This window comes from Rhinolophus hipposideros, assembly GCF_964194185.1.
Source record: "Rhinolophus hipposideros genome assembly, chromosome: 10".
Lineage (NCBI taxonomy): Eukaryota > Metazoa > Chordata > Mammalia > Chiroptera > Rhinolophidae > Rhinolophus > Rhinolophus hipposideros.
Genome location: NC_138056.1, coordinates 8882940 through 8983967, shown reverse-complemented (window position 1 = coordinate 8983967; position 101028 = coordinate 8882940). Strand labels below are relative to the sequence as shown.

The 101028-nt window shown below is 55.2% G+C and overlaps 1 protein-coding gene across 3 annotated transcripts; it reads left to right on the top strand.

The window, feature by feature from the left end:
- The first annotated feature begins 39171 nt into the window (after window positions 1-39171).
- Window positions 39172-100686, top strand: DAGLA (diacylglycerol lipase alpha). 3 transcript variants are annotated; one of them, XM_081062984.1, is made up of 20 exons: window positions 39172-39307; window positions 75006-75144; window positions 75523-75734; window positions 77097-77198; window positions 77615-77753; window positions 81111-81198; window positions 83235-83369; window positions 84008-84085; window positions 85812-85936; window positions 89499-89652; window positions 90167-90250; window positions 90368-90445; window positions 90899-90979; window positions 91815-91957; window positions 92287-92355; window positions 92709-92781; window positions 94043-94239; window positions 95104-95233; window positions 95780-95967; window positions 97311-100686. In XM_081062984.1, exons 2-20 carry the CDS (start codon window positions 75050-75052, stop codon window positions 98260-98262), a joined length of 3123 nt encoding a protein of 1040 aa, XP_080919110.1. In that variant the 5' UTR covers window positions 39172-39307; window positions 75006-75049; the 3' UTR covers window positions 98263-100686. The 3 variants fall into 3 exon arrangements, with proteins under 3 accessions (XP_080919110.1, XP_080919112.1, XP_080919111.1); XM_081062986.1 differs by lacking the exon at window positions 39172-39307 and adding an exon at window positions 49995-50120 and having other exon boundaries at window positions 97311-100679; XM_081062985.1 differs by lacking the exon at window positions 39172-39307 and adding an exon at window positions 73821-73936 and having other exon boundaries at window positions 97311-100679.
- Window positions 100687-101028: the final 342 nt, after the last annotated feature.

Below are 101028 nucleotides of genomic sequence, written 5' to 3'. Positions count from 1 at the left end.
GGCTCCACTACTGGGTCCTCACCCACCCTTCCAGCTGCAGGAAGCCATGCTGTGACTTCGGAGCCTCAGCCCCTTCACCTGTAAAGTGGGAATGGGACGAAGACTCTGATTGCTGGAGGGATTCATGAAATAAAGAGCGAAAAGGACCTGCTCACAGTGGCACTGCCTACGTGGCTCTCACCCCACGCCTCTCATTGCCCCTCACGGGAAGTCACAGCAGAATTGGCCCTGACGTGCTGGCAGGTCCTTATGACTTTGCTCATGCTGTCCCCCTCCCTCGGATGCCTTTCCCTTCCTGGTTTGCTTCCAAGATCCCTTGCCCTCCTTCAAGATCCAACTTAAATCATCCCCTGCCCTCTGCCTTCTACCCGGGTTAGGTGTCCCAGAGATACCTCCCAGGGAACCCATCAACAAGAGAAGTCCTACCTATTAGCTCCCTCTATCCATGGGAAGGGGCCTAGCCTCAGTCTTGCCTCAGTTTACCCATCCTGACAGTGCTGTGGCACCTGGCATCTTTGCTCTGGCCCTGGTCCCACTGCTTTTCTCACTTGTCCATCTGCCTACCAGCTGGTGCCCATAACCCCCTCCCTCACTGGCTGCCTTGCCACCCCGTCTTTCAAGCATCAGCTTCAGCAGGGGGTGGAAGTGAGGGGCTGCCCCTCTCTCCAGCTGACAGGCAGATTATATGGCTGTCTCTCTCAGAAGAGAATGGGAGACAAGGGTAATTAGCTGCCTGCCAGCTAGCCACTCTGAGGAGCTGGTTCTGTCCCTGGGGGTTCGTGACAGTAGTGAAGGCCCTTCACCTCCCAATATGGCCAATGTCTCCCTTCCTCCTGAAGGATTCTGGGTGCTGGAGCCTTGGGCGTCCCCAGCTCCTGAGTCCGCTAAAGCAGTTGTCAATCAAGAACTCATATCATTTGGGGGCGGTGTTAGAAAGAGTTCTGCCTGTGGCTTTAGAAGGCCTGGGTTCCAGTCCTCCCCTGCTTTGCAAGCCACTTCCTCTCTCTAAACCCTGATGCCCTGATACACGAATGAGAAAGGATGAGTTCCAAGCCACCCCATGGTGTGATTGTGGCAAACACTGCTGATTGTCCACCTAATACCCATCCCTCCTTGCTGACCACACTCCAGTTTTGTATGGGTCACCTTGTCTCCAACCCACATGGGTGCATCAAGCCTTGCCTGAACTAATTATGCTCCCCAATTTCCCAGCTTCCGCTGAGTCTATGACTGAACAGTGTGAAGCATACACAGAAGTGAGGTTTATCACTGTGTGAGGTTTCAGGAGATTTTTAAATAATTTTTTTAAATAAGAGGCAGATTGGGCTGCCCTTTTGAATCCAACTTTTGTTTTTCTTGCCAGGAACTTAAGAATGATGCCTGGAGGTGTGGCAGCTGATGTGGCACCATAAGGTTGAAACCCAACATCTAATGATGGTAGAAGACATCATGAACAAGTGCACCAGCTCTGGACAGCTTAAGCCTAGATTCCTTGTTATGTGAGAAGAAGCCCTGAAATGTTTAAGCCACAGTGTTCAGGTTTTCTTTGACTTGGGACCAAATGGGTTCCTCAGTGATGCAGATTAGAATCTGTCTGTGATGTCTCCATTGCTCTAGGCTATGTTAGGGTATTTGGAGCCTGTGCTCAGTGACACTATTACATTCCTGTTGACTGACTGAATAATAAGGATCAAGTTTATACAAGTTCATGATAATACTACTAATAATGTCATATTATTATTACCCCATTTATTGAGGACTTGCTATACCCTCTATAAGAAGCATTATCTCATTTAATCCTCATAGCAACACTATGAAGTAAAGCCCTAGTTGTTCCCATTTCACAGATGAGGAAAACTGAGGTTCAGAAAGTCACACAGCTGGTAGGTGGTGAGGCTGGAGTTTGACCCAGGTGTGTGTGCTCCAGTGCCTATCTTCTGTTCCCCTCACCTCACACCCTAAGGTCAAGGAACCAGCTTGAACATTTTGTTTTTGGCCAAAGAACAGAAAGGGGAGGGAGAGTGGCCTTGCTGGACAGGTTGGACCCGGGGTCCCTGAATCTCAGCTGTCATGTGTAACTGTGCTGAGCTTGGGGAGCTGAGGGTTAGAAGTCCAGAGAGGCTGAAAGAGGGGATCTTGGAGGGAGGGACTCAGAGGCTTCCTGTGGACCAGGTTCTCTGGCCTCAACTCTCTGGATCATGAAGGGGAGTACCACGAAGTACTCCCCTGTTCTGGGAGACTCCTCTGGGAGGACCCCACTTGTCATTCAGAGATAGCACCACAGAGGAAAAGGCTGTGGAGGAAGTGGGGCCCAACCCCTGCTCCAGTCGGCTTGGCCAAGGCCTCGTTCTGAGATGGAGCTGTGAGTGAGGCAGCAGGTCCCTGCCTTCCATGAGCTTGTCCTTGAGGGAAGCCCAGAGAGACGCGGGAGCCCAAGGGAGGGGCACCCATCCCTGAGGAGGAAAGCTGGGAAAGGTAAGAGCTAAAGCTGAGGGAAAAGCAAGGGAAAAGCGTGTTCCGGGGGCAGGAGAATGAGGGGCAGAGGAGAGAGAGGAGGCTGGGAGTAAGCGGGGGGCTGGTCCCTAGGGGTAAGTAGTGTTACATTGAGGTGTAAGGGTGTGGAGGGGAGGGCAATGGCCGCCTAGACTCAGAATGTTCCGGCCAGAAAGGAATAGGCATGGAGCTAGACTTGGGGCAGCCCTCACACCTCTCCTGGCTTAAATGTTTTGAATCTGAGCCCATAGCCAAAAAAAAAAAAAGCTGTTGAAATGAGTACCAAGCACATGGACACATTTATGAGAAGTAACCCACTAGAAAGAGTGACTCAGGGAAGGTGTGCGATGTCCCTCTGTCCCACCCTCAGATTCGGGGTCGAGGGTCCATTTTCTTGCTTTTCTTCATGTATTACCTCTTGGTTCCAGTGGTTCTTGTGAATTAATGCAATATCACAATGATGCCCATGAAACCTTTAAACAATTCATATCACTGTTAAATTTGTATGTATAAATTTAGGTAAAATGTGTCTGGAGTACTTTACATTACCAACTAGATGGCCCTTGAACACTAGAATTGAAATTAGTGTCATTTTTTCAAAAAATGTTTATAACATTTAATTAAAAATTAATAAAATTTGGGTTTGATTTTAAATGTTATATTAATTATAATTTTATAATTATATAATTATAATTACTTTATAATCATAATGTCTCTTCATTTCAATAAATAATTTTGAACATTTTAGAAAACTACCTGTTTGAAAAATATTTTTAAAATTTAAAATTTACTATAATTTATTTTTTTTTTATAATTTATCTTTTTGATGAAAACTATATTTTATTTCTTTAGTCTTTTTGGATTACTTCTGTTACTAGAACACAAATTAGTATCTTTGGTGAAATGAAAGCATGGACATTTTTATGGAATAAAACTATAATAATTTATGAATTATGTAAGTCTTTATTTTATCACTTGCTTGTCCAAACACAGCTGGTCCATCAACAGAATATCCAAACATGCCAGTACCCAAGCATATAAAAACCGTAGCTATATACACACTTTTCAATTTTGCCACTATGGAGGGGTATTTGTCAAGGTAAGAGAAAGGAACATATTTTATTTAACAGCTTGTTTGCTTGATTTTTAAACATTTAGGCATATGGTATGTGGGTCTCCATTTGTGCTCTTGCAAATATTAGAGGCAAATCAGCTTTACTGATATATAATTCATATACCGTAAAGTTTACCCTTTTAAGACGTAGAATTCAGGGGTGTTTAGTATATTTGCAAAGTACACCTTCTACCACTAATTCCAGAACATTTACATCATCCCCCAGAGAAACCCTGCACTCATTAGCTGTTACTTCCCACCCTCCTGTGCCCCCAGCACCTAGAAATCACTAATTTACTTTCTGTTTCTACGAATTTGCCTATTTTGAATACTTCATATAAATGGAATCATACGATATGTGGCCTTTTGTGTCTGGCTCTCTCACTGAGCATAATGTCTTCAAGCTTCATGCACGTTGTAGTGGGATGCTATGTCATCCTTTCATCCTTTTTTTTTTTTTAAAGATTTTATTGGGGAAAAGGAACAGGACTTTATTGGGGAACAGTGTGTACTTCCAGGACTTTTTTCCAAGTCAAGTTGTTGTCCTTTCAATCTTAGTTGTGGAGGGTGCCATTCAGCTTCAAGTTGTTGTCCTTTCAGTCTTAGTTGTGGAGGGCGCAGCTCAGCTCCAGGTCCAGCTGCCGTTGCTAGTTGCACGGGGTGCTGCCCACCATCCCTTGTGGGAGTCGAACTGGCAAGCTTGTGGTTGAGAGGATGTACTCCAACCAACTGAGCTATCCGGGAGCTCAGCGGCAGCTCAGCTCAAGGTGCCGTGTTCAATCTTAGTTGCAGGGGGCGGAGCCCACCATCCCATGGGGGACTCGAGGAATTGAACTGGCAACCTTGTGGTTGAGAGCCCACTGGCCCATATGGGAATCGAACCGGCAGCCTTCGGAGTTTGGAGCATGGAGCTCTAACCACCTGAGCCACTGGGTCGGCCCCCTTTCATCCTTTTTTAAGGCTAAATAATATTCCACTGTGTGGCTAGACCACATCTTGGTCATCCATTCATCAATTGATGAACATTTGGGTTGTTTTTACTTTGGGGCTCTTATGAATAGTGCAGCTATGAACATTAGTGTACAGTGCTTTGTGGATATATGTTTTCAGTTCTCTTGGGTATATACCTTGGAATGGAATTGCTGGACCATACGGTAACTCCATGTTTCACTTTTTGAGAAATTGCCAGGAAAAGCGGCTGCACCATTTTGCAAACCCACCAACAATGCACAAGTGTTCCGATTTCTTCACATCCTTGGCAGCACTTGGTCTGTCTTTTTGATGCTAGCCATCCTAGTGGATGTGAAGGGGTATCTCATCGTTTTGATTTGCTTTTCCATGATGACTAATGATGCTGAGTATCTTTTCACATGCTTATTGGCCATTGGCATATCTTCTCTGGAAAAATGTCTATTCAAACCGTCTGCCCACTTTTTATTTGGGAAATCCAGGTCTGGTTTTCATACTTATAGGGATATAGCAGCAATCATTATCACCTGAAGACAAAAGCCTCATGCTTGCTTCTACACCAGTGCACTTTGGGGTGGGCTGACTGAACCTTTTAGTTCCTAACACCTGGAATGCCTTCCCTCCTCACCTCTTGGCACAAAGCCTTCTTGATGATCCTTCTCTGGTCACAGTGATAACTGAACGTGCCGCTGTGGACCAGAGTCAGCTGTAGCTGCCCGTGGCTAAGAATGTGGGCTCTGGAACCAGCCTGCCCGGTTCACAAGCAGGCCCCCCCGGCCTCAGCACTGCAAACCAGAGCAGCTAATTTCTCCATTCCCTCTTCTGTGAGCTGGGATTGATAATGCCCTCCTTACAGAATTGCTGGGAGGACTTGCTAAGCACATATGTATCAATCCTATTGCAATGATGCAGGTTTCCCCCTGGGCAGAGCACTTCCAATGACAAGGGGGTCATGGCTTTCAGAGCAGGACTTTCTATTTATGGGTGGTGTTAATGGGAGGGTGCCCCTGGGATGTTTGGCTTAAAAATCGCCTCCCTGTGATCCCCAACTTAGGGGTCCCGGGGCAACAGCAAGATCGTACCCAGACCCAGGCAGCCCTGCTCCTTGAGTCCTCAAGTCTGGGGTGAAGGCTGTGAATCCCCCCACCTCCTCCAGCCCCAACTGTCCATCTACTCCTCTTCTGTGTCATCCACGCCTCCTCCCTCCTGCCTGAGTTGTGTGTGACTGCTCAGAAGACGGGAGAGGCAGCTGGAAAGGGACATAACACCCCTTAATTACCATTGTTTCTTCTAAAACCCAGCACCTAAATTTAGCCAGCTCAGCCTGGGCCCAGGAGACCCAGCTCCTCCCAGCCCAGCAGAGGCAGAAAAATGAGGTCCGAGACAGAATGAGGTCCAAGACAGGGGTTCTCATCCCAGACCCTCTTCTCTCAGCCCTGGGTGGGGGTTAGGTAGGTCCAGGATGGTCTGAGAGGCCGGGCTGGAGCACTAGGCTCAACACACACACACACACACACACACACACACACATACACACACACACACACACACTCACTCACCTCTTGGCCACACTGGAGCACCTGGGCACAATCCCTCAGGAGCACCTTCCTACTGCCCTGGCCTCTGGTCTCCCCACACCACTAATGCCAGGCTGTCATCAGCGCTTACCTGGCACTTATTATCTCATTGAAATCTCCCAGGGAGTCGTTGTCTAAAGCCCATGTCACAAGTGAGGAAACCAGTGCACAAAGGGGTTAAGGAATGTTCCAGAAGCACAGAGCTTGGACTAGACTTGGGCAGTCTGGCCCCCGAGTCTGTGCTGGAAACCACTACACATCTCTGCCTTCCTGAACAATACGAGACCTTCTCTCCTGATGGGTTGGAGTAATTGAACAGCTTTACAACAAGAACGGTGACGCTTCAAGGTGTGTGCTAGAGAGCTTTTCTAGGTAGCACCTAGAAGTCAAAGTCTTTACCCAAAGTTCCCCTCACAGAGGGGGCTCATTGAGTTTGAGCTTCTCCCTTGTAATATAATAATAATAATAACATAATAATAATAATTATTATTATTATAAGCAGCTAATATTCTTCCAGATTGTTTTACGTACCAATCTGTACCCATCCTAAAACTTGGCGAGTCTTAACGCATCTAATCCTGACAGCCCTAGGAGGAAGGTATTGTGAGCTTCTTTGTCCAGATGAGGAAGGTGAGGCTCAGAGAGGTTAAATCACTGGGTGGAGCTGGGATCAAACCCAGGCAGCAAGCTCCAATCATCTCACACCCTCTCAGCCTCAGCCTTCTGCCTCCTGCCATACCTGGTGCAACCCCCCCCACCCCACCCGACCCCCACCACACACCTGCCAGGAGGGGCCTTCCCCCAAGAGCCAGGATAATGAGGAAGGGCCGAGGCACCCTGACCCGACTGTCACAGTGACAATGGGTGGGCTTGGTCCTAGTGGCAGCCTTGGGTAGTCCTGGCAGATGCCCCTCTGGCCCATCTCCAGCCCTCCCTTTGTAGGTGTGACCTGGCTGACAAGCTCTGAGAGCGCCACACGCCAAGCTGCTTCTGAAGGCAAATGTAAGACTCAGAGATAGAATGACCTGAGCCACGTATGGATGAGGAAACCGTTTAGCCAGCTGCCTCCCTTTCTGGACACCACTCCCACCCTGGATCCAGTAAGTGGCATGACCACGCAGAGCAGCGCCCAGGTCTTTAACGACCAAACACTCCCTCGGTTACCCAGAAAGGCTCCATTAAATCCTTAGCCAAGGGCTGCCGTACTCCTCCATTTCCTTCTCAGCAAAGGGGAGGGGCCTTCGTCCAGTGATCTCATTGAAACTTGAACACTATAGGATCTTCATTAAATGGCAATAGTTATTATTATTCTTATTATTCTTATTTCATCATGGCCGAGAAAAGACCACATAACCCTGTGTATTGGGAAAGGGATGAAAAAGGCCCCAGCCAGGAACGCCAAGGTGGTTAGCTAAAGTTTCTCTCATGTATTTACTCAAGTGAGCGGCTCCCATCTCTGGTGTCTCGTGAGCATGTGGATCTCAGACCGGGAGATGAGGCCCTGCATCATGGCATCCAGAAGACCAAGCTTGTCTGGATGGGGGCTTGGCACGAGAAACCAAGCTCTCTCAGGGTGTTGCACGTTTTCTTTAACAAAGACAGCTCATTTCTAAGCATCCAATTAGAACTGCAGGAAAGGAGGATTCTGCAATGTGTCCAGTGAGTCAGGGATGATACCTGGAAAGTAATTATGTTGTTACTGCTTAAGAGGTGTAAATACCCCTGAGGTTTTCCTTTTTTAATTTTTTGTTATGGGTTCATTTCAGTGGCAGAGCAATTGGGTGTAAGGACTCTTGAGGTTCCCTTCTGACCTGTGTGTTGTTTAGGATTATTATGTTCAGCTGAAGGAGATAGAAAAACCCCCCAAAATAGTGTGTTAAACAATATAGAAGCTCGTTTTTCTCCCACTGAACAACATTTGGAGGTATCTAGGCCAGGACTGACGAGGCAGCGCCACAAACCCACTTCTTTCTTGTTGCTTGGTCTACCTTCACATGAGACATCTGCCTCGTGACCCAAGATGGCCACTCCAGCTCCGGCTCCAGCTGTCACACACATATTCCAGCCAGCAAAAGGAAGAAGAGGCAAAAAGGAGCAATCCCCTGTCTTTGAATAACACTTCTTTTTATATCCCTGAATGTATTCACATGGCCATAGCTAGCTCTAAGGGCGGTCGGGAGATGCAGTCTTCATGTTAAGTGGTTTTATGCCCAGCTGAAAATCAGGGGTTCTGTGGCACAGAACACAGGAAGAACAGATATTGGGGAATAGTTAGCAATCTCCAGCACACCATAATGCTCTTCCATTCCGCTGGGGATGGACGGCCAGGTACTTTCTGGCACAGTGCCCCAGGTGGCTTGGGATTGCCCTTGACTTGTTCTTGGGTGTTGCTCTTAACTCCCTATCACAAAACCAGAACTACCCTGAGATCAAGGAGAAGAAACAGTCTAGGGTGCCTCCTAGAGAGAGCCAAGCCGGACCCCAGAGCAAAACACGTACCCTGGCATTCAAGGCCTTTGGCCATTGGATTTCTCATCTGTCACAACCCCATGCAGCCTTTGCCCAGCCACTCTGAGCCACCACCTGCTCCATTTCTTGCTTCACCAGGTTGCCCCCTCTGCTTGAATGCCCCCTCTCAGAAGTCCTCTGCCAGGGGGACCCCTGTTCAGGCCCAAAGACTCATCACGGAAATGTTGGCTTGTCAGTGCAGGCTCACTGGGCCCCTCTGGGGAGAATCAGAATCCCTCTCTCCTGCCCTCCCTTGGGCTTCGGGAGCCTTCCGTCATCCCTCTATTTATAGCCTATTCAAGTCAGGTGCCCCTGGACACGTTGCTGGGAGGGAGGGAAGGGCCCAGGCTGGGAGAGCAGGTTCTATAACCTGCCTGGGGAAGGGCTGGGATTTTCCAGGATGACTTCTCTGGCCTGCGTCCCCCTCATTCATATCTGTCTCCTGTGGAGACAGAGCCCCCACATCTGCAGTAGCCCTCCTCACTGTGCATGTCTCCCTGGAGCCCGGGCTGTGCTCATCTCCACCCCCGAGCCCAGAGTCCAACCCTGGGCCTGACCCTGCGCCCATCGTTGTGTGCTGACGTGAGTAACAGGGTGGGGTTAGACGGCATATGTGCTGGGGAGGGGACCTAGGAGGCTCAGGCCTGCTCGCGGGGAGGATCCTGCCAGGAAGAGCCTGACTACACAGAGAGCAGGAGCTGGCTGGCACCCGGGAGGCAAGGAGGCTCTCTTCTCCAATGCTTGGTTTCCCTGGCAAGTCCGGTCACTGTGGGTGGTGGACAAGCACTCAGCCTCCAGAGAGTGGGGCAGGGAGAGAAGGGCCATGAGGCACCACACCCAACCTCATTATCACTTCCCCACACCCGGCCCAGCCCCTCTTAATCACCGAAGCACCTCCTGGTCAGCTGTCCACCAACTCATCCTTCAGCCTCTCCCAGCCTTTGCTCAACTGCTCCTCTCAAATCACAGCCTTTTTACTCCCTTTCCCGAAGGCCTCCCCCACCCCAGCTCTCTAGTCGGCACCACCCCGATTCCTCCAAATATATTGACAAATCTGAATACCGAGCCAGAGTGACCTGGGGGTCCCAAGCCCTCACCCCCAACCCCCACTTACACACCCACTTTAAGATAAACATGCCGAAACCAATGCCAAGGACGTCCACCAGCTGTCAGCTGAATGTCTTCCCTACCTTGTCTCAGGACCCCACGCCTGGTCCTGACTGCCTGGACCAAGCTCTTGACCCTCTGGCAACTGCAGGGACACTCTATGGAAGGTTCAGCCCTTTTGTCACCAGTGAGGCTGACAGGCCCAGCTGACCAGGATCTTCCTGCCTGTTGTGGGCCACATGACAGGTGGAGTCCAGTGCATCCACCCTCAGCCTTCCCTGAATCAGGACTGGGTTCTGGCATTTAGAATCAGACAGACCTGGCTGTGTGACATAGAGCAAGTTACTAACCTTCTCTGAACCTCTGACATTTGTAGCTGACTCCCATCTGGCACATGGGGCTCGCGAGGGACCTGAGGAAGGGACCAATGGGCCCTCACATCCCGGTGACTTTGAGACCCCTCTCTTCCCTCCCTCACTCTTGAAAGGTGAGGGCAGGAGGCTCCTACAGGGGTGGGTTAGGACCAGTGTGACTTCCCACCTTGCCCCAGGAGCTGGCCTCCAGCCCAACCTAGCTCAGAAACCACCCAGGGGAGACCACACTGGCTGAGGATGAAGGTGCCGGTGCTGAGAAGAAACAGCCTAGGGCGCCTCCTGGTGGACACCACGGGAATATCTGTCCTGGCAGTGGCCAATTACCAGACTTCCAGTCCACCCCTCGGTGGATGGCTCTCAGCTTGGAATACGAGTCCAGTACCGACCCATCACTGCCAGCTGTGGCAAAAGGCACCTCCACTAAGGAAACCTCGGTTTGCTCATCCCCCAAATAGAGATAATGATAACAATACCACCGTGCAGGACCACAGCGAGCCCTCAGCCTTGCCTTCACACACTCATGCTTTTCAAGGTCCAGAGGCAGGGCAGCAGGAAGCTGATGGCCAAGCCAAGTGAGGATCCAGGGGCGGGACTCTTGATCCAGTGCTCTTTCCATTCTCTGGTGCTTTCAATGTAACCTTGGATCCTTCAGGCCTATTCATTCCTCCATGTGGCTCTGGGCATTTTCAGATGTTTTAGCACTATTAACACACCCTTCCCAGGAACAAGCTTATGACCGCATCCAATGAACCTTCCTGCCAATAATTATGGATGTGATTTCTTTTCCAGTGCTCACAGGGATATCTGTTTCCCATCTCCTCCCCAAAAGGCCTTGCATGAGCCCTGAGGTGTCTGTGATGTCCCTCTTGCTGGGGCCACGTGCCATTGACCTGAGCATGCGACCCTGAGCATGGGTCCTCTACCAGGAAACAAGGCTGACTTGCTCAGCTAGGCGCCCTCATAGCCTGGGTGGGACCTTGCTTGTGCTCCAGGTGGGAAACTGAGAACCTGCAGAGGAAAGAGGCCTCCCCAGTTGGGAAAGGGGATGTGAAAAGGGTGCTCCCAGCCCCAGCTCCCAGAGGACCCATTTATCTGATCTCTAACAGTTGTGAAGGGGAAATTCCTAAAATGCATGCTGGGTGAGGATTGCTCCAGATAGGCATTCAGTTGTGATGGGAGTGACCCTGTGGCATGGAGCAGACTGGAGGGAAACTGGCTTAGCCCCATGCTGTGGCTGCATAGGGGGCTCTCTCTTTCTACTTGGGCTGTGGGGCGGGGAGCTGGAGCTCACTAGCTTCCTCATTCCCGGACCCTATCACTGTGGCCCCCCAGAATCCCCTTACATCCTAGATAGGTCCCAGGGCCTCCTGAGAATCTAATGGGCCTCACTTATAAACCTGTATGTGCTGTGGCACCCCAGCTTTTAAGAGACACCCAGAAAGACACAGACACACAGCCAGGCAAAGAGAGGGACTGTGGCCACATGACTCTGAAGAAACTCTCTCTCTCACACACACAACCCTCCACAGGAAAGGAGCAGGGTCCACAGAATAGTCAGGCCCTTGGGGAGTGGGCTGAGAGCCAGGGGTGTCAACAGATAGTTGGGAAACCCTGGGAATTCAGGGCAAATGGTGCCCCTCTCAGCCAGATCACCTTGCCCAGGCCCCCACCCGGAGTGTCCAAGTGTGCTGGGCAGTGAGGACTCAGGCCTGAGGCTGGTAACCTGAGCTGAGCCCTGGACAGCCAAGTAGGGGATCGGGTGACTCCAGGAGGTCAAGGTGGAGCCAGCCCTGCAGGCCCTCAACCGCCCCCTCCCCCTCCACCCGCCAGCCCCTCCCAGAAGAAAAAGGCTTTTACCTCCTCCCTGCTTGCTCCTCCCAACGTCTTCTCACTCTCACGTGAAACTGTTCTTCCAGTTCACTCCTCCCCTGTCCTCCCCTCCCTGCCCCTGGGGGCCATCCCCTCCCTGCCTTTGTGCCTGACCCTGGCCTGGAGCCCCAGCCTGCTGTGCCCCTGGCCTGGACAAACACCACCTCAGCATCTCAGGCCCAGCCCAATGCCTTCTCTGAGAAGCTTTCCTGCCACCCCCTCCCCACAGCAGAATTGCTCTCTGCCTCCTGGTGTCTCGGGACCCTTGCCCAGACCTGTGCCATAGCTCAGAAGCCTTCCCATTGTCACACTCCCCTGACTGCACCTGACTCCCTTACTCTGCTGAGAAGGCTGTACTTTTTTCTGTTTTGTTCCAAGGGCAATGGGAGGCCATGCAAAGGTTTTATTGCAGCTGGGTGAGGATTCGATTTGTGATTTAGAAAGGTCACCTGAGCAGCTGCGTGGTGGAGAGAGGCTGGGGGAGGGGCATGGGCCTGGGGCTCAGCAGATGGAGGCCTGGTAGTGGGGGCGTGGGGGAGGTGGACATACTCGGGAGATATTCAGGGGGTAGCCTCTCCCCAACCAGTGTCCCCCAAGCCTGGCTATACACCGGATGCAATGCTCCGGGGAGATTTAAAAAAATAGATTCCTAGCCTCTCCCCCAGACACACCTAAATAGGATCTCAGGGGTCAGGGCCAGAATCTGTATTTTTTTTTTTTATTGTGGCAAAAACCACACAACATAAAATTTACCATTGTAGCCATTTTTAAGTAAATTCACATTGTTGTGAAACAGATGTCCAGAACTCTTTTCATCTTGCAAACCAGAAGCTCAACACCCATTCAACATCTCCCCTCCCCGCTGGCGACCACTATTCTACTTTCTGTTTCTATGAATCTGACTACTTCAGATACCTCACATCAATGGAATCATACAGCATTTGTCTTTTTGTGACTCAGAATCTGTATTTTTCAGTTCTGATGAAGCTGGGGTGTGGCCCAGAGCTTGGAAGCCACTGTTCGCGTTACTCAAGCTGAAAGGTGCCCTCTCTCAGTGTCTGTGCTCATAGGGGCAAAATCAGATTCTCTGACCTTGAGGGGGTGTTCCCTTTGATGTCTGGGGAGAGTTGTCTCCCAGACAAGCTCTTGTAGTCTCCTGAAGTCAGATCAGGTAACCCCCCAAATTATTATTAATTTCCATGACCTACATTTATACAGTGTTTTGGATCCTGGCTACTCAAAGTCTAGTCTCCCAACTAGCAGAGCAGCGTTGGCACCCCTGGGAGCTGGTGAGAAATGTAGACTCCCAGGCCCTACCCTGCTGTTGAGTCAGAATCAGCATTTCAATAAGCTCCTGGGGATTTGTGTGCACAGTAAAGCTTGGGAAGCACAGCTTTAAGGTTTATAGAGCAAGGTCTGAGGTCTGCTAGGAGCTGGGGGAAGGAGGCCTGACCGCAGAGCCTCTCAGGAGGAGTAGATGAGAGGCCTGGAAAGTGACCCAGGCTGCGGAGGGCTTGGTTTCTTCTCAACCACCCCACACTCATGGTCACCTTTGAATAAGGCTACCCTCACACACCTGTCCTAGGTCAGTGGCCCCAGGGCAGCCACTGGAAGTTTAACCCCGGGCTTTCAATCACCTGCCTTATGGTCAGCATTCCCAGGCCTCAGCTGTGTATTCCCAGGGCTTGGGCCTTTGCACGGGAAACCTGTCTCCTTCCAAACCTGGCTGTAGGAGGATGGCCCTGCACTTGGCCTCCCCATTCCACGGCCCGGCCTGACAGACACGTCCAGCAGGGTCCCAGCTCTGGTGATGTCCCAGCAATCCCCTCTGGTCCTCACAGTGACCCTGAGAGGTCGTAGTTGTAATTGTGGCTTACCGAGCACTTATTAAGTGCCAGGCACTGTAAAAGAGGCTCCATCCTCCAGGAGAATGCCCATAGGAGAATGCCCACAGGGGTTATCTACATTTGACAGAGATGAAACTGGGGCTCAGAAAGGTGAAGTGGCTTGTGTGAGGTTCCATAAGGAATGGGTGCTGGACTGGGATTTGAACTCCAGTCTGTCTTTTAGGTCTGAGTTCTTATCCAGATGCCTCTTTTCTTGCTGCATTTTCACAGAGGAAGATGCTAAAATTCAGTTTTGTAACCTACCCAAGGTCATATGTCTGCTAAGTGCTAGACCTGGGACTTGAACTCAGGACTGGGTACCCCGAGACCCAGAATTCTTCAATGGTGAGTCTGCTTTCTTGACCACATTTTGCAGATGTGGGAGCTGAGACTCAGAAGCTGATCAAGTCAACCTGAGTAGCTGAGAGTCTCTGAGCACTTGGACCATCCACCCCATTTCCAGCTACCTATGTTCCCCCCTGGTGTCAGCCCCCTTCACCTAGGCTGTCATCTCCAGTGATAACCGAGGCTAGTGGACCAGGGTCCCTGGAGCCACAGCTGTAGCCCAGAATGCACAGGGAGCTCAGCACCGTGGGTAGGAATGGAAAGTGAACCTTCTCAGCCCCAAGGCTATGCACCCAAGCAGGGGAGCAGATCCTGCACCTGAGCATGGGAGGTGGCAGAGCGCAGTTGCTGCCCCAGATCAGGAGGCAGCAGGAATGGAAATTGACAGCTCACCCACTTGGGCCCCATTGGCCACTCACTCTCCACAGCTGGGGCGGAGGCTGGGGCAGGGTGGGTCTGCAGAGCTCCTGGGACGGCCCCTGGTTAGCCAGGCAGGAAGGGACAGAGGCTTTCAGCCAGCTCCCCATCCAATGGCAGGATGAATAGGGGTGACAAGCGAGGATTCAAATAGCTCAATCCGTCACTAGTTGTGCAACTGCAGGCAAATTGCTTAACCTCCCTGGGTCTCAGTTCCTCATCTATAAAATGCAATAGTACCCCTGGCATTGCTGTGAGCGGGTTGGAGTGTTAGCATACAGTACGTGCCCAGCACTCAGGAAACATCATCATCTCTGTTGACCACGTCCTGGTTGCTGTGAGGCGCAGAGGAATGACACATAGGAAAAGCATGTAGTGCCTGGCATACAGCAAGCTCCATGTCTGTAATAGGTATCATTATTCAAGCAAGTCTGGCCACATTATTTGCAGAGCCCAGTACAAAATGAAAACATGGGGGCCTTGTTCAAAAATTATTAAGAATTTCAAGACGGCAACAGCAGAACATTAGACCAAGCTTGGGGCCCTGTGCGGCTGCACAGGTTACAAACCTGTGAAGCTGGCCCTGATCGGGAGACAGGACGCCTCAGCTGTCTGTCCTCGGAAAGGTTGCCTGTCGCCTCAAAGCTGGAGCCAGGTAGGAGCTTGCCCACCCTTGCCTCCTCTGATCTCCAGATTATCCCAGGAGACCCCTTGGTACCAGGAGCTCCCAACAGCCCTCTCTCATTAGCCCAGCTCCAGAATAATTTGTCATGCATGAGAGAAGCCCTTGGGTCCGCTTTGCACCCTTCCCAACAGGCCCAGAATCCTTGAATGGTAGGGCAAATGGCCTTTCAAGATCATCCCCACACACATCCCAAGACAAGAAGGTCCTGCCCAAGGAAGCACAGAACCCCTGGCAGGGCAGGACGAAGAACTTGCGTCTGACTCCCAGCCTAGGAGTTCCGGGAAGCAGCTCAGACTCCCCGGGGTTCCGGGGCTCTGTGACGGAAGAAGGGTATGCCGAGGAAGGACATCCACCCATGGGTCAGCCTGGGCTGTCCCTGGAGGTGAGGATGGGAGAAGTTCTGTTCTCTTAGTGTTTCTGTGTTTTCTGCAATGGCACAAATTGCTTTTGTAATAACAGTAAAAAAAAACAACGACATAAATAAGGAAAATCACAGCGTTCTCCTAGGAACCGAGAAGATGGGCCCTTGATGCAAAGTATATTCAGAGGGAAGAAAATTAAAAATGCGGAGATGGTTAGATTAGAGCAACTGATCTTGTAACAACTTCTCACAGCTCACCCCTCAATTAGAGGGGCTTTGAGGGACTAAGAGGGTCAATCCCCCCTGGGCTCTGATATTGGGGGGGAGGACGCACGTGTGTGTGTGTGTGTGTGTGTGTGTGTGTGTGTGTTTGCGTGTGTGTGACTGAGTACGTGTTGGGGGGGTCTGTGGGTTCCTCTGGAAGCCAGGCCCCAGGCGCCCAAGGGGGAGGGAGGTGATGAGAACACAGGATTTGAAACCAGCCAGAGTCCAGCTGGAATCCCAGAGCCATCAATGGCTGTGTTACTCCACTTCTCTGAGCTGCACTTTCCTCACTTATACAATGGAGAAAACAATGTCTGCTTCATAGGGTTATGGCTGTGGGGAATTAAAGACAGTGACCTGGCACAAAGGGTAGCACAGAGTAGGTGTTCCAGAGCTGTGAACTCCCCAACAATGACCCCTCCCCCTTACACTGCCATTGTGCTGAACAGTTTCAGAAGGGGATCCTCACCGGGGTCTGTGACCTGATCCCAAGGGATAGACGGGCCACAGGTGGCGTCCTGGAGGCCAGGGCCTGGCATCCCACAGGAGTCATCATCTAATCCCAGGCTCAGCGGGTGTAGACCCTCCTCCTCAAGTTAGCCGGTTGTGAGCGGAGCTCTTGGAAGGACCCTGGAGGAGCTATTTGGCGGAGCGTGGAGTCCCCTAGTGGCTACATGGGACAATGCACTTTTCCTGAAGAAACCTTGCACCTGGAGAGGGGAGAGGGGGCTCTTGGCCAGGGCCTTCTCTTCCTGGCTGGGTGAATGTTTCTTGAGCCCCGACTAAATGCCAGGACTTGTGCTAGGTGCTGAAGCAGCAGGGAGGAGGTAACGCCCACTCCAGAGAATCCCATCACCAGGTTATTCTAATGTCCATCAAGGGCTGGGGAGGGCCTGGTGGGCCATAGTACAGAGATTAAACATGGTACAGAGATTATTCAGCTGGATATTAAACCGTGGAAGCTCCCTGCCTCCCCCTGTGCCCAGGTCTTTTCAATTGCCTTCTATTATTTGTTTATTAGATAAAATTCCTCTCTTTAAAGTGTACAGTTCAATGGGTTGTATTATATTCACAAGTTTGTGCAACCATCACCACCATCAGATTGCACAACGATTTTATCACCCCCAAAATAAACCTTGCCCCTGTTAGCAGTCACTCCCGATTACTCTGGACATTTCATGTAAATGGGATCATACAATACATGACCTTTTGTGTCCAGCTTCTTTTATCTACCATAAAATTTTTACGGTTCATCCATGTTGTAACATGTACCAGTCCTTCATTCCTCTTTATTGCCGAATAATATTCCATCGTATGAATGTACGATACTTTAAAAAATCAGTAGACAGATGGTTTTAAAACTCTGACATTCTCTTGGCCAAGAGAAGTGACTAGATTTATTCAGGCAGCAGGACCAAGAGAGACATCAGGGAGCCCGGACACTGCCTCTCGAGCCTGCTCATAGGAAAACCCAGAAGAGAAGAGATGTGAAAATCAACTCTGAAGAGCTCCAAAGAGGCAGAGTGGGAGAGACCCGCAGCAGGAGTGAGAGATGGGCCACACCCGTCCCCCCACCTCCTTCAGTGAAGATAACCTGGCCACAGCTATACCCACAGAGCTGCATCACCAGGGCATAGCTGAACAGTGGAAAGCAAAAATAACCTAAGTGTCCAGCGAGAAGGGATTTGTTCAATAAGCAATGTCACATTCATCCATGGGAGTTCCACGCAGTTAAAAAGGAAGCGGTGTCAGCTGCCTTTTATTCTGCTTAAAGTGCCAAGCCCTGCTTGTGCATCACATGTGCTGACCCACTCAACACTCACAGCAATGCCGTGGCGTAGGTGCTCTTATGACCCCTGTTTTAAATGAGACAACAGCAGGAAGCAGTTAAGTCACTTCCCTCGTGTTATGCAGCTAGAAAGCAGTGGGGCTGCGACTGGAACCAGGGTTCCCTTGCTTAATATCTCTCCTCTACCACCTCTCCGACGGTAGAAAAAAAAATTATTAATATTTACTGACATGAGAAACGGGTTCAGTGAATACATCAGGTTATAGCACAGTGCGCAGAGTATGAATCCAGACAGGAAGGAGATAAGCCAGACTGCTGATAGAGGAGACCTGCACAGTCAGATGAAGAGTAATTTTTACTGTCTGTCTTGTGATTGTGTTTTCCCTATTTTCTACAAGGAGCATGTTTTTGTTTTCAGGAGGGAATTCAACACAGTGTATCCCCTACGGAGGGCAATTTTGCAATATTTATCAAAGTTGCAAATGCATTTGCCCTTTGACTCAGCAGTCCTGAGTCTACATTTGTCCTATAGGTGGAGCCGTGCACAGGTGATGTATGAGGTTACGTGCTGCCATATTGCTTGTTGCGTATAGCAAAAGGTGGGGAACGCTTTAAACATCCATTTTATAGAGGGGAGGGATACTATGCAGCTGTAAAAACAGGGACACATTCTACATTGCTAGGGAAAGAGCACTGGGATTTTTTTTTTTTTTTTAATGAAAAAGGCCAAGATTCAGAACAGTGTATTTATAAAGTTACTTTTGTGTAAGAAAGGGAGAAAATATATTGTATGTCTGCTTGTACTTGATCACAATAGTGCTGGAAGGCAGGGTGATAAAATATTTAACAGCCAGTACAGAACAGATGACAGCTGCTGCTGCTGTAACCACTGCACAGGGATATCCAAGAAACTAAAGAAGTGGCTTCCTGTAGAGACAGGAAAATGGGGTGAACAGGACTGGGGTTGGGGGTGGAATGAGACCGACTTTTCAGCCTCTGCCTTTTTATACTATTGTAATTTTTGAACTATGGGACTGTATTGCCTGGTCAAAAAATAATAATGTCCAAAACACCATGCACAAAATAGTGGCTTCCCTCCTTGCCCTAACCCTGGAGCGAGGGCATGGCTTGGAGAGGGGAAGTCGTGGTGGACTGCAGTGAGCTCTGAGTGTGGGGCAACCCCTCGGGGCTGCACCTGGCAGTCTCTCTGTTGCTTCAGCTGAGGGGTGAAGCCTTGTACCATCTCTGGGGCATCAACCCCCATTATACTGGCCCAGGTATACTGGCCAGGTATACTCCCCTTTTCAAAGACCCCCTCGAGTTTTCTGTTTGAGACAAAAATCCTGGGGCTTCCTCAGCTGCCTCGGCTTGGCACATAGTAGGCTCTTAGTAAGTGTTTGTGTGTTTAATTAATTGCCCCCACCCCTCACCGGCCTGATTATTTCACCCTTGGGGTGGTAAGCCTCTTACCCACACAGATCTGCTTTGGTAGCTTAAGCCATGGAGTTGCTGATATGTGGGGCCATATTACTTTAATCAGATAATCAGATTACCCTTTCCCTTGCATCTGGTGGAGACCAGGGCATAACGGAGGGAAATGAAAGCCTCACACATCGATCCCGTTGGGCAGACGTTTATCAAGCACCTACCACGAATGGACCGCAGGCTTAGATTCTGCGGGGCAGCGTGTCCCTGGACTTCCTCTCCTAGAGCAGCTATTTCTCTGTGTACCCTGTCTCCTCTCAGGTGGGACTCGTCGGAGCTAACGTCTATGGGGCACTCTTACAGGAGCTGCTCCGAGCGCTCCACACGCAGCAGCTCTCGTGGTCTTCCCAACAGCCCTGCATGGGAAGTGCTTTCATGTTGTGATGCCTGCAGGTGCGTGTGACACAAAACACACAGACTCGCTTAACCAAGAGGAGACTTTATGGACTTGCCCAACTGAAGGTTAATAGGCTTCAGGTATGGTGAGATGAAGGCTCTGGCTGTTTTTCTGCCTTCCTCTGTATCCCCTTTGTCCCCAGGCTGCCTTCCCTCATGGCTGTGAGATGGCCATCAGTAGCGGCCCAGGCAGTGCATTTCCTTGTTCATGTCCAGTAGAAGAGAAACAGCTTTCCAGGACACTCTCAAGGATAAGGAAGATTCCCAAAAGCTGCCCCTAAGCCTTACCTGACATCTCATTAGCACAAATTGGCTTAAACCTGCTCACCCCATAATCCAGCGGTTCTCAACCCTGGGACTACACATCAGAATCACAGAGGGAGTTATTGAAAAAATACCAGGTGCTCAGGCACTACCCAAGTCCTAGTAAATCAAAACTCTGGGTGGGGCCTAGGCATCAGTGTTTTACAAAACTTCCCAGGTATTTCTAATGCAGAGTGAGAGTCTCAGGGTTAGGCTTTGGGCATTACCTTCCAAGGAAGTTGTCTGCCCAGTGACAGAGAGCACGGCCTGACTGAATGAAGACATTATCAGAAAATTTCACACCTGTGGCTCATTGCTGGCCCTCACGGCCCATAGCGTGCCAGCAATTAATAATTTTAATAGATCCTATAATTTTCTTGTGAATACCATAATTACATTGCTTAGCAATTTCTGTGTGTGCTAAAAGCATTAATTTGTTAAATGTAAACATCTGAAATATGCCACAATTATCATAAGCCGTGTTAGCATGTCTTGGTTTTGTTAATAAGCTGGGAGCTTCCAAAACTGGAAGTGGCCCAGGACTCCCCGCTCCTGAGAGATTCCAGCCTGAATTCTGGCCACTGGCTGAGTCCCCAAGCCCTGAACCCTTCCCCTCTGTGGAAGGTGGAATTTTTGATCCCAATTCTTCATGGCCCTGTAGTGCCATTACCCTCCTACTGTGGCCTTATGGTGGGTAGAGTACACTCACTGCCTGCTCTTGACTTTGAGCTTGATCGTGTGACTTGCTTTGACCAGTGGGTACGAGGTGTACAGAGGTTTGAAATGTGCTTCCGTGACTGAGCTGGCCCCTTTGCACATCTGCTATAGCCGCTGGAAGAACACATCCCAGATGACTGCTGTCCCTTCCCTGGGGACCCCGGGATGAGACATATATCTGAGCTGAGCCACACCTGCTGCCTGGAGCAGAGCCGCAGAGCCAAGCCGCACCAAGCTGCAGACCCATGAGCGTGCAAGCCCACAACTGTTGTTTTCTGCTGCTGAGTTTGGGGGTGTTTTGTTACACAGCATTACTGTAGCATTCATTGTCTAGCACACCTTCTCAAATTGGGCTGTGGACAGACAACCCAGCCCTGGGCTCTTTGCTCCCAGAGGACACTAGGTACCCAGCACAATGGTGAGGAGAGACTGTACAGAGAGCATCTAGTGTTTGCGAGGGTTATGGCCAGACCTTAGTGTAAGCATACTGATCACAAGCATAGGTTATTTTGGAATCAGACTGCCTGCTGGGTTTGAAATCCAGCTCTACCACTGGTACGTGCATGCTGTGTGACTGCGAACAAGTTCCTTAACTTCTCTGGGCCTCGGTAGCTCACCTGTAAAATGAGGATGAGAATAATAGTACCTACCTCAGTCATGCAGATTAAATAAATTAGTTTGTGTAAAATATAGCAATCACTATATAAGTGTGGGTGCCTGTTATTAAGCACTCTCTGTGCTTTTCATTCTCTCAACAAAGCAACTACAGAGCCTTATCACTGTTTTATGAATACGGGAACTGAGCTTGAGAGGTCAAATGACTTGTCCAAGGTTACGCAACACGTAAGTCACTGAGCCAAGGTAAACAATTCCATCTGATTCCAAACCATGTTTTGTTTTCATTTCCCCCACATTAGAGCAGGTTTGGTGCATATTAGGCTCAATGAATATTGATCAATGAATGAACAGACATGGCTACCTGGAAAGCAGGCTGGCCTATGACTACAATTCCTTCTTCAATGCTCTCTTTATTTCACCTGGCTTGTAACTGGGCTGGGGACTGGTGCGTGAGTGGGGACCTCCCTCTGGATGGTTTGGGGGGGTGAGGTGCAATGGGAGCTGCCCTGGGTTGGGAGGCTGGGTCCTGAATTCAAGTCCTGGCTCTGCCACATTCAGCTGTGTGTCCCACAGCCAGCTGCTTTCCAAACTCTCTGAGACTTGGTTTACTCCCAGCTCAAAGCATGTTCCTGCTGAGGGAGAGCCGGGGAGCCTCAGGGCAGCCAAACCAAGGGCCACCTTTGGAACCCCAGAGCCTCCTCTCTGTCCTCTGCTGCCTGCAAAACGGCTCCCTCCTTCCCAGAGGGAAACCTGAGCCCTGCTGAGCTGGCATATTCTGGGGTCCAGACAGCTGCGTCCTCCTGTCCCCCAGCCCAGAGCAAAGGCGTGCCCTGGGCTTGACCTGCAGGCTGGGACCAGGGCACTCTAGGGCCAGATGTGCCCAGGCCTCTCCTGATAGAAGGGCAGGCAAATCCCCAGGGCCTAGCGTAGGGGAAAGAGTCCAAAGGTCACGTCCCAGTTCTGGTCATTTTGCCACACAGAGCCTCAGTTTCCTTGAAATGGGAATCAATTCCTGCATCTCGGGGCTATGCGGAAGCTCCAAAGGGGGTCTCAGAGGGAGAGAACCCTCTGTCAAGTACAAGGGATTGAGCTCCAGGAGACTACTCTCTGTACCTCAGTTTCCATGTCTGGAAATGAGAGCAAGATGCTCAAAGGCTCCTTCTAGCTGGGAAGACCCTTTGGCCCAGCCCTGGGAGCAATCATCACCCTCACTCAGCATTGCTCGCGAGATGTCATGTGGTTTCTGCTGTGACACATCGTGAAGTATCACCATCACCCATGATGTGTCCTTATCCAAAATGCCTGATAACCTGAGTCCAACAATTTTACTGGGAATACAGACGACAAGGGAATGCACCTAACGAGACAAGAGAGAAGCAAGGAGACAGATCCCGAAGGTGGAGCATTTTGCAAGACAACCTGTTCATCCTTCACAAGCTACTGTCATAACAAAGGGACCAAAAGAAACCCAAGTGCATCCAGCCAGAGGGTCCTGACAGCACTCTAGTTTGCTCAAATCAGCAGAAAGGACATTTGAAGGACAATAACAGAATTTGGATATAGGCTGTACACTAGATTAAAAAAAAACACGTATCCACGGAGAGGTCAAGATTGTTAACTGAGGGGAAAAAAGCGAATTACAATGCAACAAGGACACTATGATCTTGTTTCGATAAAAAAAGAAATACATGCATAAAAAGGGACCTGGGAGGACAGACAATATGGTATTTTCAATAATAGTCCCCAGATGGTAGGAATAGAGTGGTTGTATTTTCTTATTTTTGCTTCTCTGTGTGCTCCAACTTTCTACAATGTACATATACAGCTTTGGTGATAATCAAAGGTTATTTTAAGTTACAGAAGTTCCCTGCACAGTCCCTAGCTCTGACAGTCTCCTCTGGCCTCAGTCTCCTCTCCCCGCTCCTGCCCCACCTGGGACCTGCCATCAACACGACTGAGGCAGTGGTGGCTTCGGCCACAGCTTCTTTCCTCCCTTCCTACCATCTTGCTTCTATGTGGAGGAGTGTCCATTGAACTACAGGAACACTCCAGCCTCTCTTGGTGCTCACTCTCTCCTCTTCCTCTGCAGAGAAGTGACTTATGTGATAACCTAGTTGGGGGGAGCTCTTGGGCAAGCATGGCCCACCCCCGTCCTTCTCTTTTGGAAGTCCCTACTGGTCTGCTCCTGCCCAGCAGTCAGGAGCCTCTCGAATTTCCACTTGGACCAAGGACTGGGTGATTTCAGTGGGGGAATGTCAAGTTCAAGGGTGGGATAGTAGGAAACCCCCTTGGCTGCTGATCTGAAATCATAGCCGTAGGGAAATATTTTGATCTCTGTCTGGCTGGCTGTTGTGTGTCTCTCTCAATTGGTTCCAAACTTGGATGGGGAAGAGACGTGTTCTTTACTGGATCCTCTAAAAATCAATATCTTGCTTTCTCTCCCTCAGTGGTTAATGCTCAAGTCCAGGCCCGAGTGGAAGCCAGTCTTCTAGAGGCATCTTCTAGAGGCGAAATTTCAGGACTGAGTTTCTACTGAAGAGGAGAAGAATAGGAATTCCCTGCATCCAGCCGGAAGTGGAGGTGAGGGTGGTGGCGGGGATTGGTCATCCAGAAAGAGAAAGCATCCTGGGCAATGGGTCAGAGGCTGGATGGCCAAATGGGAGGGGACGAGTGAGCAAAGATGAGGCTGGGCCCTGTGCATGGTTCAAGGGGCGCCTGCAGGCCAGGCGGAGGGACCCCGACTTGAGCCATGGGGAATATGGGGCCATGAAGTGTTTCAAATTGAGATGAGGCACAGTCATCATCATCTATTGGGAACATCTCTCGGGGCCACTCTGTGAGAACAGATCCAGGAGGAAGTGGCCTGGGAGCAGGGAGACCAGCAGCGGGGTTGTTGACCCAGAGTGTTTACAGGGAAGAGGAAAAGAGCAACCTAACAGAATAAGTGACAGAGGCAGCCTCCACGTTCCAGCGAGCTGAGAACTTTATTTCAGAAACAAATCACTCCTGGTTGGCCAGGGCTCAGAAATGGGTTTCTTCCATTATGCAAAGGTGGGCCCTTGAGCAATGGTTCCAAACCCCATTTCCTTCACCAAGCTGGAACGAAATTCATAAATAACCGCACAGGATTTTTTAAAAAATCAATGTAATATTTTAACCATAATATGAAGGAGAACTAAAAGGAAAGTAATTCTTAATAAACTAATTTCAGGATGAAAATGTCAAGCCAACTGCAGCAGGAGATGGGATGACGTGGCCTGACACTTGCTCCTAGAGGTGGGACCACCAGGAACGGAACAGCTATGGAGGCAGATGGACCCAGGTGGTCCTGATGGTGACTCAGACACCGCAAGTGGTGTTGTTGCTGGTGACGTGAAATGGGCAACACGATTTGGCAAAATTCCGAGCAAAATAAAGGACAATCTTCCCTTTCTGTGAACATAATAGTCGCATTCCTGGAAAATTCTGTGTGTATTAAAAGCATGCAAAAATTACTTTGTGTTTATATATAAATAGATTACACACACACACACACACACACACACACACACACAAACCATTGTGACAACGAAAAATGCCCTTGCTGATTTCCCAGACTCCTCCTAAGGGACCTTATTCAGTATCATTGTCTTAGAGCCTCTTGTATAATGACAGCAGTTGAGACCAAAATGCAGATGCCCTGAAAAATCAACTTTGCATCTTCTCCTGGTGGCTGGGAGGAGGGTGGGAGGTTGTGGAACTGGGGGGAGGGTCCAAGCTCCCCCAAATGACATCAGGCCTGGGCCAGAGGAGACAGCTGGCTGGTGAGACATTTGCTGTGATGGGGATGGACAAGAGGTGAGGTTCGGTTGTGAATTGTTCTGAGGCTGGGCTATAATCTCTTCCTCTGTCCCCAAAACTTCCATAAAATCAGTTACACACAATAGTGCTTCGTGGAGGAGAGGCATCAGAATGATGGCTGATGCCCCCTAACTGCCAGCACTGGGTGCTTTACCCACCTCGACACATGTGACCTTCAACCAGCCCTAAGAGGAGAGGCCACACGTGTCTCTATTTTATTATGAGAAAAGCAAAGCCCAGAGACAGAGTGCTTTGCTCAAGATCAGTGAGCTTGTCTGTCAATGGCAGAAGGGGCCTTTGAACCCTGGCACTCTGGCTCTTGACATTCCGCCTGATGACCCCATCATTAAGGGCCAGGCCTGTGTTTGGGTAAAGAACGGTGGAGGGAAATAAAGCAGCAGGTGGGGAACTGGGCGAGGTGGTTGAGAACTGGACTAAGAGGTTACAGGAGATCCCAAGCACCCATCGGGAGGGTCTCAGAGACGTGGAAAAGGAAGCTAGACTTCCCCAGTACAAAGAAGAGGGACTCAAGACATTTCAACTGGATCTTTCAGGGAAAGGTGACACCGGGGAGGTGGAAGACTCGAACAATTCCATCCACCCCCATTTTGGAAACCCCAAAATGGACATATTGGCTTCCATCCAGGACCCATCTGAACTCTTGTTTTCTGAACTCTTCTATTTCAACAGTTTGACCTATTCCCACCCCATTTGTTAATAGCTATATTTTTATCTATTCATTGACTGAGAACATAAAACACAAAAGACAGCTCTGAATTCAGAAAAGCTTTCAGTGAATTTGAATGTTATTAATCACAATGGCTTCCACATACATTTGAACAACATAACATGCCCGTATGTGGAAGCCACATGCTACAAAGCTTAGGGACCATCCTGATTATGCTGGGCTAAGGGCACAGGTGGGAACTCAGAAAAAGCACGAAAGGGGCAGCTGGTGTATCAGGCACACAACCCCTGGCCCCCAGTCACCCCCTGGGGTAGCTGAGGGTCACCATAGCAATCCTGCTGGTGTTTCTTCTAAAGAAAGGCTTGACTTGCTGGACCTAATGCCACACTATTTTGGGTTTCTGGACCTAATTCTAAAGTGTGTGTGTGGTGGAGGGGCTTCCCTACACCAACAAGCAATTCTCCTACATTAGCAGGGTGTCTGAGAATTCAACTCAATTCTGGCAGTATCTACCTGGAGATAGAATAAGATCCCACAGGTTAAGGGATTAGTCTCACAAGACCACCCTCCACTTCAGATGCCAATTGCAAGTCCAGATTGTCATCTGTGCTTCTGACAGACTGGCTATAAATCAGAGGTTCCCATGACCCCTTTTTGGGTTAATTTAATTAGTGGAGCAGCTCACAGAACTGAGGAAACCAGTTTACTCACTAGATTACTAGTTTATTACAAAGGATATTAGAGGAAATGAATCAATAGCCAGATGAAGAGATACAGAGAGTGAGGTCCCAAACAAAGGAGCTTCTGTTCTTGTGGAGCTTGGGACCTGGCACGGTGACAGTGGAAGCATTCTGGTTCCCCAACATGGAAACTCTCTGAACCCTGTCATTTTGGATTTTTATGGAGGCTTCATTATGAACGGATGAGTGATTAAATTGTTGGCCATTGGTGACTGAGTCAACCTCCAGTCCAGCTCCCTGGAAATCAGGGGGTGAGACTGAAAGTTCCAACCCTCTATGCACAGTTGGTTCCCCTGGCAACCAGGCCCCATCCTTAGGTGCTTTCCAAAATCATCTCATTAACATAAACCCAGTTGTGGTGGAATGGGACTCATTATAAATAATAAGACACGTATTTCACCTTTGTGGAGCTGAAGCCATTTCAGGAACTGAGGACAAAAGACCAAATATTATAACAAAAGATGCTCCCATTAATTGCAAAGGAAATTCCAAAGGTTTTGGGAGTTATAAGCCAGGAACCGTAGATGAAGGTCTTCTGTATGAGAAATACATTTTGGTCGTCTGACTGACCAAATATATACTTCTTATGAATCACAACTTCGCACACTTGTTATGGAGTGACTCCATGGGGTGAAGTTTAGATTGGCCCCCAGCAAGTGGTTAACTGACCTCCTGTAAAGGTGCCTGCAGACCAGGGTCCAGCCCAGGGCAACTGGCTATGACCAATTGAGCCATCGCATGGATGGAGATGGGAACAATTTAGGGACATATTCCTCAAAATGTGGTTGGAAAACTGTCTAAAACTGAAAGGAGTCACCACACCAAATGTTGGCAAGAATGTGGATGTACGAACCCTCATGCATGGTTGATGGGAGTATAAACTGATAAAACCACTTTGTAAAACTGGAAGAATTGACCAAACTTGGCACACGTGTACCCTACGACACGGCAAATTTATTCCTAGGAAGATGTTCAACAGAAATGGATGACTGTATGTGCTCACTAAGATCCATGCCCAAGTGGCCATAGCAGCAAATACCGTCAACAATAGAGTGGATAAACATTGGGTCAAGCCTTCTGAAATGGCCTGTTTTGTAGATAAAAAGGTTGAATATTAGCAATTTCATTTGATTGATCCTAATAGATGGTGGTCTAGTCATGCGATGGTCTAGTCATGGCAGCGAAAAAGAATGAGCTACTGCTCCATGCACTGATATGGATGAATCTCACAGATCTAACAAGGAGTGAAAGGAGCCAATCACAAAAATAAACAGCTGTGATTCTGTTTATGTGAAGTTCTAGAACAGGTAACGTTATCGATGGTGGTCCAAGTCAGAGTGGTGGTTTCCTTGAGGGAGCGCTGATAGGAGGAAGTACCAAACAAACAAACAAACAAAACCTACCGCGCAGTGAGCTACCACTTCATGCCCATTAAGATGATGATTTAAAAAAATAAACAAACAGCAAATAACAAGTGTTGGCATGGATGCGGTGAAATTGGAACCCTTGTGCATTTCTGGAGAGAATGTAAAATGCGCAGCCACTTTGGAAAACAGTATGGAGATTCCTCAGAAAAACTAAGCATGAAATTATTATATGTTCCAGCAAGTCCACTCTGAGTGTTAAACACACGACAACAGGCCCAAAATGGAGTTGCTTATTCTGAGCCCCACATCATCAAACCAAGAGTTAACTTACAATTTCTGCTCTCTCAGAAATGGAATCTTAAACCAGTCATTGAGGAAATGTCCGATCAGCACTGGTTAGGTCATCTACTTAATAGACCCCTACCATCCCCTAAAGGAAAGTAACTTTGCAATAACTGACCCGCTCCTTTGCTTACGTCCTATAACTTCCTTATTCCCATGCCCTTTTGCCTATAAAAGGCTTTCATTCTGTACAGCTCCTCAGAGCTCCTTTCTGTCTGCTAGATTGGATGCTGCCTGATGCAAATCAATTTTTGGTTAAATAAGCTCTTAAAGTTTTTAGTACGCCTCAGTTTATCTTTGAACATGAGTATATCCCCAAAAGAATTGAAAGCAGGTAGATATTTGCGCACCATGTTCTGCTCCCCCTCCTCCCCCTCCTCCTCTTCCTCCTCTTCCTTCTCCTTCTTCTTATCTTCATCATCATCTTTATCATCATCACCAAAGGTAGAAACAACCCAAATGCCCACTGATGAATGAACTGTGGTTTTACACACAATGGAATATTATTCAGCCTTAAAAAGGAATGAAATTCTGACACAGGCAAAAACGTGAATGAACCTTGAAGACATTATGCTAAGTGAAACAAGTTAGACACAAAATGACAAATATTGTATTATTCCACTGTGGGGAAGGTAGAAAATTTCCTCTACCCTTCTAGGTTCTTTCAGTTGGTCTAATAATGAAATCCAAGTGAGACAGACTAACAAGAGAAAATCACCAAATTTAATGACATATGTATATATGGGAACACCACCAGAGACCCCCCACATACACGGGAAGTTCCTAGACAGAAAGAGAAAAGGAGGTATTTATGGCATTCTGAGCTAAGGATGAGGTAAGGCGCCTTGGGACTTCAGGGGGGAGGAGGTCATTGCAGGATGATAAAAAGAGCAGATGCTCAGTAATTAGAAGTTTGCCCTGCCCTATAGAGAGCTCATAAAAAGTTATTTCTGGTAATAACTTATTATGGGCAATGCCCCCAATTTAAATTCCTTAATGGAGAAGTAAAAATTTCTCGTGAGCTCACAGGGTCTCGATTGCCTCAGTTTAAAATAATCCATGTGCCAAAGTAGCACGTCTTGGGGAGGCCTGTTCTGAATCCCTTCCCCACCTACACGAGGTACCTAGAAGAGTCTAATTCAGAGACCGAAAGTCGAACAGTGGGTATGAGGGACTGGGGGAAGGGAGAATGGGGAATTCTTGTTTAATGGATAGAGTTTCCAGATGGGATGATGAAAAGGTTCTGGAAATGGTTGCACAACAATGTGAACGTACTTTAAACAATGGTTACATAAGATTAACTTTATGTTATGGATATTTTACCACAAAAAAGTTTTCTTCTTTTAAAATTCTAAGAAGAGGGTGTCTGAGCCCCAAGACTGGCCCTGAATTTCTTGGATTTGCCCCGCCCAGTGCAGCCTGTCTGATTCTGTCCCCACTGGTATGTGTTCTCCCGGGGTCACCCATCTAAAACCTGCCTCCAGTGCACCATGGTGCCCGTGTTTGCTGACCCTTTCTGACATGACTTCAAATGGCTTGGAAGTCCGTAAAAAGTGCTAGGTCCCTTTGGAGCCTGTTGGGAGGCCATCATCATTCGTGAATTTACCAAAAAAGGCCGCTTTCTGACTCACACGTCAGAAGGGGATGCATGACGTTGGTTTGTCCTATCAGGAATCAGCCTCGAGCATCTGCTAAACTATTGCTCATGTTCAGCTTAGGATTTCACCAAAACCCAGGCCACAGGTTCAGGGAAAGCACCTTGGCTGAGCACCTACTACGTACTAAGTCATGGCTCGTATCCTTACCCCTGCCCCATCAGAGCAATATTATTGACCCATTTTCCTGACCAGTAAACTGGAGGCTCAAAAAGGATCTCATAGCCAGAAAAGGGGCGGCGGGAGGGTTAGAAGTTAGAGCTCTACTTGGCTCCAAATCCTCCTGCGGACCTTCCAGCTTCATGACTGGCCTAGGGATAAGGGGGCCCTGGGAGTTTGGTGGCAGTGCACTCCTTTTTCAGGGATAAGAGGAGGCTGGAAGAGAGGGCAAAATCCACTTTGCGAGGCCTATCAAAATAGAAGTCCCAGCTCCCTCTATACCCTGCAGGGGTTGGTCACCCAGAAGTCTGTTTGGTTGAGCAGGTTTCTGGCTGGAGGCCTTCAGGTATCTCCCACAGAATATAGCTCTCCTCCCATCTTTGCTTGTCTCCCCAACCACTGCCAGGGTCACCCTGACCCTTCCTAGAAAGTGAAGTCTTGCAAAGAGAGAAAGTGTGTGTGTCTGTGTGTATGCAGGGATGGGGGAGGGCAAGCTTGAATGCAGGAGAAGCTGATAGCTCAGAACAGGATTGAGAGGGGTGGGGTGGGCAGGAGTAGGGGTAGTGATAATGAGTGGAAAGAGCGTCTTGAGTTTGAATCCTAATTCAGCCTCTACCATGCAACCTGGCCTCTACCATGCAACCTGGGGTAGTTCCCTTCCCCTCTCTGTGCCTCTGTCATCTTACCTGTACAAGGGTGGGTTTGGAGTTCATGTCTGCTAAGGGCTCATCCACCGATTACACCAATATTAACTAAGCCCCTGCTCCAGCCACCAGCCAAGCTGTGGGGACGTGGAAGACAGACCCGTCTCTTGCCCTTCTGGAGTTGAGTCTAGTGGGGAAGACTGACACGGAGGAATAGTCACAAACACACTGGGTGCTGTGTGGGAGAAAACTGGGGGGCTACGGAGATCCAAACCCATCTCGAGGATCGGGCACGAAGAACAAAGAATCAGCTCAGAAAACAACCTGTTTCTTGCCTGGCCTTGCCCTTGGAACCCCAAGGGGCTCCCCCAAGTGCTCCAGATGCCATCGCCTGTGGTCATTATATCAGGGGCACAGGGATGCCACATGGGGGCTCCCTGCTTCCCTGATGGGCCTGGGATAGACAACAATTGTAATTTTCTGAATCCAAAACTTCTTAGAACCAACCAGAAAGGGCTGAGAAGAGCCTAGGGCAGAGGGGCTGAGGTAGGTCTCTTCCCGAGGCCCTTCCAGGAGGCAAAGGCAGAACTAATGGGATGTGAGCAGTGAAGAAGCAGGTCCCGCAGGCACCATGGGTCTCAACCTTGGCTGCACACTGGAAAAACTCGGGATACCTGAGTCTAAACCCTAGATCCAGCTGCAATTGGCCTGGGGCGCAGCCTGGGCAGACGGTTCTATGTACTAAGTTGAGGACCAGGACCTGGCAGAAGGCCTGGTCTGCTCAGAGGCCAAGGAGGGTGATTCACGAGGCCAAATAGTTCAGAGGGTGGCCAACCCCGTCCAAGGGACAAACAGGCTCTGTTCCAGACAGCACGGGGACTCGGGTCCCCAGAAAGGCCTGCTTAGTAGTGCAACAGGGATTAATCGCCCCCGCCCCCAACCTCTGCAGTTCTACCCCCACCTAGGGTTGCCAGGTAAAATATAGGGTGCTCAGTTAAATTTAAATTTTAAATTTAATTACATTTAAATTTAGTTGGGCATTCTGTTTTCTTTCTTTCTTTCTTTTTTTTCTTTCTAAATCTGACAACCCTCCCCCACCCCACCTCTGAGCCAAGAGCCCCAGTTGCAGGTCCCAGCTCAGATTCTAACCTGGGCAACTCACTGCCCCTCCCCCGCCAAGTCTTGGTCTCCTTGAGAGTTATATGTAATATCCCTCCCGGCTCAGGGGCCAGGCTGACTGTTTCCAGGGCAGTGAGTGTGACTCACAGGTCCCTGGAAAGGCATCGAGCTGTCTGTGAAGGGAGGCAGGGCCTTTCTCTCTAAGACATCAGCATTTCCCTCCTGTAGTTTGATCCGAATGAAAGATTTTCACGAGTCTTCTCGCCCTGGGGATGCTGGTGAAATGAGACTGAAGCTGAGAGCAGAACCTGGGCCGCGGAGATCTCCAGGGTGTGTGTTTCTCTCTCTCCTCGTGTCCTCTTCCTTCCTTCTCCCTCCTCCTCTCCTCTCTAACATCCTTGCTGCACCCAGACGACAACTCCCCATCCTTACCAAGCAGAAAGAGTTTGCTCAACTTTGAGCAGGTAGCTGTTGTGGGCCTACTATGTGTCAGGCACTGGGGCTGAGAACTGAAGATACAATGGTGACCCAGTCCCTGCCCACACAGAGCTTCCAGTCTGGGGATAGAGGAGGGATTGGGCAAACCCAACCACTTAAATGAATACATCATGGCAAACTTTGACAAGTGTCATGGAGGGTGCTTGGAGAGCACACCAGTAACAGGGAACCTGACCTTCCTTGAGGAAGTATCCTGGGAACTGATATCTAAAGAGAGGAGTTGGGGTGGGGGGGAGGGCCATCCCAGCGGAGGGAACAGCCCAGGCAAAGGACACCTCTGAGGAATAGCGTGATTGGTGTGGCTACCATGGCTGGAGGATGGATGGCAGAGCCGAGAGGCCCGAGGCAGGGTGGAGACATTGGAACCACCAGACATGCTGGGTGGTAGAGACCGTGAGCAGAATTTGAGTCTAAGACTCATCGTATGACCCAGCAATTCCTCTCCTAATCATCTGCTTGTATTAGTTTTCTATTGCTGCTGTAACAAATTGCCACAAAGTTGGTAGCTTAAAACAAAAGCAATCTATCTTATAGTTCTGAAAGTCAGAAGTCCAAAATGTGTCTCTTTGGGTTAAAATCAAGGTGTCGGTGAGCCTGTGTTCCTTCTGGAGGCTCCAAGACATGATGGGTTTCCTTGTATCTTCCAGCTCCTAGATGCCGCCCGTTCCTCAGCTCATCTTCAAAGCCAGCAACCACTGGCCGAGTCTTTCTCACGTCGCCATCTCTCTGGTTCTCTCTTCTACGTATAAGGACGCTTGTGATTACATCGCACTCACCCAGGTGATCCAGAGTCATCTTCCCATCTCAAGGTCAGCTGCTTAGCAACCTTAAATTCATCAGCAACCTTCATTCCCCTTTGCCATGTAATCTAACATATTCACATTTCTGGGGATTAGGACATGAATACTGGTGGACCATTATTCTGCTTACCACACAACCCAAGATTTGTACAAGAATGTTCCTAGCAACCTTATTCCTTAAAGCCCCAAACTGGAAAAAGCCACATATCCATCAACAGCAGACTAGACAAACAAATCATAATATATTCCTCTAATGAAATGCTACATAGCAATAAAAAAAGGATGAATTAATGATACACACAATGATCTGGCTGAATCTTACAGACAGAATGCTGAGCAAAAGAAGCCAGACACAAAAAAGTACATCCTATATGATTCCATTTGCAGGGAGTTCAGGAATAGACAAAACGAATCAATGCCATAGAAGCACAAGTGGCGATCACTCCTGGGGGTAGGTATTGACTGTGAAGGGTACAAAGAACTGGAAATGTTCTGTATCTTCATTTGGGTGTGGTTACAGGTATAGACATGTGTAGAAATTCATCAAGCTGTACACTTAACGGTATGTCTAAAAAAAAAAACAAAAACCCGTGTCTGTATTTTAAGAGTGATAAGAAACTACAGCAAGGTTTTAAGCAGTGACATGGCATAATCTAACGTTCATTTATAAAAGGTCACTCTATCTGCTGGGTGGGAAATAGATGAGAAGTGAGAGCAGTTAGGAGCCTGTTGCTGATGCCCTGAAGAGAGACAAAGGTGCCCTCGACTTGGGTGGTACTGACGGAAATGGACAGAAGTGGGTAGTTTCAAAAATATTTAGGAGGAAGAATCAAGAGGACATGATTTAGCACATGATGGATAGATGGATGGATGCATGGAAGGAAGGAAGGAAGGAAGGAAGGAAGGAAGGAAGGAAGGAAGGAAGGAAGGAAGGAAGGAAGATGAATGGAAGGAAGGATGGATGGATGGATGGATGGATGGATGGATGGATGGATGGAAGGAAGGATGGATGGATGGATGGATGGATGGATGGATGGAAGGAAGGAAGGAAGGAAGGAAGGAAGGAAGGAAGGAAGGGTGGGTGGGTGGGTGGGTGGGTGGGTGGGTGGGTGGGTGGGTGGATGGATGGATGGATGGATGGATGGATGGATGGATGGAAGGAAGGATGGATGGATGGAAGGAAGGAAGGATGGATGGATGGATGGATGGATGGATGGATGGATGGATGGATGGATGGATGGGTGGATGGAGAAGTGGGTGGATAAGTGGGTGGGTGAAGAGGCAGGTGGGAGAATGAGTGGGTGGGTGAACACCCTCAAGAGGACAGACTCTCCTGTTATTGGTGTCCAGAAAGCACAAACGAATCGCACTAGTCACTAATCACGCAAGCTTTCCCCTGAGACATCTGTGTTTACACTTCTGTAGCTCCCCAGTGCCTCAAGGAGAAAAACTAGTTACTACAAAGACCATCAGGGAGCAGACACTTACATATAGGCTGGTTTAGAGAGATGCAAGGATTCCCCCAATCCTTTGGGCTTTACAGTGAAAATGTTGGCAATATCCATGTGAATGGAGGAAGAGAAAAGAATGAAAGAACCTCCCAGAACCTCCTTGGAAGCCATCAGCCCTCTTTCTCCTCCCCATCATCACCCCCTCCCAAACCACCATTATTATCACCTCCTCCAGCACCTCCACCAGTATCACCCCATTACCATATAGATTTATTGAGGGTGAGAATTGTGCTTACTCAGGTAAGAAGTATGCACTCGTGGGGTCCCCTCTGGTGGGAGGAAACTACTTGCCTCTCGCACAGGACCTCAGCACATCCCAGCAGTGGCTGATCTTTTAAGCCCTGGGCTGCCAACACAGCCATGTGGTCCGGCCCCCCAGTCCAGGCTATTTGTCCCTGTGACCCATTCCTGTATCTCACAGAGGGAGGAACAAGAAGGCAGGGAGAGCAGCAGTTTTCAGAGGGAAGAAGGGCTGAAATCCTGCCAGGAGATGCCCTGGGTAATCCAGAGCTAGCTCCAGCTGCCCAAAACCCTAATTCCCATGCATTTCCTAGACCTCAGAAACTGGCTAATTTCTCTCCCGGTGGGAGTCTGACAGCTCAGCCTCCAGAGCTTTTTTCTCACCTCCCAAGGCGGGCTGAGTTTGTGCTCTTTGGGTAAACAACATTCCCCTCGGTTGTCAGATGCAGAAGTATTTACCTGGTGGCAGACTGAGTGATTCCTTCCCACTCACCCATCACAGACATGGGACTCGGGGTGGGAAGCAGCACCCTACAACAGTCAGGGATGGGGGACCCAGCATCTGGGTATGGGCAATGATGTCACTGGCTACTGGGAAAGTCACACTCACTGTTTCACTCAGGGGTCTCTCCGGACTACAGCGAGGCTAAAGTCACCATGCCCCAGAGCTGTGATTTCATCCAGTTATCCTATACCCTGCATCCAAGCTAAAATATAGTCATTGGATCTCCCATGGCTCTGAACAGACACTTTATACTTTAAAACCCTGCATGCTTTGAATTCCCCCCAGCCCTAAGCCAGTGTGCATGTTGGCTCTCCCTCCCTTTGGCTGTGAGGAAAGGCGGGTCACTCAATTCCTGGGACCATGGGGCAATGCAGTCAGGGGGTTGCTGCCCAGCTCAGGAATTCTGCATTTGTCTTTCTGCAGGCGGCTCCACCCTGATGTAATCACTGGCCAAGCCAGCCCATCCTGCAGCTGCTGGGAGCCCAGAGTCTGGAGCAGGGCACAGCTGTGCCAGCTGTCGGGGACAGATTACGCTAGGCAGCTCGGCCGTGACTCACATTCCACTACAGGGGAAATGCGCAAAAGTTATACGTTGTTCTGGGGGTGCCAAAAATCATCTCGGTTTTGTCTTGCAAGATGTTCAGCTTGCAGAGCGTGGGGCAGACGGAGGAAGGGAGTGGGGAGGAGGCGAGGGGAGCAGATCTGTCTCCAGTCAACTCTGCCTGTCACACACCCTCCATCGCTCTAATAACAACACTCAGCATTTAATCAGCCCCTTCGTGGAAGCAGACGATGTCACACTCATTAATTAGTTAATCCAAATAACCCCTCTGGGAGGAGGAGCCATGTTATTATCCCCACTGGGACCCAGAGGGAAACTGAGGCCAGAGTGGGAATTTGGTACTGCACTGAGGGAACACAGCCTGGCAGCTGGACCAGGACCAGTCTATGACTGTCACTCATTCTGCTGCTCTCACTCTTGTCCTCCCCAACTCCAGTCGGCTCACAATGCTGATGGCTATCTCCAAAAGACATGTGGCCAAACCCCTTCAGAGTTGGGCCTGAAGGTACTCAGGGGGTAGGGCAGCACGGCGTTGGAGCAGAGAGGGTGTAGCTTGTCAGCTGGACCAGGTCAGGCCCCCAGGGAATATGTGCTCTGAATCAAAAACCTGTGATGATATGTTTCTTCCAAAGGGTCTCAGAACTAGGGGCGGAGGTGATGATGGTGACTCTTACCATCATCGAAGTGTCTGCTGTCTGCTTCCTGTTCAAGCAACTCTGGGTTTTGATTGTCTGGTAGTTTTAGAACTGAAGGGAGGGTAATTTCAACCAGGAGGCACAATAATGGTTCCACGGAATTGGAAATAGACGGTTACCTGGCCATGTGGGAATCTTCATCAGACACACACACACACACACACACACACACACACACACACACACACACGGCATGGGTGGAACCCAGGGTCTCCCCGGAATACCTCCTACATCATCGTGCCCAGTGGTAACTACAGATGATACCTGCTGTGATGTTTTATAGCCAGGATCCCCACGGCCTCAGGCCCTCGAGGATGACCATGCAGGTCAGTCCACCAGGTGAAGAATCCCGGCCAAACGAGATGCAGGAGGCAAGTGGAACATGGAATAAGGAATTAGAGGAAGGAAGTCATAAACACCTTTTAGGAGATTGTGACCAGCTGCAAAAATAAAGACTGCAGCCTCCACACAGATTTCCTTGCTGGTTACTAGAGTTGCTAAAGATGAAATAATGAACTCCTCCCCCCTTTTCCTCTTAAATAGGAATCATCGCAAGTAAAAAAAACATTTCTCATATCTTTCCTCTCCCCCAATTAACAGCAGTGCTTCTCAAAGTCAATGTGCATACAGATCACCTGGGGATCTTGTTAACCAGCTGGGATTCTTGGGCCTGAGATTATGCATTTCTAACAAGCTCCCCAGTGGGGCTAAGGTCACACTTTGAGTAGCAAGGGTTCAAAGGATATGTTGTTGATAGTTAAATGTACCCTTTAATTCGGTTGTTAAGTTCCCGGCTGGAATCAATGTAGTACTTGAGGAGAAATGAACATCACCTAAAAGATCTCGGACTTGGGTTTTGATCATGACAGCCGATTTGGAGGTGGGTGAACATGGACTATTAGAACTTGTTTGAATGAATGGAAAGAAGGGTGTGTGTGTGTGTGTGTGTGTGTGTGTGTGTGTGTGTACACATGTGTGAATTTGTGTGCAGGCGGCAGCTAAGAGGTGCAATGTAGTAGACAATCTTTGGAGTACCTGTTCAGGTCGTTTTCTCCTCCTCCATAATGGAAGAGTGGGCTGACATGTTTGCATTACATGGTACCTCCTCCATGTAATGGCCCATGGCCCAAGCTGGACCAATGAGATTTTTTCTTCTGGGAATCTAGAACTTTGAACCAAGGAATGTTAAGTTTGGCCGTTTTGATTCTGATTAAGTGCAATGATCTAAAAAGAAGGTCCCTAAACTGTCTTGCGGCAGTCAGTCCTTAAACCTCTCCCCCCATCCCTGCCGTCCCTGAGGCTGGGAGGGTGCAATGCTTCCTCGAATCCACTGAGGTATCCCACCCAGTATTTGTATCCCCACTCCCGAATTTCTTTCTTTTTTTCTTTTTTTAACTTAAGCAGGAGTTTAAGTTGAAAATAACCACAGGTAATACAGAACTCCTTCCAGAAGTCGCTCCTACCTGCTTCCACAGAGGGGAAGACCACCCTGGACCGGGGTCTCACTTTAAACCCAAATGTTCAGAGAACGCTCAGGCTGAGCTCTTTTACAGCTCCGTGTGCCCCACTGTGGCTCTCACTCGCCTGATCTGCTGCTCACGACTGTTTTCTGGGGTTGACAACAGGGCCCCGAGAACATCTTAGAGGCACTTCCCCAGCTGAAACATGCTGTTCCCCTTTTCGCTTCTGACGAATTTCTACTGCAGCTGGGTCATCGCTAAGATGATTAAGTGCCCCATTCTGAGAGCTCTGTCAGCCCTCTCTGCTTAGCTCCCACACAAGCACCCTGTACTGTGATTGTCTGGTGCCCGTAGACTGAGCTCCATGAGGGCAGGGCCTGGGTTCCGCTTTTGTCTTCGCGTCCACCTACTGTCTCCGCGAAGCACAATCCGCAGTGCTCCCAGCTCAAGAGCAGTACTCTCTCAGGAAAGGTATGTTCGGTGACCTACAGCTTGAATGAATGCGCGTGTGTAAGACGGAACAGGAGGGGCGATTTTCTTCACTTACCAGGAATCCAACATTGACCCAGTGCTCCTTTGGACGCCAGGCATGATGCTGGGCACTGTGGGGGTATGGGGCCGGGTGGGGTGGGGTGGGGGGCAGACACAGATGATGAAAAAGTGCTCGGATCCCTCCAGGAGCGCTCAGTCACCCCGGGAAGGTGGAACCCATCTCTCCCTTTCCTCCCCACAAATGAACCAGTCCTCTGGTGATCCTTCTTGCTTTTTTGCCTCTCCCACGCTAAGCCTGGTCACACGGGGCCTGAAGGAGGGGCAATGAGGACCCTCCCTTCCCCGCAGGCAGTGCGACCCGTCCTGCCTCTCCCGGCCTCCCACCGAGCCCCGGCGGCTCCGGGAGCCAGTGCCCACCGCCCCCACGCGCGGGGCCGGCGCGGGCGAAAGGCTCCGCTTGCTGCGGCCTCGGCGCCGCTCTCCTCCCTGGCACTAGGGGGCGCTGCCACCCCACGATCGTCGCCATGGTCACCGCTGGCGGCGGAGAGGGGTTTACGTAAAGGACGCAGCGTCCCCCGGGGGGCGGAGGCGGCCTTCGCGCCGGCGCCGGCGCCCTGCGGAAGCGGCGTTAGTGAATTGGGGCCTTGGGGAGCCCAGGATGGAGGTGGCGGCCGCGGCGGCGGCGGCGGGCCGAGCCCTGCGGCGGGCTGGAGGTAAGGGGGGCCGCGGGCGCGGGCGCTGAGCGAGCGGCGCGGCCCGCGGGGCAGGGTCCGGTGCGCGCGGTGGCCGGCCCGACGGGTCCGCGGGCGGAGGTGCGGCTGCCACGCGCGCCCGTGGCAGGTGTGAGCTCCGTGGAGCCCCTGGCAGCAGCGTGGGGATGGTGACACCCATGTCACGGGCGTGGGCAGCGTGGGTCTGGCACAGGCAGCGTGGTTTTTCTGACACGGGTGTCAGAACACTCACTGACACCTTGGTGCGGTGGTGGCCGCCCAGGTGTGAGGCGGGTGCAGCCCTCAGTGCAGCTAGGTGGTGGGCACCGCACTCGAACTGGCCCGGAGGTGGCGGTGCCAGCAGCTCATGGGCGCATGGTGGTGCCCCTGGCATGGGCGTGAGGCAGTGATGCCATTGCTGCTAGGGTGTTGGATGGCTCTGGCCTGGGCATGGTCTGGAGTGATGGCACCCGGAGCTTGAAGAATTGGTGTCCTCAGCATGGCTGGAGTTCCTGCCCTGGCGCAGCGCGGTGCAGGGGGGCTGCTTGGCGCTGTGAGGGGAGAATCCATGGCCCTCAGACCCTGGTGGATGGGGAGGGTTTATGCCCATCCTCCCGCTCTGGTGAGGCTGAGGGGCACTGCCTCTGTGGCCGGCCCCACCTTTATGCCTGCTGGGGGCACTGGACTGAGGAAGGCAGAAGATGGGGAGAAGGTTGGTGTCCTTTATAATGGACATGAAAGAGACACCAGCAGATGCTTCCACCATGAGGACGCTGGTAGTGGCTCAGACAGACACCTGTCCGGGTACTGGCATTGACCTGGGCTCCTGAATTCGTCCAGCTTTAGGGAAGAAGGGAGGTGGGTGGTTCTCAGCGGTGATCACTACCTCTGTAGGTGTCATGAGAAACGGGCAGGGCTGGGGGGTCGCGGGCTGGGAGAGGTGTGGTGCACCATCTATCTGTAGTCACTGGCCCAGCCTTCTCCTTGGTTGATGGTTCACCCGGAGTGTCTGGGAGTTGCCCCTTTTCTTTGATGCTCGGAAGCCTTTGGGTCCAGAGGATCGCTTGGGCAATGCTTGAAAGACGAGTCTGCAGCCACTGGGAATGTGCTAGGACTGCATCTGTCCCCACCTTTGGGAAGCTTTAGGTGAGGGTCTCACTCAGAGTCACGTGTACTTCGTAAAGGGGCAATTTGTAGACCCCCCAGAGAAATCTTAAGATGTGCGGGAAATCTTTGTGGATTTCTTAGGCAAGTGGAATTGGGGCGGAAGAACCAATGGGGTGAGCTTGGGCTGGGTCTGGGGGAGGCCTTTAGGAATTCAGAAAGAGTGTTGAGGGTGGCGGCACGAGGGTGGCGGGTGGCAGCTCATGCCAAGGTGGGTGCTTGGAGATGCTGCTGAGGTTCCTTAAAGCTGGAGTGTTGTCCAGTGCATTTGGAGCTAGGAAACTTGAGTTCTAATCCTGGCTGTGTAACCTTGAGCAGGTGACGTTACCTTTCAGAATCATGTGAAAAGGTGGTCAGAGAGGGTGAAAGGAGATGGTGCACATGGAAATCCTTTGTAAACAGTGAAAGGCTGTGCAAAGGTCAGGGATTCTCATCAGGTAAAGAGCCCAGGGTGAGAGGTGGGAGGAAATGGAGGCATGGAATGTGATTAGGGAGGAAGACAGCCGGAAGGTCGAGGGCCTGTCACAGGGAATTAGAGGCCCTGAATGTAAAGGCTCCTGGTTGGGAAAAGTGGGATCTGTTGACAGTGTGAGTCAGCTGCTAAGCTGGAACCAGGTCCCAGGTCTCCCGAGGACGGTCCCGAGTATGGCCACAGCCACCATGAAGTCCTGCAGGAGTGGCCTGAGCAAGAGGCCCATTGCTCAGCGGCAGACACGCCTCTTGAGGTCCACGCGGGGCTGGGAGGTGTCTGTGGCTGACACATCTGGGGTACCTGTGTGGGAGGGAGGCTTGGAAGTGTGTGTGTGTTCTCTTGAGAATTTCCTTTGGCTCTGGGTTCTGAGCATGGGGGGTGGGGAGCAGTCACATTAGCGTTTTTGAGGCTGTGGCCTGAGGAAAGCAAAGTGGGTCAGAGCCACCAGCGTGGACTTGGGGCCGTGTGGTCCAGTGAGAGAGGCTGAGGCTGCATGGCAGGAGGACTGGGCGACCGAAGGGATGCCCTCAGACACGTGGGCAGGAAGAAGGGGCGGTGGGCACCCTCAAAGGGGCCCTTCGAGGGCAGACAGGTGTGGCATGAATTCCCCAGAGCATCTCTCCCAACATGGGCCCACTGCCATCTGCAGGACCTTCCGGGTGGGGAAGATGAGGGAAGAATTGCTGTGCTCGCTGCCACTGGGGGCCTAGTTCCTGACAACCGGCTGCAGAGTCTCAATTACAGACCCGCACAGCTAGGAGGCTTTGCCCTGGAAGGCCTGTTTCTGTCAAATCCATTCTCGAGCATTCCATGTGAGTGTCTGCCTTAGCCAGTGACCCATTTTAAAAGCTTGCTCCCAAAGCAAAAAGTTCTTGCCCTGTGTCCAGGCTGCAGTGTCAAGCCATGTGGGTAGAAGGAGGTCATGGCCCTGCCAGGCCCTGGTTGGTAAATTGACCTTTCCATGCTATGGAACTTGCCCTGCCCAGTGGCTGCCACCTGGACACTGCCTGGCATTGCAAGCGCTTCCTTGGCTGTTTGTTTCCCAGGTCCATTGGAGGGGCGACCGAGGCCTGTCCCACGCACTCCCTGCAGTGCTTTTTCTGCCACCCCAGGAATTGCCAGCACTTCAGTTCCGGCTTGGAAAGCCCTCCTAAGTGCAAGTCCTTTAAGAGGAAGCTTCAGGCCTCCCTGTTGTGAATATTTAGCATTCATGGCCCCTAGGGTCACCGTCCACACCTCCGCCTGTTTGTTCTGATGTGTGGCTCAGCCTTACGGTGCTGGGCTCCAGGAGCCCTTTGCAGCCACGCCTTGCCATCTGATTGGGATGCTGGGACCACGCCTTGCCATCTGATTGGGATGCTGGGACTCTGCACAGCAGAGCTGGGTGACGGCTGGGGCAGATCAGAGAGGAGGCGTTGGTCTCTGTTACCCAGAAGCAGTACTGAGCTTTCTTCCGAGTCCGCGAGTCCTTGGGGTTGGAGGCAGTAGGGAGGCCAGCCGGTCACTCCCGCTTGTCATTGTGCACAGGTGCTGATTTTGAGCCGATTTCAGCTGCCGCAGGGGCTCCTAACGTAGTAGTGGACGTTAAGGGCAAGTGGCTCTGAGCTGAGATTTTTTTTTTCAACTCTGATCCTCAATCCTATTCCTATTTCTTTGTCCATGTTTCTCCAAAAGTTGCTTAACTCAGCTCCTGGCAACCTTTCCTTCCTCAACTCATAAATCATGGTGCCTAGCTGCTCTGCTTCGGGGGTGCCAGGGAATTGGGCATCTGTGGGACAGAGGCTTCTGGACCAGAGCTGAGAGCCCCAGACGAGCCGGCCACGGCTGAAGGCACAGCCTGTTGGTAGAAGCCACTCCTCCACCCAGCCCTTCTTCCTGGGACCAGAGTGGGGACCTCAGGGTTTAATCGCCTTTTGGCCCAGAGCTCCACCTGAGTTCATTTTCTTACTGGAATAGCTTTACATTACACTCTGGTGGACAAGGCAAGTAGCGCTGGGGGAAATATCAATGAACGTGTGGTCAGAGGAAGATAAATCTTTTAGAACCGCCAGCCCAGGACATGGCAGGATGTGGTTACTTCCCCAGTGGGCAAGGCTGAAAACTGTTTATCTTGATTTTCTGTTCTCCTTTGAGATACCAACTTTGGCTGGGCTGGAATGGGCAGGAGTATGTGTGTAGGCCAGGAAGACCCAGGAAACCGCCTGACCCGGGGGACCTCTTGGCCGCTGAGGAAGGGGGTCTAGGAAGCTGGCGACGTGGAGAGGAGCGCTGTGGCCACTTGGTAGGAATGCCCACGTCCTCCACGAGATCATGGCTGACATGAGCTGGGTTTGGGGCTGTCACTGCCACAGGGCTGCCCAGGGATTACACGTGTGTGAAGCCGCGTGTGCCCATAATGTCTCTGTGGGAAGTGAGGGCTGAGGGGGTGTGGAGTGCCTGGTGGAGTGGGAACTTGTGGGCTTCTGAGTCTGGCTGGCCTGGTGTCAGTGGGTGTGTGGAGCAGGGCGTTCCTGGGCTCAGAGAAGCAGAGAGAACAGTGGGAGCAGAGGGGGAGGCCGCCTTCTAGTTCTGAAGGGGTGGGAGGGCAGATTTCACATCTCCTGTTGTGATTCTTACAAGAGGAGCCTTTCTGCTTTCTCAGTATTCCTTAGAAGGGAGCCCGGGCCGGTGGTGTGGCTCTCAAAACACCCGTGCGTGTTCACACATGCCTGCCTCCACGCACCTTCTCAAGCCTACCTGGAATTCAGCTGGGGACAGGCCCCCACCCCCCACCCCGGTGACAGAAGATAGCATTGTAGCCCATGGGCATTCCCGTTTGGGACTCTGGAGTGAGACCCAGATCTGAATCCTGGTACCTTTCGATACCTCAGTTTTCTTATCTGTAAGATGGGGACAGTAAAACCTCCCAGCAGGTGGTTTTAAGAATCCCACGAGCTAATAATTCCGGGTGAGTGGAGAGATCGTGGTGAAAGCAAGACACTCAGCCAGTGTTGTTGCTCTTGCAGTCAAATTCTTTTCCATAGAAAGGCAGTTACATTATGATCTGCACACATTCGCGGGGAAGATGTAATAGGTCATGTCCCTTTTCTTGATAAGGAGAAGTAGCTCCACCCTACCCTTGGCATGGATGGAATCTTGCATATCTGTCAACAGAATCATACACAAGAGTGCTCTCTTGGCTCCTGGGCACTGTTTGCACTCAGATTCAGTGGACAGTTATTTCTTGAGCACCTACAGGGGGTTGGTGTCAGTGAGGGACGTGGTGATGACTTGATCACTCCAGAGCAGATAAGGTGTAGATTCTGCCATCAGGGTGTTCAAAATGTATGGAGAAGTTGCAAGATGGACCTAAAGGTCTGTGCTGCCGTTTCCAGAGGTGGGGCCACCAAAGGTCAAAGGAGGTTGAATGATTTGAACGAGGGAGATCAGGGGAGACTTGGGTGGGATGGCCTTTGCCCTGGGCCATCCAGCTGATTATAGAGGAAATGGCAGCAGCAGGGGATGTGTCTGGGGAGGGAAGGCGCTGACCACCGCTTCTGCTCTGGCTTGAGTGTCAGGTGCACAGGTGACAAAATGCAAGCAATGTACACTAAGGCTGAAAAAGCGAGTTGGGGCTGGGTCCCCGAGAGCCACGGCTGCAGAGCTGAAGGTTTGGTCTGTGGAGAACATGGGCAAGTCACTGAAGTGTTCCGAGTGAGAGTGTGGGTGCCGGCGCCCCCAGGGAGAGACATCCAGCAGCAGGCGCCAGAGGGTACAGGGGGACAGCAGGGGGGAGGCCATCTGGGGGTTAGAGCAGGTGCCAGGGGCGGAGGGCTTGAAGTGGCTGCCTGGGGAGGCCAAGGGAGAGACCACCAGGGCCTGGAGGTAAGGCCGGAATTGGAGCAGGGCCTCGGAGTCCAGCCTGGGATGCGTTTCCCACACTTGACTTTGAGCTGCTTTGACTGCGGGTTCCAGGCCAGGAATGTGAGCGGAGGCTTTCAGGAATCCCCAGGAGGCTGTTCACGCTGCCCGCAAGGCTGTTCTCATCCCCGAGGACCCACCGAGGGGGTTCCAGTGATCCTAACACTTATTTCCAGGCATTTGATCATTTCCTCACCAAATTACCCCTTGAAATTTCGCCTGCCTGAGTTCAGCCCAGGAGGTTACTATTCTGGGAAGTTTCATCAAAACCCTTTCAGCATTTGAAAGTTCTCTGAGCTGGGGGTGGCTGGCAGGGGAAGAGGGCTTGTCTCCACCTGTGTTTTGGGAGCTGCTCCTGAGGACCAATTCCTAGAGCACCTGGAAATGATCCCAGCCACAGAGCCTGCAGGGCGGGGTGGGGGAGGGTGGCACATGGCCGTGTAAGGTGAGGCATTCGTCCCAAAGAGGCCCCTTGTTGTTGCCTCTCCTGGAGCCATTTAATTAATTTATGATTGATGTTCCTGGACTTACTTGAGGTTAATTTATTATTGATGCCCCTTCGTTCCATACTCCACCCTGCACCTCCCAGCACATGGCTGCTCCTGCTGGGCAGGCCATGCAGTGGGGTCAGCCGTGTGGGGCTGCACCTCTGGCCCTCGCCATCCCCACCCGCCTCCATCCCCACCCCCCAGGACAGAGCCCTGCACTTGGCATGTATCAAACCCTTTCAGGTTTGGGGGCCTGGGAAGGCCCCAGGGTGTCTATTTCCAGAGGCTTTGCTGAGCCACAAAATAACAGTAATAATAATAGTTTCCATTTTGTGAATGCAGAGGCACTAAACCCCTCTGCACAGTGTATGTAGGATCTCATTTACTCCTGGCAACAGGCACTCCCTCTGCTCCCCCATCCCTCCAACCCCTGTCTTACAGGAGGCTCAGAAAGGTTGAATTACCCGCCCAAAGACACCACAAGTAGGCAGGAGCTGGGGTTTAAACTAGGAGCCTTTGCTCGCAACCCAAGCCCCACACAGCCCACCTCTCCCATGACGCCTTTCTTCCTGCTGCACCGAACCCCAGGACGGTCCTATCTAACATTATCGGGGGGCGTAGCACCGGTGCCCCCTGAGAGTGTGTGTGTTGTTAAACGTCGGTGGCCTCTTCTCCTCTCTAATCCATCACTGAAGACTAACAATAACAGCAAAATAGCACTTCTGAGCACAGATGCCCGGTGCCGTGCCAAGCGCTTTTCATGTGTCAGCTCATCGAACCCTCACAGCCACCCCAAGGGGCAGGCGCTGTTAACCCATTTTATAGATTAGGTTTAGGATCGTGCTCCGGGCACTCAGCTAGTAGGTGGCAGGGCCAGGATTTGGAGCCCAGTGGCCTTGAGAATGAGGGCGCTTATCTGATTCTTCGGTGATTCCCTTCTTTCTCCATCGCTTTGGCCTGAGTGCTCATCAGATATCTGTGTGTTTACCCGCTGGCCCATCCTCTTTCACCTGTCTGGCCTGAACTGTTAGCCTGCGTTGGGCCCCCTCCTTTGCTGTCGGGACCAGGAGTGCCCACTCACACGGGATGATCCTTGTAGGGAGACAGCAGGCATAGGAGGGTGCCTGGCCTGGATTCTACCCCTGACTCTGCTGAGCAACTTCAGACGAGTCACTGGGTCTTTCTGAGCCTCAGTTGCCCCGTTTGTATAAGAGCAACAGTGGTATTTCTTTTCTCTTCTTCCCTGACTATCCCCATGCTCAACGGTGTGCTGATTGAGGGTTAGAATTGCTTGTGTATGCGATTCAAGAGCTGGCATGAAGGCCAGGCATGCTTAAGGCCAGGCACATAAATCCAGGCCTGGGCATCTGCACCTACCCTCTGAACTGCCCGGACGGCCTAGTGAATTCTGTGGTTTGCTAGCTAGCGAGGACTTGCTTGAGGACCCTGTTGGACGAGGAGCTGGGCAGGAGATTCCTAGAGTGGGTGCCAGGCCCCAGTCTGGTGTCTGGTTGGCTGCTCCGTGTCTGGGTCCTCGGAGGCTATCCCTGCTGCCCTGGGGCCTTGGGGTGTGTAGAAGTGCAAAGGGCTTCTGGGGTTCTGGGCCCCACCCCTCTCACCTCCCACATGCCTGGACAGTCTAACTAGGTCAATTCAGGCTGTGTTAGCTGAGGAAAGATAGTTCACCAAGCAGCCGCCGGGACCTCCCCTCATCCCTCAAAATACATAGAAAGCCTGGTGAAGAGGTGAGCCCTGCGTCTGTTGTTCCGGAAAGCGGGGAGACTGTCAGCCTCTCGATGGCAGGGTTCCCAGGGCGTTGGCTAGGAATCCTCTGCTTTCTCATTAGCTTTACTCCGAGCACGTTTCCTCGTGGGGCTGGGCCCAGAGAGCATGACGCGTGCTGCCAGGGTGCCCCCAGGGCCCTGAAGAAGAGGGCAGAGGCCTCAGACTGTGGGTTGGGGTGAGGTATGCCTGGCATTGCTGTTGGAAATCTGTGGCCCGGCTGCTGGGACGTTTTGTTTCACTTCCCAAGTTTCCGCCTTCTGCAGGCGGGGATTACATCAGGCTCCCCTGGCACGCCCTTTAGCCAACTCCCACTTCATCCAAGCTCCTACACTGCCCTGGGACAGCTGTCCCGCTGCCGTTTCTGGGCAGCCCTAGGAGGCCCAGTGGCTGGGGGGGTGGGGACTGTCCCGGCCTTTGCAGTGTCAGCGCAGGGCCCAGTCAGCACCTGCCCACATCACCCACTCAGGACTGCCTGTCTCCAAGACCATGCCACATTCGAGTCCCTGTGATCATCTACTTCTGATTCATTCTCTCTCTCTTTAAATTCAGCATAGCATAGGCCTGCAGACATGGATTAGAACGTAAAGATGGCGCTTCTTTGGCGTCCACTACTACTTGGGCAAGTCACTTAACCTCCTGGAGCCTCAGTTTCCTCATCTCTAAAATGGGGGATCTAATGGAATATGGCACACTAGGCTGCTGTTGGGATCCCGTGAGACACCACCTTGGAAGTTCCGCTCAGTGCCAAGAACAACACAGGTGCTCAGTAAATGTTACCTGCTATTTTGTTGTTAATTACCGGGATTATTTCTCTGGACAGTTTTCTTTCAGCCCCAGGCAGGTGCTAAACTAAGAGGACGCTCCCTTTCCTGAGGCTGTGTCCCCTCCTCGCCAGGCTGCGGGCAGGCTGACCCCTGGCTTCCTTCACTCCTGTCGCAGTGTCCCTCTGGTATCTTATCCTGTCCCACCCCACCTCTCTGAGGCTGGTCCCCAGCCCCCCAGCTCCTTTTGGTTCCTGTCCTACTTTGGTTTCCTTCCCTTTGGCACCTCTTCCATCCGGCTGCCTTTTCTTTGTCTCCCTTTTCCTTCCCTGAGGCCTTTGGGGGAAGCCAGTGTCTTTCCTCAGCGCCGCTCTGACCCTCTCGCGCCAGGCAGCAGCCCCTCGGCCCCTCCAGCTCCCCTAGACTGAGTCAGACTGTGCATCACCAGAGAGGGGTCAGGACTTGTCACCGCCGGGAACAATCCAGAGACCCTCCTGTCGTGTCCTCTGCAGCCCTGGGAGCCTGTCAGCCAGGGCAGCGTCTCCGGTGACTATAGAAACACTTGGGCCAGCCAGCGCTTCCAAGGGGGGCCTGGCTGGAGGCCTTGGGGAACCCAACCTGTGCAGTCCACAAAGCCCCAACTGAGGCTTGAGGTCCCAGGCACAGCACGGCCTTCTCGGTACCAGGGACATGCAGAAGAGAAGGCCAGAGTCCACCCCAGTGTCCCAGAGCCAGAAAAAACAGACACATGTGGAGTCTCTTTCCTCTTCGGATGTCAAGAAATTTTTCTCAAGAGGTTGTTTTGGTGTCATACCTTTGAAAAGAACTTGGTCTCCCTCTGACACCTTCCCTCAGACTGGGGCCAGACTGAGCAGCAGAGAATAAAATAGTCTTGCCGCTTGTAATCTCCCGTCCACTTGTTCTCGGGGAGTGTATTGAGCATGGCCTCGGTGCGGGACTCAGTGCCTGGAACTAGGAATAATAAGAGAGAAGTTACCACCTGGTCCTCGGGGAGTTCCTGAGTTAGTGACTGACATGTAACAGACAGTTTACAATGTAACAACAGCGACAATAGCGGACACTTGCCAGTGCCGTCCTCCCTGCCAGGCACCTTCTAAGGGCTGTTATGTGTAGTAACTGATTTCATAGGAAGGATAGTGACAGTGACCATTCCGCGGCCACTCACCCGGCTCGAGGCTCTGTGCTCAGGGCAATGCCCACCCACCTCGAGGAAGGACGCATTTGTGTGTTACAGCAGAGTGACAGGTTAGGACCTCAGCTTCCTTGAAGATCTGAAGGAACCTGCTAGAGGTCACATATTTGCAGCTGGCAGGCAGGTCTCAGGACCCCATCTGTCCGGCCCCTGGTCTGGGGGTATTCCTTCTTGTTCCCCCACCTTGGGGGACCCTGTAAGCCACGGAAAAAGAGGTTCCTACAAAAGGAAGGCCTCCTTTGACCACCTGGTACTGAGAGGATCAGCCCCTCTGTCCCCCCCAGGAAATCTGTCATTCCCTACGTGTAGGTCGTCTGTGGCTTATGGCCACCTCCTCAGACCCTGCACCTTGCAGGCGGCTTTCAAGCGCACACTGGATTGTTCTTCTCACCCCACGGGCCCCCGCCAGTAATGTTGAGCTCTTGCAGATTGTCATCCTTGCTGGCAGCCTGCTCTCCAGTGTAGTTTAATAGACGGCTAATGGAGAGCCTGTTCTCTGGAGCCGCCTTCTCCATTTCTTGGCCCCTTTAGAGAGCCTGACCCCCTCCTTTCCCCAGGTGAACCCCATTCAGCAGGCTTCCGGCAGCGGTAACTAAGCCGGGCACTCAGCCCACCATCTGCTCAGTACTTTATAAAAGTTTAACCGTAATGGAGTAATGAACTCCCATCATAAAGCAGCTGGAGCAGTGCATCCTGGGATGTATAAATTATAGGAACCCTCTGAAGTTGTAATTGCAAATGGCAGCAACTGGAAGGTTGAAAGAGGCCGGCCTTGTTGGGCTGAGCACAGCTATTCTCTGCTTCCTTTCAAAAGGCACACAGAACTGAGTCTGGCTGCGAAAAAAGAATGTCCTCAGACCAAACTGAGCTCCTGGTTCCTCTGCTCCAGTTCCCACTTCCTGCCCCCCAACTGTGTCTGCAGAGCCTGCAGGCTTTGGAGGCGGGATCCCCACCCAGGCCCTGTGCTCTGGCTCCGAGCAGCAGCCGACTGGGCCAGGAGGGAAAGAGCACAGGCGTGGACACGGCGAGCAGGGTAGGTTCCGGGTCCCCCGCTTCCCAGGAGAGCGTCAGAGCATTGGCCTGCCTCCCTGTCTCTGAGGTCGCATCTCAGAGCCCACCTGGAGGAGTGATTTCAGGGAGTGACTGGGAAACCGCAGGAGGTGTTGTGATGGGGGCCTCTGAGCCGTCCAGCTGGCTTCCTGTGGCAGCTCCTGCTGGCACTTGTGAGACCTTACCCAGGTCCTTTAACCTCTCAGCTGCACTTCCCACCTGTGTAATCAGAGGGCTCATTGACCTGCCTCTGAGGCGTGCTGGGAGTGTGGACATGGGGTGACGGGCATCAAGGACTCAGCATAGTGCTTCCTTAACGGGGAGACAGATCACCCGGGAACTTGCCCTTACAGATTCCCATTCAGGCTGGAGGGGGACCCAGATCAGCTCCTAGTGACCTGGCTCACAGGCCACACCTCAGGAGGCCAGGGCATAGCATTTGAGCCATAGGAAGTACTAAGTGCTGGCTGTGATTTTCTGTCCTGGTAAAGTGCCCATCAGCTGCACCTGCCCACGCCTGCCCACGGTGTCCACATGGCTTTAGTTTAGCACTCCAGAGTATGGCCCATGAACCAGCAGTGTCACCTGAGAACGGGTTAGATACGTAGAATCTCTTCCCACTCTAAAGCAGAGTCTCTGGGAGTGGAACCCAGGAATCTGCAGCAGAACCAGCTCTGAGGCACTGCCTCTGCTCTCTCAGGTAGGAGAAGCCCTGCTGGGGTTTGACCTCTGGGGCAAGGCTTTTCTGAGTGTATCCCTAGCATCAGGATTTCCTGGGGTTGGCCCGGGTGGGGCTCGCTCAGAATGTAGGGTCCTGGGCCCTCTTGGTCCAACCCATCCAGAATTTGTGGGTGGTGCCTAGGAATCTGCATTTTCCATCTCCTCACTGCCTATTTAAGTGTAAGCCACTGGGAGTCATCACTGCCTGAGAGCTGAGTGCCCCTCCCCACCCCCCTTGTGCATAAAGCTTTGCGTCTGTGGGGGAAAGCCAGTGCTAGATGGGCATCAGGAGCCCCAAGCTCCATCGTGGTCTATCTGGGGACCCCCCAGTTGCCGGGATTTTCTCGGTGAGAAGAGGGAAATAGCCTAATGGCCACCAGCGGGGAACCATTCGAATAAACTCACGTACACCATGCACGTGGGCTATTCTCTCCAATAATGAGGGAAGATTGGGCTGGAAAAAATGTTTAATGAAGAGAAATGTTTACTTTCTCGAGCTCAGTGAAATAGAGCGGTAGGTGAAGAATACTCCCATATTTGGACAGAAGGAAAAGACGAGACAGATGTTGATAGTTAATAATTTTCCTAGACGGATCACAGGCGTTTTCCGTTTTCTTTCCTTTTCTCTCTCTCTTTTTTTGTTTTGTTTCTATTTTCTATAGAGAACATGTATTTTGTAATAAGAAGAAAGAAGTAGGCACAGGTGAACATGTCTGGTCCAGGGTCCTCAGCTCACAGGTGCAGTGGCAGGTCCCGACTCCCAGGATCCTGTCACTCGACCTGCCGGCTGGGGTGACCTTCACCACCATCCCCCTCACCTCCGGGCTCTGCCTATTGTTCCCCAGTCCCCCAGAGGAAGTGGGAGAAAGAGTTCCACACTGTTTCCCCCACTTCCTCTCTGCTTTGAGTCTTCCCTGGCGATGGCGAGGGTACCTACCTCCTCCACTTTGCACAGGAGGAAAGAGTAAGCCGGAGAGAGCAGAGGCATGCGAAGCCCCCTGCCCAGCCTACAAGGCTCTGGGGCAGACTTCAGTTGTCATCAGGCTGTCACCGAGGCGCCTAAACCTCAGTTCCAGAGTCTCGGCATGTACGATGTGCTCAGGAAGTCATGGCTGAACGAATGAGGCTTGGAATACGCCCAAGGACAGGGCAGGGGCCCATAGCTGTGTGACCTTGGCATATCAGTGTACCTCTCTGGGCTTAGGCTCTTCATCTCTTAGATTCAGGGAGTCGAGGAGGCTTGAACTCTGATTCCCCTGGGCCCTTCCACCTCTAGACCCTGGGGAATCACATACCTTCCCACTTTGTCCCTTTGCCTGGTTTTCTCAGCTGTATGTGCTGTCCAAGAAGACCCCACCTGTCTGTTCCAGCTGCCCAGGGAGCGTGTATACAGAAGCAGCTGTCAGAGCGAGGCCCTCCAGGCCAGGGCAAGGGAGGAGCAGGAGGGAGGGAGACCCCGGTGCAGGGAGAGGAGAGTAGGCCACCAGTAGCAGAGGCTGCTTGGTCTGATACTGGCCTCCTGTGAACTCTGCACTGCCTGTGGTCTGCTGTCTTCTTCTCATCATCTGCCTGGAGCTGCCTTTATCCCCGTGCTCCGTGCCCGGCTTTGTGGCCAAGACCCCGTGTCCATCAGGCCCCAGCCATCTGAGTCTCCAGCCCTTGGAGCTGCGTTTTTCCGATGAGTAGCTCATTGCGGAAGTAGGGTGGGAGAAATCCATTGAAGCCATTTGTTTTAGAGCCATTTCCGTAAACCCATGGGATTTGTGTGGTCACGTCTTTTCAGTCTTCTTTCAAAGAAATAGATGGGTTCCTGGATCTCTCCCAGCACCAACTTTCCTGCCTGAACCATGGAGAGGGGAAGATCAAAGCTGGGGGCTGGGGCAACCTGAACTTGAGCTTTCGTCTCCTCTGCCTATGGAGGGGCTCTGGAGACCTGCCCAGGTAACACCACACATGTGTCTGCTTGTGATGCCAGAAAAGCAGCCTGACGGCCCTCTGTCCACTCACGAGTGTGTTTTCCCTGGCCCACGGAGTCCACAGAAACCAGCTTTGCGAGCAACCTAGAGACAGGAGTTGGGAGGTAGTGATGGTGCTTAGCACAGAGCTCTGTGACAGCAGAGGTGAGGGGGGCAGGCCTCTGTGCTGGCCGGGAGGTGCTTTTGCCCCCAGGGTTCTGGGAGGCTTTTGTGTAGGAGTGAGGGGAGAGAGAGGAAAAGAGCGCGTGAGGGCCGGCCCAGGGGCTCAGGCGGTTGGAGCGCCGCGCTTACCGGTTCGATTCCTACATGGGCCAGTGAGCTGTACCCTCTACAGCTAAGATTGTGAACAACGGCTCTCCCTGGAGCTGGGCTGCCGTGAGCAGCCGGAGGTTGGCGTGAGCTGCCGCGGGCTACTGTGTGCTGTGGCAGGCTACTATGTGCTGACGCAGGCTGCTGTGTGCCACCGTGAGTGGCCGGCCGCCACCGTGAGTGGCTGGCAGCAGGCAAGAGCTGCCTTGAGCTGCTGTGAGTGGCCAACTGACGACTGGCGACCGACTGCCTCAGCCGTGGGGAGCGCAAGGCTCATAACACCGGCATGGGCCAGGGAGCTGTGTCCTACACAACTAGACTGAGAAACAGAGGCTTGAACCAGAGTGTGTGTGGGGGTGGGGGAGGCGGAAGAAGGGGGGAAGAAAAACAAAAAGAAAAGAGCAAGTGAGTGACCCTTGCTTTCCCTGCTTTCTGCTGGTGGTGAACTCCTGCTCAGCCGCCCATGCCCTCCAGGAAGCCTTCTCTGTCTCCTCCGGCCGAGCAGCTGTCACTGCTATGGGTCCCAGCATTGTAGCTCTGTGCTCGCTGGCCTGAGCGTGGGTTTCATCACTCTTCTGCACTGTCAAGTTTATAAGGGCCTTAAGATCCTCCTTGAGGCCCCGTTGAGCACGTCTGAAGCCTCAGCTGGAACTCCCAGACCCAGGTCTGCTCTTCCCCCACCCCCATCTTGGAGCACACCTGAGGCAGTAGGTGGGGCGTGCTCACAACATCACCCTTCCCTCACTCTCCTCACCCACACTGAGAAGGTTGCCCTACCTGGGCAGGAGTCAGGCTGCAAGGGCATGGAGTAATGGGTTGGGTGGCATGCAGCAGTGGCACTGGCTGGCATGTCCCATGAGACAGGCCAGCTGGCAGCTGCCACAGGCGGTTCTCGCAAGCCCCCTCCCCTGCACCCTCAGACAGCCGGCAGCAATGAAGTGGCCGCTAACCGGTCTGGCGGGTTTGTGGGGACCTGGCTGGGCTTCTCGAGGGACAGGATGTCCTGCTGGGAGCAGCCTTTGTGCCTGTCCTTTCTGTCCCCCTTTCAAGCTCTCAGGCCTGTTCTCTCCTGGTCTTCCTCTTCACCCCTCTTCTCTCCTCCCTGGGAGGACCTTGACCCAGCCCTTCCTGGGGTCCAGAGCAGCACGTAGTGGGGGTTCCTGGGCAGAGACAGAGGTCAGGGGTCCCACAGCCCCCCCGTGAGACCCTAGGGGTACTGAGGCCTTGGGAAGCAGGACACCCAATGTCTGGGGTGACAGGCACCAGGCACAAACTGGCAGGGCCCTCACAACATTCTCCCAGCTCCTCCCCCACTGACAAGGATAAGGGACCAGAGGCCCAAAGAGGCCCCCGAAGCAGGGCTCAGGCCCGGCCCGTGGGTTCTCGTCGGGTTCCTCCCACACCCTCCCCAGGCTTCCCTCTCCAAGAGCAGGAAATGGGTGTCGGGGAGCCTGGGTTTTCCTCTCACCCTGTGCTAGGTGGGGCTGGGCGCCCCATTCCCGTAGGTGTCAGCGGAAGTGTCACCCAGTGGTGGGTGCCGGTGTGGGGATTCCCCTGGCTGACTCACCCCGGCCTGGCTGTGGCTCAGCCGAGGCAGGAGTTGTCTGCGAAGGTGTCTGGGTGGGAACAGCGACTCACACGGGGAGAGTCGCAGGAACACAGCAGGGAGCTGAGGGGACCCAGGCTGGCTGTGGACAGGTCCCTGCGGAGCTCTCCTCTCCTCCCCCTGCCGTGACCCCAGCTCTCCATCCAGCTGCGCAGATCCAGTTCCCAACATGGGAGGAGCAGGTTGCCCTCCGGGGTCCTGAGCACAGCAGGGCTGCACCCTGCCTCCCTGAAAGATTGCCCTCCCCCACCCAAGGCGAAATGCCTTCCCTCTGGAGAACACAGAAGCCATTGATTCCCCATCCACAGACAGGGCGAACCAGTGGGGGGCTGAGAGGCAGGAAGTGGGGCCCGCACAGTGACCCAGCCAGGGGCCAAGGACCCCTGGAGAAAGGGAGGACTGTGGGCTCCCTCCCTGAAGAATGGGCACACGTCTGTGTGCAGTGTGGAGGCCTGCAGCATGTCTTGGGCCCTCCAGGCCCCAGGCCCTCATGCGGCCCTCAGCTGAGCAGACAGCAGGGTAGAGGTGTCCCAGTTACGGTGTCTGGGGGAGAATCAGCAGACAGAAATGTGGAGTGTGCTCTTGAGCAGGCCTGTGGAGGCGGCAACAGCAGAGGCGCGTGGGGTGAGCTGGGTTGGAGGCGGGGGGTACAGCTCTGGGTGATTGCCCCAGAGCCCCTGCCTTCCTATTGCCAACGGGAGGGAGAGTTGTCCGCTGACTTCTCCAGGCTGGAATAGCAGGGACTGGCGGCCCTTGGGGTCCAGACTACCAGGGCTGAAGTTCAGGGGTGACATTTGGGACCCTGGCGCAGCTTGATCTTGGCGGGCTAGCTTCTTAGCCCCCCGCCAACCCTCCTGGCCTGGTGAGAAGCCCAGCAGTTCCTGGCTGGGTGCCAGGGGACATCCAGTGTCCCTGATGAATGCACGTCTGGTTCGTTGGCCACACTGCTCCCCCTATGAGCAGGCGCAGGGCAGGGCAGCTGGGGAAGGAATGTGACCCATGGGCCGAGCCTTCTAAGTGACAGGGTTGGGGGCATAGCCAAGAGGGCAGGGATCTCCCTACCAGGCTCTCAGCTTGGCCCGCTGCAGTGATCAGGAGCCCTGAGGCTAAGCAGCCTGAGCTGGCAGCATGAACTGGCACGGAGTGGGGGGAGGGAGTGGCCCTCAAGGCAGGGCCAGCACACCTCAGCCCTCCAGGGGCAGCTGTCTTTAAAGGACAGAGGACAGCCCTGCATAGGAGCCTGGGAGGTCCCGGGAGCCAGGCTTGGGGCCAGGGTTCCGGGTTCTGCTCCCAGCCTGCTGCTACCTCGGTGTGGCCTGGGGCATGTCTCTGTGTTCTTGGCTTTTCTCCCCTAAAATGAGCATGTGTGACTCAGGGGCCCAGAAGGTTCCTTCCCACCTGGATGTTATCCTCTTATTTATTAAGCCCCCAGCTTTAGAGAACAAAGGAGGGCCCCAGGACCTTCCCTGATGGGCCTGGGTGTGGCCAGCGGCCTCTACAGTGGGGGGCAAAGCAGGGGTCCCCTCTCGGACTCTCCATTTTCCCCCCCCTCCTCCCTGGGGTGATGGGGTAAAGGGAGATAAGGCCAGAAGTTCCCAATACAGGGCCTTCTGGCAGGTATTTGGTTACCTTTATTGTATCGTGTCTGAGATATTGCCATCAGTATTGCGGAGTTGGCTGCCCAGAGCCTGCAGGGGACTCCCTGGAAGAGGCCAGGTAGCTGTGTCCTAGGTTGGCATCCGGATGCTAGGCCTGCCTGAGAAGCGGGGGGTCAGAGGGGGGCACAGAGGGTGTGGGTGGGCAGGAGGGGCTCTGACACCTCTGAGGTTTGGCTGAGCCGTGGGCTCCCGTCTGCAGAGCGGCGGCCCACCCTCCGTGAGTTGGCTGGGAGACCTCAGAGCTGAGGAGTGCGTGTTCTCCAAACATCTTGTTCTCAGCAGATGGAAGCCACAAGTCCCTTTCTCCCTGCAGTTCCGGTTGCACTTCCCTTCCCTTTGCTCACCCCTCCTGTTAACTTTGGTTTCTGCTTTGGGAGATGGGGAGGCAGCCGGCAAGCCCCCAAAGCTGCCTATGAATGGTGGAGCTTGGCGCTCAGATTGTGAACAGTTTGTGAAGGAGAGGAGACCTCGATCCCCGCCTGCCTCGGCCGGGAAGCTCGGTCCTGCCCGGTTCCCGCGTGTGTCTGAGTCTCTTTGGCCAAACGGGCCGGCAGCAGCCTGATCTCAGAGGAGCAAGGGAGCTGGTCCCAGAGCCTGGTTTGACTTTTCTTGAGCAGTTGCTGGGCACCAGATGCTGTACTGGCTGCCAAGGACACGGGCAGAGGGTGCAGCCCTGCCCACCAGGAGCTCCCAACCCAGTGGGGAACCAGGGTACCCAGGGCAGGAATGAAGGGGCACTGATCTGGTCTGCCTCGGGGTTGACAAGCTTCTGGAGGCTTCACAGAGGAGGTGGTGTTTAGGCTGAGCCCTGGAGGGCTGAGGAGTTCCCAGGAGAGAAAGGTTGGAAAAGGCTTTCTGTGCAAAGAGAACAGCCTATGCAAAGGCACTGAGGCATGAAGAGCTCTGAGCCTGCGGAGCACTCGGCTGTGGTGAGCAGTGGAGCAGATAAAGGCCAAGCTGCTTCATCAGCATGTGCTGTTCAACCCCAGGGTGGGTCTGTGAGGAGGAGGCCGCGCTCCTCTGGCTGCTTGTAGAGAAGCGTCAGCCTGAAGCAGAAGCCCTGGCTGGGGGCCCGTGGTGGCGCAGGCCTTTCGCAGCTGGGGGCATTGTGGGGCCCTGCTCATGGCTGCCTCGAGTTTGGGGCCCAAGCAGCCCCTGCTGGTGCAGCCACAGGTCTGAAGTGTCCCCCAGGGCCGAGGCCAGAGACCACGGAGCAGCTGAGTGGGTGTGCCCTGGGAGGGTGTGGTGTCCGGACTGCCACTGTGCTGCCCCTCCTCCGTGACCTGCCCTGGCTCCAGCCACATCCGTGCGGCGCTGGGCAGAGCAGCCATGTGTTGAGACTTGTCCGTGGCAACCTGCGCTAAGTGTTCCCACAAAGGCCTCGTCCCGTCTGACCCTCACACGGCTGTGCACCTGGGCAGCCCTGGCCCCAAGGTCCCGAGACTTGCTCAGTCACCCGGCCAGGATGTGGCCAAGCAGAGGCTTCAGGCCCAGGTTGGCCTGACCTCCCCAGCCAGCATGCCCCCTGCGGGGTTATGTCCCCCGTCCCCTAGAAAAGCTCATTGCAGGGTGGCGGGGTGGCCCCCAAGCCTCCGAAGCCCAGCTCCCTGAGGACTTGTCCCTGCCCATTCTCCCCTGTTACTGCCTCTCCCTTCTCGCAGTCAGCCTCCTCTGGGATGGGAGGAAGCCCCAGTCATTCACCCTGGGGGTCCCAGCGGCAGCTGCAGCCAGTGCTACCCTGAGTAGTTGAGTGCTGTCCCGTAGGGCAGTGGCCCGGCAGAGTGGTGGCCCACAGTGTTTGCTTTTCCCAGTTTGCTGTTCTGCTTGCACCTGGCTCACTGTTTGCCCAAGGACCTGCCCTTCAGGAAGGTGGGTGGAGCTGGGCGAGGGGGGTGGGCAGGTGGTCCGCTGCTTCTGGGTGAGGTGGGTGGGCAGGTGGTCTGCTGCTTCTGGGCTTCCAGCTTTTCTGCATAGCTGAGGAGGGCTGCACTGCCCATCAGTGCCACACCCTGTGGTCCCCAGTGCTGCCCCAGCAGTGCCCAGCCTCGCCCTCGCAGAGCATGTGACTTTGCAGTGCTGGGCCTGGCATGCCTGGCGTGCCAGGGCAGCAGTGGCAGCAGCAGTTGGATGGTTGGCAAGGAGCAGGAGAGTCCCCAGAGCCCTTGTGTTGGGCACTGACCCTGGGGAATGGGAGCGAGGGGCGGCATCGATGGGCCTTCTGTGCAGCCAGGGAATGGGGAGCACATGGCCCAAGCCAGGAGCGTTCTGCACAGGCACATCTGCCCGTTTCTTTCCTGGACCTGTCCATGGCCCCGACCCTCCCTCCCAGCAAGGAGAGCTTGCCTGCCAACCAGTCCTGCCCTGCCCGGCCCCCGCTTTCAGAAGAATCAGCCCGAGGAACTTGACCATTTCTTCTCTGGCCCCTCTACCTGCCCTCCTGAGAATGGCCTTCCAGCGTCCTTTCCCTGGTCTGGTAGCTCTCTGTTGCGTGGGCAGTCACTGACCAGGGAAGGTGCTGGTGGCTCCTTGAGGCCACGGAGCTGGTCCTTAGGGCAGATGGGAACTGATGAGGTACACAGGTCGGCCTGGAGTCTCAGGGAAGAGGGAGCCCTTTCTCCCCCACAGCTGGAACCTCAAGGAGAAGCCTGCCTCCGCTGGGAGCCGGCGCCTCCCTCCCGGCAGCCCCCCCATAAGCCCCCCCCCAGTAGCTCTGGTCCTGTGAGGGTGAAGAATCTCCTTGAAGGGGGCCACCCTGTTTGGCACTGTGTTCTTTAGCAAACCCACTGCTCTGTTTCATGGTCTCTCCACCACTTGGTACCTGTCAAACAAGCTGCAAGGATGAGCGGAATGTCACCAAGTGGTGGTGCTATGCCCTCCACGGGCAAAGAGCCCCGTAAACAGAGGGCAGCCTGGAGAGCGTTGTCGCTCCGGCTTGGAGCAGCCTTCCCACGGGTGCGCGGCTGCAGGAGTTGCCTGGTCTCTCCCATGCTGGTCTTGGGGAGCCGGCCATGTGTTGGGGAAGCAACCTGGACCGGTGAGGTGGCCTCTGGCTCCTGGCGCTGGGGAGCCCAGGTCCCGCCACCACCTGAGCCGGGAGCAGGACAGACAGGAAGAAGGAGCCGGCTGGTCTCCTGAGGGCTGGAACCTGTTCGAGTCACTGTGGCCACCAGTCCCCACAGTGCTGTCTCCTGCTGCTCAGGGGTGGGTTCCGGCCTGGGGACAGACAGGGAGTCTGCAAGCCTGCGCAGCGTTGCAGCCAGCCCCGTCCTCAGGCTTTGGCCCTACAGCTCTCCTCCCCAGGGGCAATGATGAGCCCCTGCTAAGCCCTCAGCTGTCATTCCTCACAATGACGCAGTGAGGCTGGTGCCCGGTGCCCTCGCAGTCCCCATGTACAGGTAAGGAAACTGATTTGTGTCGTGCTTTAACCAGCGTCCTCAGGTGTTATTTACCCCCTTTACAGGAGTTGGGGCTCCAAGAGGTAGCGACTTGTCTCCACGTATTAGTGGCTAAGCCTAGTGCCAAGCCCCACGCATTCCCGCCCTGCCCCACAATAAACTGCGGTGCTAATAAGTGAGCATGTTTATTCATAATTGTTCCCACTTTGGGTCCCTCGGGACTTTTTTCTCTGAGGAGCTCTGAGCACTTCCCAGACGTGCTCTCATGCGTCTTCCCGAGGCCCAGAGGAGCTGAGAGGAGGCCCTGGGCAGAGGGGGGCAGAAGGGCCGGTAGGGAGCGGGCCGTAGGTCTAGAAACCAGCCCCTCACCATCTGGCCCTTCCTTGGCCCTCTGCCCTGGTGGGGGAGATACCGGGGCGGGGGCCCGCCTCTCAGTGCCACCTGCTCTCCTCTGATCCCTGATTGTGCAGGTGGGAGCCAGGAGGAGGAGGGAAGCTGGGAGGACCTGGGTGAGGCCCCGTGGGGCGGCAATATGGAAGCCCAGGGCTCTGTCTTTAAGGGTAGTCATGATATTGCCGAGGCTGTTCGTCGTGCTTCCCTTCCTCTAAGAAGCCTGCCTTGTGTCTTGTTTGTTCTCACATTCCTAGGAAGTTGGCAGAGAGCACATCAGGGTCCCTGGGAGAGAGGACCGGAGGACAGGCCCTTTACCAAGCCCCCCACCCCCTTCCCCAGCAGTCCAGCAGGCAGTGACTGTTCCTGCCTCCATTGTCTGGAGAAGAGCCGAGGCTTACAGACTCCCTGAGGTCACGGGCAAGTCAGTGGGAGGTTAGGCTTTGAACTTGTTTCTCACTGGCTTCACAAGTTGGTGCCCTTAAAACTTTGGGCAGTTCCCTGCCCATCCACCTCCCAGGGTGGCTGTGAGGTGGTGGTGTCAGTATTTCTGAGTCTTCACGTATTATATTCCTTCCTGAGGCAGAGATTGAAGACCTTTGGAAAGTATGCATTCAGGGCAATAAAAACGTGAATCCTAAGGAGCTGGATGTCCAAGCTCCTTGTTTTCAGATGAAGACACTGAAGCTCTGATGGGAAGTCATTTCCCCACATCCTGCCTTTTCTTCTCGCTGACAGCTGGGCTGTGGGCCTGGCTGAGCCGCCCTGCCCTCGCAGCCCAGGCTGTAGACAGTGGGTCCCGCAGGGAGCTCTGGCCCTGGGGGAGCGGCGAGTGCCTAGCTGCACCCCGAGAGCATAGCCCCATGTGCTCTCCCCTTGAAGGGGCTCCCTCCCTCCAGCAGTGCACTTTGCAGAGGTGGACATAAGTCACCCACGCACAGACGCACAGGGCAGCTGGTGCGTGGGGCTGGGAGGTGAGAGGAGCAGGCTTGTGGGTGCTGGGGAGCTCCTCAGGCAGCAGGGCCTCCCTGGATAAGTGGTCACGGTTGTGGCTCTGCTGCCTGATGTGTCACCTCAGGCAAACCACCCAAGTCCCCCTTCCCGCCGTAGTTTCTGCCTCAGTGAAGTGAAGAAGCCCCACTTCTTCCCTGCCTCACCCACAGCATGGTGGTCAGGTGCCAGTAAGGGCCGGCATGCGCTGGTTGCTGCAGGAGAGCAGTGCTGGCTCGAGCTTGGGTCGGGCACGCGGCCCGTGGATATGTGGGAAGAGCCAGGCCAGGAGTCAGGAGCACAGGCTGTGCTCAGACCTGGCTCCTCCTCAGGCAGCAGGGACTTGGTGGGCTCCTGCCACCTACAGGCCCTTTGCTGGGTGCTGGGGACACAGCAGGGAAGTAGACGGACCCTGGGAACCACACCCCGGCGGGGATAGTAAACACGCTGACAAACAAATATGGCAGAGAGGGTTAGATTCTAGAAAGTGCGGAGAGGAAAACACAGCAGAAAAATGTGATGGAGACGGGCTGGGGGACCTGAGATCCAGCGGGCCGGTCAGAGGAGCCCAGTTTGAGGCAGGAACCAGACAGCAGAGAGCCAGCCACGCAGAGATTGGGGGTGGGGGCCACGTCCAGGTGAGGGGAGGCCTGAGGGTGTGGGTGCTGAGGGAGGACACGCTGGGCTGTTGAGGGAGAAAGTGTGGAGGGTGGTAAGCCAGGGCAGCGTGGGAGATGAGGCAGGCCGGCCGGCAGCAGGGGAGCGTGTTCTCAGGGCGATGAGCTCTGTGGAATGTCTAGAGACCGGGAAGGGGGTGGGGGTGCCCAGCAGACAGAGCCCTCCTCCGCCTGAGCTCCATCCCTTCCTGTGTGGCTTTCCATCAGCTCTCAGATCTTGTCCGCCCGCCCGGGTTAAGGTTCCCTCCGTGTGGTCATTGTCACAGTCAGAGCCAGGTGGCAGGAAGCATAAGGAGTTGGATGTTCAGGGAGAATGCCTCCAGCCTCAAGCTTGTGAGGGGGACCCCTCGGTTGTGGGAGCAGAGCCTGAACCAGTGTATCGGCGCTGATGCCCCGGCCCGCTGCGCACCCGAGGGCAGGGCTGGGCTGAACTGAAACTCTGGGAGGCACGTCGCTGTGGGGGTGGGCAGCCTGCCCGCTCCTCTGTTCTCATGGCGTTCCTCCAGGACGGGGAACCAGCGCGCTGTCCATCCTGTCCTGCCTGCAGAAAGAGCCAGAGCAGGAAGTGCTCCAGGGGCGTGATGGCTCCTGACGTCTCGGCACCAGGGCAGACGCCAGTGCTGGCCCCTCTGCCCGTCCAGTTGCATGGGCCACAAGGCTGGAACGTCATTGACAGCACGCTGGCCCTTACTTCGTCATCCCATCTGTCACCGTTGTCTGCTGAATCTCAGTCTGGGCCCCCACTGCTCTCCCCCCCAGTGCCGGCCTTGGCCTGTAGTTTCCCACTGCTCTCAAGGTAAAGCTCAGACTCCGGGGCCCCATCAGCCTTTCCACCTTTGCCCTCCTCCTGCGCCTGCCGGCTGATCTGGTCTTTGCTCCACCCTCCGTGGTCCTCACTCATGAGCCCTCACGCTGAGTGCTGTCCTCCACACGGTTCCCTTCCTGCCCTCTCCTTGTGGCCTCGTTCCTCCTGCTTATCCTTCAGGTCTGAGCCCCGGCTCCCTGTTCTTCAGGCAGCTGCCCCTCACGTCCCAGCTCAGGCTCTGACGGGACCCCCCGCCTTCCGAGCACCTGTCACGGAACTTTTCATTGTGGTCTGTGAGGATTAGCTTGAAGCCTCTCTTTCCTTCCAGTCTGTAGGCTCTGTGAGGGCTGCCCCATGTCTTTTATGTATTGCTGCGGCCCTGGCGCATAGTTGGCTCTCTGATTATTTGTTGGATGGATGGAGAATGGCTGCATGCGTGGAATTAATTTTAACTAGACGTCACCTGTGTTCATGCCACCTCGTGCCCACCCCAGGAGCTGTTTCTAGCCTTTTGTCCTCTCAGATCCTGGCCCTCCCCTAAGCTGGGGAGCCGCAACCAAGCCCTGGCCACGTGTGAAGGTTGGTGTCCTCACACTGCCAGGCCCATGGCCACTTCCTGTCCTGTGCGCCCAGGTCAGACCAGCCTGGGCCTTGGAGTCTGGGCCTACCTGGGTCTCTCAAGGAGGGAAGGGCTCACTCAGAAGCGTGCTGCTAACTGGAAGAATTGAACAGCTGCCAAACATTCTAACCGGGCCCTTGTCAAAGTAGAGTGTGTCCCAGGGAAGCTTCCAGGCTGATGACATGTTTGCAAACCAGGTTGAATCTCAGAGGGACCGTGGGGCTGAGAAGGTGGGTGAGGGGAGGGGCATCAAGTGGCTTTGCAGCATTCGCCCCTGAGCTTGAGGTGGGTGGTCTGGGCCAAGCCAGTGGGCTTGGGCTGTGTCTCCTCTGCAGGTTGGCCAGGCCTTTGCTCTTCAGGGCTCCAGCGTGCTCAGCACTTGCCTTGAAGCTGGTAGAAATGCCAGTCATAGGAGACTCAGGGTTTGGAAGCCGCAGCTCTCCCCTTCAGTGTTGCGGTTTTCCTGGCGAAGGCCCAGCTGGGTCAGGTGGGTTTACACGCTGCAAGGATCTTCTGGTCAGGCAGGCTCTGCCTAACAGTGACAGGGAGGGAGCACCCAGGAGGCCCCAGAACCCACAATTCTAGGACGCCTCCTGCAACATCAGGAGGCAGGAGTGGTATTTATAGCAGCCAGCGGCCACCGAGGATGGAGAAGTCAGCGGAGCTATGGCGCAGGCCGTCCCCCTCAGGTCCCCTAGCCCTCGCTCTCTCCGTCACCGCCACCCCCACTCCAGAGCCTGCCTGGGACCAGCAGTGAAGGGCTGGGCCTGCAGAGAGAGCAGGTGCTGTCACGCTGCCTCTCCAAGCCTCGGAGGACACCAGGTGCCACTTTCTGCCTGGCATGAGCTTCTGCCTCAGCCATTCTGGCCGGGACCTTGTCTGTCCCCTCGGCCCCAGGTGGGCGTCCCATTAGCACTCGGTGCCTGGCCCTGGAGTCACCAGCAGCTTTGCTGACCTCCCTGGGGCCAGCAGGGGTCAGCGAAAGGTCTGCCTCATGCCTGCTACTAGCAGACACTTCATGGGGCCGCAGACACCTGTCCCAGGTTGACTGGGAGGAGGCCCCCCCAAATGCCCGTTACCTCCCTGCTGTGTCCTGGTTAGGTGGTAATGGAGTGCCACTCGGGGCTGGAGGACAGCAGTCCCAGCCTGTTGTCACCAGGGCTGTGCTGGACATGTGGCCTCAGCTCTACCTCCTGCCACACCCAGGGAGCTGGCCAGGAAGCAGAAGCCACAGAAGTGACAGTGTGACAAGGCTGGGGCCCCACGCCGTGAGGGTGAGTCCTCTGGGAAGGAAAATGATGCCAAACTTGAGTCCCAGGTCAAGCCTTTACCTACCCAGATGCAAAGCAGGTCGCTGGGTCCTGCCCAGGCATGAACAGGCAGAAGGCTGGCATTCATCAGGGGCCTGACGGGGTTGACCTCATCGTGGAGGCCCGGGCTCCCCTCCTGGGTGCCCCCCATTCCCAGTCTCTGCTCCCAGAGCCTCTGGGTCCACCCCCCTCCCCGGCTGGGAAAGAAGCAGTGGGGGGCGGTGGGGAGGCTGAGGCTTTCTCCTTGGGAGTCTCCGTGTGACGGAGAAGGTGAGGCAGGTGCTCCAGGAGTCTGCAGGAGACTGGGCTAATAGACCCGGGCTGGGGCTTCCCCAGGGAGCACCTCCTGAAATGAGCGGGGTGTCTGGAGAGGAGGAAGCCCCCATAGGTGGGAGACGTAGCTGGGAGCAGGAAGTGGGCTTGCCTATGACAGAGACGGGAGGGCAATGGTTGGTGGAGAGCTTATAAGTAGTGGCTGGGTGATTTAATCTTATGTAAAGGGCGGTCAGGAGCCATAATATGCTTTTGAGGAGGGGATTTACTTAATTAAAAGTGTAAACTGTGTGTGTGTGTGTAGCTGATGCTTCTGAGCAGCCCCTCTGTGCCAGACTCTGCTCTCAGCACTTTACAACTTGGAACTCACTTTGTCCTCATAGCAGCCCCATCAGGGAAGTGCTGTCACCACCACCCTGTTTTACAGACGAGGGAGCAGTAGTCGATTCGTCCTGGGTAGTAGCCTCTGCGTTGCACTGTGAACGTCCTGTGGCTCCGTGGACATCTGAACAGGGAGGCACTAGGACAGAAGCTGGGTCTGCACTGTCCACCCAGCGGCACAGGGCCTCTGAGCCTCCCCTTCTTGGAGGCCTGTGTTCACTTGTGCTTCGGTCCCGCTTTGTCACGCCCGGGGACATGGGTGGGAGTAGGGTGGTGTGAGGGACAGAGAGTTAGCCACGGGCCCGGGTCTCGGAGCTCCTGGCTTAGGGTTTTTTGTGACCCCTTTTGTCCTGATGGCTCAGGCCAGGGTGGGAGACTTGACTGATGGTCAAACTAGCTTGGGCTGTTGCCCAGAGCCACAAGGTCCCGTCCTCAGTCAACTTGAACTGAAACAGCAAGTGGAACTCTAAAAGTCAAGGCCAGATGGACCCGAGAGGTCATCCTGCCAGTGCCTCGCAAACATTTTTAAGCACTGAAACTGTTTAGTTCAAACACAGTGTTACAAGCAACCCCAATGTGTAAATGCTAAAAGCTTCTCCCACTGACCACCTGCTGTTCTGACCCCAGCCTGCTATGACCACCTCTCCTCATCTGGGGGTGCCCGAGGGTTCTCAGAAACCCCCTTTGAGGAGCGCAGGAGAGGAGGGCCACAGAGCGGGGGGCCTGGGCTCACATGCCCACCTCCACCTGTGCTCTGTTGGGGCAGCGGATGTTGGCCCTTTCTGCCACATACGGGGACTCGGCGGACCTCCTCCCCTGGGAAGGAGCTCCTGTTACGCAGTCACTCGATCCCTGCCTGCTTCTGCGATGCCCAGGGAATGGTCGAAGTGAAACCCAATAGCCCAAGATGCAGGCCTGTGCCCTAGATGGCCACGCTGCCCAGGGAGGTGGCCCCTCTGTGGGTCTGTGGCCCATGCAGCCTCCCGGAGCCTGGGAGGCATTTCCCCCAGTGCAGGCCAGACCCTGCGGCCCTGCCCATATCGTGAAGAGGCGCGACAGGATCTTGGTGGCACAGGGTACGCTGGGTGTGCGGGTGGGGCTTCCAGAGGGGAGGTGTCAGGCTAGAAGTGCCGCTTAGTGTCCTCATTAACGGCCTCATTGGGGGGCCCCTAATGAAGTGGAAGGTGCTAATTCCTCCAGGAGGTGTTGCCAGCACTTGGGCCTGGGAGTCTCTTCTGGGGAAGCTTTGAGAAGCAGCCAGAGCACTGACGATTTACCACCTGGTGGGGGGCTCACAGCAAGTGGGTCACAGAAGAGAAGAGGCCCTGGGGTAGGCTGGCGATGGGCAGTGGGGTGGGGTGGGGTTTAGGATGCTGGAACGGGCAGATGGGCATGAGCAGTGAGCCCCTGTTCCTCGGGTATCCGGCGTTTGAGCTGGGATGGGGCCTGCTATAGACACCCTGAATCTCAGACACAGAGCGACGTGGGGCATTCCAGCAGGGCACAGGTGTGGCTTTGGGCTGAACTCCGTAGTCCAAGCTGACCTGTGGGAAGGTGATTCCCACCTCACTGGCTCGTTGTGGAATAGGGAGGCAGGGCCAACAAAGCCCCAGCCTGGGCAGGTGGGCTCCTAGGAGATGACGCCGTCCCTGCCTGAGAAGATAGATCAGGTCATCCCTGCCTGAGCAGGTTGGCCCGGAGTGGGTCAGCCTGGTCACCATAGATACAGAAAAGGACCTTTCTGTTTGGGAAGGTTGACTTAGATCGCAGAGAGATTATCACCCCACCACACCTTGGGGGCAGTGACGAAAAGATCTGAGCATCTCAGGAGAGGTGATTAATAAATAATAATGATGGCAACTGATACTTCCTATGAGGCGAGTGTTTAATGTGCATTATTTCATTTACTTCTCATGACTCCCTATGAAGCAGATACCTTCATTATCCCATTTTGCAGATGAGGAAACTGAGGCTCAGAGAAGCAAAGGTCACAGACAACTAGAAGTGATGGAGCCAAGATTCAAACCCAAAGCTTCCCCACTCCAGGGCCTAGGAAAGGCAGCAGTGAGCTCACAGGATGGCCATCACCTTCAGGTCTGCACATCCCAGAGAGGGAGGGTTCCTGGGGAGAGCGGGTAAGGATGTGTTAGAGCATGAGGGGACGTGAGAAGATCACAGGAGCAGCATAGAAAGGAAGACTAGAAACAGATAGAAACAAAGCTGGAATGGGTGCCTGCCTGCCTATGTCCTCTCCACAGACAGGCAGGACGAAATGACCCGGGGCTTGGACACCCAGGCACTGGGGCATCGCTCATCAGGAGGCCAGCCAAGCCTGCCCCTCTGGGCTGCTCCAGGGTACCTCTGCCCCGGGGCACCAGAATGAGTGTGGGACAAGGGCCCATTCTTAGTTTCAGGAAAATAAACAATCTCCAAGGAATAATTCAGAAACAAAACCTGGCCTGGCCAGAACCTGGGGAATCCCTTCCGCAATTGGAAACAGGTCCATTCTAGCCCTGCTAAGTGAGCCCTGCTGTAAACTGCCCCCCCACCCCCCCCAGGATCAGGGAAAGTCTGCCGCCCTCCTGGCTGTCCCTCCTCATTCCCAGCAGCCAGCCACCCTCCTGGAACAACTAGCAGGAAACGAAAGGCCCCAATTGATTCCCAGAGAGTTGGCTGGTGTCAGTGACAGGGCCGGTGGCAGATGGCAAATTCTGCCCGCGGTAGAGGAGTGGAAAATAATTAGCGTGAGAAAAGACGCTGGAGCCTCTGTGATAAATGGAGCCCTCATGACGGCTCCTTGGGAGGGGCTGGCAGCCTACTTAACTTCTCTGGGCTTCAGTTTCCTCATCAGTAAAATGGGGATAAAGTATAGCATTTACCTCATAGGGTTGTTAGAAAGATTAAAGGAGGTAATATTTATGAACTACTTGCTGCAGTACATGTAAGAATTAAAACACACACACACACACACACACACACACACACACACGTGATAGAATAATTGTTGGAGCTATTTCTGGGTTTAGCCCAGGATGGCTGTAGGCACGGCCCCCAGTACTTGGGGTTGTTTCTTTTCATCACCTTTCCTGAACTTCGTGCCCTGCCCCCAGGTTGCTCTTTTATGGGGAGGGGCTCTGGCCAGCAAGCACATTGATGTGGAGAGAACACAGGACAGGACCTGGCTTCAGAGTCTGACTTGGCCCTCAGTCACTAGGTTAAATAACCTCTAACCTCTCGGAGCCTTGGTTTCCCCATCTGTAACATAGGCACAGCCATACCCCCCATAGGGTTGGAGTGAAGGACCTAGGAAGTGCTTCCCTGGTGGGATGGTTTCCCCTGATGGGAAGTTTCTTGTGAGTCCAAGGCCCTGGGGGCGGAGGAGAGCAAGTGGCAGTGGTGTCCCCTCTGTGCCCAGCCGTACCAGGCACAGTATTGCAGTGCTGAGGCCTGGGCGTATGAGGACCCATCTTGAGCTGAAATCCGGCCCCGGCCCTGCCTTCTGCTCCAGCACAGCTGACGTGAGAAAAGCAACAGCTTTCAGCCCCTAACTTGGGTGGAGTACACCCGGGCACAGGCTGGTGGCACACGGGCCCCGAGCCCACGCATGCGCTCTCTCTGTCATCCCTCTTGCTGCCTTCCCTCTTCTGGTGTTTTCCAGAGCCCAGCCTCAATGTGGGGCCACGGACCTGGGAAGGAAAAGCATTCAGAGAGGAAGGGACGCCTGGATCTTGTGTCTGTGTGCATGGGAATAAGGAGTCGGACTGATGGCAGAGACTATTTCTTTTCAAGTAACTCACAGAGGCTGCGTGAAATCCCAGCCCTGCTTCGTCCCTGTTGCATGATCCTTGGGTAAACATGGCGCCTCTCTGAGCCTCAGTTTCTTCATCTGAAAAGCTGTGAGGTAATACCCCTACAGGCTGGTGAAGCTAGAATGAGGTGACACATAGAGTTTTAGCTCTGTGCTCTCTCCGGGCTCCACAGCCCGCTCACCTCCAGACAGATGGTGAAACAACCCTGGGCTCAGTTTTCCTCGTCTGCAAAATGGGGCGATACCCATACTCCCACTTGGTGTGACAAGGACCAGAGAGCTCTCCACGGGCCCTGAGGCCCTGCCTCCTCACTATGCAAGGGGATGTTTGAAGCCAGCTCTTTGGTTTAGAAAGGGGCATTTAGCCAAATCCTGCTCCTCACAAGCAACGTGTAGCGATTAAGACTCGGGCTCTGGAACTGGGCTGTGTGACTTGGGGCAAATCACCAGCCTCAGCAGGCAGAGGTCCAGGAGACCCAGGGAAGGTGGGCTTGGGTCTGAGAGGCTTGTCTCCTTCAGCAGCCGAGCTGCAGAGCAGTGGGGACCCTGCCTGCCGGGAAGTGGAGAGCCAGCCATAGATGACCCTGAAACCATACAAATGGTTGCCTCCTTCCTGCAGATTGACCAGCCAGGGAGCTCATGTGGATTTTGTCGGGCTTCCCAAAGGGTTATTCATCTCCAGGAGCACAAAAGAGAAGATCTCAGCCCAGTCTCCCTGGGGTGACACTCTGTTAATGGTTGTGTCTCTTGGGGAGTGCGAGTGGGTGTGCCGTGAGGAAGGAGAAGGGAGTAGCCGGCTCAGGGACTCTGGGACTGTCAGCAGGGAAATTCAGGAGCCTCTGGGGCTTTTCTCAACCTCAGTTTCCTCACCCATAAAAGGGGGTGGCGGGACTGTTTCTGAGGCCCCTTTTAATTGCAATTCCTGCATTAGATGGGCTTTGGATGGCAGCAGGAAGGACCTGTGTCTCCTGCCTGGTCAGCCTCCTGCTCCTTGGCAGATATTGGGGCTGAGTCTCTGAGCCTCAATCTCCTCGTTCTTCAATAGTGACAGTAATGGAAGAGCCAGCACTTGTTGAACACTTACTATGTGGTAGGTGCTGTCTTAATTATATGACTCATTTAACCCTCGTGGCAGTTCTGAAGCAGGTACGGTTCTTAGCCCCATTTTAGAAATGAGGACCCGAGGCACAGAGAGATTAAGTAACTTGACCAAGGTCACAGTCAGGACTCAGACACAGTTGTTTTAGAACAGGAGGAGTGAGAGTGACGCTGTCGCCCACATCACTGCTGTGAGGACAGAAGGTGATTAGTCCAGGACTCGCGACACAGGAGGTCGGCAGTGATGTCACACACATCCCTGTGGCCCGGACCTGGCTGTCATCCCTTCAGGCTCAATCTTCAGCCCATCCCTGGGCTCAGGTGCCTGCGGCACCTGACCTAGCAGCTGGAGGTGGCACTGTTGGGATCTCCCACAGCACATCATCCTGTCCCCTGCGGGTACCAGGTTCCGCCTGACTCCACTGCCTTGGCCCCAGTGCAGGCAAACAGCGTGACCTCCCCTCTCCCACATGGCCGGAAGTCCCTGCTGGGCCATCTGGAGGGCAGACGCAGCAGCCCACGCCCTCCTCCCCCTCCTGGGAGCTATTGGCACCCCATCAGCTGGGACCTACTACCGAGGGGCTCTTCTCCCTGAAAACTCCCAGGGCCTTGTGCAAGGGGACCTTGGGGTCAGGGCATGAGGCCCAGCGCGGGGCGTGTCAGCCAGCAGCCCCTGAGGCCCGCGGTGGGTGCGTGTTGCCTGGTCAGGGCTTGAATCTGCTCAGTCCTTCCCCTCAGTGGGAGCCACTCATGAGCGGCATCGTAGTCCCAGCACCCCATCACAGACCCCCTGCCAAGAAGTTTCCAGAAAGCCCCTCAGGAGCTCCATTAACACGATGGCCACCACGAGTAGCAGCTTGGGTCTGCCAGGGCCTGTGCCAACCTCCTAGTGACGTCATCCCATTCCGTTCTCCCCACAGCCTCCTGAGGGGGGTGGTGTCCGTGTTTTGCAGGTGAAGACACTGAAGCCCTGTGATAGTTAAGATAGCCAGAGGAGGGGACATGGTTTCCCTGAACGGGCAGGAGAGGCGCTGGGGTGGGGCATTTCCCAAAAAGCCAAGTGTGTGAGCTAAGAAAGACCCTTATGATGGGAGGGAGCTTCCCCAGGGGCAGCTTGGGCCTGCTTCAGGGGGATGGGGGGTGGTTTGGGGCAGCCGAGGTTGCTTGTGAGGAGAGGGGCTGGGTTTGAAGTTGGATGTTCTCACACTGAAACCAGGGTCTTGAGGTGGGGTGTGAAGATGAAAGACACTGTAAGGCCTGGCCCTCAGGGACGCTTGGTTGAGCTGGGGCTGGGATAGGCAGCAAGGAATCAGCAAGGTTACTGTAAGACAGTGTTCCTCGGGCTGCACTGGAGTGAGGGTCCCAGAATCCCCTAAGGAGCGGCAAGTACTGCTGAGAAGGGCAGAGTGGCAGGGGGCTGTCAGGGAGGGTTTCAAAGAGGAGGTGACTTGGGGGCCTAGAAAGATGAGTAGGCCTGGCGGAGGATCTGGGGTAAACAAAGCATGGAACCTTACTGTGAGGTGATTTTGGAGAGCAGCAAGTTTGGGAGGGTTCAGAAAAGGAGGGTGGGGCAGTGTGAAAAGAAGCTGGAGCACCTCCCCAGCCAGAAGGAACTCCCTGGCTGAGGGTGAGACGCTGGAATCTGTCTCCAGGGGTTGGGGAGTATCTTCTGCTCCAAGACTCAGAGAGGGCAAGGCACCTGCCCAAGATTGCACAGCCTGCCTGCTGAGGACTGAAAGGCCCTTAGCCATTGTCTGAGGGGCTTGCACTTTATCCTACAGTCCACAGGGAGCCAGGAAGGTTTTTAAAGTAGGGGACAGCTTGTGTATTTTTAAGAAGAGTTTTGCATTTTTAGAAAGAGGAACTCCCAGAATGGTTAATACTTAACCCAGGGGCCTGAATCATCAGCAGGGAAATTGGGTTTTGTTGCCTGGGGGAAGAAAGGGGGCCCCTAGGACCGCTTAAGTCATCCCGTCCATGTGAGGGGGGTCCTGACATCTCATTCACATCTGCCTGGACGGGGGGCCTGGTCAGAGGCATGGGGAGCCCCCAGCAGTGCCCCTATTACCCCTGCTGGAGGGGGCACCACCCCTGCCCTGGAAGGGCCTCTGGCCTGGGGTGAGGAGGGGGAGGCTGTGTGTCCACCCACTGTGGTTGTTGGATGGTGCCCTGGGGAGGGGAGCCAGAGGAGGTGCTTTGTGGCAGCCCCAGACCAGGAAGTGGCCTCTGTCCTCCCTGCTCCTGAGACATTTCCTCCAGATGAAATCACATCCCCAGCAGGGGAACAGGCCCCCATTGTGAAGGGCTGGGGTCTCGAGAGAAAGGGCGTCTTTCAGGCCCTTAAAAATAGCAGCCCTGAGATTTATGAATCCGCATGGACTGGAGTTGTCCCATCCTCCCCCCAGCAGCAGCACAGGCCCTGTCACCCCCACCCTAGATGGTGACCTGTTGGTGAGCAGCTGGAGAATCCACTGGCCCAGTCGGGGGAGGAGCAGCTGGACCAGCGGGGGGTTCACACACCCTGCTAAGACCCTCGGGTAGGGTCCTCACCAGAACTTTAGCAGGTGGGGATAATGGACATTTTACCAATGAGGAACCTGAGGCACAACTAGTAAGTCACACATTGGGTGGTGGTCCCCAGGCCTGTCACAGGGCACCCACTGTGGTCGTTATGGTCTAGGTGGGCTCCGGCACTGACCGCGGCCGCTGGCCTCAGGCTACGGGCAGAGGCTGACCCCGACCGTATCATTCCAGTGTCTGACAGATCTTCAGCCGCCTCTCCGGGGCTGGCTGCCCCTGTGGTCCCAGTTCTGCCCGACAGCAGGGGGGGCGGGGCCACGTGCACGCATGGGGCTGCGTGTGAGGCTGAGGGTGGTGTGCGAATGGTCCATGTGAGTTGAACAAGAGGTTAAGAGTGGGGGTGAGAGACGATTGGGAGCCCCCTCCCCCCGACGCATACCTGAGAATCAGATATTCTGGGCTGTTGGCAGGGGCAGAGTCCTTACCCGCCGAGGGGCTGCTGCTCCCTTTCCTCTGCTGAGCTGATTAGAGCCTGAGGCGGAGCTACAACACCTGCTGGGACCAGGCTGGCCCCGCACCTCTCATCATTCCTGTCATGTGTGGGGGTCCCCTGAGCCGACCCCAGGCTCCGCCGTACCCTCTGAGAGCCACCTGGAGACAGGGAGGGGCTGTAGCGAACTGTGGCAAAACCCCAGTTATTGGCAGCTCTGTCTTGTCCCAGCCCTGCTGCCACCCACGGTGCCCTGGCCCCTCCTGTCCCGTTCTTTCTCACTGAAGCTGGTGCTGTCAGTCACTTGTCACAGACACAACACTGGAGCCCCAGCCCCCAGCAGTCCCAGACCCCCATTCCTGGCCACCCCACGACGCGGCTCCCATGCTCTCCATCCTTCTTGCTTCCCAGAATCCGTGCTCCGACTCCTCCTTGGAGAGAGTGGGATGATGTCACTTCCTGAGGGTGGGGGAGTAGGCACGACCCCGGCAGGCTAGCCCGCCAGCCCGCCTGCCAGGCCACCAGCTCTGCCGGAGCAGCTCGGCAGTGGCTGGACGCAGTGGCTGCACCGGGGAGAGGGAGAGGAGGACGGGCCAGGCTGGGCATGCCAGCCGGCCCCACATCTCCTGGCCTACCCTGACGGCCGTGCCCACCAGCTGGCGGAGACTTGCCAGCTTCTTTTCCGAGGGATGCTGGTTCCCGCAGATACTCGTTTTCCCTGGAGCCATCACAGGGAGAGGAGGACTTGCCACCTGCCCCTGGACCAGGTGCCATGTAAGCCTCTGTCAGCCTGGGGGCAGCTGCCCACTAGTGGGGCACCCAGCCCTCTGCAGCAGGGGCTCCTCTGCATTGTTCAGTGCAGGGGTACCCTGGAGCCCCTCATTGGGGTCTCCTGGTCTGCTCCATTACCCTTGTTCCCCAGGCTCTAGGGAGTGGGTCCCCAGTTCCTGGGCACTCCTTAGCTTGCCTGTGGCTCGTTTGAACTCTCTGACTTCAGCGAGTTGGGAACTGGGCCGTAAGGCTGCTTGGCTCAGGGTGGGCATGGAAGGTATGGTTGCCGGGAGGGTGGATTACTCTTCAGGGCTCGCCCACTGCCCCTCCAGAAGGGGCCTGGGTTCCCCAGTCATGCTCTTGACCCTGGTCTCAACCATGCCCTACCCTACCAAGAGGCGTAGCTTTAGTTGGGAGATCTGTCTGGTGGGTGCAAAAAGACAAGTCATAGAGCATGCTCCCAGGGTTCTAACAAAGCGAGAAAATGGAGACCTAATTCCACAGATATTTACTGAGCACCTACTATGTGCTGGACACTCCCACCTCTCTGCTTGCCATGCCCTTACCCCCAGCTCCCCCAAGGCCTTCAGCCTTCCACCTACCCTGCCCAGCTTGTGCAGGGGGGTAGGCTCATGCTTGGTCTTGGAAGCCCCCACCCTACCCCCAAGGACTGTGTGCACTGGGCCAGGTCTCCTTGAGGAAAGGTAGCAGGAAGGCTGGGGGAGACAGGGGGTGAGCCCAGGCCTTTAATGGAGCTGACAAGCCACTGTTGGGGTAACCCCAGGCAGAGTCAATCCCAAGGGGCCAGTGCCAGTCTTAGGGGCTGGAGAGACCTCAGGGGTAAGACTGAAGCTAGTGTCTAGCTGCTGAGGTCCTTTATGTTGGCTCTGGGGATGGATAGGACAGACGTTGGTCCTGCCCAGGGATGGGTCAGCATCTCCAGGAGCCTGGAAGCTTTTGGGCCGTGGGGGCTGCAGAGATGCCTGTGCTGCTGGGCACATTTGGTCAGAGTGCAGTGGCCCTGGGTGCCGTGGTGGCCCCGGCAGCCACAGGGCCCTCTGCTCTCTTTCAGGAGGTGAGCACCAGGCCCGCTGAGCCTCCGCAGAGCCACCAGCCATGCCCGGGATCGTGGTATTCCGGCGGCGCTGGTCTGTGGGCAGCGATGACCTCGTCCTGCCAGCCATCTTCCTCTTCCTCCTGCACACCACCTGGTGAGTCTTGGCACGCCGCCGGCCTGGGTTTGAGGAGAAAGGACTAGAAGGAGGCTTTCCAGCCAGCTCTTCTGACCCGGTCATGCTCCCAGCTTCCAGCAGGAGGTGCCTGAAACGTACAACCCCTTAGGTGATACCCGACGGAGCCCAGGGACCCCACTTAACCAGCAGCGCACCAGAGCCCAGCACTGGGTAGAGCTGCCACTGCTGTGTCCCCACAGCTGCCAGCCGGGCTCCCCACTCTTACTTCCCTGTCCCCGGTAGCCCGTGGCCTCAAAGGATGCCAGGCAGACAGTGGTCCTGTACCCACCGCATCCAGCCTGAGCTGGGCCGTGGGAGGTGTGCGGCTGCCGGCCCCTCACGTGTGCGTCCCCCCAGGTTTGTGATCCTGTCCGTCGTGCTCTTCGGCCTGGTCTACAACCCGCACGAGGCCTGCTCCTTGAACCTGGTGGACCACGGCCGCGGCTACCTGGGCATTCTGCTGAGCTGCATGATTGCCGAGATGGCCATCATCTGGCTGAGCATGCGTGGGGGCATTCTCTACACGGAGCCCCGCGAGTCCATGCAGTACGTGCTCTACGTGCGCCTGGGTAAGGGCCACCCGCCTTGGGTGGGGGCTGCCCTGGACCACCCCACCTCCACCCTTCTCCTGTGTCCCATCACTCATTCAGCCGACATGTGCTGGGCACACACTATGGGCCAGGCGCTGGGCCCACTCCAGGGTCCAGCAGCGAGCCAGCAGACGTACTGCTCTGATGTTCTAGACCAGGGGCGGGCACACCGCGGCCTGGGGGCCAGATCTGGCCAGATGTCTGTTTTTGTAAATAAAGTTTGATTGGAGCCCAGCCACACTCATTCATTTATGTACTTCCTGTCTCTGGTTTCTTCAGTGTGACAACAGCAGAGCTGAGTAGTTGCCACAGAGAATGTGACCTGCAAAGTCTGAGCTGTTTACTCTCTGGCCTTTACAGAGAAAGTTCGCAGACCCCTGTTCTAGGCCACATGTGTCTCTTCAGCTGCTTTGTGATCCTTTGCAAGCAGCCCGCCCCCCCCCCCCCGGTAGCCCTCAGGGGCCTGGACTAACTCCTGGGAGGGCCAGCCTGAGTCAGCTTCCTGGGCTGCTTCTGATCGTCCCTACTGGGCACCTCTTGTGCTTCTATGACCTGTGCTAAGCCCTTTCCCTGTGCTAACTCTGAGAGGAGCTATTATTGGTCTTTTTACAGATGAGGGGACTGGGACCCAGGGAGGGTAATATGCTCTCTCAAGGTCACGCAGCTAGTGTTCCAGTGTCAGAGCTGAGATTTGAACCCAGGCTGTCTGACTCTTAGTTGCCATACCAGGCTGCCTGTGGAGCTGGGATTTCCCATGCTGTCCCCTGGGGGGGCCACTGAATTCCCCCCAACCCCAGCTCAGCCCTGGGCTCAGTGCTCTCGCATGAGCAGGGTACCTTGAGCAGCAGGGGCTCCTCCGTCCTCCTGCCTCAAGAGCCAGAAGCCTCTTCCTGGGAAATAGCAGTTTCCTTGAAATGAACACTCTCTCATAGAATTCTTGCTCGGTAATGTAATGTAGATGTCACCCCATTTTACAGACAAGGAAACAGAGGCTCAGGGAGACTAGGTAACTTGCCTAAGATACGTGTGATTCTCGAGTTCTTGGGTATAATTCTAAAATCCTGGAAGAACAGGATTCATGGCAGCCTTTCAAGTCACCTTCTCAGGGAGGTGTCGGGAGCCTGAGGGCACGTGATGACAGGATGGCGTTAGGGGGACAGCCTGGCTCCCTGGGCCCTCTCCCCCACAAGGCCTGTGGGCAGGGGGCAGTGGGGGCCCGATGCCCCTGCTGCTGAACTGGCTATAGGCCCTGTGGTTGGAGGGGTCAGGCTAAGGTCCCAGGGCCCTTCCCGGTGGGCAGACGGTGGCTGTCCCTTAGCCAGGGCCCTGCTCTCCTTGCAGCCATCCTGGTGATCGAGTTCATCTATGCCATCGTGGGCATCGTCTGGCTGACTCAGTACTACACTTCCTGCAACGACCTCACTGCCAAGAACGTCACCCTCGGTATGTCCGCCAGCCCCGGGGATAGAAGCTTGGGCATCACCAGAGGGAAACGGTTTCTGTGAGGGCGCCCAGCAGCTCAGCTGGCCGGGGCTGTGGCCTTCCTCCTTGTTGTCTGCCACCCACCTTCAGGGGACCCTGGTCTGGAGGGTGGGCAGTAGCAGGCACAGCGCTGCCCAGGGCAACAATAGAGGGGCCCTCAGCATCTCTCCAGAAACCCAGAGCCACCTGCTCTGTGCCAATGGTGGGCCTCGGGGTCACGGCTCAGCAAAGGGACAGCCATACGGCCAGAGCCTGGGGTCAGAGGCTTCGGAGCCTTGCTGTGGTACCGGGGGCTCCAGCGCCCCTTCCTTCCGAGCTGTCGAGCCCGGGGGTATCCTCAGCACCTCCGCCGCTTGCTTTCCGTTGCTGCCCGGCAGGGATGGTGGTCTGCAACTGGGTCGTGATCCTGAGCGTCTGTATCACCGTTCTCTGCGTCTTTGACCCCACGGGCCGCACCTTCGTCAAGCTGAGAGCCACCAAGAGAAGGCAGCGCAACCTGCGGACCTACAACCTGCGGTCAGTCGTGCGGGCAGTGGGCAGCCCCCTCGTGGGATTTGCTGGCGGGCAGGCAAGGTCGGCCCCATGCCTCCAAACTGCCTCTCAGCCTGTGTGTGAGCCCCGGGTAGTGGTCCAAGGCTTCCTGCCTCAGTTTCCTGGACTATAAAGTGGGAGTGACAGTTCCTGCTTCATGCTGCTGTTACGAGATTTCCATCAGATAATCCGTGCAAAGTGGTTCACACAATGTTCACGTTTGGCTCGTGTTCAGCAAATAGTAGCCATTGTTGTCATGGTCCTCACTTCAGTGCCAGTGCCCCAAACGTGACAGGAATAGCAGGAGATGATCATTGTCTATAATAAGTAATGGTAGTTCCATGAGGTAGATGTTACCAGCATCCCTGTAAAACATGAAGAAACTGGGGCACAGACATGTTATGTGACGTGCCTGAGGTGACACAGCTGGGACGTGATCGGGCTGGAATCAAGCACAGGCAGGCTGGCATCAGAGCCCTTGCTCTTAATTGCTAGGCTAGGCGGCCTCTGGGACTAAGGGGGCTTGAGGAGGGTAATGAAGGAAGGCTTCCTGGGTAGGGTGTTTTCAAGGAGGAGGAAGGCTGTGCCATAGCAGAGAAAATGAGGGAAGGCACCCAGGGTCACAGTAATTCCTGTTGTTGTTGTTTTTTAAAACTTTTATTTATTTTAAGTGTGTTTTTCCAGGACCCATCAGCTCCAAGTCAAGTAGCTGTTTCAATCTAGTTGTGGAGGGCGCAGCTCACAGTGGCCCATGTGGGGATGGAACCGGCAACCTTGTGGTTAAGAGCACCGCGCTCTAACCAACTGAGCCATCCGGCCGCCCCAGTAATTCCTGTTTATTGAAAGAAAAAGAGGGGGCTTTCCAGGGTGGATCACAGTAACTTTTGTTCATTGAGCTTCTGCTGAAATGTAGGCCCTGTGCTGAGCCTTTTACCATCAATCCATTTAATCCTTCCAACAACCCTGGTGTGGCCGTGAGACCCATTCTGCAGATAGGAGTCGAAATCCACAAGAGGCAGGTCACTTGCCCCAGGTCAAGTTGGTGGGGCGTGGAACTGGCACTCCGTCTCCAACAGAGGGCAAACGGGGTCAGGGGCCCTCAGCCAGGGGAGCGGGTTGCCCAGGCCCCTGTGCTCAGCAGGAGTCCCCCCATCCCAGCCTCCTGAGTCTCCACCTTCTGCTCCCCTCTGCCCCCCCCACACACACACGCCCTCCACGTCAGCACTGCAGCTAGAGCCACACCCGCCCTGGGCTGGCCACATCCCAGCCCAAAATGCCAGCTCTTAGAGCCAAGGCCCGGGAGCCCGTTTTCTCTCCCAGCTCAGCTGGCCATCACCACCCGTCCCATTTTGCTCACTCCAAGCACACACCCTGACCTGACCTGGTTTCTGGGCTCCTGGGGCCCCGGAAAAAAAATCTCCCCTCCCTGACTCTGGGTAATTGCCTGTGGGGCCCAGAGCAGCCAACGCCTTTGCAGTTGGGGGTTGGCAGTGGCTATGATTTTAATTAGAAAGTCTTCCTGCCATTCCTGGGCCCCATGCGAGTAAGAGGCCTCAGAGCTTCTAGGTCCTGACCTGTTGCAGTTTCTCCAGCTCTAGGGCGGGGCTTGGAAGGGTGGCCTGGGCCACGTCTTTGTGTGACCACCTCTCAGGCTGTTCTCCACTCACCCTCCCTCTGCTTGAAACCAACCGACAGTTTTTCTAACAAGGTCGTTTTCAAGTCCGCTGACCCTTCGTCCACTTCCAGGTGTAGGGGTGCACACAAGCCCTGCTGTGTCTCACTGACAGCCTTAATTCAGTTTCTGGAAGTCAGGAAGCTGTTTAAGTCCTTGGCCGTTTTGTCCTTTCAGTGACACCTGCTCGGGGTTGGGAGATGGGTTATTCCCAGTACTACTCTCTGAGAACCTTGACCTTGGATCGTTGCAGGAGAACCTGCCCCCCCCACCCCCCTCACTTTAGTGAGTCCCAGGGCAGAGGGGTGCTGGGTCTTTTTCTGTCCAGATTCAGTTTGTCTCTCTAGCCTACCCTATGCATTGGGCCAGACCTGTGACCATCTCCATCTGCCCCCTGGTGGTCATAACGGGTACTGGAGCACAGTGTACAGTCAGCCCTTCATCAGGCCAGACGCCCAGAAGGAAATTCTCTTTGAATGTTTGAAAACCCCATTCGGTTAAAAAGAGGTTTAAAAAAACCATGATGCTCTGGGAGCCTAGTTTGGCCAGCATGCTGTCCCTTCATTAAGCCCCTGACAGGTGGGACAGTGGTTTAGAATGTACACCTGCCCAAGTCCCTTAGCACCGGCAGGTGCCAGCAATGGCAGTTCTCTTGCACCCTTTCCTAACCCCCGCCTGTAGCCCTGGAAGGCCCTGTGGCTTTCCCTGGCCTTGTGGAACCAGGGTTGGGAGCAGGAAGTGGCCTTTCCTGAAGAGAAGAGCCAAGAGGCTCAGGAAGGAGGGCCGGCCTGTCACTCCTGATGGACGCTAAGTGCCTTGCACATATTCAGGGCCACCCAGGCCTTCCCCTCCTGACCACTCGGCATCAGGCTCCGATGGGGCCAGCAGGAGGGCACATGTCACAAAAGCAAGCCAAAGCCCTTCTTGCTCAGTCTGGAAATGTACATTTTAAATGTTGGATCTGTTATCTTTATGTTCAGAACACACCGAATTCTGGGCATCCAGCCCTGGAAGGGCCTCCGTGGCTAACTGGCCAATCTCTCTGCCTCTGGGTGCAGATTCCTGGGTACCTGACTCCCCATCAGGGGCTGGGGGTGGGGCTAGGAACGGCCAAGGGCCAGCCATGCAGATGAAGGCTAAGGGCCCTCTCCCCTCTAATGTAACTCAGCCCTTAAAGTTCCCCCAAGTACAGAGACCGTATCTAAACTCCTTTTGAGGGGAAGCAGCTGTGTGTGACAGGTTTGCTCTAGGCCTTGGAATGAGTTGGCAGAGAGGCCTGGGGCCCTGCTGCCATCTACCAGCGCTCTTGGTTTGAGCCTTTGGACACCTGGGCCACAGAGCAGCCCTCAGTTTGGGCTCCCAGCCCCGAAGCCCCAAGGCATACTGGTGTTCAGTCTGCAAAATCTGGGCCCCTGGATGCTGGCCTTGGCCATCAGTGCACCACCTTAGGCCAGCAGGAGTCCCTCCAGGGAGTGCCCTGCTGACTGACAGCCAGGTCGCTGACCACCCAGCTTCTGCTGGGCCTGGGCCTGTTCTTCCTTAGGCCCCCTGTCAGGGAACCCATTGGTGGAGTCCTGGGAACAAGCCATCCTGTTTCCATAACATCTGGGTCCCGGCTCTTCTGGTCCAGCCATGTGACCTCACACATGCCAACTCTCCCCCTTTTGCAGGCACCGCTTGGAGGAGGGTCAGGCCACCAGCTGGTCGCGCCGGCTCAAAGTGTTCCTCTGCTGCACCCGGACGAAAGACTCACAGTCAGTAAGTACTGGGGGGTCGCGTCCTGCAGGCTCACTTCCTGCTGTCAGCGACTCAGGAGCCTTCACTCCTTGGCAGAGCTGAGTAGGGGCTGGGAGAAGGGAGCTGGGTGTCCAGCAGGAGCCAGGTGACAGACTACTGGTACAAGTACTGTTATTCACTGACCAGCTCCCTCCTGCATATGAAACAGCTGACCCCTTGCTTTGTCAAGGAAACAGAAACATTTGAAAACCTTTCACTGACGCCCTTGGAACTTGGAGTCTAGTTTAGGAGAAGAGATACTCAAAAACCAGGGCAACCTGAAGACAAAGCAAAGCAGTGTATAACCAGCTGCAAATTATTCTGGAAGATCCAACAGAGCTATAAAGTTCTTAGTGTGGTCCTAGATATGCATAGTCAGCCTTCTGCACTGAGCGCGCTGAGGAGTAAACAGAGGACCGGACTCGTCAGTCCCAGGGAGCTGCAGAAGGAAAGATGGGTCATCTGTGAGTGGCCCTTTGGTGGGGTGGGGCCTTAGGGTCCTTGAGGCGGAGCTCCCAGCACTGGCAGGGCCGTTAGAGATCATCTGGTCCCAGCCCTCGTTTTGCAGACCAGGTAGCTGAGGCCCAGAGAGGTGGAGTGACTTGCCTAATGTCCCACAGCTAATTAGTGGCAGAGCCAGTGAGGTCAGCAGACTACTCCTCCCTGAGCCAGATAGCAATTGCCCTCCATGGAAGTCACCAGAAGCCTTGAGTGGCTCCTCCTCACCAGCAGACCCTGGTGATCTGTGGAGTGAGTAATTGAGTGTTAGAAAGCCCCCCCTCAAGGTTCCCTGGTGAGTGGGGAGCACCCCCACAGGACTAGGAAGTCTGAGGGCTCACGGCTCAGGGTCCATGGGGAGCATACCCAGCCGTCCCGGGCACTTGGCAGAGTTGGGGCTCCTGCTGGAACCTGGTGAAAAGGCAGAAAGAACATCACGGGGGTCTAGGGGTCAGGTCTGGTTCAGTTCAGCCTTTGCTATATTGCTTAGAACTTGAATTGGGGGTGGCTGGTTAGCTCAGTTGGTTAGAGTGCGGTGCTCTTAACAACAAGGTTGCCGGTTCGATCCCCACGTGGGCCACTGTGAGCTGCACCCTCCACAAATAGATTGAAACAACTACTTGACTTGGAGCTGATGGGTCCTGGAAAAACACACTTAAATAAATAAAAGTTTAAAAAAAGAAATTTGAATTGGATGCCAACATTTAAAAATCAGGGGCATTTATGTAAACTTCTGTATTTCTGGATCTGGGAACTTTGGCCCCTCGCAAGGCTGGTCAGCTGGAGCTGAGCAGTAGCTGGCTCTGTTTGGCCCTGTTAGGCACTTGAGTTTGAAACCCTTGATTTTTCTTCCCTTACAAGTGCCAGACCCTCAAGGGTGAAACCCAGTGACAGCGAACCAGTTGCCATGAGCTTGTTCCCACCACAGCCTCTCCTAACGTGTTAGGGACAAGATTCCAGACTCCATCTTGACATGAGGCAGGGAGGCCTCAGAGCACACAGGCCATCACGTCCTGAAGCCAGGTGTGCAGGGAAGCAGAGGGGTCCTGGCCCCGCATCAGACCCTTCTCCAGGCACCTGTGGGGGTCCCTGAGCCTGCAGCTGTGGGCAGAGTGGGGAGGAAGCAGCTAGGACCTTAGTTTTGGCTTCTCTGCTAGAGAGAAAGGCTGGAGGAGAAACCAGTGGGCCGTGTAGGCCTTGATTCCTCGTGTCGGGGAAAGAGCCAGAAATGGCTCCCGTTGGCATCTGTGCATGCTAGACGGTGAGTGCCCTAGAGCTCCGAGGACAGAGGAGGGCCGGGAGGTGGACATGGAGAAGGGGCAGTGGCTGTGGCAACTTCTGCCAGGTCTGCAGGGCCAGACAGGACCTTGAGGCTCACACTGCACAGGGCTACCTGGGGCCGGGCCAGGGTGAAGCTGGGCAGGGGCCCAGAGCAGACACCCCGCCCGGGGGATTCACGCCTGGTCTCGTCCTCTCTCCTGCTCCCCCGCCACTGCCTCCTGCCTCCCTGGGCCTCATAGGACGCCTACTCGGAAATCGCCTACCTCTTTGCGGAGTTTTTTCGGGACCTGGACATTGTGCCGTCTGACATCATTGCTGGCCTGGTGCTGCTCCGGCAGCGACAGCGGGCCAAGCGCAATGCCGTGCTGGACGAGGTGAGGACCCGGCCCTTCTCCAGGCAGCCTCCAGCACCACCCCTCCCCGAGCCTCTCCCGGAGCCCCCACTCCGCTGCTCTCAGCTTTCCTCCCACGTTCCACATGCCCTCGTGGGCCCTGGAGGTCTCCCTTTGATGCTCACTCCTCTCCCTTCAACATCTCATCCCTGCAGCCACCACTCATGGCCCTCACTTGAGTGACGTCCATGTGCTGGGCCATGTGTGGCTGCTTCCCAGGCTACTACAAGAGACTTCTAACCACAGAGGCTAAGGAATGACGCAGCTCAGGCCTCAGCCTTGTGTCCTTGCCTCTCCATCCCTTCCCACCCCAGCCCTGCAGCCCAGCAGGCGTCTCCTAGCATCTTCTGCAAAGTGCATTTCCCCCTGCCCTGGGCTAGGAACGTCCTGGGGAGTGGGCTGAGGGGCAGTGCTTTGAGTGGGAAGGGAGCACCTGGAAATATGAGGAGACCTCAGCTTTTGGAAAACTGGCTGGGTCGCGGAAGAGCTAGAAACCATTCACTCCTTTGGGCTGTCAGACCTTTGAGAAGCAGGCAGAGTACAGAGCTGGGGGCTCAGAGCCCCTGTCTCAGCCATGCAGCTGGGCCTGGGGCAGCCACCTTAACACGCCTGTTTTGTAGGCCAACAATGACATCTTGGCATTCCTGTCGGGGATGCCAGTGACGAGAAACACCAAGTACTTAGACCTCAAGAACTCGGTGAGTCAGAAGCACCCCTACCCGCCCCGTCCCGGGTCCCTCCCCCCTCTGCCGGAATGACCTGAGCAAACCACCTGCTCCTCCATGAGTACCCCCCTCAGTCTCCAGACAGCCCCTCTTCTCAGGTCATGCTCAGGGTCATGCTTGACCATGCTCAGGATGTTTGGTCCTGGCCCCCTGAGACTATAAAGTGCCTCAAAGTGCCTCACCAGCGTGAGCTGCTATCATTACTGCTGCCATTGCTTTGTTACAAAAGGCAACGAGGCAGAGCTCTTCGGTTTCCAAGCCGTTTGGAATAGCACAACCTCTTCTCCAGCTCCTTTAGGAGAAATCCAGGTGTGTGTGTCACAGGGAAAGCTGGGGCCGGTCCCATGCCGCCCAGGCTGGAACTGCAGCCAGCCCTGCCTCGGGAACAAACCGATTTGAGTGTGCATCAGCCCACACCCGCTCCCCGCCCGTCACTGTGACCCTGAGCAAGTCCCCGACCATCTCCCCCGCCTCTCCCCCAGCCTGTTCCCACATGCATATAGGGTGCTGGGCACACCTTCCACACAGCTCTGGTGGGGAGGAAATGAGCCATCCTGAGTCCAATTCCCAGCATGGCACCAGTAAACAATGGTGCCAGTCCAGACGCTTCTAGAAAGGATTCATCCTCACATGTCAGTCTCCTGGAAAAGCCTCGGGTTTCCATCTGCCCCCATTCCCCAAAGGAGGCTTTTGTATCCCCTCTGAAAATAGCCCCTCCACGCCAGGGGCTCTCACTATGGGGGGGTGGGAGCAGGACAGGCAGCCAAGCCTCAAAGTATTGGGGTCCCCTGCCTGCCGCCACCTGGCAGAGGCTGCCAGCATCCCTGCCCTGCAGCCTCAAGCCCAAGTGCAGAGAGGATAATTACCTTTTCCAGCTCATTCCTGAAGAGCAAACAGAGCGGCCCAGGGAGGGTTCCACCCCTCTGGGCCCTAATAAAGGCACCACCTTTTTCACTTCACATCATGACTAATCACTCTCTTCAACCGTTACAAGGTGACTAAGTCCCTCTAAGTGCAGGAGTCCTCTAGTGCCTGGGGTACCAGAACACGAATCCATTTTGCTGGGACACCTATTCCTCCTGCCTCCCGCCAGCCCTGCGGCTGGAACAACAGCCCTGGGCCGCAGACACTAGGTTTCCAACTGGCGTCTTTCCCGGAGAGATCCCAATCTGCCCAGACGCCCCTTGGAGCCGGTGACTCAGTGCGGCAAGCTGGAATCTCCCTATATTTGCAGACAAAGAACCTGAGGGCCCAGAGTCGGTGACTGGTCTGGTCACCAAGCTTGTCAGTGTCTCCAGGGCTGGCCCCGCTGCTCAAGGCCTGGATACCCCAGCTGGAGGGCCCAGGGCCTCTCAGGGTTAAATTTCCCTTTCCAGGGCCTAATTGCTGAGGCAGGGTGATGACCACTTATGCCTCTCCCTCTCTTCCCTTCTTGGGAAACTGGGCAAGGAAATCGACCCAGTGCTCTGAATGTTTTTCTGTCCTCAAATCATTAATTCTGAGATTGGAGCAACAGGACAGGTCTCAGGAGGATACATGCCCTGGTTGCATGGAGATAATTAGGGAAATGCGGTTATCTGGAGGAGCGGCCCCTCCTATGGGGCAGGGAGGGGCTTCGGCAGCCCTGGGGGAGCCCATGGGCCCTAAGGCTGTGGCGGGAAGGGCAGGAGGTGACTGCCCTCTTACCCCTCTCTTCCAGCAAGAAATGCTCCGCTACAAAGAGGTCTGTTACTACATGCTGTTCGCGCTGGCTGCCTACGGGTGGCCCATGTACCTCATGCGGAAGCCTGCCTGTGGCCTATGTCAGCTGGCGCGGTCCTGCTCGTGAGTACTGCCCCTTCCTCCCCGCCGGCAGCGGACCGGACAGGGAGAGGCTGAGGCCGTGACGCCAGGCCTGCCTGGAAAGGCTTCTCTTCTGCACTGTCTCTGGGCCTCAACCTCCTGATTCCTGCATTAGCCCTGGGTGGGGAAGAGCATGGGCTTTGGGGTCACATAGTTCTGGGTTTGAACGTAGACTTTGTCACTTGCAGCCTTGGGCAAGTTGGTCTCCCTTTGCCCGCCTCAGTTTCTTTATCTGTAAGATGCGGACAGTGATACTCACCTCCTGGAATGGTTCTGAGAGGATTAAGGAGAGGTTGCCTGGGATCTGGCCCTGCTGGTCACCATCCCCTCCCGTCCCTCTTCCTGGCCCTCTCAACCGCTCCCCTCTGCCCACATCTTCTCTTCTCCCGCTCCCCTTCTGCACTCTTCCTTTTGGGTATAAAGGACTTTCCTGGTAGAAAGGCCCAATTCATTGAGGCCTCTGGAAAGACACCGAGAAGGCCGTTCTGTGACAGGCTCTTCTCAGGGAGCTGGCAGGGCCTCAGCCGGGCGCCGCCCTTAGCCCACAGCCAGGGACCAGGGTGGACTCTGCTTTCCCAAGTGGGCCAGAGGAGGGCACAGTTCCAGGAGGCCCCCCCCTTGGTGTCTCCACCGTCAACCCGGGCCAGGCAGAAGGAGGACAGCTCCCTGGCTCCCTGTTCCAGAAAGGCTGGCATGCTGGGTGGACAGCTTCTGTCTGCGACACGCCTGCCCTCGAGGCCCACAGCAGCCATGCCCCTCCTGTAGTGCCTTCCTTTCCGCAGAAAGCTGGGTGGCTCTCAGGACCTTGTTCTCACCATCCCTCCACTGAGTGACAGAGTGGACCAGGGCACCCCATGCCCCCTCCCCATCTGTGACATTCTGCACACAGCTGGCATTCCTTCTAGCGTCCTTGGAGGCTCCTGCTACGGCTGAGAGCTTCTTAAAATGAGCACTGGCCCAGGAGCCCATGACCAGGGCTCTGACAGGCCCTGTTCCCTTCCTCACTGGCGGGAGCGGGGAGGGACATCATTTGTATGGCAGTGTCTGTCCTGCCTGCCTATAGGCTATCTCAAAAGCCAGGGCGTCCCTGGCAAGCCGGGCACGAGGCACTCTGCAGACAGGAGGGATGTTGGCATTTGTATCAGCTTCTCAGTGCTACAGGGAGAGAGAGCAGACGGTCCTCAGACCCTGTGAGCGGCCAGCTGGGCTCCCGCCTGGAAGAAGCAGGTGTCTGGGGGATGGAGGAGAGGCGGGCCTGAAGGCCAGGCCCGGAGCCAAGGGTGTTGGGGTGGAAGCCAGAGGGCCGGGCCCCCTTCTTTGAGGCCCAGCCTGTCCCTAGCAGCCCAGGGTCCCAGCACCAGCCGTGGGAAGGAGGGCTGCCCACCTGCCACGGGCCCAGGCCTTTCCCTGGCAGCAGTTCTCCCATCCCACATAGCATGGCAAGCCAGGCCTACCGGTGGCCCCGCCACCCAGTCTCCTCTCGGCAGGAGTGCTGGCCTTGAAAATGCAGCGGGCCCCTGCCACCCAGGCTGCTGGCCCTGCTGCTCTCGTCAGTCCTTCTGGCCCCCAGCTCACGGCCTCAGAGGCAGCCCTGTCACTGGACAGGGAGAGTCGCCGTTTATTGCGTGAGTGTTGTACGCCGGGTCCTTTCTGCATCATTGCCTTTGAGCTCACACTAGCCTTATGAAGTGCACCCACTCTTACAGAGGAGGAAACTGAGGCTTCAGGCGTCCAGGCGCCCCCAGGCCTTTGCAGTCAGCAAGGTACACACCAGAGCATGGACTCAAGCCTGGGTCTATTTCTGAAGGCCACAGTGTGGTGGCCATGTGCTCAGTGGTAAAGGAGGGGGCTGAGGTTGGAGAGAGCAGGCAGTTGCTGCCTGGGAACAGGAGCCCGGCCCGAGACCTAGGTCCATGCTCACTTGGTCTGGCATGGCGTCGGGGGGCTCTCCCAGCATGCATTGAGGAGGTTGCGCAGTGGCTTCCAAGATTTGACTCTACTGTGGGATTTCTCAGCAAGGCCTGTCCCCGTTGTGAAGCGTGTAACAAGGCCTCAGGTGCTACTCGAGTGAAGACAAGCCTCTGTCACCAAAATTCGGGATTCTTAATAAAATCTCAGCTGTCATCTCAAGACCGCAGGCAGGGGTGGGTCACGTGCTCCCGTGGCGCCTGGCTTGATCTGTTGGGTGCTGGCTCCCTCTGGTGGCCTGAGGAGCAGCTGTGCTCCTTGCTGGGTGCCCAGCTCTGATGCGCCCATTCATTCATTTGTGGGGAGCCCACTCAGTGCCTGGTGCTGTTTTCGGTGCTGGGGACAAAGCCCACTCTGTGGAGCCGTCGCCTGGTGGGGAGGTACAGAGAAACCCAGACCTGGAAATGTAGCCCGTTGGAGCAGATGGGTGCTTTGGAGAAAAATGAGGGCGTGCGTCATGGGGCTGGGGAACACTGGCCAGGGGCTGGGCTGTGTTACACGAGGTGGCCAGGGTACACCCCACCGTAGCATAACATTTCAGCAGAGGCCTGAAGGAGTGAGGAGTCCATTCACACAATATCCAGAAGAGTGTTTCAGGCAGAGTGAAGACAGACTAGGTGCAAAGACACTGAGGCGGGAATACGGCCAGCATGTCTGAGGGACGGCAAGATGGCCCCTGTGACCAGAGGGGAGTCGAAGGCAGCAGGCCAGAGAATCAGGGCCAGATGGGGCAGGGCCCTCAGCCCCTGAAAGAATCCAGCTTTCACACTGGGCAAGAAGAGCAGTGCTGTAGGGTTTTGAGTGAAGTGACATGACTCATGTCTCAAAGGGTCACTCTGGCTGCTGAGTTGAGATGATAGGAGGTCTACGTACATGAGGGACACCCGTCAGGAGGCCACGGTGACACTCCAAGGCAGAGATAATGGCACGGAGCAGGATGGAGAGGCTGGAGGTGAAGGAAAGCGGTCAGAGTCTGGTTGTGAATTTGAAGGCGGAGCAAGCGGGCATGCTGACCAACTGGATGAGGGATGTGAGGTGGCTCAGAGCACAGGGCTGAGCGATGGGCAGGTGGGCTGTGGAGGACAGGGGAGCACGCAGAGTGGGCCATCGGCCTGGCGCCTGGAGAGGTTGCGATCCTATGGGGCATCTGAGAGGAGATGTCACGTGGGCGGTTGGATGGGAGCGTCTGGAGGCCAGGGGCAGGTCTGGGCAGTTCCTCAGCACATTTAGGTGGCATTAAAGTCTCCTACTGCATGAGGCCCTGCAGGAGCATGTGTAACCAGAGGGGACAGAGGCCCAGAGCTGACTTCGGGGCCTCAGTGAGCGGATGGGCCGAGGACGCTGCCAGTGAAGGAGACACAATCCCGGGGAAAGGTTGCCTGTGGCTGAGCCGGAGAGCTCCCACTGGGTCATGTGCTGTCAAGAGGCCACGTGACACAAGGGCAGGGAACTGGCCTGGAGAACTTTGCAGGGAGGTTTGGGAGGGCGTGGGGCTGCATGAGTGTGTTCCAGACAGATGAGGGGGAGATTGCTCTACGGGGCTCCCTGGCTCTGAGCCCCTGCCACCCCACCCCAGGTGCTGCCTGTGCCCCACGCGGCCCCGGTTTGCCCCTGGAGTTACCATTGAGGAAGACAACTGCTGCGGCTGCAATGCCATTGCCATCCGCCGCCACTTCCTCGATGAGAACATGACTGCTGTGGACATCGTCTACACTTCCTGCCATGACGCGGTGAGAGACTGGGGCGGGGTGGCCTGGCTGCTGTGCAGCAGCCCCCAGCTTTTGTCCTCTGCAGGCTGCGGCCTGGTGGGTGCCCTCGCGGTCCGCCCCGGCAGCAGAAGCCTTTGGTTTTTCTGGCACTGCCAACAGCAACCTGGGCAGACCAGGGTGGGCCCTTCTCCCCACACCCACTCTGGTGCTAGGAAGTAGACCCCAACCTCACACCCAGTAGTGGGGCCCCCTGGCCCGTCTTTGGGGTAAGGAATCGAGGGAAAAAGCAGTGAGGCCCTGGGAAATGGTGCTCTGGACACAGCAAGCGAGACAGCAGCACTCGGGCCTAAGCAGGATGGAGGAGCTGAGAGGACAGGGTGGGTGGGCTGTGAGCGGGGTCAGGAGGAATCTACCATGATGGCGGCGGGCGGCAGCCTTGCAGATCCCCTGGCTGGGAAGGAGGCCTGCTTAGGTCGCTTGCCTGAGTCTGGCCCCATCCCATGGCGCTCGGGCTCACGAGCCACCCTTCTCCTAGGTATACGAAACCCCCTTCTATGTGGCTGTGGACCATGACAAGAAGAAGGTGGTGATCAGTATTCGGGGAACCCTGTCCCCCAAGGTATGCTGCCCAAGGCTCTCTGCCCACCCCTGGGGACCTCCTCACAGCCCTCATGGGGTACCGCTTCCCCCCGCCTGTCCTCAGCCCCGCCCCTCACCTGTTCTGTCTCCCCACAAGGACGCCCTGACTGACCTGACTGGTGACGCCGAGCGCCTCCCCGTGGAGGGACACCACGGCACCTGGCTGGGACACAAGGTACCCACGTGAGGGACATTGGACTTCTCTCCTCCCCTGCCAGCAAACAGACCTGTCCTGTTGGTAGCATGAGGGTCCTCCCTGCTCACTGGGCTTACTGGGAGAGATTGGTCAGAGTGGTGTGGATTCGTCTGGAAGGTTTACTGCAGCCCACCTACCGGAACCCCCAAAGCCCTGTCTGGCCCAGACCCAGAATAGACCGAGGAGGCAGAGCTGGGAAGAGATCACACTGGTTTCTATTAACACAACCCCTCTGAGCCTCAGTTTTCTCATCTGTGAAATGGAAACAATGTGATAAAGTGTCCACCAGCCCCCCTAGCCAGGTTGTGATGAAGGGGGAAGTAGGCAGGACAGGGTAGTGAACTGTGGGTCAGTGTAGTTTTGCTGGTCCTACGAGGCCTCCCCCTTTCCCGGGACCCTCTCTGAGTGACCTGTTTGTTCCTCCTCACCCAGGGAATGGTGCTTTCAGCTGAGTACATCAAGAAGAAGTTGGAGCAGGAGATGGTCCTATCACAGGCCTTCGGGAGAGACCTGGTGAGAAGCTTTCCATACCACCAAGCCTTGGCCACGGGTGGCTCGCCCTCCCCCGAGGCAACGGATTAGGGGCAGGATGGCTGAATGATGGAGCCACCCCTGAAGACCAGGCTCCCACACTTTCCTTTAACCCCTGGCTCCCAGCCCCCTTCTCACTTGCTCAGTCCCACCTACCCCCTCTGAGCCATTCCTCTTCTGCACCAGCTCCTCTTGGGCCCCCCTGCTTAGCCCCCGCCCCCAGTTATAAGCACTTGCTCTGTGTTAGGCACTGAGGCACAAAGGTGCTTCCAACTGGAGGTTTGCAAAATAGAGCAGAATGACAAAGAAAATAATTGCAGAGCAGGTTGCAGGTGATCTGGGCCCTGCCCACTGCCCACACCCTGTGCAGGCAGCTCCTGAGGTGCCTCCAACTGCCCTTCCCAAAACCAAGCAGTCCCTGGCCTCAGGAAACCCCAGTCTAGTTGTTGCGGCCCAGGCATTGGGGCAGGTGACCAAGTTATTACAATAAAGCATAATCACCATATATAAAGGTCATTCCAGGTACAGATGCCACCTCTGGAGGGGAGTGAGCCTCTTCTGGAAAATCAGAAAGGGCTTTTCCCAGTAGATAACTTCTGAGCAGGGTTTTGAAGGATGAATAGGAGTTTGTTAGAATAGTCTCCCCTGAGACATTTCTCTGTGGAGGCCTAGCTCAGGTCTTTCTTTGCCCCAGCACCCACTCAACATAGACATGATCCCAGGTCTCTGGGAAGACCCCTCTGCCTCCCTGGTATCAGCTAAGATGTCAGCTTGGCAGGCAGTGGGGCAGGGCTCTCAGACTTCTCTTGGTCCTCAGGGCCGTGGAACCAAACACTATGGCCTGATTGTGGTGGGCCACTCCCTCGGTGCAGGCACCGCCGCCATCCTCTCCTTCCTCCTGCGCCCCCAGTACCCGACCCTCAAGTGCTTTGCCTACTCCCCACCAGGGGGCTTGCTGAGGTGAGCTGCTAGGGCCTCTGGAGTTGGCTGGGGCTGGCTGGGGCTCAAGGTTGGACAGGGCTAGGGCTGGGAGCTGCACCTGGCCGTCTGGCTTCTGGTCAGTGGGGGCCTGGGAATGGCCTGGTAAATGGAGGCAAGCTCTGTCAAATGCCAGGAGGATCCCGGATCTCCCTCTGGCAACGCCCTACTGGCAGGAAGGGTGGGACAGAAGCAGGCAGCCCAGCCTGGCACCTGTGAGCTCCCCAGGGGGCCTTGAGTCTAGAAACTAACCCCAGGAGTGTTAGAACATGCCCTCCCCCACCTGAGCTCCTCCTCTGCTCCCCTTGCAGTGAGGACGCCATGGAGTACTCCAAAGAATTTGTAACAGCTGTGGTTCTGGGCAAAGACCTCGTCCCCAGGCAAGTCACTGCTCCGTCTCCACGTCCCAGCCTGGGGTTCCTCCGTCCTCAGGTCCTCACCCGGGCTTCAAGTCTCTGTCATTCAGATTTCCATCTCCCCAAACAGCCCAGGTCCCTCTCCTGCCCTCGGGTACCCAAGCTGAGAGGACAAGGTGGACCCGCCCTGCCTGGCACCCCTGCCCTGGCTTAGTCCTGCTGAGCTACAGACCCCCTCCACCCACTCTGTGACCCTGGCTGCCTGGCCTTCCCATTCCTGGGGGCCGGGCGCGTGCCTGCCCCTGCTGCCCGTCGCCCTGCACCCCTCCCTGTCCCTGGCGAGGCCAGGCTGACTCCCATCTTGCTCCCTCTGCCAGGATCGGCCTCTCCCAGCTGGAAGGCTTCCGCAGACAGCTCCTGGATGTCCTGCAACGAAGCACCAAGCCCAAAGTGAGCTCCCTACCCTCCCTCCTGCCGGGTACCTGGCTCTGGGCACCATGTCTGTCTTGGGCCCTGCCTACCCCTCGGCACAAAGCACAGTGGCCCCAGCCATGTAAGGCCAGGCTGGCGTGTGGTTGGTGTCCTGGGAACCTCAGGCTGCCAGAACCTCAGCCTCTCTGAGCTTATCCCATCGACCCCCTGCTTGTCCTTGTACAGCTGGGGAAACTGAGGCCCGGAGTGGGCAAGGAACTTGCTTTTGCTCTCGTAAGTTGTAAGTGAGTCAGTTTCCATCTGAGGGCTCCCGAGTCTGGTTCCCATTCCACAGAGCTGCCTAAAGTCAGGAGAAAGCCATCGCCAAGGCTCCGGGCTTTAAGTGTGTGACAGGAAGGCCTCTGCCAAAGCCTGCTGTGGTTCCCGGCTTGGGGCGGGGGGGGGGGGGGGCTGGCGCTCACCTGGGGAGATCAGGATGGAGCTTGTCCTGATTTTCCATTGCTGCCGAGAGGAGAGGATCAGCCCTTCTTAATCCCTCATCAGGTCTTCGGAGGACACTGAGGGGCTCTTCCTGTGGCAAGCTGGCCTCTAGCAGGCCAGGCCAGGCCAGGGGGACATATGCGGGGAGGTGCTGTGGCAGGCACCGTGAGGCAGGCAGCAGGGGGCCCACCTGGACCAGCCCTCACCCCATTGGCTGCCTCAGCCCAGTGTGGACTCTTCCCAGCCTTGGTGCCCCTGACTCTGGTAGGCAGGGCCCTGCCTGGGCCAGGTGCCAAGTGCCAGGGGCGGGCTGGGCAGTGAAGTCTTAAGGGACCATGTCTGCCTAGAGGAGCCCGATTCCTGTGAGACCCAGTCCTGGGCACTTGACAGGCCCAGGAGGCAGGTGGCTGGGAACCAGAGGTGGCCAGGCCTGGCGTGTGCAGCTGGACCGCACTTAGGGGTCTGTTCTGCCTCTGTTATGTGGAATGACCTGGAGCAAGTCCCTTCCCCTCGCTTGGCCGGTTTCCCCGTCCGGTATATGAGGGGTGGACTGCTCCTCCAGCCCCCCTTTCCAGCCCTGAAATTCAACAACTCCATGCCCTCTATCTCTGGCGTCCTTTTGGCCTTCGGCTGCCGTCCATCTCAGCTAGTGCCCCTTTAAGTGGGCACTGCCCTTCCGTTTGCCCCATTGCCACCCAGCTCCCACCTGTTGCCTATGAAGTCGCCCTCTGAGCACCTCTGCCCCCGCCCACCCGGCCAGTGCTGCTCAGCTGTCCCCTTGTCCCCACTGCTCGCACAGTGGCGAATCATCGTGGGAGCCACCAAATGCATCCCCAAGTCGGAGCTGCCTGACGAGGTGGAAGTGGCCACCCTGACCAGCACACGGCTCTGGACCCACCCCAGCGACCTGACCATCGCCCTGTCCGCCAGCACCCCACTCTACCCACCCGGCCGCATCATCCACGTGGTCCACAACCACCCCGCAGAGCAGTGCTGGTACGTGCCGCCTGCGACCCCGTCAGCTGGGGGGCGGCAGTAGCCAGGGCAGGGGTGGCACCTTCCAGGGGCGAGCCAGCCTTCGCCGCTGAGTCGTCCCTCAGGGCCGGGGCGCAGGCTGGGAGACAATGGCCCAGGGCACCAGCTGGGGTCGGGGGTGGAGGTAAGTTGTGCCAGCCTTGGGCCCTGGAAGTGGAAAAAAAGGGTAGTCTGGAGCAGGACTCCAGGCTCTCCTCTTAATGGTCCCAGCCTTTGTCCCCAGTGTCAGCCCTTTCCTGGTATTCCCTCGGCCACTCCTACCCACTCCTGGTCCATTTAAATGTGGATACGCTGGAGGCGTCACCCCAAAGCCCTGGCCAGCTCATGCCTCAGCTGTCACTTGGCATCGCCTCTGGGACAGGTGGCAGACAGCTATGAGCCAGGGCGGGGGGCGGGGGTCCAGGAAAGAGAACAGGATGGGCAAGTACTTGACTTCTTCCCTGTTGTGCTTATTCAGAGGCCTGGGCCGCTCCTCCAGCGAGGGCTGCGTCCCCTGACAAAAGGCTTGTGAGCTGGGCCCTACCCAGGGCCAAGCAAGCATGGCCCAGGCCTCAAGCTTGTAGATGGCCGTGTGGGGACCATGGCTGAGGCTCAAGGTCAGCTTTTCCCAGCCTCTGTTCCTGGCTGAGCTAGAAGTGGCGTTGGAGGCTGAGGGTGAGGCAAGAGCAAGGAGCCCAGGGATGCGTCCTGCTGGCCAGGCTGGGCAGGGGTCCTCCGAGTTCACCCCATCCCTGTTGAGTCGGGGCAAAGCAGAGTCAGGGCCTGGGGGCCAAGGCCGGGCTGCCACCCACCCTCAGCTGCCCTCTGGCCCTTGTGCCCCCTCAGCTGCTGTGAGCAGGAGGAGCCCACGTACTTCGCCATTTGGGGCGACAACAAGGCCTTCAACGAGGTGATCATCTCGCCAGCCATGCTGCACGAGCACCTGCCCTACGTGGTCATGGAGGGGCTCAACAAGGTGAGCCCCTGGGCAGCCCTGGGCGCTGGCACCTCGTCAGAGCCCCGCGGTGCTTTGTGAGCCTTATCCGTCCCCATAGTACAGGCAAGGGTGCGGACTCTCAGAGAAGTTAGCCAGAGTCCCCGGCTGGGCTGCGGTGGGACCAGAGAGCCCACTCATGTCCTGGCCTCTGCAGCCCTGCTCTGTCCACATTGCCACAGGGCCGCGTGGTGGGGAGGAGTTTAGGAGACTCCCAGGGACCTGCCCCTGAGGCAGGCTGAGCTCAGAGGTCCTGCAGGCCACCTGGCACTTGACACAGCCAAGCGGGGACAGCCCCGGCCATTCATCTGGCCACGGATGCTGACCACGGGGAAGGAAAACACCGACCTGGCACATCTGTGCGGAGAGGCGCGGCTGCAGGGCCGAGGGGGAGGGAACTGAGGGGGGGAGGGTGGGGCCCGGCTGACGCATGCAGGTCTGTGTGGCCTGAGAGGCCTGGCTTGCCGCCCCGCCCCGCACGTGGCTGTCACCCCTCCAGCAGCACCAGCTTCCCCATTCTGTCCCCAGGTGCTGGAGAACTACAACAAGGGGAAGACAGCTTTGCTGTCTGCGGCTAAGGTCATGGTGAGCCCTACTGAGGTGGACCTGACTCCCGAGCTCATCTTCCAGCAGCAGCCCCTGCCCGTAGGGCCGCCCGTGCCCACCGGCCTCGCCCTGGAGCTGCCCACCACAGACCACCGGAACAGCAGCGTCAGGTGAGTCCTGCCCACCCAGCCCCAGCCCAAGGGGTGCGTGCAGTGGTCACGAGGGTGGCTTCAGCACGCATGCTTGTGCAGTGTGCGTCCCGCAGGCTGAGCCCGTATGTTCACGTAGCTCTGCACACACGCGCAGAAAGGGGTGAAGTTGTCCCCTCTGCTGGGGCTCTCTCCTGCCCTGCTCGCCCTTGGCCTGCCATCAGTGAAGCCCGTGTGGTCCAGTGGGCACGTAGGGACACACAGCCTCCTGGTCACAAACACACAGGTTCACTCATACCCCCCCCTAGACCCAAACATAAGGACACCCATGCACTTACACACATGCACACGTGTGTGTTTATGCGTTTGTATGGAGGCTTACACATGCAGACTTGCCTCACAAGTAGTTCTCAGTGCAGACAACCCCACACAGAGACACACACCCGAGGACACACTTGGACAGGCAGCCCCTCATGTGAATGACTGAATGCCGAACCCAGCCACACACAGGTGGGTCGGCTGAGATGCAGCCAGCTAGCATGTGCACCGTCTTACATAAACCCAGAGCCATGCACACATGCTCCCAGACAGGCGTCCCACATTCACAGCACTGTTTGGGGGGGTCGGGTTCTTATGTCGAGATCCTCCTGCCTCTCTGGGCCTTCCTGCCTGTGCCCTGAGCCCAGAGAGGGCACGCATCTGTCCAAGAGGCTGCTGAGAAGGGTGATCCAGTTTCTCTGCCCTCGGTGGGGCCCCTGGACATCTCTCCCCACCTTTTGTGCATTTCCTATGGCAATTGCATTACCAGCTGAGGGAGCCAGTGTCCATTCTCTGCACAGTAACTGCAGCACCCCCACTCTGCGCCAGGATTCCTGTCCAGCAGACGGCTACACTCCATGGGGGAGGCAGGAGGGGCCCCAGTGTAAGGAAGGGAGGGCTAGAGCTCTGGGAGGGGTGCTGGCTGTGAGCGGGGAGGGAACCAGATGGGGCAGCCCTGGGCAGTGCCCTTCATGTCGCCTCATGAGTGAACTGGGGCAGCCAGTCTCTCTGGGCCCCAGTCTCCCACTGCTGCCGTGACAGGGCATGGGTGCAAGGGCCCCAGCAGTGCTCCTGGAGCCCTCGTGTTCCCAGCTGGGCCTCAGGGCCCCCACCTTGGCTAACCCAGCATGAGCTCTGTTCTGTCTTGGTTTTCTTGTGAGTTTTGTGGGTTTTTTTGTGTTTTTAAATAAGGGTCCCTGCCCCAAGCAGTTCAACAACCGCTAAATGGACTTTCCCCCGGCCTTCAAGTTCCCTCCAGCCAGGGAGCTGGGGGTTGGTCTCTGCCCCTCCTGAGTCTCACCCCCTCCCTGCCCTGCCCTTTGCAGGAGCAAGTCTCAGTCTGAGATGAGCCTGGAGGGCTTCTCGGAGGGGCAGCTGCTGTCCCCAGTGGCTGCGGCCGCAGCGGCCCGCCAGGACCCCGTGGAGCTGCTGCTGCTGTCCACCCAGGAGCGGCTGGCGGCGGAGCTGCAGGCACGGCGGGCGCCACTGGCCACCATGGAGAGCCTCTCGGACACGGAGTCGCTGTACAGCTTCGACTCCCGCCGATCCTCCGGCTTCCGCAGCATTCGCGGCTCGCCCAGCCTCCATGCCGTGCTGGAGCGCGATGAGGGCCACCTCTTCTACATAGACCCGGCCATCCCCGAGGAAAACCCGTCCCTGAGCTCTCGCACTGAGCTGCTGGCGGCCGACAGCCTGTCCAAGCACTCACAGGACACCCAACCCCTTGAGGCAGCCCCGGGCAGCGGGGGTGCCACCCCGGAGAGACCCCCCAGTACGGTGGCCAATGACCAAGAGGGAGAGGGGGGAGGCAGGGTGGCCTCCCGTGGAGAGCTGGCACTGCACAACGGACGCCTGGGGGATTCGCCCAGCCCTCAGGTGCTGGAGTTTGCCGAGTTCATTGACAGCCTCTTCAACCTGGACAGCAAAAGCAGCTCCTTCCAGGACCTCTACTGCATGGTGGTACCTGAGAGCCCCACCAGCGACTATGTAGAGGGCCCCAAGTCCCCCAGCCAGCAAGAGATCCTGCTCCGAGCCCAATTTGAGCCCAACCTAGTGCCCAAGCCCCCGAGGCGCTTTGCAGGCTCTGCCGACCCCTCCTCTGGCATCTCGCTGTCGCCCTCCTTCCCGCTCAGCTCCTCAGGCGAGCTCATGGACCTGACTCCCACGGGGCTCAGCAGCCAGGAGTGCCTGGCAGTGGACAAGATCCGGACTTCTACCCCCACCAGCCGCGGGGCCAGCCCCGCCAAGCAGGATGACCTGGTCATCTCAGCACGCTAGCACCCTGAGTGGCTGCCAGCTGAGGCCTGGGCCAGAGAAAGTGGCCTCCTGGGCTCCAGGTAGCTGTCCCCAGAGCAGGGCAGCTTTGAGAAGAGGCTCCCAGAGACCACTTTAGCCTCAGGCATGGGGCACTGCTGCTGAGCTGGGGGTCCGCATCCCTACCTCAGCTTAAGACACCCCCCCCCCAGAGCCAAAGCAGCTGGGATCTGGGCCCTCCAGAATGGGGAGGGGCAGAAGCAGAGGGGACACGGGGCAGCATGCCCACCTGACTCTAGGGGCATCCTGGTACCCCCTATTTCAGGACAGGCAGTGGGCATACTGACTCCCGGTCACTGCTCTCCCAGGACCGAGATGGAGAGCAGCTCTCTCCCCACATATTCTCATCTGCGGTCCAGGCCGGCATCTGCCCTGGCCACTCCCCAGATCTGGTGCCTGCTGGCCAGCCCCTGGGGTGACCCCCCCACCAAGGTGGCCCACAGTGCTGCGTATGTTTACAGAAGCTGCTGGGCTGGGCTCAGGCTGTGTCCTGGGCTTGCAAGCCCCTCACCGCAATCGTGTGTTCAGTAGCCCCTCTCAGAGCAGGGCAGGGGCCTCGAGGGTCCTGGAGGAGGGTGGAGTCAGGACTGCCCCTTCTCTGCTTGGCGTCCCTCATGCTGACCCCTCTGTCAATGGGTCTGGGCACCTAGGTCTGCCCCACCTGCCCTTTACTTCCTGACTCGCCTTCTCCTCCCGGGTATCCTGGCCATTCCAAAGGTGGATGGCACAGGTGTGACCACCCCTCGCTGCAGAGTCAGTGCCCTGGGAGGAAGGGCACCCAAAACCCTCTTCCTTTGAGGGCCCATGTAACCCCTTCGTATCACCTCCCCCCATGCCTAGGCAGCCCCAGGCTCTGGGATCTGAAACCAAACACACCTCCACCCCCCTTCCCGCGGGCCTGGGCTCTTGCCAGGCTTTCTTTCCTACCACCTGTAATGCTCTGTTGACAGGAAGTAGAGCCAAGAGTAGGGCACTGTGGGACCTGACTAGAGACCCCCTGCTTGCTGCTGGGGGAGTACAGGAGGGATGGGCTCTGGGGCTCTCCTGGCTTAGCTAGAGGTCGCCACATCCCCCACTTGAGGGGTTCCTTCCATGTTGGATTGGGGAGGTCGGCCTTTCCCCAGAGGCCGAGTGGGGGAGGTTGTGCATGCTCGCGTGGGGCGTGTGTGTGCATGTGCATGGATGTGTACCTTTCCTGAGGAAGGGGGTGTTGGGGTGCCCACCCCACCCGACCTGCCTGCCTGCTGCCCTCTCCCTGGTATGCCAAGAAAACAGCCAGTGAACATGACGTGTTTGGGGGCCGCAGGACGAGCTCAGTTTTGGACATCACCGTTCCCTTTGTCTCACCTGCTGCTCTGACCCCTGGTTTGGAAAACTTGTGTCGAGACGTTGACCATCGCTTGTGCCTTCGTCTCCTCGGAGGCATACTCCCCCCACTCTGGGGCTGTCTACGGCCTCCCTGGGTCGTCTAGGCTCCCCTGACCAAGACCTCCCATTTCATGACCACTGGTATCTGGTGCCTGTGCCCTGACCCCAACCCCTGACACAGCTGGAACCGGCCCAGACCCTGCCCTGGGACCCTGCCTATCCTGACAGATGGACACAGAGACCTGGGAGCTGGGTCTCCCTCACTCTGCGACTCCCACACCTCACCAGGCTCCAGGACCCTGCCTGCTGAGGGCCCTGCTGCTGGCATAGCCTGGGCCCAGCACAGAGCAAGAGAAATCAGTGGCTCTTGGAGCTTAAAAAAAAAAAGAGACAAATTGTAAATCAGAGTAATGTTCCAATGAGCACCCCAACCAATAGTAGGGAGACTTAGGGTCTGGCCTTTTAATTCCTCTGCTGCCAAGGTGGGCCCGGGACCTCTAACGGGGAGTGGCCCCCACGCATGTCCAGGACTGAGCCATCAGGGACAGACTCCCCGACCCCAAGGCTGCAGCCACACAAGGTTACAGGTTTGGGGCTGGGGCAGGCTCGGACTCAGCCCTGAATGCCCAGGGTCAGCCCACCCCTGACCTGCCCTCTCTTCCTGCACCACACTTGGGGGGTCTGAGCCACCCCCCTCAGCCCAGCTCGGCTCAGCCCTCCCCCTACTGTGTCCCCCAGACCTGCAGCACAAGCTCTCCCAGCTGGGCGCTGGCCTGTCCCCCCAGGGGCCTAGGTAACCTCCATATGCAATTGGTAGTGAGCAGCCAGGCCCCACACACACTCACGCACAATACGTGCCATTCTCCCCTAATGTGTTTTGTACTTAATGTATGAAAGATCCAAACTAATATTGCTGTACAAAGGAGAGACAAATTAATATAGCTTATTCTATAAATATATCTGTATATAAAGGTTTCTGTATATTGTATAGAGCTGTGTATAAACTGGATGTAGAAGCACGCTGGCTGCCTTGAGTGACTTCTCTTTCCAGCAGGTGAGGACAGGGGGCTTACTGCTGACGTCAGTGGCAGAGTGGCGGGAGGGGACCTCTGAGACTGGTTCTCGCTGCTGTCAAAGCCCTGATCCAAGACCACACTTTGAGTCACAGAGACCAGAAGATTCTCGAAACCCCCTTTGAATGGGAGCCTTGCCTGTGTGAGATATGTGCCAGGGGATCTATCTGACCTCACTGGGGCCTTGGAAGATGGGGCTTGTTAGCCCCTTTCTCCTCTCTGAGGTGTCTGGGGCTCAGAGAGGATAAGTAAGCTGCCCAAGACCACAGAGCCAGCAGTTGGGGTACCA

What these genes read in the sequence shown, in the direction of transcription:
- DAGLA (XM_081062984.1), top strand. Translation starts at nt 75,050, where the DNA reads ATGCCCGGGATCGTGGTATTCCGGCGGCGCTGGTCTGTGGGCAGCGAT. An exon ending in GGGGAACCCTGTCCCCCAAG is followed by an intron (nt 90,251 to 90,367) that starts GTATGCTGCCCA and finishes TCTCCCCACAAG; the next exon opens with GACGCCCTGACTGACCTGAC. An exon ending in CACCCCGCAGAGCAGTGCTG is followed by an intron (nt 94,240 to 95,103) that starts GTACGTGCCGCC and finishes GTGCCCCCTCAG; the next exon opens with CTGCTGTGAGCAGGAGGAGC.